Source organism: Enhydra lutris, unplaced genomic scaffold (assembly GCF_002288905.1).
Source record: "Enhydra lutris kenyoni isolate GAN:26980312 unplaced genomic scaffold, ASM228890v2 scaffoldscaffold22, whole genome shotgun sequence".
NCBI classification, from domain to species: domain Eukaryota; kingdom Metazoa; phylum Chordata; class Mammalia; order Carnivora; family Mustelidae; genus Enhydra; species Enhydra lutris.
Genome location: NW_019154106.1, coordinates 26,133,810 through 26,277,988, shown reverse-complemented (window position 1 = coordinate 26,277,988; position 144,179 = coordinate 26,133,810). Strand labels below are relative to the sequence as shown.

General features: G+C 43.4%; 1 protein-coding gene and 1 non-coding gene across 2 annotated transcripts; one reads left to right on the top strand and one right to left on the bottom strand.

The window, feature by feature from the left end:
- The first annotated feature begins 23,093 nt into the window (after positions 1–23,093).
- LOC111149611 (tripartite motif containing 44) lies at positions 23,094–131,490 on the top strand. The gene is made up of 5 exons (XM_022506769.1): positions 23,094–24,026; positions 45,789–45,866; positions 69,660–69,899; positions 82,788–82,807; positions 130,780–131,490. The coding sequence occupies exons 1-5, from the start codon at positions 23,358–23,360 to the stop codon at positions 130,805–130,807; spliced, it is 1,035 nt and encodes a 344-aa protein (XP_022362477.1). The 5' UTR covers positions 23,094–23,357; the 3' UTR covers positions 130,808–131,490.
- On the bottom strand, positions 47,012–47,082 carry TRNAG-GCC. The gene has a single exon. It is a non-coding gene; the product is annotated as a tRNA-Gly (tRNA).
- Positions 131,491–144,179: the final 12,689 nt, after the last annotated feature.

Below are 144,179 nucleotides of genomic sequence, written 5' to 3'. Positions count from 1 at the left end.
TGCCTTGAGGTTACTGCTTCTCTGAGAGGCTGCCCCACCCCCATTCCTCAGTGCCCTCCAGGGAGCATGGCCCACTGGCAGAAGCAGGTGGGGAATTAGCAGTGTAGTGTCATGGCCAAGTGCAGATACAGGCTCTGAAGTCGAATTACCGGTTCGAATCCTGGCTCTGCCATTTACCGCGTGAATGTGTGTTAAGTTACTCTGGGCCTCAGTTTCCTCCCCTGTAAAATGCAAATGAGACTGGTATCCACCTGATGGTGCTGTTGAGAGGACTACAGGATGAAACCAAATGCTGAGGGAATTAAACAGTGTAACAAAATGCACAAGGTGCTTAGAGCGATGCCTGGCCCACAGCAAATGCTCCACAAATGTGAGCATTTCTCAGTGTCCGTGTCTCATATCTGAGAACTTGAAACAGAACATCAGCACCTTCACCTGTGTTCCACCTGCAACCCCAGACCTTGTGTCTGCTTTGTGTTGTTCTCTTTCTCCCAATGATCCAGAAGCCGATACCCCCTGGGCTATTTCACGGTGAATTAGGAAAACGGATCCCTGCACCCCCCTCTAAGCCCCTGGCACCCACCCTTTCTGGGTGGAAGGTTGTCTTCCACACACAGCAGAGCTAGCCTCTTCTCTCACTTCACACCAGGGCTCCCGTGGCAGAGAAATTCATTCCCCCTTCTAACTGAATCACAGCTTTAATAAAGCTATTGTATTTGACCACAGGCTTAGGAAACAGTAATATGACATAATAAGAGAAGATCATTAAAGTTCTATAAAGCGAGTTTTCAGCTCCTTCATTTCCAATGTCCCGGAGCCTTAGATAAGGGATAAACATTTTTTAATCAAAATCTAAATAACAGTAAACCTCACTTTTCATTTCATTTCAAGTATTTTTCCAGTTAAGTATGGGGTGTTTTCTAATTTCCTGTGTAGATCAGATGAACTATAAAAGTTGGTTGTTGATTTTTTCTTTTTAGTTTTTTTTTTTTTTACGTTTTCGGGGCACTTTCCTGACTGCAATTTCAGCACATGTCTTTGGTAAGGCTGTCAGAGAAATGAGCCGAGAATGATTACAATTCTGGAGACTGATCTGTAGGAGAATGAGAACAAATCAGCACTGGGAGGAAAAATACTTATTGGAAAAATAACTGGGTACATAGCTCAGGAAGACTGAGGAGAAGCAGACATTTTATGGTTGCAGAATTTTTTTTTTAAGATTTTATTTATTTGACAGAGAGTGATCACATCACAAGTAGGCAGAGGAATAGGCAGAGAGAGGGGGAAGTAGGCTCCCCGCCAAGCAGAGAGCCCGATGCGGGGCTTGATCCCAAGACCCCGAGATCACGACCCGAGCTGAAGGCAGAGGTCCAACCCGCTGAGCAACCCAGGCGCCCCAATGGTTGCAGAACTTTTTATAAAGGAAAATAGATGCGCCCAGCTCTACCACATTCTTGCTTACATGAAAGACAGTGGTTACAGGCACAAGTCCAGAAGTCCTAGGCAGACTCAAGTCTTGTCTCTGCCAATTGCTTGCTGGGGGGCCTTGGATAAGGAACTCAGGTTCTGTGAGCCTCAACCGTCTATGTGAAAATGGCAGTAATAAAAGCCTAATCATTCATAAGACGATCTTGAGAAGTCAAGATGGACAGTGCATTTATGTACTTGACACGGTGTCCAGCACACAGAAATCGTGTATTTCATTATCAGTGTTTGTGGAGATAGTTCTTCATTTCTCCCCCTTGTTCAATAGTACCGTATATATTTTTTTAATATTTTATTTATTTATTTGACAGAGAGAGATCACAAGTAGGCAGAGCAGCAGGCAGAGAGAGGGGGGAAGCAGATTCCTCGCTGAGCAGAGAGCCCGATGCGGGGCTCAGTCCCAGGACCTCGAGATCATGACCCGAGCCGAAGGCAGAGGCTTAAACCACTGAGCCACCCAGGCGCCCCTAGTACCGTGTATTTTGAACAATGAAAATTTGCCAGCAGAGTTGTTCAAAGGGAACTTACTTCAGACATTTTTAAACAATCTGGGTTAAAAAAAAGACTGTATTATTTCATTCATATGTGAAACTTAAGAAACAAATTGAACAAAGGAAAAAAGACACAAACAAATCGGACTCTTAATTATAGAGAACAAACTCGTGGTTGCCAGAGGGGAGGTGGGTAGGGGATGGGTGAAGCTGGCGGAGGGAACTGAGATTATACACACCGTGATCAGCACCGAGTAGTGTATAGAACTGTTGAATGATTATATTTTACGCCTGAAACTAATGCAACACCATGTATGAATTATATTTCCATAAAAAAAAACAAAACAGTTTGAGTCAAAACATAAGAAACCTAAATCATGGGTAAACCCAGGAGTAGACTAGCAAAAGGGAATTTGACACTTCATCAACATCATCATTTAAAACAAAAATTTCTTTTACTGTATTTTATGGACTCTAAGATGCGTATTTTTCCATGTTTGGCACCTCTCAAATTGAAAAGTCTTACAATCCTGACCATGGTTTCTCTCCTAGTACCATGTGGAGTGAGTAGGGCATATTCTAGCGGATGGTAACTAAGAACTGCTGAGATAGGGTTTTAAGTATTACACTTCCTGCTGTACTGTTCCGAGTAAATAAGCCCAGATGGTCTGGCCCCCTAAATAATTTACAAGGTGAGATGGACAGTGTCTAAAGAGCGCTGAAACAACTAAGTCAACAATCTGAGGAAACAGAGAGAATTTGCAGTTCTTTCTTAGCAAAAAAAAAAAAAAAAGAATTAATTTCTTAAAATTTTCCATTTCGCCATTTTCTTATTGTATACATATGATGAAGCTACTTGATTTCTATGAACTTGATTTTATCCGCTAGGAAAAGGGCCTAATCACATCTCTTGAAAGGTCGTGGTGAAGGACACATAGAAAGTGTGTTTTTCATGCTGCCTGCCCCTTTCTCACAGCCCCCTGGTGTCCAACCTGTCTCTCTCCTCCCTGATCCCTGACACAGAGGAGCCAGACCAGTGTGACCTCAAGACTTCCGTCTTAGACAGAGCCCCCAACGTCTACTGCCTCACATCTTGCTTCAGGTAACAACTCATAGTCCCCCACTCCTTTCCCTCTTCGTGGGTTTCTGCCCCACATCTCTGCCCTCTCCCTGCCTGGACTTACACCTCTCATTCTCATTGGCAACTCCCATACTTATTGCCAAATTGGATTTCATGAGACCCTGCGTGCTACAGAATACAAACCTGATAAGCTCCACGAGCGGAGGGCCCTGACTTTCTCATTCATCGCTGAGTCTGTGGTAGCAGTTATAGAAAGATGTGGAGGAGGGGCTCTGTAGTGGGTCCCCCGGGGCTACAGTCCAGTTGTTGACACAGCTGCATTCTTTTCTGCAGACTCTAGGGGAGAATTTGCTTCTCTGTCTTTTGCAGCTGCTGGAGGCTGCCCACATTCCTTGGCCTGTGGTCTCTTTTCTCCATCTTCAAAGCTAAGAAACAGGCTCTGTCCTTCTTGCCACATATCATTCCAGTTCCCTCCTCTGCCTCTCTCGTCCATTTTTAAGGACCCCTGTGATCACCTTACACCCCGCTGGATAATCCAGGATTACCTTCCCATTATAAGGCCAGCTGACTGTCAACCTTCATTCCATCTGTGATCTTAATTCCCCTTTGCAGTGAAACATAATGTAGTCACAGGTTCTGAGGATTGAGACATGGACATCTCTGTGGGGGTCATTACTCTGCCTATCACCTTAGGTTAGGTTTTCATTTAAAAGACCAAACATTTGGGGCGCCTGGGTGGCTCAGTGGGTTAAAGCCTCTGCCTTCGGCTCAGGTCATGATCCCAGGGCATGGAGTACATTGAGTGGCCTTTTTTTTCCCCACTGTTCACCCTTTCTAGAATAATAGAAAGACACACACACACACACACACACACACACACACACACACACACACACAGGATTCTGCCATTCTGGGGCCTAATGTCTAGACTTTGAACAGTGCCTGATCTCTGTGGCTCGCCTGAGGAGCTGGCTTCCACAACTGAGCTGTAAAACCTCTATAATCCCACCTCCGGCTCTTCCTGTGACCTCACTCACCTAACACCCGTCCTCCCTTGCTCTCTGAGCTCCAGCCAAATGGGATCACTTTTGGTTTTCAGTTCTTTGACTTGCCTCCTCCCACACTGACTCTGAGAGGCCACTCTCTCTTCTCCTTATCTGGAGCCTCTTACCTCAGGACCCTCCCCCTTAGCCATCTAACAGTCACCCTTACGCATTAATTAGTCACTTCCTCAGGGAAGCTTACAATCTGAGGGGAGTCAAGCATTGCAAATAATAAGTAGGAAGGAGGCAGTATAGGGTATCATCTCAATATGGAGTGGGAAGCCTAATATAGTCTCAGACTCACAAAATGCCTCTTGGTTTTTTAGTAAAAACCCAGTCCCAAAGAGAGCATTCCCTTATCTCTGGCATCCAACGCCTTCCCTGGGACATGAAGGATACTCAGTAAATATTTGTTGGTGTTTAGACCCCCTCTTCAAGTATAATTAATGTTTTTCCCTCCCAACAGATGGGACTCCATGTTACAGCAGGTGGGATTGACGGCAGAGCAGAAGAAATTCACATATTCATATATTGGGCCTTTCCCGTGCACTCTGCATGGTGCCAAGCACTTTGCCTACATTACCATCAGTTAAGCCTTCTGAGAACCCTAAGAAGTAGATGCTATTAACATCTCCATTTTACAAATGAAGGAACTGAGGCTTACAGAGACTAGGTAACTTGGCCAAAGTCGGGGAGCTCTGCCCCAAGTCTCCATCCCTCCTCCCCTAGTTCATAAGTAATTGTTTATGATGTCATATGTCCCTCACGTGGCTGGCAAAAATGTCTCAGAAATAGCAACAGTTAATTTCCATAATAATTGTGTGAGGTTGTTTTGAATGTGTCCTGATATTCTATTTTGTCACTTTAGCAATGACAGGCTTGCATTTCTACACCGCTTAGCTACGGCGGCTTAGTCTTGACCTCTCACCTCTCCCAGCTCTTTGAAATTGCTTCATTTCTGCCCCCCTTCAAAGGGAGCCAGCCCTGCCTGGGTTAGGAGGCCACAACAATTTCCCTCCAAATCCCTCTTTTCTCAGGCTGCCTTGAGGTTACTGCTTCTCTGAGAGGCTGCCCCACCCCCATTCCTCAGTGCCCTCCAGGGAGCATGGCCCACTGGCAGAAGCAGGTGGGGAATTAGCAGTGTAGTGTCATGGCCAAGTGCAGATACAGGCTCTGAAGTCGAATTACCGGTTCGAATCCTGGCTCTGCCATTTACCGCGTGAATGTGTGTTAAGTTACTCTGGGCCTCAGTTTCCTCCCCTGTAAAATGCAAATGAGACTGGTATCCACCTGATGGTGCTGTTGAGAGGACTACAGGATGAAACCAAATGCTGAGGGAATTAAACAGTGTAACAAAATGCACAAGGTGCTTAGAGCGATGCCTGGCCCACAGCAAATGCTCCACAAATGTGAGCATTTCTCAGTGTCCGTGTCTCATATCTGAGAACTTGAAACAGAACATCAGCACCTTCACCTGTGTTCCACCTGCAACCCCAGACCTTGTGTCTGCTTTGTGTTGTTCTCTTTCTCCCAATGATCCAGAAGCCGATACCCCCTGGGCTATTTCACGGTGAATTAGGAAAACGGATCCCTGCACCCCCCTCTAAGCCCCTGGCACCCACCCTTTCTGGGTGGAAGGTTGTCTTCCACACACAGCAGAGCTAGCCTCTTCTCTCACTTCACACCAGGGCTCCCGTGGCAGAGAAATTCATTCCCCCTTCTAACTGAATCACAGCTTTAATAAAGCTATTGTATTTGACCACAGGCTTAGGAAACAGTAATATGACATAATAAGAGAAGATCATTAAAGTTCTATAAAGCGAGTTTTCAGCTCCTTCATTTCCAATGTCCCGGAGCCTTAGATAAGGGATAAACATTTTTTAATCAAAATCTAAATAACAGTAAACCTCACTTTTCATTTCATTTCAAGTATTTTTCCAGTTAAGTATGGGGTGTTTTCTAATTTCCTGTGTAGATCAGATGAACTATAAAAGTTGGTTGTTGATTTTTTTTTTTTTTTTTTTTTTTTTTTTACGTTTTCGGGGCACTTTCCTGACTGCAATTTCAGCACATGTCTTTGGTAAGGCTGTCAGAGAAATGAGCCGAGAATGATTACAATTCTGGAGACTGATCTGTAGGAGAATGAGAACAAATCAGCACTGGGAGGAAAAATACTTATTGGAAAAATAACTGGGTACATAGCTCAGGAAGACTGAGGAGAAGCAGACATTTTATGGTTGCAGAATTTTTTTTTTAAGATTTTATTTATTTGACAGAGAGTGATCACATCACAAGTAGGCAGAGGAATAGGCAGAGAGAGGGGGAAGTAGGCTCCCCGCCAAGCAGAGAGCCCGATGCGGGGCTTGATCCCAAGACCCCGAGATCACGACCCGAGCTGAAGGCAGAGGTCCAACCCGCTGAGCAACCCAGGCGCCCCAATGGTTGCAGAACTTTTTATAAAGGAAAATAGATGCGCCCAGCTCTACCACATTCTTGCTTACATGAAAGACAGTGGTTACAGGCACAAGTCCAGAAGTCCTAGGCAGACTCAAGTCTTGTCTCTGCCAATTGCTTGCTGGGGGGCCTTGGATAAGGAACTCAGGTTCTGTGAGCCTCAACCGTCTATGTGAAAATGGCAGTAATAAAAGCCTAATCATTCATAAGACGATCTTGAGAAGTCAAGATGGACAGTGCATTTATGTACTTGACACGGTGTCCAGCACACAGAAATCGTGTATTTCATTATCAGTGTTTGTGGAGATAGTTCTTCATTTCTCCCCCTTGTTCAATAGTACCGTATATATTTTTTTAATATTTTATTTATTTATTTGACAGAGAGAGATCACAAGTAGGCAGAGCAGCAGGCAGAGAGAGGGGGGAAGCAGATTCCTCGCTGAGCAGAGAGCCCGATGCGGGGCTCAGTCCCAGGACCTCGAGATCATGACCCGAGCCGAAGGCAGAGGCTTAAACCACTGAGCCACCCAGGCGCCCCTAGTACCGTGTATTTTGAACAATGAAAATTTGCCAGCAGAGTTGTTCAAAGGGAACTTACTTCAGACATTTTTAAACAATCTGGGTTAAAAAAAAGACTGTATTATTTCATTCATATGTGAAACTTAAGAAACAAATTGAACAAAGGAAAAAAGACACAAACAAATCGGACTCTTAATTATAGAGAACAAACTCGTGGTTGCCAGAGGGGAGGTGGGTAGGGGATGGGTGAAGCTGGCGGAGGGAACTGAGATTATACACACCGTGATCAGCACCGAGTAGTGTATAGAACTGTTGAATGATTATATTTTACGCCTGAAACTAATGCAACACCATGTATGAATTATATTTCCATAAAAAAAAACAAAACAGTTTGAGTCAAAACATAAGAAACCTAAATCATGGGTAAACCCAGGAGTAGACTAGCAAAAGGGAATTTGACACTTCATCAACATCATCATTTAAAACAAAAATTTCTTTTACTGTATTTTATGGACTCTAAGATGCGTATTTTTCCATGTTTGGCACCTCTCAAATTGAAAAGTCTTACAATCCTGACCATGGTTTCTCTCCTAGTACCATGTGGAGTGAGTAGGGCATATTCTAGCGGATGGTAACTAAGAACTGCTGAGATAGGGTTTTAAGTATTACACTTCCTGCTGTACTGTTCCGAGTAAATAAGCCCAGATGGTCTGGCCCCCTAAATAATTTACAAGGTGAGATGGACAGTGTCTAAAGAGCGCTGAAACAACTAAGTCAACAATCTGAGGAAACAGAGAGAATTTGCAGTTCTTTCTTAGCAAAAAAAAAAAAAAAAGAATTAATTTCTTAAAATTTTCCATTTCGCCATTTTCTTATTGTATACATATGATGAAGCTACTTGATTTCTATGAACTTGATTTTATCCGCTAGGAAAAGGGCCTAATCACATCTCTTGAAAGGTCGTGGTGAAGGACACATAGAAAGTGTGTTTTTCATGCTGCCTGCCCCTTTCTCACAGCCCCCTGGTGTCCAACCTGTCTCTCTCCTCCCTGATCCCTGACACAGAGGAGCCAGACCAGTGTGACCTCAAGACTTCCGTCTTAGACAGAGCCCCCAACGTCTACTGCCTCACATCTTGCTTCAGGTAACAACTCATAGTCCCCCACTCCTTTCCCTCTTCGTGGGTTTCTGCCCCACATCTCTGCCCTCTCCCTGCCTGGACTTACACCTCTCATTCTCATTGGCAACTCCCATACTTATTGCCAAATTGGATTTCATGAGACCCTGCGTGCTACAGAATACAAACCTGATAAGCTCCACGAGCGGAGGGCCCTGACTTTCTCATTCATCGCTGAGTCTGTGGTAGCAGTTATAGAAAGATGTGGAGGAGGGGCTCTGTAGTGGGTCCCCCGGGGCTACAGTCCAGTTGTTGACACAGCTGCATTCTTTTCTGCAGACTCTAGGGGAGAATTTGCTTCTCTGTCTTTTGCAGCTGCTGGAGGCTGCCCACATTCCTTGGCCTGTGGTCTCTTTTCTCCATCTTCAAAGCTAAGAAACAGGCTCTGTCCTTCTTGCCACATATCATTCCAGTTCCCTCCTCTGCCTCTCTCGTCCATTTTTAAGGACCCCTGTGATCACCTTACACCCCGCTGGATAATCCAGGATTACCTTCCCATTATAAGGCCAGCTGACTGTCAACCTTCATTCCATCTGTGATCTTAATTCCCCTTTGCAGTGAAACATAATGTAGTCACAGGTTCTGAGGATTGAGACATGGACATCTCTGTGGGGGTCATTACTCTGCCTATCACCTTAGGTTAGGTTTTCATTTAAAAGACCAAACATTTGGGGCGCCTGGGTGGCTCAGTGGGTTAAAGCCTCTGCCTTCGGCTCAGGTCATGATCCCAGGGTCCTGGGATCGAGCCCCGCATCCTGGGATCGAGCCCCGCATCCTGGGATCGAGCCCCGCATCCTGGGATCGAGCCCCGCATCCTGGGATCGAGCCCCGCATCCCCGCATCGGCTCTCTGCTCAGTGGGGAGCCTGCTACCTCCTCTCTCTGCCTGCCTCTCTGCCTACTTGTGATCTCTCTCTGTGTGTCAAAGAAAGAAAGAAAGAAAGAAAAAAGAAAGAAAGAAACAACAAACATTTGGGAGAGCCAATATAATGATGGCTAAGCGCTTTGCATCCATTCCCTGCTTTTAACCTCACAATAACCCTACCATTATTATTCTAATTTTAAACACATTAGAGCTAAAGATCACAGGGATTTAAAAGATCTACCCAAGATAACAGAGCTAATCAGCAGTAGAGCTGGGATTTGAACCGAGGGCCAAGCCTAGTCCCAAGGCCTTACTCTTTCTTAATGGCTAGACCATATAATTATAGGTGGTGGCAAGAACATATACAGGAGTAGATGATTTGGATGAGGAACAGAGGTTCAAGATTTAAGTTCCAGAGACTACCCTAAAATCAAAGTGGTAGTTTGGTGGATGGTTTCATAATGAGCAGCCATACGTCATAGTTAGGAGCCTTTTCCTTTTGACAGAAAGTCCCAGCAGGAAAGCTTATTCTAAAAAGGGAGGTCAAATAAAATTTAAAAAAAAATTAAAAAAAAAAACACAAAAAGCAAGATTAGGGCTTCAGGCATGGCTGGATCCAGAACTTGAGACAGCTTATCAAGAATCAGTTTTCTTGGGGCGCATGGGTGGCTCAGTCATTGGGCATCTGCCTTCGGCTTGGGTCATGGTCCCAGAGTCTTGGGATTAAGCCCCACATTGGGCTCCTTGCTCAGTGGGAAACCTACTTCTCCTTCTCCCACTCCCCTGCCTGTATTCTTACATTCCTTCTCTCTCTCTCTCTTTCTCTGTCAAATAAATAAATAAAATCTTCAAAAAAAAACCAAACAAACAAACAAAGAATCAGTTTTCTCAGGGTGTCTGGGTGGCTCAGTCAGTCTTGGTTTTGCCTCAGGTCATGATCTCAGGGTCATGAGAATGAGCACTCCATAGGGCTCCAAGCTCAGCACAGAATCTGCTTGGGATTCTCTCCCTTTTCTTCTCCCTCTCCCCAGCCCCTCCCCCTGCTCAGGCTCTCTCTAAAATAAATAAATAAAATCTTACATTTAAAAAAAAAAAGAGTCATTTTTCTTTTCTTTTTTTTCTTGAGTCTGCCTTCTTCAGCATTGACTCTTCAAGTCCATGAGATGGTAGAAAAACAAGTCACTGTGGCCCTAGCTGCTATATCCTACCAGCTTTTAGGGACAGTAGGAAGGAAAAGTGAATGTCTTTTTCCAAAAGTCCCAAGATAGATTGCCTTGCCCCTCACTGGCTCTGCCAGAGTCCCTAGTCCGTCTTTGAAGTAACTACTGTGGTCAGGTGAATGCACGTGCTAATTGCTTAGTTACGTCACTTCTTGGCGTGACGGGTGGAGCCAGCATCACTAGAACCATATACACTAGGAGGAGTGGGGGAGGGATAGTTCTGACTGGAGATAACAGACTCACCTATTTATTATCTCACAGAACAGGAAGTCCAGTGGCGGATAGTTGCAGATCAGATAAATCCAAAGCTTAACAATGGCAGGGGTCCGGGCACTTCTCTGCGATCCTTTAGGTTTACACTCATGATCGCAAGGAGCCTTGATGTCTCACTGGCAGCTCTGGGTCACTTGTTTAGCTTTGGGAAGGTTCATGCCCCATATCTGAGGATGATAACATCTAACTATCTGGGAAAATCAGGTCTCTCTGTTAGTGGTATTTTGGGTAACCAGCTGCGTCTGCACCAGGTCCCTGGAGGGAAATTGGGGATTTGGGTCACCAGGAGGAGGCTGAGAGGATACTGGTTGACAAAAACAATCGATTTCTACTCGGGCTAAAGCGAGAGCAGAGAAGGTTTCAAACCTCGGAGCCTCCTAGGAGCTCACTGGGGAATTCACACAGTTCATAAACCAAATCAAGAAGTGGCATTGCCCCAAAACTTTAGGTTTATGTATGGGCTGTCAGAGCCAGCATGCACCATAGGGATTTCGGGGATTGTTTGGAAAGTAGTCCCAATGATCTGTGCCACCTTGCACACTCTATTGTATCGTGGCTTTGAGCGTCTTTAGGAGGTGAAGTCTCTTCCTTCCCCCCTGGAATGTTGGCTGGCCTCCCAGTTGCTTTGACAAATATTCTACAAAGTAACACCGTGTGACATCTGGCTTTGAAGCTCCCATTTTTGCCCTCTTGGAAGCCAGCTGCCATGTCATGAGTCTGTTATCCAGCTGGAGGGCCCTGCAGAAAGAGAAGGACCCTAGAGGATGACAGCTCATGCTGAGAACCGGAACTGACCCATACAGTTGGCAACCAGGTGAGGGACACCATTCTGGATGTTCCAGAATGGTGCCTGAGCATTCTGCCTGAGCAGCTGCCCTAGCGACCCCCGCCAACACCTTACAGAGCAGAAGAACTGCCCAGCCGAGCCCAGACAATTCACAAGATCCTGAGACATAACAGATCATTACTGGCTTAAGCCACTGAGTTTTGAGGTGGTGGGTGGCATAGCAATGGGAAATGGAAACAAGAATTGCTTCCATTTCACCCATTTCGTGGAGGAGGCTAAAAAAACCAAAGAAAGGAAATAACTTGGTAAGAACCACACAGCTCCGTGGTGGCAGGGGCACGGCCAGCATCCGGTATATCTGCTTTCTCCTTCACGGCTCTGATGGTTAAACCGGGTGTAACTATTTTCATACAGACGAAACGAGCGCATTTGCAAGCCTTGCTGATGTGCATATGCTATAGTAGCTCACACCAAGCTGGTGTTTATTATGGGCTGGCAGAGTGCTAACTGCATTATCTCATTTAATTGGCACAACGAGCCTGCAAAGTAGGTCTGATGGGGCGCCTGGGTGGCTCAGTGGGTTAACCCTCTGCCCAGGTTATGATCAGGTTATGACTCTGCTCAGGTCATGATCTCAGGGTCCTGGGATTGAGTCCTGCATTGGGCTCTCTGCTTGGCAGGGGGCCTGCTTCCTCCTCTCTCTCTCTCTGCCTGCCTCTGTGCCTACTTGTGATCTCTATGTCAAATAAATAAATAAAATATTTTAAAAAAATAAAAAATAAGAGAACTAAGGTTAAAGAAGATTAAAAAAAAAAAAACTTCTCACAGTTGCTTGGCTAGGTAGGTGGCGGAATCAGGATTCAAATCTAGATCTAGCAAGTTCTGAAGTGCTTCCTCCTATAACCATCCTGGAACACAGCTTCCACTGACCCACATAGGCATTTTTCTCAAGCAACCCAGTTTTTTTTCTTGCATGATGCCCAACTCTGCATTTCATGTCTTAAATGCTCTTCCAGGTCATGCTGGATTTCAGGACGAAAACAGAATATGAATGTTTGCATCATTCTAAGAGTTTCTACTTACTGGGCATTTGCTCAGTTTCGCTAAGATTCCTGTTAAGGTGACAAACAAAAAAAGTCTTGAGTTTTGATCTCTGAGCTATAATCACAACACTTGCCACCCTACCCCCACGCACCGTCCACTCTGCATCAGGATTCAATGGGCTCTTCTCACCCTTAAATTACCCTGTGAAGTGAAGGATGGAAATTGTAGTATTGAGGTTTAGCAAGTTTGTATGAGTCTTGCCGTGCAGGCAGAGAGAAAATAAGAAAGGGAAGAGGGGTGGAAAAGAGGGGATATGCATGAAAGAAGTTGGACAGGTGAAAGGTAAAATATTGGTCTGTTATTTGGGGCTGAGAAACCTATGGCTTCCTTCCCTCATCACCTTATTAGGATGACTGCATGACCCAGTGCACCCGGGACAGTTTTGGTCCATGCCTACTGTCCTGCTCTGACTGTCCATGGTGCTTACTACACTCTCAAGGTATTACAATTTGGATGATAAATCCTATGGTGGCCCTTTCAAACATGTTCTATTCTCAGCCCAATCAGGTTTTATGGAAGAGAACTAGATACAAGATACTATGAAGGATGCCAAGGTCAACAGGGTCAAAAGAAACAGCCTCCTGACCTTAAGGAGTCTATTGCACAGTAGAGAGTTCATGTAACAGCTTTTCAATGTGTGAAGCCCAGTAACCATGTCACAATTTGGCACACGGTTAGGGGGCAGCTGGGGGAAGAGCTGGAGCAGTGCATTATGGGCAAACGGAGTACTTGGCAAAGACGTGGACGCTTGGAAATGCGTGGTGTGGTTTAGGGAACCATAGAAAGCAATCGTTCCTAATGGCCAACAGTGAGGCAAGATTCTCCTCCTAAGTATTTTTCGGGCAAAGGTCATCTTATATTTGATTTATTCCCAAGTCTCTCATTTTATGACGTCATCTCCTAGTTACTTTATTTTATTATATATTTTTATTATTTTATTTAAAGATTTTATTTATTTATTCTACAGACAGAAATCACAAGCAGGCAGAGAGTCGGGTGGAGAGAGGGGGAAGCAGGCTCCCTGCTAAGCAGAGAGTCCGATGCAGGGCTCGATCCCAGGACCCCGTGATCATGACCTGATCCGAAGGCAGAGGCTTTAACCCACTGAGCCACCCAGGCACCCTTGGTTACTTTATTTTAGATAAATTAAGTTACAGTTTGGGGAAGAAGAGGAAACTGGTTGAAAGAGAGATAGAGAGAGATGTAAAGATGTAATGTGTATGTAGTGTTATTCCTTGCCTGGGATATGTCCTCAAAATTGTGAGTGGTGTATGTCATTATAAAGTGGCCTTTTAAAAGACCACCAATGAAAATAGCACATGGCCACATCATGGAGAATACGCTTGTATACACCTGTACGAGACCTTTAAAAAATGCTATATAGTTATACAAAAAGGCACAGATACATGGGGCTTGTGATAAAAATTCCCAAAAAAATTTTTTTTTCAGGGGCAGCATCATTCACAGTTTCAAAAAAGTTCTGTGTTAGAAACAACATCCAAAGCCTGTGAAGACAATATGCTTTCTGTGACTCAAAAAGTGGCTCCAGTGATCACAGAAACATGGTTGTCAGAGCTGCCGATGGAGTTAGTGCATGATTATTTCATGAAATTGGGGAGATGAAAGCAATAGATCTCTAAATGAATATTTCATGTAATATTCAACTTAAAACATTTTTAAGTTAATACGTTAAATATTACTAGTAGATGTTTAACATTTTCAGCTATATCCCCAAACACTGATACATTCAAGTTGGCTGTTAGAGCTTTTAGGGATGGTCCTCATGAGAAGATGGGGGTCACATTGGGGTCACCTAAGGTTTAGCATATGCAATGTTTTGTTCTATTGGGGACCAGCCTGTAGAGTGGGGGGAGTAACAGGAGATGAAGTTGGGGAGGTGGGCCAGTGGTCAGATCAGGGATGATCTTGTGTGGCATGCTGCGTCTACAGTAGGTAATGGAACTTTGATGAAATTTCAAAAGATCAGTGTGTCTTAATCAAATTTGCATTTTGGAAGAATTATGTTGGTGGTAATGCAGAAGAGTAAGAATATCAACTTCTGGTGGAAATACAAGTGCACTGTCAGTGCAGTCCCGCTCGTCTTATTTTGTGGTGGCATCCTCAGGGCCTGGAAGAGTGCCTGATGGCTTATGGAAAGCCATCAAAGCTTGGGAAATGAAGAAACGAGTAAATGAACCAATGACACACTCTGAAGTTCCTGTTCTTACCCCTCATCTCACCCTCATCAGTTGAAGTGGACTCAAGAGTTTTCAGGATGGTTTTCCTACCTTTGACTTGGTGTTCCCTCTGGTTTAATGTCTTTCTCAAGTGGAGCCCCTTCTTCTAACCAATTCCACTCTTCTGATGTCTCATCAGTATAGTCTGAATGACCACTCTGGCAATCTACCACCTTAAAACTCTTGTGCTGGGACACCTGGGTGGCTCAGTTGGCTGAACGTCAGACTCTTGGTTTCAGCTCGGGTCATGATCTTAGGGTCGTGAGATTGAGCCCCGTGTCAGGCTCTGTGCTAAGCATGGAGCCTCTTAAGAGTCTCTCTCTCCTCCCTCTGCCTTCTTCTCATTCACACTCTTTCTCCCAAGGGGAAAAAAATAAGTAAAAATTTTAAAGAAATTAAAAACAACTTTTTAATAGTTTTTTTTGTTTTTGTTTTTGTTTTGTACAGCATAGTATAGTATAGTATAGTAGAAATACAAACAAAATTTGTAGAAAGATTTAGGGAGCATATTTAGGGGGAATAAGTCAACTTGCCCAGAACCCTCTACTCTTAGTCACTTCATTGTGGCATCTCTAGTAATACAAATTCCTTCATTCCTGTTTGGGGTTAGAAACGGAATCAGGATATTGAGAAAATTGTCTCACTCTAGGGACTAAAATAAAGTTGGATCATTATCCCAAACTGTATACAAAGGTACCCTCCCGTGGGCCTCGCTGTGAAAAGTGAAAACATGGAAAGATGAAAGAAGAAGTTGTATGATCTTGAGGCAGAGCAGGACTTCTTAAACAAGACAGATCTGACTCCATCAAAACATCAGATTTCCACTCAAAAAGGACACTGCTGGGGCACCTGGGTGGCTCAGTGGGTTAAAGCCTCTGCCTTCAGCTCAGGTCATGATCTCAGGGTCCTGGGATCGAGCCCCGCGTCGGGCTCTCTGCTCGGTGGGGAGCCTGCTTCCCCCTCTCTCTCTGTCTGCCTCTCTGCCTACTTGTGATCTCTGTCAAATAAATAAATAAAATCTTTAAAAAAAAAAAACAAACAAAAAACAAAAAGGACACTGCTATAGATAATGTTAATAGACGGGTGACAGATCAGAAGATACTTATAATGTCTAAACTGACTGGCGTTAATATCTGGATGGTACAAGAACATCCTGCAAAACAGTAAGAAAATGGCAGATCATTTAAAAAAAAGACAAAAGCTAAACATAGATTATTTATTGTAGAAGTAAGTTTTTAGGCCCCACATGGGGCCACTCTGCCCTCAGCCAATCCGCAAACACCAATCCAACTGTGGGTTCTCTACTTATCTCCTTGTTCCTTGATTTTTCTAAGTAAGGCCAGACATGTAAGGCAAGCCAGTCATGCCGTGTTTCTGCAGTATTGCTTCTAACGCTCTAACTTCCTGTTGCCCAAAATCCCTCGGGAAGAGGGTTCCACTGCCTATGAAGCAATGTACTCACCCAATCTATGGATTGTTTTCCCTGGAATAAAGTTTTTGTTATTTGACATCACATAACAAGAGTATGAAGAGCTATTCATCTTGACTAGTGACCCCCCAAAATGCACGTATAATACCACTGTGAGTTATCACTTTATTCCCATTAGGTAGCAAAACATTAGAAATCCAGGTAATATCAAATGTCAAAGACTGGATATCCAAGGTTTTAGCAGTCATAGCATTTGGAGAAGAAAGGAAGGAAAGAAGGAAGGAAGGAGGGAAGGAAGGAAGGAAAGAAGAGGGAAGGGAGGGAGAAAGAAGGAAAGAAAGAAAGAAAAAGAAAGAGGGAGAGAGAAAGAAAAAGAGAGGGAGAGAAGAAGAAAGAAAGAAAAAGAGGAAGAGAGGAAAGAACAAAGAAAAGAAAGAAAGAAGGAAAGAAAGACAGAGAAAGGAAGAAAGAATTCTTGAGTGTCCTATTTGTGTAAAGTTTAACACATATATAAACAAAACAATGGACTACTTTTTAAAGATATCTACATCTTCAAGGACATTAATCAAACACATCAGAGAGAATTTCTGTTAGAAGAAGTTGAGGGAATGGGAGATAAAGGGAAAATAAAATGAAGTTAAAACAAAGTGAAATGAAGTAAGAAAGCTCTCTTGCACGGACTGAAGGTCCTACACAGGCCGTGCACCTGTGTAGCATGATTAACTAGTCCGTCTGCACCTGAGTTCCAAAATAAATATATAAATGGAGAGAACAAGCCTCGGGGAGATTTCCCCTCATAACCCCTGATTTACAAGTGTATTGCACTAACTGCTGAAACACAAAGTCCTTAATTAGTTCCTGTCCATAGGTGACTGCTTTTCCAACTGGAGTAAATGCAAGGCAAATTTCAGGACTTTTCTCACTCCCGAAGAGTACTGCTCTTACAGATGATGAAGTGTTTGTCCTCCCTCCCTGAAGCCCACTCATGTAAAAGCCAAGACCACCCCTACGAAAACATTTCCAAGGAGAGAAGTTAGAAAACATGATTTTGCCAAGAAAAAAATTAGCATCACCCCGGGGATTAGGGAGCTGGCTTGAAGACTGGGGAGGAAGTCAGAGATTAACTCACAACTGACTGGATGTTCTGTTTTTGTTTTGTTTCATTTTGTTTTTTAGTTTTCACTTATTATTGCTTTAAGCAGCATACTTCCTATGTACACTTTTAAAAAAATTGTTTTGTTTTGTTTCTTATGACTGGGTGTTCTTTCAAGTAACTCTCTCTTCCCGCATGTTAAAATGGGGGTGTCCACTATCAGGGACTTTGTAGGAAGTATCTAAAGAAAACTGAAACAAATACCAGACGGAATCTTGAATTCTGGGGCTGAATGAAATGGTGATTATGAAAATGAGGTATTTTTGTTATTTGTTGTGGCTATAAGAATTATTTAACGCTATTAAGCAAGTAAAATACTAAATGTGTTTTATGTATTAAGCAAGTAAAATACTAATTAAAATAGCTCCATCAGATCTAATCTGGGACTGTCCTTACACATACTTTTTTTTTTTTTTTTTTTTTTTTTTGAGGGGTGGAATGTTGAGGGCATTATAATATTAACAAGAAGTGAACCATTCGGGGTGCCTGGGTGGCTCAGTGGGTTAAGCCTCTGCCTTCGGCTCAGGTCATGATCCCAGGGTCCTAGGATCAAGGCCCACACTGGGCTCTCTGCTCATCGGGGAGCCTGCTTCCTCCTCTCTCTCTGCCTGTGTCTCTGCCTACTTGTGATCTCTGTCTGTCAAATAAATAAATAGAATTAAAAAAAAAAAAAAGAAGTGAACCATTCACTTGTCAGAACTGGATTAAATGAAAGTCTCCAGAAGAGTGTTGGGCCAAGGCATCATTTCAACGTTCAGCTTCAATGGGCTTTTGAGGAACAGAAAGAGGCCAAGCTTTAGAAGCTTTCTTGTTTATATTTCGGCCAGGCTGGGATAGGCTAGGGGATATGATATTTCAATGCACTGACTTTAATAGGATAAGATGTTGGCTAATATGATCAGCATGAGATGAGATTGAGGTGATCTCAGGGCTTGGGGCGGGGGTGGGGGGGGAATAAAACCAGTCACTAAAGTGACAGTTTAATTATGAAAGAATGGGACCAGCTGAGGGAGTGCAAATGCCTTCCCTGAAGCAGTGACCTTGGAAATTCCACATTTTCTCTTCCAACTTCTAGATGTTTTTTTCTGAAATTAAATGTTATGTTATGAATCTTTTACTAAACACAGCTCATCTCTTTGGAACAGATAGAGGGATCTGAGTTTGAGTCCCAACGAGGCCATCTTTGGGCTGGGTAACATTTAACAAGTTTCTTTGCCTCTCTGCACATAGGTTTCTTCATCTGTACAGGGTTTAAATGTCTAATAATTGAAGAGCTATCACCCACATAAATTAACACACTCTCTCTCTCGCTTTTTTTTTTTTTTTAAGGAATACAACATTTATTTCTACAAGTTCCACACATACTCACTGGCCAGGGTCAAACGCAAGCTGCCTTGTTCTCTACAAGAGTAGTGAGGAGTACCTTTGAGATGCCTTCCAGCTCTTGCTAACCATAATGAGAAGATAGCACCAATGTCAGTAAGACAGTGCCCAAGATGATTCAAAATTCTGGGGTAACTTATTATATACAAGTTTACAACGAATATATATTTTATTATGAAGATTCAGGTGCTTCTGTAACAGAAACTTAAAATGTTGGAGTGGTTTTGGAACTGGGTAGGGAGAGAGGCTGTTAGGACTTGGGGGATAGTGTTAGCAAAAGCCTGAAGAGTCTTGAAGAAATTGTGAGCACAATCCTGATGGCTTTTGAGAAAGCTGTAGATGAAGGGGTAGGGAAATATTGAAAACAGGAGGAAAATGGTCTCTATAATGTCGTGGCAGGAAGTTTAGTAACACTGTCACCTGTAGGAATGTGTAAGGTAGAAAAATGTGTCTAATTGCATGTTCTAGCTAAGTGGATTTCCAGGTAGAGTGCTGAAGGTGCTGACCAATGTCTTCTTCCCTATTACAGAACAATGTGAGAAGAAAGAAAGAAAAAAAAAATCCAGAGAAGGACTAAAAAGAAAAATCCAGAACTTGCTAGACTTGAAAATTCTCATCTTCTCTAGATGAGGAATAATGCTAAAATGAAGAAATGGTTTCCAGTCAAAAATAAACTCTAGTATCCTGTAGGGAGCACACTGTCAAATGACAAAGCTGAGAGCGTAGCTATAAAACCCTTTGTTTGGACCTCAAAAAGATCTACAGCAGTAATTCAGAGAATCATTCAAACAACAGGGATTCAAAGAAGCTGATGAGTGTAGTATCTAAGTAGCTTCTGCAGAGGGACTTTTAAAAGTAGTGAAGGGCTTATCCAGAGAGACCTGTGGGTATGGCTTCTGAGGAATGGAGTGGTGCCTCAATTACCTTCATAGGAGACTCACAATATTTGGAAAGATTCATACTGAGAGAAGCACTGCCAGCGTGGACTGAAGGGGACAGAGTCAGGATGAAACCTAAAGGGACCTTTTAACTCCCTAAATTCTACTGGTAGGAAGTAGACTGATAAACTACTTAGCTGCAAACATGGAAGACAGAAAAAGGGAGGATGACTCAGAGAGTGGAATCAAGAGCCCAAAGAGTAAAGTCAAAAGCCACGGAGAACCGTTCCCCAGCATGAGTAGGACTGAGCCCAATTAAGGAATTTCTAACCTGTTTCCAAATGGATTTCAGGCTTGCTATGGACCAATGACTCTTTTGCATCTCCTATCTTTTCTCCTTTTTGAACAGGAGTGTCTGTACTAGTTATCTTAAGCTTGCCACACATTGTAAGTTGGATGCAGGAACTTAATTATTCAGATGAAGAGGACCTATACTTTAGGAACTGCATTTAAGACACAAGAAGCTTCATCCCCAGCTGTACCTGATTTAAATAATAAAATTTGGACTTTGAGCTGATGATGTAATGGGTTGAGATTTTAGGGGCTCTTGGGAGGAAGTAGACTTATATTGCATATAAGAGAGATGTGAATCATTAGAGGCCAAAGGGCAGACTATGGTAGTCAGCATCAAAGATGGCTCCAAAGATTCCCACTCTTGACATTCATGCCCTTGTGTAGTATCCTCCCACGATGAATACGGCTGATCTCTGTAACAGAGAGACTATGTTGGAACTGATGATGTGTGACTTCTGAGCTTAGAGCATAAAAGACATTGCATCTTCTACCTTGCCCTCTCTTGGATCATCACTAGCTTTGCAAGAATTCAGCTGCCATGTTGTGAGGATGCTCGAGCAGCCCAATAGAAAGTGGTCGGCCTTCCCGCCAATAGCTATGTAAGTAAGCCATCTTGAAAGCAAATCTTACTTTTCTAGTTAAGCCTTTAAGTGACTATAGCCCCAGGTAACGTCTTCACTGAAATCTCTTAAAAGATTATGAGTTAGACCACCTAGCTAAGCCACTCCCATATTCCTGGCTCACAGAAATTATGCGAGATAATTAATATTTATTGTTTTAAGCTGTTACTTTTTGAGGTAATTTTCTATGCAATTATAGATTATATAACAAAGTTTCTATCTCTGAATGCTACCAAAGATTCATGGGGAAATCAACCCATTCTGATTTCTGTGCAGAGCAGTACAGAAGGTCTGTCTCCCTGAGTCTGCCACACCTCATTGCCAGAATTTTATGAAGTCCGTTTTTAACAGTTCCATCAGCATCTTCCTCTTACCATAGAGGGTTCAAAGAAAAGATTGTGAAGTGTTCGATACTGAACAGCATAGTACAATCTTTTCACTTTCTGTCAGATAAAATTAAGAACAAACAACAACAACAATATGACCAAAAAAAGGATACCCATCCCTCCCTACCAAACAGCCTGGACACAAAATGTTCTTTTAAGACATTAAAAAATGTTTTCATTGAAAAAATATTTTCTAAATGTGATAACATTATGTTTGCATAGGCTGTCATTTCCTTTTAAGCTCGGGGTGGTGGAAACAGCCAAGCAAGAAACACTATTCACTAGGTATATTAATGTTGATATTTGAGTTGACATTTGTTGAATTTTTTTTTTCCAAATGGTGCATCAGTCCCTGTTTCAAATGCAGACATAGAATTAATTTCCAAAGAAATGAACTGGAGAAAATAGAAATGAATATGGAATCAGAACAAAACAAACCTTCTGATTCTGCCCCCCACCCCAACAGCCCAATATTCTATAGAATTGTTCTGAGGTTTAAAAAAACAAAAGATTTCAAAAATATAAATCTTTGACAAAAGCTGCACATGGATTAAGCATACATTATACATGTGGAGACATTGAAAATTATTTTAAATGATTTCTACCCCACCCCACGCCCTTGCATTTTTGCGAAAATCATATGGAAATTCTAGCTCAAAATTACCTAAGGGAAGTCAATGGAAAACAAACACTACTCCATTCCCCTCCATTCTGCTCAACCACACCTCAGCCTCAACCTGGACAAGTTCAAAATGCCCTTTTCCTCTCCTAAATACAAAACAAAAGCTCCAAAAAAAAAAAAAAAATGGGATGGATGTAGGGGTTGTTTGTACTACCAGCAGCCAGCCAAAAATGCCTAATGTGTTAAAAATACGTTATGGGGCACCTGGCTGACTCAGAGATGAAGCCTGCAACTCTTTATCTCAGGGTGGTGAGTCTGAGCCCAACTCGGGGTGTAGAGATTACTTAAATAAACACATCTTTTAAAAAGTGTTTAAAAAGTCCTTCAAAGGGTCATTATATGCACTACATATAATTTGTTCTAATAACAGTAGTTAAAATCTAGTGAATACTTCCAGAAGACAGGCACCTTTACATTTCATTCACAAAGGAGCGCCATCAGGTAGATATTACCATTATTTCCATTTTACCTATTTTCTTTTTAAGAAGTGGAGAACGGAATGATCAATTAACGTCTCCATAGTCACAAAGCCAATTAAATTGTGGCACCAAGATTTGGGAGCCTTCAAGAGAGGATCTTCCAAAACCAGCTTTTAAAACGACACAAAAAGATCTGGCCTGATTCTTGGCGCTTCAGTGGTTGGTTAATAAATAACAGTCCTTTTCATTTCTCTTGGAACCCAGTCTGGATCTAGGTTGTCTCCTTACATAAAGGAAAATGAATGCACGTTGGAAGTCTCACTGGACAAATCCTCTCTCGCCACCTACTTCACCAGACATCTCAGAGGAGCCCAAGGCAAGCTCTCAGAAAACGGCATAGAGGTTGCCACCCTCGAGATTCCAAGCCCCTAAGAAGCAGGAATGCAAATAGACTTCGCAAACAGACAAAGCGTAGTATTGCTTTAGATCGAAAACGTCTGTTTGCAGAGCCTGACTCTGAAACTCCCTGAGCCTGGGAGAACAAACACAACCCTTCCCGGGGCCGTCTGAAAATCCCAGAGATCAGGTACAGTCTGGTAAAACAACAACAACAACAAAAAAAAACCTAGCCAGTCCCGGCACCTTGCTGAACACCTGGCGGTGGGGGCTGGGACGGGCGGCGACGGACTGTCGGGACAGAGACTGACATGCACGCGTACACCTGCCTCGCAGCCTTGAGAAGTCAGGTGGACACCTCCCCGGCCCTGGGAGGCGGAGCCCGACTCCCGCCTCGGGAGCGAGCGGGAGACCTCCTCCATCCTCCCCCTCCTTCCGCGGCTGCCGAGCGTCCCCTACCCCGCCACCCCCTCCCCCGGCCGCGGAACGCGGAAAAGGGCCCTTGCCACTTTAAATGACTCAGGAAGTGAAAGGAGGCCGCCGGCAGCGAAAGGGAAAGCGGAACCGGGGCGGCTGGGCCAGCGGCGAGGCGATCTCGCCGGGGGCAGCGCGAAGCAAGGCGGCGCGCAGCGCGGGGGCCGACGGGGGCGCGGGCCCGCCGCGCCGGAAGTGCCCGCGCCGGCGGAGGAAGCGCAGCGGGTGCTGAGCGGCGGAGCCGGCGGGAAGGCCTCTCGCTCCTCCGCCCGGCAGGGTCTGGCGGGAGCCGGCGGCAGTGGCGCCGCGGCCTCAAGCCGGCCCCGATACCCGGCGCAGCCAGTGCCCGGGACGGGACCCGGGCGGCGCGGAGATCGGGAGGAAGCCGCGAGGAGCCCCGGCGCCGAGCTCCGAGGCCCAGCGGCCTGGGCCGCGTCACCGCAGCCACATGGCCTCGGGAGGGGGCGCGGCCTTCGAGGAGCTGCCGCACGACGGCACGTGTGACGAGTGCGAACCCGACGAGGCCCCGGGGGCCGAGGAAGTGTGCCGAGAGTGCGCCTTCTGCTACTGCCCCCGCCACGCCGAGGCGCACGGGCAGAAGTTCCCCAGCCACCATCTGACCCCGTACGTCCACGGCGCTGCCCAGGCCTGGACCGCCGGGGCCCCGGGGCAGGGTGACGCGAAGGAAGAAGCCGGGGCCAAGGTGGAGAATGAGCGGGATCTAGAGAGCGAGGTGGGGGAGGAGAGCGAGTCCGAGGAAGACAGTGAATCAGAAGAAGAGAGCGAGACAGAGGAAGAGAGTGAGGATGAGAGCGATGAGGAGAGTGAAGAGGACAGTGAGGAGGAGATGGAGGATGAGCAAGAGAGCGAAGCAGAGGAAGACAACCAAGAAGGAGAATCCGAGGCGGAGGGAGAAACGGAGGCAGAAAGTGAGTTTGACCCAGAAATAGAAATGGAAGCGGAGAGAGTGGCCAAGAGGAAGTGTCCGGACCATGGGCTCGATTTGAGCACCTATTGCCAGGAAGATAAGCAGCTCATCTGTGTCCTGTGCCCTGTCATTGGGACTCACCAGGGCCACCAGCTCTCCACCCTAGACGAAGCCTTCGAAGAACTAAGAGTAAGTATTGGGCATTCAGAACATAGACCTAGAGGTCAGGACACCTGGGTTTCAGCTCACGTGGCCTGCTTGTGGCCACATTTGCCTTCACCATGACCTTAAAAAGCTAGTGTAGTCAACTTAATTGAGGCAGGGCTTACCCTCTTTCGGGTTGAACTCATTTGAGAATCAGTTGCAAGTTCTGGACTCTGACTCGAGGAAAATATATGTACACACGAAGCCTCGTGTATGATTTCTGGAAAATTGCAAGCCTCTGGTCCGTGGATCCCAGTTAAAGCATTCTTTGGGAGTGTTGACCCCATAAGCCAATTCCCACAGCATCACCGTTGTTGAGACTAGTGCCTGGACCTGGTAAGGCAGTCTCTTTGCCTCCTTGAGAATATGGGAAACTGTGCTTCAGCCAGTGAAACCAAACAGACGGTTCCTTTGTAGTGAAGAGGTGGTGGTTTCCATATTAAGGTCCTATGTGTCTCCGGTTTCTTTTAGCTTCTCCATGTGTGATAATTGTTTGGAAAGGAGGATGAGAGGTTGGAGACAAACTTAGAATGGGAATGGGAGTTCCTGTGTCCTCCATCTTTGGCAGGGGGACAGGACCTTCCTCTCTCTTGGACCTTGCTGATCTCCTAGAACAGTGTTTGGAAAGTCGTAGACATTATTAAATATTTTTTGGGCGAACAAATTTGCAAATGATTTGCCTTTTGTTTATGGTGTGGATGTTTGTAGTCAGTGAGAGAAATTGCTGGAGTTAACCAGGGAGGAAAGTTGGAGCAGAGTGACCAGTTCATTAGTGAATGTTGTCATAGTATGAGGACTTTTGTTTCCCTAAGCAACCTTGCAATTACTGGCACTGGGATAATAAATAGTTTGTTAACAAAAATCTCAACACAGGAGATTGTATTTTTTTAATTGTAAAATACACAAAGTGTATAAAATCATATGCACAGTCTAACAAAAAATTATAAAGCAAATTCTGATGTACTCTCTACCCAGATTAAGACATAGAATATTAGTATCAATATTGAAGACCTCTGCTCTTTCCAATCATAACCATTTCCCTTCCCCATAGGAAACCATTTTCTGGACTTCTGTGGTAATATTTCCTTACTTATCTTTATACTTTTATCGCATATGTAGGCATTCCTAAACTTACTTGAGCTTGACACAGTTGATGTCGTATTGTGCGTTCTTATGGGTTTTGCTTCATTATTTTCAGCATTGTGTTTGTGAGATTCATCCAGCGGGTAGCTGTGGTTTGTTCATTTTCATTGTGTAGAGTTCCATTTTATGATTATGCCACAAATCACCTATTCTGTCAGTGATGAGCATTCCATTTCCAGATTCTGAGGTTTCTGCCTATTATAAACAATATTGGTAGAGGCATTCTTGTTCTTTTCTCCTGGTGAACATCTTCATATATTTAAATGAAATGTAAACCTAGGAGTGAGATTGCTGGGTCACAGACTGGGCATGTCTTAAATAGCACCAGATTTTGCCAACTGTTTTCCAAAGTGGTTGTACCAGTTTGCATTGCCATGAAGAGTGTATGAGAGTTCCTGTTCTGTATCATCACCAGCACTTGATATTGGAGAGTTTAAAAAAAATTTTTTTTAACGTTTTTTTAAAGAATTTATTTATTTGACAGACAGAGATCACTAGTAGGCAGAGAGGCAGGCATAGAGAGAGAGGGGGAAGCAGGCTCCCTGCTGAACAGAGAGCCCAATGTGGGGCTTGATCCCAGGACCCTGGGATCATGACCTGAGCCAAAGGCAGAGGCTTTAACGCACTGAGCCACCCAGGCGCTCCAAGAATTAAAATTTTTGTCAATTTTGTGGATATGTATATCTTCTTGTGGTTTAATTTGCATTCCCCTAGTTACTCAGGACTTTGTGTATCTTTTGTATCTCACCTTTTGTGAAGTGCCTCATTCAGGGTTTTTTGTTCATTTTTCTCTTCGGTGGTCTGTCTTTCTCATTGACTTATAGAAGTTTATTCTGACTTCTTTGTTGTTTCTGTGGGTTGCAAATATCTTCTAGTCTGTTGTTTTTTTTTTTTTTTAATTGTGCCTTGAGTAGAAGCTCTTCATGTTAATGTAGTAGAATTTATCAATAATTGTCTTTATTGTTAGTGCTTTTTGTGTCTTGTTCCACTTAGTATTGATTTTCCCGTAGTGGAAATAGGGGCTCAATTTCATTTTTTCCCCTTGCAGGTAGCCAATTGCCCTAGCAGCATTTATTGAAAAGCTTGTCTTTTCTACACGGATCTGCTGTGCGCGTGTCCATATGCCTGTGAATGTGTTTCTTGGGTCTTCTGTTCTGTACCATTGATCTGTTAGTGTATCTCTGTGTGAAAAACATGTTTTCTTGGTTACCATAGCTTTGTAACATGTCTTAGTATCTGGTAGAGCAAGTCCTTCTATTTTGTTCTTCTAGAAGAGTGTCTCAGCCAGTTTTGGCCTTTTACATTTCTTAGGAGCATACTATAAAGTTGTATTAAGAAAGCCTGCAGAATGTTTTTTGTATTGCCTTGAGTTTATAAACCAATATATAGAGAATTAATACCATTCCAAGATAAAGTCTTCTCATATATTTACGTCTAAATTGCCTCATGATAAAGTTTTATCATTTTTTTTTTTTTCTGAAGGAACTTGTACATCATTTTGAAATTTATTCCTGGATACTTAAAATTTTATAGTATTGTAAAAAAAATTAAAAACTTTTGTTTTCTAACTGTATATAGGAAAATGATAACTTTTATGTATTTTGTGTTAAGATGTCTGCTGAATTCTCATAAATATTCTAATGTGTAGATTCATTCTACGTACATGATCATATTATCTGCAGAGAGGGACAGTTTTTGTTCTTTCCAATCCTTATATATGTTGTTTTTTTCTTGCCCTACTTTAGATAGGACCTCCAGTATAATGTTGAATAGAAGTGATAGTGGGTATTCTGACTTGGTTTTAACTGATGAATAATTTACAACATTTCACACTTAAGTGTGATAGTGGTTTGCTTTTTTTCACAGATATATTTCATCAGGATAGGAAAATTCCCTTTAATCTTAGCTTGGGAGTTTTTCTTAATTTTGAGTGGCTACTGAATTTTGTCAGGTGATTTTCCTGCATTTATTGGGGTGTTCATTTGATTTTACTCTTTTACTTATGTAGGTTAATGTGGTGAATTATGTTAATTGATTTTTTTAAATTTAAAAATCAGTAGTATGTTCACATGTCTCAGAAGTCTCTAGTTCACCTTTGTCTTTTTCACCTGATTTTGTCCCCAACAACTATTAGTAACCACTTTTATTAGGTTTTTGCTCATCTTTCAAATGTTTCTTCTTGTTTTTGTACACAAAAACACGGGGTGGGGTGTGAAGGGTCTTATTTCCGTCCCTTTACATTACTGTATTTTACAATTAAAGCAGTTTTCATTTCTGGAATAAATGCAACTTGGTCATGGTGAAGTATCTTCATGTTTTAAAATTTGGTTTATTAATAATTTATGTAGGATTTTTTTCATTTTTATTTACGGGAGAAATTAGCTTGTAAATTTTCTTTTCTGTACTGCCTGTATGAGATTTTGCTATCAGGGTTATGTTGGCTTCGTAGTATGAGGCATTGTGTGTTGCTTCTCACATAGATTCTCTCTTTTAATGCTCTGGAAGTGTTTGTATAAGATTGATTGGTATGTCGTCTGGATCTGAAAAGAGAAAGAGATAATTTTGTTACTTTGTTTTCTACTGTATTTTTGATGATGAATTCAATTTCTTTAATGGTTGTAGGTCTATCCAAGTTGTCTATTTTTCCTTAGGTCAGTTTTGATAAGTTACATTTTCCCAGAAGTTTGTCCATTTTTAACTTTTCATGTTTAACTTTTCAAATGTATTAGTATAAATTTGTGAACCATATTGTCTTACTATCTTTCTTTTTCGTACTGTAGCTATCCTCTTTATTCCTGTAAGAACCGTAAGCCTGTTGGTCATAATCTGTCTTTGATAATTCCAGTATATGAAGACTTTGTAGGTCTCATCTGCTGTTTGTTTGTTTGTTTGTTTTAAGATTTTATTTATTTACTTGACAGAGAGAGAGAGAGAGATCATAAGTAGGCAGAGAGGCAGGCAGAGAGAGAGAGAGGGAGAAGCAGGCTTCCTGCTGAGCAGAGAGCCCAATGAGGGGCTCCATCCCAGGATCCTGAGATCACGACCTGAGCCCAAGGCAGAGGCTTAATCCACTGAGCCACCCAGGTGCCCCTCTGCTGTTGTTTTTGATGGTATTTTTCATGTTTTTTTCATGTCCTTTTGTGTTATGTTTGCACAGCTCTTCATTGCCTTTGAAAAATTATTTGTGGGGATTTCCCAAGCCTTGGCATGAAGCTGTATTCTTCGAAAGAGGATTGAGTTTGCTTGTGCTAAGGCCTGAGAGTACAATTTGTTTGGAACCCCCTTTAAACTAAATGAATTGCTCGAGATTTCACGGATCAAATTTTCAGGAGGTACCTGCCCAAGTTTACAACTTCTTAAAGATTTCATTTTCAGGGTGTTTGGTGGCTCATTCGCTCAGGTCATGATCCCAGGGTCCTGGGATCAAGCCCCGCATCAGGCTCCCTGCTCCACCGGATACCTGCTTCTCCCTCTTCCACTCCCCCTGCTTGTGTTCCCTCTTCTGCTGTGTCTCTCTCTGTCAAATAAATAAATAAAACCTAAAAAGAAAAAAAAAGATTTCAATTTCATCCAGCCTTGCAGCTCCCCACCTCCTACTGTTCAGCTCTAAGGCAACACTCCCACAGTCCCCTTCAGAGGGTGAGATAGCAGCAAGTTTCGTTTGTCTTTACTCTAGGATTTTACCCTGGTAGGGGTGAGAGCATCCCAAGTCTATGTGGAAAGGGTCTCTTTTAAATGTCTTACTCTGAGGGCACCTGGTCAGCTCAGTTGGTGGAGTATCTGACTCTTGATCTTAAGGTTGTGAGTTCGAGTCTTACATTGGGTGGAGACATTATTTAAAAAACAAATTAAAAAAAAAATGTCTCACTCTGAGCATGCCATCAGCTTTGCTTTCTCTAACCTTCTCCTCTTCCACCTCACTGTGCACCCCCTGTGAAATGCACAGCGCAGTTTAATGCAGATCAGTAATGTCCTCAGATCAAGAGCTGCTTCACGTACTCTTCTTCTTTTTTAAAATATTTATCTATATTGAGAGAGAGAGCGAGCACAAACGAGAGAGAGGGAGAGGCCCTCTCCCCACTGAGCAATGGCCCCATGTGGCACTCGATCTCAGGACCCTGAGATCATGATCTGAGCTGAGGGTAGCTGCTCAGCCAACTGAGCCACCCAGATGCCCCTCCTGCACTCTTACTTTGTCAACATTGGAACAGTATTGGTAACTAAACTATAGATATTATTAGAATTTCACCAGATTTTCCTCTAATAACTTTTGTACCAGGACCCTGTGGTCACATTACATTTTTTTTTCTTTGCCTTTGATGACCTTGATAGTTTGGAGGAGTGCTAGTCCGGTGTTGTGTAGAATGTCTCTTAGTTTGGATTCGTCTGATGTTTTCCTCATGGTGAAACTGAAATTAATGGGGTTTGGGGCGATATAAATGCTCTTTTTTGCTTTGCTTTTTTTACTTAGCAGTGTGTCTTGGAAATCACTCCATAGATATATCTGTTTATTTATTTATCTATTTTTTTTTACAGCTACAAATAACTCCATTGTATGTCATTCGTTTTAATCTTAATTTATGATACTGTATTTTTCAACTCTAGAATGGTTATTTGGTTATTTTTTAAAGCTCTATTTCTTTGAATCTTTTGGGGTTTGGCTTTATGTTACATTTTCATGATTCTTTTCATGTCTCATAATTTTTCGTCCAATACTAGACATTGTGTTTAAAAGAACTATAGACACTAGAGTACTATTTTCTTTTCTCCCCCTCAGAAAGGGTATGCCGTGTATTCTATTACGCAGCTAGGATGAGAGGCTGATTATTTTGATCCAGTAAAGATTGGTGCTTGATCAGAGCTTGGTTGCAGCTTTAATTAGTTTCAGTTCATTCTGGTTTCAAATTTTTTGAGGCCAGTGTACATTTGCTTATTGGAAGAGAGTAAGGCTCCTGGAATATTAAAGATAGCCCAGCATGAGGATGGTGAGGGACCAGGGTCTTTGTTATGTTGCATTCATTCAGCAAGTATGTATGCAGTATTGCCCAAGGGCATGGGAGCTTCTAGCACTTGGGATATAAGAGTGAGCAGAATGGAAAAAGTCCCTAGTTCTATTGGAGCTTACATTGTACTAGAAGGAAATAGAGAAAAATAAATTAGCAAATAAACATCTATAAGTGTTATAAAGAAAAAATGAAACAGTGCAGGGTTAGAAAGGGACAGAAAGTATCCTAGCTCTGCCATTTGCTTTTTGACATTGGGCAAGCTATAACAGTTTGGCCTTATTTCCATATATCTGAAATGGGTATGAAGTTATGAAATGAAACAGGATTTTCATGTGGATAAAATGGTTTAGTTTGTGATAAGACATTTGAAAAATGCTTAACACATTGTAAGTTCTCAGTTACAATGTAAGTTATCTGCTGTTTTTATTACTAATATGAGGAGTCTGGTTAAACATACTTTTTTAAAAAAGATTTTATTTATCCATTTGACAGAGATCACAAGTAGGCAGAGAGGCAGGCAGAGAGAGGGGGAAGCGGGCTCCCCGCTGAGTAGAGAACCTGAGGAGGAGGAGGATCTGATCCCAGGACCCTGTGATCGTGACCTGAGTTGAAGGCAGAGGCTTAACCCACTGAGCCACCCAGGCGCCCCTAAACATACATGTTTAGATAGCTTCATGCCTAACTGGGTCGTGAGTGGCTGGTATTGGTGGAGGAAGGCCAGATTGTTGCCAGATTTACTTAGAGTAAAGCAAACTTCAGAATGGACAGAGAACCAAGGTGACTGTATGGAAAGAGGGACCTGAGGGCTGGGCCAAAAGAACCAAGGTGAGCGCTTTGAAAGGACAAAATTTACACTTAGTCCTTGGAGTGACTTTTATTTTATTTTATTTTTTTAAGATTTTATTTATTTATTTGACAGAGAGTGAGAGAGCACACGCAGGGCTGACAGTGGGGAGAGAGAGGGAGAAGCGGACTCCCTGCTGAGCAGGGAGCCTGATGCAGGGCTCCATCTCAGGACCCTGGGGTTGTGACCTGAGCCGAAGGCAGACACCTAACCATCTGAGCCACCCAGGCGCCCCTGGAATGACTTTTAAAGTCCTGCCTCTCCTCCTATGCTGTATTTATTTCTTCTTTGCTCGAGAGGATTCTGTCTCCAAGGATTTTTGTGGGTCCACATTTGAACTAACGTGTGTTCCAGTTTTATCATAGAAATATAGTTATACAGCCCAAATTATGACCTCTCTTTGAGTTATATAACCTCCCATTCAGATATGCAGGTTTCTCTTACCATAATTTCTGGCTCTGAAAATGGGTCATTGGGTCTGACAAAGGAACTTGATCTGGCTTATGGATTTATTCATAAGAAAATTCTTATATTGTCAAGGGGATTTGCAGTCATAGCTACTTAATGAGTCATTTTTGTTGAACAATAAAAGTGCAATTAGATGTTCTCAGAACTCTAGACCAGTAGTTTTAAAAAAAATTGAACTTAATCTACAATGAGAGAGGTATATTTTACTTTGTAGCTTTGTTTACACACACACACACACACACACACACACACACACACTTTTAAATAACTCAAATGGAACATTGTATGTCTTAGGAGATATGATGTTTTCTGTTTTTGTTCTATTCTGTTAAAAAAACTTCTAGATTCTCGCACTAAACTGATTATATTGCACATTAATGGGTATGTCCTGTGATTTGAAAAGTATGTGTCTAGTGCACTGTAGAATCACTGAAGGAAAGGCAGAGTTATAAAATGGCTAAGGGACAAGTGGTAGGCAGAGTTCCCAGCAAATGCTTGTGAGCATCTGTGTAGTTCTTAACATGACTCTATTATGGATAGATCTGAAGGGTTTGAAGCCACACCCTTTGCCCTCGAGTGTGCCTTTAAGATGGTTATTTGGGGAGAAGAATGTTTGGTTAAGGGCATGGGGAACAACTGCAGAGAAGAGCTAGTGAGGGAGCACTATTAGTGGGGTGGTTAGAAGGATCCAGGCATATGCTCCGAACAGCTGTGGCTCTAGGTATGTCAGTGCCACATCCTGTAATGGTCCATGACTGGCTGTTTAGTCAGCTCGTAAGAAGCAGCTCTGGTAGGGGAGCAGAAGGTTGAAGGTCTGCCAAAATGTGCCTATTTATATTATTTTTAATTGTCTGAAGGGTTGGGTTATCTTCTAATAAAACCATGAAGCACTGGCCACAGAATGTTTCTGTGTCTTATTTGTTTAGAATAAGACACACTAAGACTAAGGTAAAGGGAATGGCTTCCTGTCAGTTGAAGCAGCCCCGTATGGTTCTGTGGAAGATTTATGAGAGAGGTCTGCAGTTCTGGGATTGCTCATGTGAGTCTACCCTTCAAAATGTACTTTCTTAAGCTGTGATAAGTCTTGAAGTTAATACAGTGAAGAGGACAGAGAGGGCCTTAACTTTCACGGAGTTCACCCTCCAGCTGGGGAGAAAGAGAGGTAATTTGGGATGGTAGTGTGTCCTGTGAAATCAGCAAGTCATAGTAGTGAGGGAGTGAGTGGCAGGGCAGTGGCATAGCAGACCATTTTGATGAGGTAGTCATGGAAAGCATCTCTGAGCATATGATTTTGGGTAGAGACCTGAATTCATGAGATCTAGCAAAGATCTAGGAAAACCCTTCTTTTGTGTTGCCAGTTGAGTACTGCTTGTGCAAAGTTCAGTGATTCATAGCAGAGACGATTGCTTTGGTTCCTGCAACTTTTCATAAAAGGATAGTTGGCTCTTGAAGTTAGAAGAATAACACAATTTTAGGAATTGTAATGTTCTGTTAGCACAGGTGACAGTACTACCCTGTGGAGGGAGTATGAGCTTGTGGGGAGGACCTGGAGGGCTTCTGCAAGATTAAACACAGGAGAAAAGCTGTCTCATTGTGCCCTGTTCAAGTGTAGACGCTTTGTATGATCTTCATTATTAAAGTTATACCTTATAATCTAAAACTTAAGAAAAATTGTGGGAGGGACACCTGGGTGGCTCAGTCAGTTGAGCGGCTGCCTTTGGCTCAGGCCATGATCCCAGGGTTCTGGGATCGAGTCCCTCATTGGGCTCCTTGCTCATTATCCCTCTCCCTCTCGCTCTGCCCCTGCTCATGTGCACTCTCTCCCCCGTCACTCTCTGTCAAATAAATAAATAAGTAAAATCTTTTAAAAAAAAAATTCTGGGAGAAGAGTGGTTAAGGCAGAAAGAATAGTGAATGAGAAGTTTATTTATTTATTTATTTATTTATTTATTTGACAGACAGAGATCACAAGTGGGCAGAGAGGCATGTGGGGAGGGTGGGGAAGCAGGCTCCCCACTGAGCAGAGAGCCCGATGCAGGGCTTGATCCCAGGACCCTGAGATCATGACCTGAGCCAAAGGCAGAGGCTTAACCCGCTGAGCCAGCCAGGCACCCCGTGAATGCAAAGGTTCTAAGGTGGAGGTGAACTCTGGGTATTAGAGGGGCAACAAATAGGTCATTATGAAGTAGTGGGGAGTGAAAGAGGAGTAGGAGGTGAGGTCAGCAAAGTAAACGGTGTGTTTCTCACCTTGGTATCACATTTCTGAATAATCTGTGAAGGGTAATTCTTCAGAAAATACCTGTGACTGGCCCCATCCCTGCCAGTTAAATCAAAATCTCCGGGATTTATCAGGTATTTTGTAGAAGGTCCTTTTATTGAGATGTGTCTTGTGTTCATCTCATGATTAGACTAGAGTTAGTGGTTTGGGGGAGGAAGACCACAGAGTTAAGGGTGCATACTATCAAGATCACTATCGCGGTTGGTGTCTGGGAGCCAGAACAGATTAATAGCTTGCACTTATTATATATTACTTATGGTTAGACACTGTTCTAAGCTCTTTATCATATTATTAATTTGATCCTCATAACAATCCTAGAGGTCCATTATTTATTTTTATTTAAAGATTTATTTACGTGAGAGAGAGAAAGCACACGTGTGAGCATGAGCTGGAGGGGCAAGAGGGAGAGGGAGAGAGAATGTCAAGCAGATTCCGCACTGAGTACAGAGCCAATGCGGGGCTTAGTTTTGCCATCATGACTTGAGCTGAAACCAAGAGTCAGACACTTAACCAACTGTGCATCAAGGTGCCCCAAGGTACATTTTATTATTATCTCTATTTTAAGGAGGAAGGAAACTGAGGCATAGGGAGATCACATAACTTTCCCAGGGTCATAGTCGGAAAGTGGCAGAGCTTAGCCAGGAGTCTTAACAGCTGACTCCTGAGAAAAGGTCTAAGCTTTTCCTTCTCTCTCCCCCAAGAATCCAGTGCCTTCTTTTTCTCTTCCCGACCTCTTGATCAAAACAGAATGGGTTAATGGGGATTATAGATTACTAGATTATTGCTTTTCAGGGTAAGGTTGCTGATGAGTAGTCTTACTATTCTTAAACCCCTCTGCGAATAAAGGACCGTGTGCCTGTGGCACCAGCTTTTCTTGACTACAGCCCACAATACAGAAGTTGCCCTGTCTATTCATTGGTGTACCTTTTCTCCTCCCTTGCATCTGACCCAAGATTGGGAAGCCAGAGGTGAATCTGTGTCAGTGTTCAGTGTGTCTTCTGCTTGAACTTACAGTTCAGTCTGAGATGACCAGCTCAGTTTCATATTCCTGTCCCAGTTGGTTCTTTTAATATCCAGAGCCACAGTCTACTCTTGTGTGGCAGGTAGGAGCACAGGTGCTCATAGACTCTCTGAAGAGAGGACAGAAGATATACAAGGAATGGGTGGAACAAAATCTTTGGTCCTGATATGTGGGGTAGAGAGGAGAATGCGATAGGAAACACAGAACTCTGGCCCTGGAGGACTTAAATCCTTTGTATGTGTGTTTTATTTTTGGTTTTGGTTGTGTGTGTATCACTGTCAGGATCAAGCCAACATGGCATCAAGAAAAAATATTAATATTGATGTCCTTTACAGATGTCACAAAATGAATGAAGAATTAAAAAAAAATCCTTCAAATATGCTAAAGCCTCAATCCATACCATAGGCCAGATAACCATATTCTTGTTGAACATTAATTATATATTAAACTCACTTCGGATGTGTTTAGCTAGTTTTTGATCAGGTAGCAGTGTAATCTGCTTTTAACTTCAATAGAGTATTAGAGAAAATATTCATTTTAATGTTACAAGCTATAGCATATGGTTAATGTTAAAGACTGGTAGTTTAAGTTAATCCTACTTATCTGATTAATTTTTGAGCATTTGTCGTGAGCTGTGTGATGAATATGGAGAATAAAGAAAAGCTTTTGACATCAGGAAGCTTATAGTCTAATAGGAAAGATAGTCTTTTCAAGTGCTTATTTGTGTGTAAATAGAGGAGCAGTACAAACATCAAGCTATGTGGGGCTCAAAGAAAAGAGAAATTAATTTCAGGTGAAAACACGGAATCAGGAAAACATGGAATCAGGAAAGATTTTGTGGCAGGAATGGTACTCAAGGTGGACCAGATGGGTAGAATTTTACTAGGTAAATACAAACTAGACTGTTAGATAGCCCTCCTGTGTTCCCATAGCAACAGCCTATACACATTCACTGTAGCATTAGTTACAGTATACTCTATCGATGTTACTTCTTTCCATGTTTGACATGGGTTATAAACTCTTCTGGGGTCACTACTTTAAGTTATCTTTATGTTCCCAGTACCTAGCACAGTGCCTGTTGAGTAGTAGATGTACATGGAATATTTGGTGAATATATGAAATGAAATATGTCATCTAGTCCCAGGGTGTTGATGAACTGAAAGAGATAGTATTGCATAATCATTTAGTGTTTCAATGTTTACATTAGTTCACCTGCATCTAATACAAGGAAATAATTTGGAAAAATCCAAAATAATAGCAACTCAAACAAGATATTCATTTCTCTCTGTAAATGAAGTCTGTATATAAGCAGTTTAAGGCTGGTGTGGAGAAACTGTGATGTTATTAGGAATCTAGGCTCTTTCTAGCTCCACTCTGCTACCCTTAAGGTGTAGCGCTTGTCATGGACCAAGTTGACTGCTGGAGTTGAGCCAGCACGTCCAAGTTCCAGGATAGCAGGCATAGGAAAGTGAAGAAGGGCACACCCTTCTGTTTTAAGGAAACCCCCCAAAAGTTGCACATGTTGCTGCTTATGTTTCATTGGCTAGAGTCAGTCCTGTGGCCTTATTTAGTTGAAAGCGAGGCTAGGAAACAGTCTTTTCTCTAGGCTACGCTACGTCCAGCTAAAAGCTGGTGTCTGTTGCTAAGGAAAAACGGGAGAATGAATATAAAGGACCAGGCAGTCTTGCATTAGTTGGCTTTGCAATCTATGAATTTGAGTACTTATTAGCTGTGTCATGTTGGGTAATTCACTCAGCCTCTCTGAGTCTTGGTTTCCTCACCTGTAACATTGGCATAATAATTGTTTCTCCTTGTCGGGTTATAGTGAGGAACAAAGATCATGCGTGTAAGGAGCTTAGCATAGTGCCTGGAAGATAGTAAGCCCTCAGCTGTTGGTGGCTCATTCTTAGTACCATTATAAAGCCATCTAAGGTTCTATTCTGAGTTCAGTTCCAAACCAGTTAGTCTGGCGGCAGTAGAAGTTCTGGACACCAAGTTTCTTTGGGTGGAAAGTGTTCAGCCCCCTCTCCTTCTGCTCCTTCTGCCTGCTTTATTCTGGTGGGGAGATAGGCTGGTGAAAAAGTTGTCTTTGAGAAGAGGCTCCTGTATGTTTCAGTGTCCTGCTGGTGCCTTATGCACTAGCTAACCAAAACACAGCTGGTAGGTCTAATTTTAGGTTCACAAGTCTTGCCGGTTGTCCTCTTTAAATTCTGTTTTACATTCTGAACTGTGGGAAATTTTTATAGAAGCAGAGGGGAGGCAGGGGCGATACGCTCTTTATTTTCTGGTTAGGAAATAGCCTCCATTTTCTTTCCAGGAGGCGGTCATGGGGAGAGAGATTATAGACACCCCTCTGTTCTCCTCTCTGTCCTTTGGGTCAGTATGAATGCTGGTGGGGTGTAACCTGTGTTGAGTGGTAGACTCTGACTTCACGTGTGTGAAGTATGAAAATACTGGTCTTCAGCTGAGGTTATAAAACTAAGACAGTCTAGAAACTCTGTCTGCTGTTGGATTTTGAGGCTCTTTACAGTGATGAGAGTATAGTAATAATAGTTATTGAATGGTTTTAGTTCAGGTGCTTTTCACTCATTGTTTCCGTTGATCTCAGTACAGCTCCCATAATACACTATGTTACTACGATTCTCATTTTATGGATGAGGAAACTGATGCTCAAAGAGGTTGAGTTTTTTGGTAGGTCACCTAGCTAGTAAGTAGGAGGACTAGAGTTTAATCCCAGGTCTGATGCCAAAGTACATGTTCTTTCCACCCCCATGTTGACTCTACTCCCCCATTTAAATTATTCCCACTTATATCTAAACTTTAAAGTTGTACTAACAGTCTTCTCATGTTTACCTTCCGTATGAAAGTACTTAATAGATACTTTCTGAATATTCTAAAACTGTTTCTTTTCTACCTGAAATTTTCTTCCTAGATATTTTACAAAGTATTTTGATTAATAACAGACTGTTTTGTCATTTTTTTTCTGTTCAACCTTCTCTAGCTCAGTACTTGGTACTTAGTAGTGCCCCAATATGTTGTTATTCAATTAATAATAACAACAACAATGTTAACTAACACTTACTGAGAACTTAGTATGTGCCAGGTTCTGTACTATAAGCTTCCTACATGTTACCTCATCCAATTTTTACCACAGTTCTTTGAGGTAGAGTATTTATTAAGATATTTTTATATAGTGTTCGAAGTTAGTAGCATGATGATTTTTTCTTTGATTCAGTCATTCAATCAGGTATGGTATTTGGAGCAGTAGGGAATTTACCAGTGAGTAATTCTAAATTCCTGTTTTCTTAGAGCTTATATGGTATGAGCAAAACAGACGTAAGGAAGTTCAACAGTAAAGTATATTTCAAATGATGATAAGATAAATACTAGGAATAACAAACTAGGGGAAGGAGGAGGAGAATGACTGGATGGGGGAAGGAGTGGGGAGCTATTTAAGGCTGTGAGGAGGAGTTGTTTGAGATAGTGACTTGGGTAGAGTTAAAGCCAGTGATGGGAAGCTCTGGGGGCATAGTAACCCAAATGGAAGGAATAACCTGTGAAGAGGATCTGAGATGAAGTGAGCTGCTGGGAGATAAAAAGGATGGCTGGAGGATAACTTAGTAAGGGTGGAGATGAGGCATTAGTAGTTGAGGTCAGATTACCTAGTAGGTCGTGATGAGGACTTTAGATTTTATTCTGAGTAGCCACAGACTATTTAAGCAAGGGAGGGAGGGGTGTGACTTACATTCTTAGAATTTCACTCTGGTGTCTGTGTGGAGGTGGATGGTAGGGTAGCAAGAACGAGAACAGTGCTGTTGCTTGGCCTGGGGAGTAGTACCGGTGATGAATGATGAAGAGTAGTTGGAGGTGGCATGTGTTTTTGAATTAGCTTGAGAAAGACTTGGTGATGGGTTTCTCAGAACCAAAAATGATTTCGGATCTGAGCAACTGTATAAAGGTAGTTGCCTGACGTAGGAATGGACTTGGAGTTGGAAAATCAAGTACCAAAAAAAAATGTTGGTAAAGAATTTTTATACATGACATGGTGATAAATTCAGTTTTGGGGTGCCTGGGTGGCTCAGTGGATTAAAGCCTCTGCCTTCAGCTCAGGTCATGATCCCAGAGTCCTGGGATCAAGCCCCTCATCCGGCTCTCTGCTCGGCGGGGAGCCTGCTTCCTCCTCTCTCTCTGCCTGCCTCTCTGCCTATTGTGATCTCTGTCTGTCAAATAAATAAATAAAAATCTTAAAAAAAAAAAAGGAAATTCAGTTTCGTTTTCTTTTGATAAGGCCTTAGCTTTCTGATTTGATTCCTTAGGAGGACTTGTATATTCTATCTTTTGGGCCTTTTCCACTGTTTCCCCCCAAAAAACCTTTTTTTGTAAAAAAGTTGGGTTGTTTTTTTTAAAGCATGTTACCAACACAAGGCCAGTGGAATAGGAAAAAAAAACAAAACAGCCAGCCAGTATTCTTTCTGAATGCAGCATCTTCTGATTTTTTATAATACACAATTCAATATTTAGGAGCCAGTTTAGGATGTTTAAGTGATTAACATTTACAGTTCTACGGACAAATTACTGTTCTTTTGGTGCCCAGCTAGTTATTGGCATTAGATTAGACTAACTCCCATAAACCTACAGAGATACTTCTTGTCAGGAGACAAGTCAAGAGACACTTCCTGTCACCTACCATATTCCACCTTTGTTTCTGTTCTTCACACATTTTCAAAGGACGTTTACATTCAAATGAACAGTACTACTGTTTTGTTTTTGGGGTAAATGGATGGACATATGTTTATGAGGTGTTCTCAACCCCTTTGAAGAGAGACATCCCAGGTTTTTGGAGTTCAAATACAAGAACCCTTGGAGGTATAAAACCTTCAGAGTGTTACTTCCAGGGATAGCAACTTCAGATGCCTGCAGGGAGTGGAAAGGTAGTGGAAATGCAGGAAGCAAACCCGGGGTAACCGTGGCAAACTGGAGAGAGCGCTCCTGGTGTAAAGTGGGTAGCTGCCTGCTTGGCTTCTGCCAGTTGCTGCCATTGGGAACGGGAGCCCAGTATAGTCCGATCTTTCAGATTTTCAAAAGAAGCTAGAAATCTTTTCTGTTAGGTCATATCTCTTGATTTTTAAATGCTGGCAACTTATTTAAAATTCCCAGTATGCTGTGTGGGATAAGACTCTACAAGTCCAGAAAAAAAAAAAAAAGTTCTGTAGGCTGCAGGCTACAAATCTGTAGATTCTGATTTGGTCCATTTTCTTTCTTCACAGATTGAGAAATAGAAATTCAAAGATACAAAATGACTTCTCCAGGCTCACATAGATAGAGGCGGAAGTAGGAGTAGAGCCTGGGTCTTTTTTCTCTGGATGCAGTTGTCTTAAAATGGAAAGTTAAACTGTTTGGGTACTCAGAGGAAAAGTAATGTCTCTTTCCCAAGAAAAGTGCATGTACATTCTAAATTTTGTATACAGTTTTAGGGGTTTTAAACTCCCTGAAATCTGTACGTAAACACCAGATAAAGAACTCTCTCTTGTACCTGCTGGTTCATATGTTTGCAGTGTAAGGGGAACAGTGCTCCAGTATTTATTTAAGCAAACTCATGTAGAGAGGCACTGTAGAAGCCGTAGGTCTGTCCTCCCTTGCTCACTCCCACCTTTACGTGTTCTAAATCTTAGACAGTAGGACCACCTTTAGCTAAGTCCAAGACCCTTCCTACTACTGTCTGCAATACCAGTCCCTCCAATCATTTCTTTTTTTTTTCAAAGATTTTATTTATTTATTTGACAGAGAGAGATCACAAGTAGGCAGAGAGGCAGGCAGAGAGGGGGAAGCAGGCTCCCTGCTGAGCAGAGAGCCCGATGTGGGGCTTGATTCCAGGACCCTGAGATCATGACCTGAGCTGAAGGCAGAGGCTTAACCCACTGAGCCACCCAGGTGCGCCCCTCCAATCATTTCTTTCAGGTCTTTTACATACATATATAGTACCCATGGAGAGTAACAGTTTTGCTTTTTTAAAAAATTATATTTATAGTAGGTATCCTTTTGCAAGTTAAAAAAAATCATTATGTCTTGCCTTGTATACAGGCACAAAACAGATCTACTTCATTCTTTTTATTTGCTAGATTATATTCCACACTTTGCTAATTCCAGAGCTTACTTAGCCACCCACAGTTAATGGATGTTTAGAATGTTTCCAGGTTTTTTGGTACTACAGAAAGTGCTACCATGAATATTTCTGTGCATGCCTACTTGACACAGGAGCTGGGTTTTCTTTAGGGGATAAAGAGAGAAATGGACTGGCCAGGTATTTGATTTCAAAAGTAGCTTCATCATTTTGTATCAGCAATATATGGAAGTCCCCAGTTTTTCCAAAGCCCTTCATCAATTGATATCCGATCAGAACTTTTTTTCAAGATGATTAAGAAATATCTTTTTTTTTTTTAAAGATTTTATTTATTATTTGACAGACAGAGATCACAAGTAGGCAGAGAGGCAGGCAGAGAGAGAGAGAGGGAAGAAGCAGACTCCTCGCTGAGCAGAGAGCCCGACGTGGGGCTCAATCCCAGGACCTGGCAGAGGCTTTAACCCACTGAGCCACCCAGGCGCCCCTGATTAAGAAATATCTTAATTGCTAGTAAGTTTGAGCATTTTTTACACCTTTTAATATGTATCTTAGCCATTCTGCATTTCTGTTATGTTCGGATTTCTTTTGGGCTTATTTGACTTTTTCTTATTTATAAGAATACCTTTCTGTATTTCCGTATGTGTTGTTGACACCAGCCCCTTCTGTTGTATGTATGTAAATCTTTTTCATGTGGATAGTTCTGATCCTGGTTTTGATCCTGACTGACTAGCTTTGTGATTTGGCCGGGAATCATTTGACTTCCACAGAGCCGTTGTTGACCAGTGTAAAGTGAGAACACACCACCTCTTAGTTACCGTGTAATTGCGAATTGCCAGTGTGTATGAGCCCTGTGATTTGTAGGTTCCTCATTTGATTTCCATGAGCCATTTTCTCAGCTGTGAAGTGTGAATACCCTAAGTTTTTAGGTTTATCCTGAAATGCCAGTGAAAGAGCATATACAAGTGCTTTGAAGAATAAAGAATAAAATTTCAAGTGTAAGGCATTTTGTCCTTTCCTTTGCTTTGTTACGATTCATCCCTAGGAGTTGGCTTTTGTGAAGCATGCTACATCTTCACAGATTAATCAGACTCTGAGAGGTGGGTGTCACAGCATAGCACTTGTTTCTTTTTATTCTACACTCTTTCAGGGCAGGAAAGAGGTGTGTAAACAAGATATGTTTACATTGAACTCCTGTGTTCTTGGAAGGTATTGGGTGGGATGGAGGTGGAGAAGAGCGATATCAGGAGACTCGGAGTTCACCACCCATAGTGCTGGCTGCAAGGGCTGACACAGTAGAACCTGAACATTTATGGAACCAAATGTCTATAAGGTTAGAATTAGCCGCCCTTTGTTACTGTCACGGTCCACCTCTCAATTAGAACACAGGTTTCAGAGGCAATTGTTCTGTTCCACCACAGTAGGGAAGTATGAGGGTTATTACCTTTTGGCTGATGACTGCCTTTTCAGACAGATAATTCACTAAAACATGATAACCACCCTTTGCTCTGGGGACACTCAATCTCAGAGACCACCTTAGACCTAGATAACCCTGTGCCCCTGCCCTATGCTGCATGCTTTAGAGGGCCCTTCCTGTAGAGGGCCGTGCCCGTTCCCTTCTGGACGACTCTCCAAGTACCCAGGACCCAAGAATTACCAGACAAAATGTCTTGAACCTGCTTTCGAGGCCTGCAGAGCCTTTTTCTGAGTCTGTCTTCCCAAAGATGGATCAAGCCATTAGCCTCTCCCCCTGATGTGTGCATTACTAGGTCCCAGGTGTGGCCAAGGGTGACTACTTAGTACACCCACAGCTGAGGTGTACTAGCGTGACATCTGTATACAAGGCTTCTCGAGGTGCAGAACGTGTGTGGGGGAAAGAAAGGAGGTGAATCTGGGGCCAGGGTCTTCCACTTAATACTTTAGCTCCAGCCCTGCAGCTATTGGAGGCAGGTCTGCCCAGGGAAGCCTCTCTTTTCTGACCATCTACTTATTTGACGAGTAAAACAAAAACAAAAACAAAAAAACACTGAGAATGTTTTCTTCACCACCCATTTTAGACACTGAGTATAGCTGACTCAACAGAGACCCCAGTTAGTCTCTGAGAATAATTCTCAAAGCAGGGGTATGGGTTGGAATGGGTGAATTTCCTGAAGGGAGAGTATCCGTGCATCTTCTTCTGTCTCTCCCCTGGGTAGGCGCTGCTGATGCTTGGTGAAAAGGAGGGAGGATTCTGCTGACACACTGTATTTTTTATAAAAGAAGGCTAGTTTCCCTTATCTCTCCACACAAGGCACATCTGCCTGCAGACGTGCTGTCTGCTTCTGAGGGATGCCTTCGTCGTTCTGTTTCTTTTCTGAATGTTTTAAGGCACAGTTTTGGTGCATTCCTTTCTGTTCTCTAGAGCTGGGGGGGAAGTCATAATATATCAGGGCTCTTGCTGAAGAGCTTAAAATGGGCGCTGGCAGCTGGGATGTGGGGGAAGAGAGCTTTCCAGAGACAAGTGACCTGCTTGTTCAGCCAATGAGAAGCAGGTTACAGAAATGATATCACCAGACAGGCTTTATTGTCTGATCATCTCATAAAAGCAGGATTGTGTCTGGCAACTTAACCCTTTTTTAGGTACATCAGGTCTCACCCACTCTCTGGTATGTGACCTCCAGATTCTTTTTCCCAGCTGTCTGCTATGAGATCACAGAGATTAAAGATTTAAATTGGTGATGAAATTTGGAGAGTTGTAAACCACTATTTTAAAACTACAAACTATTAAAATTTAGAACCCCAGCTAGAATGGGAATGTCAGCTATGCTGTGTTTGGAGAGCATATCTAACGCAGATACCCATCTAGTCATGTTACAACAGGCTTTTGCTGGATAGACTTGGGAGAGAAAGGGAGTTAGCGGGAAAACAAGACTAAGCCTTTAGTCTATTTTAATCTACATAAAGGGTCTTAGTAAGAATTTCCTGTTTTAGAGGAATTGGAATTGGTTCTGCAAATTTGGAAAATTATACTGATTCTGAGACCAATTTTGAGTAGACATATTTGTAGTGTTTGTTTATATTGTACCTGTTGATTATCCTTTCCCCCATAAAAATGTCAGTCATTTTACTTCTTTGTGCTTCCTTATCACCATTGGTAAGATGCAGGTGATGATCCTACCAGATCCTACACAGGAGTAGAGATAAGAAAATAAACTAATTTATATGATTTTGGAATGTGCTACACATATGTATCCTAATTAGGTCATTCATTTCTTAAGATTGCATATTCGTTCATTCATTTGTTCAGACGGCTTTTTCAAAACCTTCTTGATGCTGGGCACAAATACAGAGATAGAAGCTGTAGTTCTTACTCTTAAGGAGTTTAAAACGTTTTGAGGCAGATAGACAATAATAAAAATGTCTCAGGAATCTGTTGCATATACCGTGTTCCGGGTCTTTTTCTAAGCACCTTAACATGTATTAGTTCATTTAATCTTACCATAACACTGTGAAGTAAGTACTGTTATTAGCTTCATATTACAGATAGATAGGAGCATAGAGAGGCGAAGTGACTTGCCTAAGATCAGGTGACCAGTGGTAGAGTTGGGACTTGAATCCAGGCTGTGTGGCTCTAGAGTGTGTTCTCTGAATCGCTCTTTACCAGTGCAGTAGTTACTAGCTGTATATAGCTTTGGAGGACTTGAAATGTGGTTTGTCTAAACTGAATAGTGTATATGTGAAATACACACTGGATTTCAAAGACATAGTATGAAAAATGTATCTAATGTCTCATGTTGAAATCACATGTTGCAGAGATAATATTTTAGATATACTGAGTTAAGTAAAATCTATTAGAATTAGTTTCACTTTATTTTTATGGCTACTAGAAAACTTAAAATTACCTGTGTGGCTTGGATTTGTGGCTTACATTTCTCTTGGACTGTTCTACTCTAAATTGTTATAATACAGGGGTACCTGGGTGGCTCAGTCGGTTAAGGGTCTGCCTTCTTCGGCTCAGGTCATGATCCCAGGATCCTGGGATTGACCTTGCATCAGGCTCCCTGCTTGGTGGGGAGTCTACTTCTCCCTCTCTCTCGGTTGCTTCTCCTGCTTGTGCGCACACATGCTCTCTCTGTCTGTTTCAAATAAATAAATAAAATCTTAAAAAAAATAAATCATTGTAATGCAATAATTATAAGAGGAGACATTTGTTGAGCACTTCCTATGTGCCACATACTGGGCAATACCTTGACACTGTTCCAGTTAAGCCTCAAAATAACCCTGCTTATTATTCACATTTTATAGAAGGGACAGGAGGTTTTGAGAAAGTCTATAATTTACCTAAGGTTAATCTACTAGTTAATGACAGATCCCAAATTTGAAACCTTATATGTCTGACTCAAAAACCTGTACTCAACCAGTACACTGTAATACCATTTCTAATTAAATCTTTCATTTTCTTTGTTTTTATTTCTATAAGAATGTTTAATACTGCATGCTTCTGTATTTGGTATGTAGAAGTTTAAGTTAAAAATCACTAGGTCATAAAATGGACATCCTAGATCAAAATCTCTTCTCAGAGCCTCGGCCCTCAGTGAACAGTCAACAGTGAACAGTTGAACCCTGAGATGAAGCAGTGAGTCAGCCTGTGCAAATGGCATTTAATTTTCATTCAAGTAGTTCTCTCAGGTCACTGGGCAATTTATGCCCCGACCCTCTTTGTCCAGTAGAGAGAGGAAGAGGGGCAGTGCAGCTTTCCTTAGTCATTTAGTTCTTTTGGCTAATAAGAAGAAAAAATTGCTTTCCATTTCATTGTCCCATGAAATGCTGTTTGTGTTTGAGAGAGCATAAAAATGCTGTCTAATGATCCCTGTCTTTTCTTTCTTTCAGAGCAAAGACTCAGGCGGACTGAAGGCAGCTATGATAGAGTTGGTGGAAAGGTTGAAGTTCAAGAGCTCAGATCCTAAGGCAAGTATTGTTTTGGAATTGATTGGGTATCGTGTTTCGTTCTCCTTGAGCTAGGTTTGAGGGATATTAGTGATCATCTATCTGAACATCGCATCGAGATCTAATAAAGCCTACCTGTCAGAAGCCATGTTTTAATATGCCTGGAGATAAGTCATCTGTTTTTTCCCTTCTCTATGACTTATAACGTATAATCATTGTTTTCCCTGAACTGTGGACAAGTGCATTTTTAATCCTCCTGTACTGGGCCTTTGAGACTACTGTCTTCTGGGTCCATTAAACTCAGTCAAAGGCATCCAAGGTACTGACCATCTTAATGGGGACTGGAACAGGCTCCAGACCCATCCAGTTGGTGTTCAGCACTAGTGTCTTGTCTCTCTCCTACTTACAGGAACCAGTGGCCACTGTGAATGCTTTTGTCCTCATGACCTGGATTGTGGTCTGGGAAATGGTTTCAGCTTCCTGGCTTTCTTCGAAATATGTTGGGAGCTATAAGACTGATATTCTGGGAGACTCCATACCAGGGTGGGGGTGGACTGGGATCTGAAGATAATACAGCTTCCCTTCTCCTACTCAGAGACCTCCTGTAGCACTACTGGGTATTGGTCCCAGCTGGCTCTGCCTGAGAGTCAAAGCCTCTCACAATCAGATAGGGAAAGGAGCACAAATTTGTTTGACTTTTTGTATTCCCACCCCCAACCTTTTTTTAATTTAAAGTCCTTTATATTGGGAAAAGACTAGCATTTCTTGAGTACTCACTAAGAGAGCCAGACATTGTGCTAGGAGCCTTACATATCTTTTTAAAAAATTGTGGTAAAATATACATAATGAAATTTACCACTTTAACCATTTTTTTTAAAGATTTTATTTATTTACTTGACAGACAGAGATCACAAGTAGTCAGAGAGGCAGGCAGAGAGAGAAGAGGAAGCAGGCTCCCCGCTGAGCAGAGAGCCCGATGCGGGGCTCGATCCCAGGACACTGGGATCATGACCTGAGCCGAAGGCAGATTCTTTAACCCACTGAGCCTCCCAGGCGCCCCTTATTTTTATTTTTTTAAAGATTTTATTTATTTATTTGACACAGAGAGATAGATAGATCACAAGTAGGCAGAGAGGCGGGCGGGGGGCAGAGGGGGATCTGCTGTTTGCATTGGCTGGGAATTGAACCCCGGCCTCCCGTGTGGCAGGCAAGAATTCTACCACTGAACCACCATTGCTAACCATTTTTAAATGTGTAGTTCACTGGCATTAAGTATTCGTATTGTGTCCAGCCATCATCACCACCTCCATCCATCTCCAGAACTTCTTCAGTCATTCCAAACTGAAACTCTCTACCCACTAACTTCTTTTCCCCCCTCTGCTCTTACATACTTGTGATTTTTTGTAACAACCTGGTAGAGTAGCTTATTATTCCCATTTTATTGATAAGGACACGGAGGCTTAGAGAGGTAGGGCCATTTGCCTTGACTGTAGTATAATTTAGAGCTGGGATTCAAATTGACTTCACTCCCTGTGCTCTTTCTTTTATGTCACATTGCAGACCGAGCACTGGTGTTCATCTCCTTTCTACCATCTAATTATCTTGTGCCCCAATTTTCTAATCTGAAGCTCTATTGAGGCAGACCGATGATGACAAGCTTTACAAAAGGTGGCTTCAGTCTTCATTCTACAAAATAACTTTCTCTCCATACAGCATTGAAAGCATTGGGACATTGGTCATATCTCTTGTCTTTTGGTGTAGTTAGAACTCCAGAGATAGAGAGTATCTTGATAGAAAAAAATTGGTGTGACCTTTATCAATTTTCTTAGCTCAAAGTAAAGATTCCTGGTATAAGTAGTTTTCCTTTAGTGAAGATGAACTAGTTAATTATTAAGGATTACGGAAAGCTTTTTTTTTTTTTAAACTGAGTTTTTCTGGTTTCTGGGGCAAAACAGCTATCCTGAAGGAGACAACTGTATTTTCTGTTTCTGCCCCACCCATATGCTTGTAGGCAGTGAAGAGCAAGAGAATGTATACAGATTACACTGAGTGGCTTCTGTGCATGATGATAATACAGGTAAAGTGCTTCGGGGTCCTTTATGAATGCATAGAATGCTTCTAATAGGAAACTTGCCAGAGGTGAAAAAATTGAATGATCCCATGAGAACAGCTCGTAGAAGCCTCAGGATTTTCCCATGGTACATCATGATCTAAAGAATATTTCTTAGGACCAGACTTGATCTTGGATATGTACATACACACTCACCTCTTTTCTCTTCTCTTTGTCTTGTTCTGGAATATTTCTACCAGTCTCCTTTATTTTCAGACCCCGTTCTGGTCTGCCATATGCATATACTGTATACCTGGAGCCAGGTTGAGGAAGGACTAAGGTAATTGCAGAATGACTGCGAGATCACAAACAGGGCTGGGGAGTGGGGTGGTGGAAAATGGGACACTGTATACATAAGTTTTGCAACAAATAATTGTCTTCCAAGGGAAGTTTTTAATCTGTTCTGCTTTCCCTCAGAACTCTACCATCTCTTTGTTAAGTTGGCCTATTTAAGAAGGGCAGAATCTCTCAGGCTTTATGACCGGTCATTTCCAGACACAGGAGCTTTTCATAGAAACACTGATTTGAGTCTTGAAGCACTGAGCACTATCTCTGCCTCACTTCCTCTAGAATTCCCTAAAGCATCACAAAACTTCATTAGTCCAGACACTGAAATCTATTGGGGACGGAGTTAATGTTTACCTCCGAGTTTTGTCAGAGAGGAGTGGAAGATGACTAGATTAACCATTTTTTAAAATTAGGAAATAATACATGCTTATAGATTAGAAAATACAGATATCCATAAAGGAAAAGTCAAATGACTTTTCCCCAAGCTAACCACTATTAACAATTCGGTGTGTAACCTTCTAGACATTTTTCCATGTGGAAATATACTTCTAAGATATTTTACAAGAATTATACTGCACTTATGGTTTTAGTACATAGAATATTTTGGACATTCTTCTGTGTCATTGATTATTAATTTTTCTTAATGAGAAGCCTCATTTTGTCCAAAATATTTGTCAGATGCCCTTTTTTCTTCCAGACCAGTTGTTCTTAACCTTTAATGTTCATAAAAATCACCTGGAGGACCTCTAAACTGCAGAGTGCTGGGCCCACCCCTGCAGTTGCTGATTCAGTGGGTCTGGCGTGACTAGAGGCTGTGTTGACCCTGGTGATCTGGTGATGTTCCTTCTCTTTTATTTTGATTTTTTTTTTCATTCCTTTCAGTAAATAATCAGAAGAGCCCTTGTAAATAAGTCTAGAAGGAGCAGGGGAGAGGAAAGGTATCCTGAGGCTGCCTCAGAGGGCAGGGTTCCTGCAAGGCCCAAGAGAGTGAGAGGAGTTCTAGTCGGGATTTACGAGGACGATCAAGGCTCATGCCATGGGACAGGAGTGGGTTGAGTTATAAAACCAGAGGAATAGCAGGAGACACCAAATCCCAGCCACTAGGGGTGAGCCTAAGAACAGGAACAGAGCCAGTGGTGGCTGGGAAATAAGGCACAGGTTAAGTTGTGTACGTGCAGGTTGCTATGGTGAGACCTGTTTTAAAGGATACATATCTCCAGGGATCTAGAACTTTCTATATAACGGAGAGAGTATTTTTTTAAAGATTATTTATTTATTTATTTGACAGAGAGAGAGGGAGATCACAAGTAGGCAGAGAGGCAGGCAGAGAGACGGGGGTGGGGGGAAGCAGGCTCCCTGCTGAGCAGAGAGCCTGGTGCGGGGCTCGATCCTAGGACCCTGAGATCATGACCTGAGCTGAAGGCAGAGGCTTAACCCACTGAGCCACCCAGGCGCTCCTGGAGAGAGTATTTTTTTTTTTTTTTAAAGATTTTATTTATTTATTTGTCAGAGAGAGAGAGGGAGAGAGAGCAAGCACAGGCAGACAGAATGGCAGGCAGAGGCAGAGGGAGAAGCAGGCTCCCTGATGAGCAAGGCGCCCGATGTGGGACTCGATCCCAGGACGCTGGGATCATGACCTGAGCCAAAGGCAGCCGCTCAACCAACTGAGCCACCCAGGTGTCCCTGGAGAGAGTATTTTTAATACCAATCTTTAGTTTATTTAATTGAAAGTAGTCTTTTAAATAATAAGGTATCCCAATGTGTGTGATATGGTCCAGTTTATAAACACATTTTTTTTCGGTCATACTTTTCAGAAACATTTATTGTACCAAGTAGGGTTTTTGTTTGTAGATTTCTTATATTTATGCTAGACTTTAGGAAAATTAAAAGATGTAGTTAATCAGGTATGTGTGTATGCATGTCTGTGTTCATTCCTGGGATTTTTAAGAAATTGAAGGTATTCTGGGTTATTTACAGCTCTCCTGTGAAGTGACTGTGCAGTTATCTTTCTTAGTATACCCAGAGGAAACTGAAGCTCAGAAAGCACATTGATTTCTTTCCCTTCCTTCCCCCTGCCCAGCCTCTCAGAAAGCATTGAACCAAAAACATAACATGCTAAACTCAATCCAACTAATGTCTCATTATGCAGTTAATAACAGCCACTCTCTCTATTAGTATTGATTCCATCTAACATGTGCTGTTCCTTGTTTCCTATGGCTTATGTGCTCGAAACGAACAGAAACACAGCTGTGTATCATGAAATCATACTAATGTTACGAGAAGTTATTCTCAAGAAAAGTGCCTTAAACTGAAGTCAAGTGGCTCATATTATTCTCTCAGATTAGAGTGGGATTAAAGATGGGACTTAGCCATACTAATACTGCCTAAAACATATCGAGGTTTGTTTGTTTTTTCCAGTATCCGGTTTCTAAAGGTGTTCTTACTTAAGTTTAAAACAGGAGAGTTGTCTAACAACATGAAATTAAATAGATCTGAGAATTGTTTTATTTTTATTAGCATTTACATAGCATTTTATAACTGCAAGAGAACTTTACAGCCCATTTTAGTAGTTGATATCATTGACATGGAACATAGCCCAGTCCTTCACTCTCCTGTGCTAATCAGACTCTTGTTAAAATGATAGGTTTTAGGGTGCCTGGGTGGCTCAGTCAGTTAACTGTGTACCTTTGGCTCAGGTCATGGTCGGGGTCCTGGAATCAAGCCCTGTGTCAGCCTCCCCACTCAGCGGGGAGTTGGCTTCTTCCTTTGCCCCTCTCCCTGCTTGTGTTTTCTCTCTCTCTCTTAAATAAAATGAATAAAATCTTTTAAAAAAGAAAATCTTTAAAAAAATAATAAAATTTTTATAAAAAGACTCATTAAAAAATGATAGGTTTTGCATGTACAAAGAGTAATGGTTATAAGCAAAACCTATTTGAATTCTTGTTGTTAGTGTCCTGTTGTTTCCCAGGGGGAAGCCAGGCCTCGTGCTGTCCTTGCCTTGCCCCAGGACAGAAGCGTTCTCTAGCACAGTGTTTAAGCACCCAACTGAAGCAGAGAATTGAGCTGCTTCAGTTATCAAGTTGATTCATTTAAAAGTGTTCCTTTGGTTAGAAAGTTATTAGAATTATTGACCTATTTATACACTTTTCCTAAAAAAAGAAGTTGTAATAGCATTCTTTAAGGGCGTGCATAGTGTTTTGTTTTATCTCTGTGCCCTCAAGCTCTAGTCTGGTGGGTACTAGGTAATGTAATAGTAATAGATATGCATGGTAATAGATGTGCATTATCCAGTACAGTAACACTGTGAAAGGAAATATTATTTGTCCTGTTTTGTGGAGAAGAAATCCAAGATTTAGAGGGGTTAAAGAGCTTGCTGGTAAGTGATGGGACTAGGACTTCACATGTGTCATACTTCACGTTCTTCCCTACCCACGATTGTTGAACCCATGGATGAGTAAATATAGAGGTATGTGCTGCCCTCCTTAGCAGTATGACTCTTCACTGTCTGTTTTTCCCTCACATTCTCCTTCTTCTACCTGCCTTTACTGGATACTGGAGCCCACAGTCCCAGGGTCCAGGACCGGAGAATGGCCTTTTCCGGGAGACAGTATGGGGAGATGGGGAGAGCTGTGACAGCCCAGAGCATTTAGCACTGGCTAAATGAAGAACCGAGGCTGGTGCTTCGGTAGTTTCCCGTTAGTGATGGAAGACACCAGATGGGAAAGTACCTGTGGTGTCTCAGGCCCGAGCCATGCTCTGAGGCATGGTATCCGCCAAGGACCAGATGCGGCCCCTTCTCATCCTCTGTAGACACTTGGGCGGTAGAAAGAGGAGGAACAAGCTCTTTGCCCTCCTTTACCATCCCCCTGCCTTTTTGAAAACGAAACAACTTCCTGTTTTCCCCATCCCCCAATTATAAAAGTAATACTTGCCATCTGTAGAAAACTGTGGGACAAATAGACATGTATATAGAAGAAGAAAAGAAATCTGCTACCTGCAATCATTTGTAAACTTTGAGTACCTCTTTTTTCAATTTAATTTAATCTTATTTAAATTTAATTAATTAACATATGGTGAGTTTCAGAGGAAGAGTTCAGTGATCCATTAGTTGTATATAGTACCCAGTGCTCATTCCATCATGTGTCCTCCGCAGTGCCCATCACCCAGTTACCCCATCCCCCACCCACCTCCCTTTGTGTCTTAAATTCCACCTATGAGTGAGATCATATGATGATTATGTTTTTCTGACTTACTTCACTTAGCATAATACCTTCTAGTTCCATCCACATGAGTACCTCTTTTTTTAAATGCAGATTCTTGAGCCTCACCCAGAACATCTAATTTGGTAGTTCTGAGACTGCTTTTTTAGTATACAGCCTTGATGATTCTAATGCACATGGTCAATGCATCACACTTTAAGATACATCTATGAGAAAACTGGTTAATATCATGGTGCTTTGCCTTTCAAATAGAGAATTAGTATTCTCTCTCTAGATAATTATTATTCTATGTGTGTGTGTAAGTATATATACAATTGGATAACTGTATGTATTTTTGTGTGTATAGACATGCATACATAGTTTGTATCCTGCTTTTTTTCACCTGACGTCATCCCTTATAAACATTTCTATCATTTGAATCCACTTCAGTCTTTGAACTGCCACTTGGAAAACTAAAATCCTGAAGGCCAGTCTGCTGTTATTACCAAATGGAAGTTTTACCCAATATGGCATTTCTGTTTTCTTCCTAATAGCATAAGCACACTCTGAAGTTTTTTTTCCTCAGACATGCCAGTCATAGTCTAAGATTATTTGGGTACAGTGGAAATTTAGTTAATGCAAAGTCAGACACACAGTCATGAAGTCAGCCCCCAGCTGTCCCTTTGACAGCGTTCCCACCGCCCCCCACCCCCAGGGTGTCTCACAGGATGGGATTAAATGAATACATGGAGGGCTCAGTGGGAAATCTGAGGCCGTCTCCCATTCCCCGCTTTACAGCAGAGGAAACTGAGGTGCCCGGAGAGAAGAAGGTGTCACGTTCCTGCCCGAGGTGACGTGACCCAGGCAATAAGGGCAGAGCTGAAGCAGGTTGATGGTTTTTAGGACTACAGTTCTACAGTTCTGTAGTTTTCTCAATAAAGAGAAGTTTTCTGTTTGGCAAGGATGTGGAAAAATTGGAAGTGGTACAGTCACTTTGGCAGTTCCCCAGCAGGTTAAACATAGAGTTGCCATATGACCCAGCAATTCCATTTTTGGATATATACCCAAGAGACATGAAAACTTGTCCACACAAAAACTGGACCCCAATGTTCATAGCAGCATGAGGCATACCACCCAGACTGTGGAAGCAAGCCAGCAGACGACTGGGTAAGTAGGAGCTGGTCTAGCCATACAGCAGGCCCCTGTCTGGCAGGAAGGAAGCGCAGTGTGGATACTGCTTCAGGAAGGCTAACCCGCGAAAATGGTGCTCAGTGGAAGAGGCCATTCCCAGAATACTACATACTGAGTGATTCCATTTGTGTGACATGTCCAAAATAGGCAGATTTCTACAGGTAGGAAATAGACTCGTTTCCTGGGGCTGAGGGAGATGGAGAGATGGTGTGGGAGTGACTGCTAAAGGCCATGGAGTTTCTTTTTGATCTGATGAAAATAAAATGTTCAGACTGATCATGGGGTGATTGCACAACCCTGGGAATATACTAAAAACCACTGGATTGTGCACTTTAAATGGGTGAGTTACATGATACAAGAATTACATCTCCGTAAAGTTACTGAGAGAAGGTGAGAGATTTCCGTCTGAATCACTTTTGTTAGCTCTTCACTTAAAGTTCCTCAGAAGGTTAAACAGAGTGGCCATGTGACCCAGTAATTCCATTCATCAGTGAATAGTCTGTCTTTCTCCTTTCTTCCAGGCAGGGATGAGGGGCAGAAACCCGATGTTACCTGTCAGGGAGAGGCAGTATTCTACAGTTAGTACCCACGTGGGCTCTGGATTAGATCGAACCTGGTCAGATTACCTCCAGTGCTGACCACCAGTTCCGCCTCAGGCAGATCCTATGCTTGATCTCTTCAGGTCTCAGGTTTTTCATTTCTTTTCGGCTGTGAAAGGGGGGATAATGGTACATGCTTCATAGGGTTGTTAGGAAGATTAAATGAGATAATCCATTTAAAGTGCTTAGTACAGCCTCCTGTCCGGGGTGGCTGCTGCTAGCTTTCTCCTAGTCCTGAGATCCAGCCCCACTTCCAGCAGGACGCCGGGGTCCGTGGACACAGCAAACACACCCCCTATAGTTCAGGCGGTCTTTGGATCCTTGCAGAGAAAAAGAAGCCATGAGTTTACGACTAAGTAGATTCTGGGGGCGCCTGGGTGGCTCATCGTTAAGCGTCTGCCTTGGGTTCAGGTCATGATTCCAGGGTCCCATGGTCCTGGAATGGAGCCCCACATCAGGCTCCCTGCTCAGTGGGAAGCCTGCTTCACCCTCTCCCACTCCCCCTGCTTATATTCCCTCTATTGCTATCTCTCTCTGTCAAATGAATAAATGAAGGTCTAGAAACTAGATTCCATACTTTGATCAATTAACACTTCCCAGGATTTGTGACACTTTAAAGGACCACTGCTTCCTCTTCTGAGTGATAATAGCATACAGATAAATTGAGTTAAATCTCCAGAGTTGGAGCCCTTGGTCTTGCTGCTTGGCTGGCTGGCTGACTCTGGGCCTTGCGTAGCTGCCTCGCCTGGGGTTAGTTCATTAGCTCCATTGCCCGTTCAAGTTAAGGCAAATATATCTGCCTTGGGAGTTTGCAGCTGTGTGTCCATATATTCCCAATAGAAACAAGAAATCAATGCATAGAAGCAATTAGGTTTATTGTTACGGAGCAAACTCTCTAGTTAGCAAAACTGCCTGGTTCCAAATTAAAAGAAAAATAAATTAAGAGTCACAAAAGAAAGTAAGTGTCACATTTAAGAGACACATTAGGAGATATGTCCTCACTGTAAACACCACTGAGATTCTTGTTCTCTTCCTGCTTCCCCTTCCTGCTTCTCCTGCAGCTTTACCCTTTGGCCATCCTCTTTCTACCGGGGCACCAGAGCTCTTAGTTGAAGTACTGTACAAATCAGCTCTAGGCAGTTTGATACTAGGGTAGGCATGGTTTCTGAGCTGCCTGGTGTGCTGGAGCATTGTTAGAAAGCAAAGGGATTGAGCTTTAAACAGCTTAATAAAATTAACACATTGTGATGTCCTTCTCCCCCTGCTCCAGCTCCTGTCTGCACTGACAGGAGCCTTGGTAATACCCTCTCTGCCAACACTTGAAAGGCCTGTTACATGACCAACATGGACAGGGGAGTGGAGCTGTCAGGACTCCCCCAAAGCAGCCACACTTCATGTTGCCAGTGCAGGATTGTATTTGACATTTAATTTAGGAGCCTGGGTGCCTACATATAAAACTTGGTGTGATGATAGTGATAAAAACCACCCAGACTTTTATTTAAGGGCCTCCTTCTCTCCTGTCTCCCTTCTTTCCCTTTTCCTGCTTAATCTCTCATTCAGCTCAGAAATAAAACTCAGTCTGCTCAAGGAAAAAGGTGTTTTCTTTGATAACTTAAGGCTGAAGTTACAGAGTGCAACTCTCAGTCTACCTCAGGTCTGTATGTAGATGCTTGTTTGTGTATATAAACAGCAAAATTTGAGAATCACATCTCTCCTGACTGCGTTTAGCCAAAGGACAAAATCCATCTGTAGCTGCGGAGCATGTCCATTCAACCCAGTGATTTAGTTGATGACTATGCTTTGTTGAATGGCTTCTGTTTACTTCTGTGGCCAGTGAAATAGAGTCTTTGATAGCTCCTTACTTCCTAACTCAACCTGATTAGCTAGGCATTATAATCTCCATTTTACAGATCAAGAAACAAAGATTGAAGAGGTTTAATAACTTGTCTAAGGCTAATGATGCCAACAAATTGCCTTTCTATGATTGCTGTATAGAATTGTTAGTAGTTGTAGGAGATAACTAACTTTTACTTATGGAAGATGGGTTGGGAATAGTATACCAATAGAGCATTTGTTCAGACTTTCAGAGAAAAAAAACTATTGAGTATGGCGTGCTTTCTTTTACTTCTATGGTGGAATAGCTCAGATGTTGGAATCAGATGACCTGAGTCTTCTGGTACTTACTACCTGTCCCTCTAGATTTGTCTGAGCCTTTAGTGTCATCCGTAAGCTAGGCTAATCATATTACACTTTATTACTAAATACCCTGAAAACGGGAACTTTTGAGGAGGAGATAAAAATAATAATGGAGGATTGGGCACCTGGATGGCTCAGTTGGTTAAGCATCTGCCTTCAGCTTCAGGTCCTGATCCCGGGATGGAACCCCACATGGGGCTCCCTGCTCAGCGAAGAGGCTGCTTCTCCTTCTGCCCCTAACCCCACTCGTGCTTTCTCTCAAATAAGTAAATGAAATCTTGAAGGAAGGAGGAAGGAAGGAAGAAGGGAGGATGGTTAGCATGGCCTTTGGGGGCCCAAAAAGTATTTTAGCAACTATAGTTAGTTAACAAGCCCTGTGGTTCTTAGGTAAGCAGGTTGTTAGCTGCTCCAGTAGCTAACAGTCATAAGGTTTTAGTCTGCAGAAGAGAGACATCTAACAGAAGCAGGTTGGGCGGTTGAGGAGCTGACTATACCTATAGACTGCGTGTGGCAGCTGAGGGGCAGAATGTGATCTATCCGTCCTGCACTCTGTTCTTTGCCTCCGTATGGTTGAAGTAGACTGTATCTGATTGTATCAAACTAGAAAAGGCAAACATTGCTCCTTGACAGCCTGTGGCCATTTACTAAGACTGAGGCAGGGAGCCTCTGGTTGACATCCTTAGTCCTCATGCCTAGGTTCTATGAGAAAGTCCTTCCTGTGTTCCTTTGGGAAATTAAAATCTGCTCTCCCAAGGTTGTAGGCTTGCTTTCTTTAAGAAAACTAACTGAGGAGTCTTTATCTGTGAACGCTCAGTGGGTACCATGTGAAAAGCACACAATAAATTTCTGTGGTTCCTGTTATCTGGACCAGCAGAATAGTTCTGCTGATGCTCCTATGTGCCCAGAGAATACTGAGTGCTTTTTATGTATTATTTTGTGTAAACGTCACAAGATCTGTGAGCATGATATTACTACCTCTGTTTGACAAATAAAATTTTCACCTTCTGAGCTTCAGAAGCATTGAGTTACAGCAGAGTCAGCACTCACACCTCTGTCTCCACCACAACAGACTCCCTGAGGTGTGCCATTTGGACAGTTGTAGCAAGGAAGACTGACACCCGCACCCCAGCGCCCTTTCTTGAGCATTCCTGGTGGTGCGTGGTGTTCGGTTTCGATAGTATACAGATAGCTGCGGCTTTGCAGGGCAAGTGTTCGCATAGAGAAGTGGAGTGAAGGTGGAGGGGTGAGTCTTGTTCTAAAATTGCTCTAATCTTCAGCAGGTAATATAGGCGTGCTTTGTGTGTTCAAGTCTAAAATGCTTAAAAATAGTATAATTTCTGTTTAGTTGCCCCTGAAACTTTCCATGTCAGTTCCTACCTCCCACTTCCTACAGGATAATTTCTGAAGCACAAGCTGTCTTTCTGGCTTATGCACAGGTTAAGATGGAAGAAGAACAAGAAAACAAGGTGAAATAGAAGTTCTCACTCTTCTTCCTGTACAGGCCCTTGGTGTCTCTGGGGACTCCTTCTACTTTCACATTTCTATAGGGGAGGTCACCCAGAATTATTTTCCTGTTCATTCAGGAAGAGTGGTGCTCAGAAGTCTGTGATTGCTTTCTTTATTGCCACCCCAGGGGCAGGTAAGAAGACAAGCATCCAAAGCACAAGCAGTTGTATCGATTCAAAGGGAGCCTTGCATTCCTGTTGCCCTTTTCTCTGGTGAGTCCAGTTCAGTGCCATGACATGGGGTTCCACATCGAGTTGTCATGGCAATAGAGTCATAGCCGCTGATAGCGCGAACAGGAGGGCATGCTCATAGCGGCTAGATCTCCATCTCTCACAGGAAGGGCTGGTCCGCTGTTGGCTGTGACCGTGTCTCTTTCAGACGGCTGGGGGCGCACAGTCGCTCTCTGCTTCCTAGCTGATTAGCAGCTTCAGTTCAAGTGTTTGTTAGGATCCTTCCAGTACAAAGCCTTTAGGAGACAGTCCTGAGCTTCCAGTGCTGCATGTCTGTGTGCACACGCTTGTTGCGTGTATATGTGTATTCATATTTGTATTTGGGGATGGAAAACCATGAAAGGGAGGAGATTCAGAAGAAGCATACTACGGGTTCATACGCATGAAGCTATTAAAGAAAATGAGTAGTTAGGCTCGAGGACCAACGTTTATAGTCTTAGAAAGAAGCACTCTGGCAGAAATAGAGGAAGGCTGAAGTATTCTGACTGAAATATGAGGCTCCTACCTGAGTTGAAGGTACAGGCCAAACCAAAGACTATGTAAGATAAAGATAAGGTCTAAACACCAAGGAGGAGATTGGGGGATCACCCGGCATCTCTTTGGGACTTACAGTTTTATTCAGCAAATTAGAGGTGTGAGTGACAGTGGGAGTGAGTTGAAAGGCCCTGGGGCAAGGGGGCAGGTGGAGCTAAAATGGAGCATTTGGGTCTAGAGACCAGCTAGAGATATCTAGTGGAGAGTAGTGGAAGAGAATGCAGAGAAGGGGGTGTTCACAGACACAAGGGCAGGCTTCTTCAGCCAGTGTGGTGGAGAGGCAGATGTGGCACGGCTCCTGACGGTTTAATGTATTGACCGCCATTTCGTGCAAGAGCTCAAGCAGAGGTGTCACTTCTCCTCCAGATGCTAAGTCAGGAGACCTGTTCCTGGTGGAGAAAATAAAACTTACCTCCAGAATTTAGAGTCTGGGTGATTTCCTAAACCGTGGTGGTGTTAAGGGGAAAGGCAGGAAATAGGACAAGGTCTGAAGGGAAGACATGGAAGAATAATATTGTGGTTAAGAGGAAGCTTGTGTAGTCAGACTGTGTGGGTGCACATTCCAGCTCTGCCACTAACTCTGTGTATGAATTTGGGCAGGTTTTTCACCCCATCTGAACCTCAGTCTCTTCACTTATAAAATTGATAGAATAATAATTGTTACCACTGGGTATCGTGACGATTGAGGTAACACATGTGGAATGCTTATGGTAGTACCTGCTATCTGGGCACTCAGAAAAGGCAGCAGTGCTAACAGTGAGGAGGTGGGAGAGGACTCAGTTTGAGCCTTCATGTTCGAGTAATAGAAGAATGTCTAGGCAGAGACACACATCAAAAGGAATTGTGAGGCTGGAGGCCTGGAGAGAAAAATCCAGGTGTAGGAGCCATCTCTGTGGAGGGAGGAGTTGAATCGTAAAAGTGGGATGAAATTACTTAGGGGTAAGGTGTGAAGAGGAAGTGGTTTGGGCCCCAGAGGATATTTGACAATGTCTGGAGGTGAGGGCTGATGCTGCTGTCACCTTCTGTGTAGAGGCCAGGGGTGCTGCTGCGTATTTCACAAGGCACAGGACATTTTCCCTATACCAAAAGCTATCTGCTCCAAGTATCCGTAGTGCTGAGGTTCAAAAAACCCTGGTTAGAGGAGTTTTTCCTATCATAGTCACCTAGAGAGAGTTTGTAAAATTGTAGGGATGGAGCTGATAGAAAGCCAGAGAAGACCAGGCTCACAGAAACCCTGGAAGGAAATTAAACTGAGGGGCATCAGTAGTGCTAAATGCTACAGACAGGTGAGTAGTGAGATTAAATAGAGTTGGCGACCGGTAGACTCTTCACTGGTGTTTGTGACAGCAGACTTTATGTGACCTTCCAAATAAACTTGGTGCTTAAAGATAGGAGAAAGGGTAATTGCTTGATAGAGTAACATTGTCAAAGGAAAAAGGTTATTTTATTCTCTTTACACTCATTTTGTGTCACCTTTAGAATTTCTAAGGCAGATTTCTCGTCCCCCAAAGCCGCTCTTGTTTTGGCGACAGTTGTGATTAGAGACAAATCCAGACTGGTGAATTAATTGCTCCAAGAATGCAAAATGTATGCAGTTGTATCATTTTAGAGATAAAAGGAAAACTGGCTTTTTATTTTTAGTAGCTCAGGAGCCTGAGGCTCTGAGAGATTCAGTGATTTGCCCCAAGTTACATAGCTGGTTGGTTCCAAAAGACAGGACTGACTAACACTCAGGGCCTCTGACTTCTCATCCTGAGGGTGCTTCTCTGTGGAGTTGCTTTCCGGTGGTCTAACATTGCTTCTCAGGCGCTCAGTTTCCTTGTCAGTAGCAGGGTGCTCTGTGGAGTGGTTGTCAGCGCACTGACCTGGAGCAGGGCTGACCTGCGGTGAATCTTTGCTCCATAGCTTACCTGCTGCATGACACTGGCCAGGTGACTATGTCGCTGTGGGCTTCAGTTTCCCTAACATAAAATGAAAATACCATTACCTATCTGAATGTTAGATGAGAAACACATATGTAATAGCCCTGGCACACTGCCCACACATAGTGGCTCTTGATATTTTCATTTCATTATTCATAAGGCCCTGTCTTTGTCACGGATTAGAGGACAAGAGAATGTCCAGTGATGGAATCAGGCCAAAGTTAGGCATGCCTTCTCTTTTCACACAGCGTTGCCCCTAACTCCATCTCCCACTTGATCATACGAGCTGTATCCCTAGGGTTAGCGCCACTGTGCTTGTATAACGTCCTGAAGCCGGTGTCTCTCTAACATCCTGTAAGGATGTCCATTTCTCTTTGATGAGCCTGGTAGTTCTCTAAAGTAAGTGGCTTCATACTTTGGTCACTTATTGGATCACCGAATTAGATGTTCTTTAGAGTTTTTCATGACACTAAAATCTGCTCTTCTGAGGGGCCTCAGGATGACTGAAGCTCCCATAGGAGAACCTTCAAATGGCAGCAGCAGCTTGTGCTCAGCTCTTATGGAAGCCATTATTTTAATGGGCTTAAGTTGAAAAGGGCTTTAAAAAACCCTTGATTTATTATAGAAAACAGAAATCAGATTAGGAAGGAAGGGTCTAGTATTAACTGGGAAGGCAAAGAATGAAAATGTTGACATGCTTGAGATGAAGGTTCAGGTGGAGGAACCACCTGGCCCTTTGGATGCTCACTCCACCGCCACGTGCTCCTCCCCCACCTTCTCTAGGCTCCATTTCAGGGGCTATTTAGTTTTCTCTTTTAATTGTATTAACTTTTTTTTTTTAAAGATTTTATTTATTTATTTGACAGACAGAGATCACAAGTAGGCAGAAAGGCAGGCAGAGAGAGATAGAGAAGGAAGCAGGCTCTCCGCTGAGCAGAGAGCCTGATGTGCGGCTCCATCCCAGGACCCTGGGATCATGACAGGAGCCAAAGGCAGAGGCTTAATCCACTGAGCCACCCAGGCGCCCCTAATTGTATTAACTTTTTAAAAATGGACTTTTTAAGAGCAGTTTTAGATTCAAAGTTGAGCAAAAAATACTGAGTTCCCATATACTTCCTGCCTCCACACACTTAGCCTCTTCCACTATCAACATCTCACACCGGAGTGGTAGATAAATTTGTTATAATCAATGAACTTGATTTCAGGTTGACTGATAATGACTCATCATTATCACCCTAAGTCCATGGTTTACATTCGGGTTCACTTTTGGTGTTGTATATTCTGTGGATTTGGACAAATGTGTATGTTATTTACCATGATAGTATCATACAGAGTATTTTCACTGCCCTAAAAAGTCCTCTGTGTTCACATACTCATCTTTCCTTCTTCCTAGACTTATGACATCTACTGATCTTTTCGCTGTCTCCATAGCCTTTCCAGAATGTCATGTAGTTGGAATCATACCATGTGTAGCCTTTTCTTTTTTTTTTAAAGATTTATTTATTTGTTTATTTGACAGAGATCACAAGTAGGCAGAGGGGAAAGCAGGCTCCCTGCTGAGCAGAGAGCCCAATGCGGGACTCGATCCCAGGACCCTGGGATCGTGACTGGAGCCAAAGGCAGAGGCTTAACCCACTGAGCCATCCAGGCGCCCCTATGTAGCCTTTTCATATTAAATTCTTTAATTTAGTAAGAGGCATTTAATGTTCCTTCATGTCTTTTCATGGCTTGGTAGCTCATTTCTTTTTAGTGTTGAATAATATTTCATTGTGTAAATGTATCACGTTTTATTCATATATTCACCTAAGTTCAAGACATCTTGGTTGCTTCCAGGTTTTGGCAGTTATGAATAAAGCTGCTGTAATACCCATGTGCAGGTTTTTGTTTCAACACACATTTTCATATCCTTTGGGTAAATATCAAAGAGCTTAATTGCTGGATCATATGGTAAAAGTATGTTTAGTTTTGTAAGAAACTGCCTAACTATCTTCTAAAAGTGGCTATACTATTTGGCATTCTCATCAGCACTGAATGAGAATCCCTCATGCTCTAAATCCTTGTCAGCTTTTGGTGTTGTCAGTGTTTGGAATTTGGCCATATTAGTACTTCATTGTTGTTTGAATTTGCATTTCCCTAATGACAAATGATGTACATCCTTCCTGTGCTTATTTGCCATGTGTATATCTTTGGTGAGATGTCTGTTCTGGTTGTTGGCCCATTTTTTAATTGGATTCTTTATTATTGTATTTTAAGAGTTCTTTGTATATTTTGGGAACAGTGCTTTATCAGATGTATCTTCTGCAGATACATCTGGGACTAAGTCTATGGCTTATCTTCTCATTCTTTTAACTGTGTCTTTCACAGAGAAGCTTTTAATTTTAATGAAATCCGGTTTATCAAATATTTCTTTCATGGATAGTGCCTTTGAAATTGTATTTAAAAAGTCATCACCATAACCACGGTCATCTAGATTTTCTCCTGTATTATCTTTTAGGAGTTTTATAGTTTTGCATTTTACACTTAGGTCTGTGATCCATTTTGAGTTAATTTTGGTGAATGATGAAAGTTCTATGGCTAGGTTAAATTTTTTTTGCACATGGATGTCCAGTTGTTGTAGCATTATTTGTTAAAAACTCTTTTTCTGTTGTATTGCCTGTGCTCCTGTGTTCAGGATCAATTGACTGCATTTATGTGGGTCTATTTCTAGGCTCTGTATTCTGTTCTATTGATATTTTTGTTTGTCCTTTCCTCAGTTCCACACTGTCTTGATTACTGTAGCTTTATAGTAAGTCTTAAAGTTAAGTAGTATCTTCCAACTCTGTTCTTTTCCTTTGATATTATGTTGACTATTCTGTATCTTTCGCCTCTCCATGTAAACTTTAGAAACATTTTTATTAATATCCACAAAATAACTTGCTGGGATTTTTATTGGAATTGTAGTATACCTATGGATCAAGTTGGGAGAACTGACATCTGACAATATATAGCATTCCTATCCATGAATATGGGGTATCTTTATATTTATTTAGTTCTCCTTTGATTTCTTTCATCAGAATTTTGTAGTTTCCCTCATTCATATTTTCTTAGGTTTATACCTAAGTATTTCACTTTGGAGGTATTAATGTAAATGGTATTGTGTTTTTATATTCAAATTCCACTTGTTCATTGCTAGTATATAGGAAAGTGATTGACGTTTATATATGAACTCTGTATTTGGCAACCTTGCTGTAATTGCTTATTAGTTCCAGGAGGGTTTTTTGGCCAGTTCTTTCAGATTTTCTACATAAACATCCATGTTATTTGTGAACAAAGACAGCTTTATTTCTACCTTCCCAGTCTGCAAACCTTTTATTTCCTTTTTTGTCTTATTACACTACCTAGGACTTTTTAGTATGTTGAAAAGGAGTTGTAAGAAGGGACATCCTTGCCTTGTTCCTGATCTTAGCAGGAAAACTATAGATTTTCACTACTGTTTTTTTTTTAAAGATTTTAATTTTAAGCAATCCCTGTACCTAGTGTGGAGCTCGAACTCACAACTCGAAGGTCAGGAGTCACATGCTCCATCAACTGGGGCAGCTAGGCACCCCTGTAGTTTTTTATTACAAAGTGTGACGTTAGCTGTTGATTATTTATAGATATTTTTCGTGAAGTTAAGAATATTTCCCTCTAATCCTGGTTTGTTGAGAGTTTTTATCATAAATGGATCTTAGATTTTATCAAATGATTCTTCTGCATCTATTGATATGATAATGTGATTTTTCTTCTTTAGCCTGTTGACATGATAGATTATATGAACTGATTTTCAAATGTTGAAGCAGCCTTGAGTACCTGGGATAAATCCTGCTTGGTCATGGTGTATAATTTTTTATATACACTGTTGGATTCAATTAGCTAATATCTTATTCAGGATTTAACTTTTTCTTTGAACTTCATTTCTTTTTAAAAATTACTCTTCAAGAAAAAATAAATATTATACATTATTACAGAAAATTTGGACTGAAAGTGGAAAAAAAAAAGTACTCAATCCCATCACTCAGAGGTAATCACTGTCCAACATTCTGGTGTATTTCTTACAGTCTTTTTTAACAGAAATATTAATAACAGCAACAGTAAATACTATTATTACTTCTTTGGGTAGATATAGAGGTAGAGACCTCATGATGCTGTATTTACATGCAGTGGGGTAATGAAAGGAGGTAAAGAGGATCACGTGACTGGTTTTGTCTGCATTTTCTGATGAAGATGAGAAAATTGGTTTAAGGAAGAGATTAAATGCTCACTTCAGTAACCTTTTCTTTTCTCAGTACCCCCACTGTAAAAGCCAAGCAACAGAGGCTTCTAACCAGGTTGTCAGGAAAATATTTGACTACACTCAACAATGTTAGTAATGGAATGTAGTTCATAGTTCGTGAACTATTTTATTATTGTATTTTAGGTTAAAATACAACAATTTCTAGGTGCTGGATAATTTTCCAAGCCTTAGGAATGAACATTGGTTTTATTCACAAATAGTGGCTATTCTCCTCATACACGAAAGATACTGAAAAAGGACTTTGTCCCCGTTGATGAAGCTCTTCCCTCACCTGCCCTCACTGGAGCCTGATAGAGATTTGGAAAGCGCTGTCTTGGAGCAAAATGCCAGAATACATACGAGAGGCTGTACAGAAGGCTTAACTTTGAGATTCCCAACCTGAAAGTTTCCATGGACACTGGCATGCTGGGAAGGTACTGTGCTGGTGGGAGTGAAGACAGCTTGTCGCATCTGAAAAAATTGCATTTCCTGCTTTTTTATTTTTCTGTTTTAGAACAGTGGCCATTCAGAAGAGGAAAGGGGGAGTGAAAGTGTACTTCTTGACATTTGGGGAGGTATTTAGAGTCTTCACAAACTATTTCATACAGTTCACACTTTTTAAGATCATTTTTGGAATAGCCTCCTTTAAACTTGCAGGGAATTTGGCTAGTAGAACAAGTATTTCTGAACTCTTCAACCAATGTAGACTCAGAGGCTTTTCTTTTGTGTGGCTTCCTGCTCCCGATCCTGTACCATCTTTCTCGGTTCACATCAGCAACACTTTTCTGGAACAAATCTTTCTTAAGGTATGATGCTTTCTAGCTAGTATGCCTTTTTTTGTTGTTGTTTTTAATAATCTGCCTGTAATAGAAAACGAAATAAAACCTTCGTTTCCTGTAAGCCAGCTAGCTAGGAGTTAATGGCTTATAACCCATGTCAAGCACATCGAATGGTGTTTTTTTTTTTTTTAATTTTATTTTATTTTATTTATTTATTTGACAGACAGATCACAAGTAGGCAGACAGGCAGGCAGAGAGAGAGGAGGAAGCAGGCTCCCCGCCGAGCAGAGAGCCCGATGCGGGGCTCGATCCTAGGACCCTGGGATCACGACCCGAGCCGAAGGCAGAGGCTTTAACCCACTGAGCCACCCAGGCGCCCCGAATGGTGTTGTTTTTAAGTACAAGCTCTTAATTCAAGGTTTTATGTGTTTAATTATGTATGTGTAAAGTGCCAGTCTGTATGACTCTTGGGTCCATCCTAGCTTGGAAATATTAACTACAAGAGCATATAGAAAGTAGCATGGGATGAAACTTAACTCTTCAGATGCGCATCCTTTATCCCAAGATACAGTTAGGAGGGAATAACATCTCAGTGGGGATAATAACAGAGCTGCCTCTTGACCAAGGAAACGTCTCAATTAAGAAGAAATAAGTTTGAAGGACCTGAAGCAGGCAGAAAGGGATCATGACAGGCAGTATATTGTAGCACAGAGTATGCTGGATTAGACGAAAGGAAAGCTGGCTTCTAAGCTTGACTTTATTATTGCACGTGTATGTGTGTGTGTGTGTGTGTGTGTGGCCTATAAAATGGGAGGTTGAACTCAGCTCTAATGAGAACAGTCAGATCTTCACTAGCTAGTTATGACTGTTCACAAATAAGCCACTCAATTTTTCAAATTATAATGTTGTGTTTAGGTAATTTTAGTAAAGTGCTATCTTTAAGTAGTAATGTAAATTTTCATCCTAATGCAATGATAACAAAGATATATCAACTGGCTCATACCCTAAGACTTCAAAGTGTCATCAACTTAGGGGCCAGCTGACCAAAGGGAGGCAGCTCCTGTTAGGGTTTCATTTGTGTAGGGGACCCAGGTATTGCAGGGAGATTTTCCTGGAGACCACTACCAGTGCCCAGGCATTACTTCAAGGAGGAGGGAGAAATTTTTCTTTTAACCAGAGTACTTCTACTTTCGGTTCTGTTGTGTTTTAGGGTTCCACATTAAGATTTTGTTTAGGGTAAGTGAAGCTCTGTGGCTCTAAAAGAGCTTAACAGTGCCAGTTTTATTGTTCTGTGATACACCCAGCCTTCTCTTGTCTGCATATGTAGAATTTTCTTTTTACTAACACTGTATGTAGTACAGTCAGGAATATGAGACTGTCACTCTCACCTTTGAGGAGCTGTAGGATAGAGGCCGAAGAAATTCTAAGAAACCTACGCAGAAATGATGTCAGTGGCTCTCAGGTAGCCGGGGCTGATGGAAGGGGTCTGCTGCTCTTGGGAGAACCGTGAAGTTTGTAGCAGGATGGAGTTTTGGTGGCAGGGAGGTGAAATGAACCTGAAAGGGAGTTTTGAAATCTCTTTCACTCCTGCCATTGGTAAGAGTCCATTCTCCAGAGTACTGAACCTACTATATGCCAGGTTCCCCAGGGAGTCTGTCCTTTGGCCTCGGAATTTGAATGGAAGCTATGACCCAAAAATGTGTTCTTACCATTTTGAACTAGGTTGGGGAATATCTTTTTGTTGATTAGTAGAGCATGGGGGTGAAAAGGATATAGGTTTTGGAGAGTAGATTATTCTGGCTTCAGTTCTTATTTGTGGCCTGATCTGTAAGAGATAAACTGTACAAAATAAAGGTTGAAAACCCTGTGTAAAACAAGAAGTAGAGAATTTGATTTTTTTTTTTTTTTTTTAAACCCCATGATTTAGTCACCTACTGCAGTCTGGCCACACCTTTCCTGACTGACGTCAGCTTCTGACCTGAACCACGTGTGTGTGTGAGGGCTGGTAAAATAGGTTACGAGTCCGTTTTTATTGTGTTCCCCATTTTCAGTCACTTGCAACTGTTAAAGAGATTTTCTTGGGCATTCAGAAAAGTTCATCTCTTAGCTAAAATTTCCTAGGTTTAGTCTCTAAGAGACGGTCTCAGGTCTTTATAATACCTAATTTATTTCAAAGTTCGAGATCCATTCATAAAAGGTCATCATGAAGCATAACAGCCTTGAAATTAACACACTAAAAATAAAAAGGAACTACATAAATAAACACAAATCACAGTTCTTAATCTGATACAGATTTGCAGAGACATTAATAACATTTAACACTCCCCCTCCCCTTTTCTTTCACACCAGGGAGAGTACCTGTAGAGAGTATAATGAATTCCTGAGGGCTTATGTCACTTAGTCACTTGATGTGTGAATAGAGACAGGTCCTATGGGCCTTATTTTGTATGGACGTTCTTATGGCAGTGTTACAAAAGCTGCTTAAAGTATCAAGGCTCTTTCAGTTTTTAAGAGGCTAATTAGAAATGGCCCATCATCCCCTCTTCTGTAGACTTTCTCTTCCTCAGTCTCAGTTTTAGCTCTTCCCAGTTTGGTTTTCCTTCCCGGAGACTGTTCTAGCCTGGAACACCAGCCTGGGAGCAGGAAGATTGGTGGCCCCTGCATCTTCTACAGGTGTCCTGCCACTGCATCTCTTCCCTTACCTGTCAAAGAAAGGATTCACCTTAATGACAGCTGCTTTTTCTCTCAGCTCTAAAATTCTCGCATGGCCTTTCTCCTTTTGTCCACTGCGCCGCCCTTTCCCTTTACCCTGCCGTAGTTACTAACCGTACAGAGTTGTTTGAAAATATTCCTAAAATGCGTGTAGTTGGGAAAAAGCATCAGTAAGTGTAGTTACTGGTAGGATACAGAGTTTAGAAGTTCTTATTTTGGTAGTTTCTCACTTTGTTTACCTTATGCCCCAGCCAGATAGAGCCTATAGTCATGTTTTATTTGATCTGCTCAGTGGTTGCTACAAAATAAATCAATAATATATTTTTACTTAAAGGGAATAAACATTTTAAGGCTTGACATGATCTAATATTGGTGAATGTAAAAAGAAATGCCTGTTTTCACACATTCTTGAATGTAATTGGTACATCTGTTTTGGAGGCCAGTTTGGCTGTATCAGTCAGTATTTTTAGAGTATGAAATAAATGGACTCAGTGACTCCAGAAGTCTCTAAAAAAAACTCATGCGAATATTAAGAGATGTATCCAAGGATGTTCATTACAATGTTGTTTGTAATAGCAAAAATCTGAAAATATCCTGTATTTCCATTGAGAAGGAAAATATTTAATGTTTATGCTATATCTTTTTATTTATATATTTATAAATATTCATATTTGTATATATCCACCTCATGTAGACGTTAAAAATAATATAATGAGTGACGTTGATCTGTATGTACTAACATACTTTAAATAGAAAAGCAAGACCCAGAACCTAATGTTCACTATGACCCATTTATATAAAAACCAACATAACTGTCTGTGTACATGTATGTGTATAACTAGAAAGAAAAATGGCTGGAAGGATACATACCAAAATGTTAATAGTAATTACCCTCCAAAGAGAAAAATGGTATCCAGATGGAGAGAGAAGAATTTCATTTTTTATAATCTACATTCACCTATTAAATTGTTAAAAAGTAATTAGGTATTGCTGGTGTAAAAAATGAACAAAAGGAAGAGCAAAAAGGGAAAGATAAGGAATTACTTCCTAAAGACTAAAAAGGCAAAAGGATTACCAAGAAATTCATCAACAGTATTATGGGAACATTGTTTAGAGGATATTCCAAAATTTCTGGACTGCGTAGGAACCTGGTTGGTTTATATTTTGGCCAGGACTGCCTAGCACTTACAGTAGTAGTTCTATCTTCCATTTCTTTGTAAGTCCAACTTATTATCTTTACTTGTTTGTGTTCTGCAGGTAACCCGGGACCAGATGAAGGTGTTCATACAGCAGGAATTTAAGAAAGTTCAGAAAGTGATTGCTGATGAGGAGCAGAAGGCCCTTCATCTGGTGGACATCCAAGAAGCAATGGCCACTGCTCATGTGACTGAGATACTGGCAGACATCCAGTCCCACATGGACAGGTTGATGACTCAGATGGCCCAAGCCAAGGAACAACTTGATACCTCTAATGAATCAGCTGAGCCAAAGGCAGAGGTAAAGGAGAATGCCTACAATTTTTAGTAGCAGGAGAAACAGTAGGAAACTGTTGTGTTTGTTAGCTCTGGAAATTCTCTTTTGTGGTCCCTAAACATGAATGAATTGAAAGCTTAGGGTGTAGGTGGTTAGACTGGTGTGTAAACCACTGTGGAAGTATTGGCTGCGAGGGCCTGCACCCAGCAACTGGGTCTGGCAAAATATTTGTCTACCATGACTTAAAGGAGTATCGTCAGTAGGGCAAATACTAATCACAGTTAAGGAAGGAAGCCAGAAATTAGAGCCAGAGAAGAAGGCAATTGACAGATTCCAAGTTGTGAAATGAGCCTATAAATAAAGTCATCATAGGGATGAGAACAGGGTGAATGAGAATGTCAGGAAGTGGCGCATAAAGCAGGCCAGAATGAAAGGCTTTGGAGCGATTCTGTGAGTAGTGAAAAGGTGCCTCAGTCTGGTTTTTATATGTGGAGCCAGCTGCATAAATTGCGGGCATAACTGTTAGATTAAAGGAGGCATGTGGCGCTGGAACGATCAAAAAAGGTGTGAATGAAAGACACCAGGTGAATGTTGAATCACTACAAATATATCTGTATTCATTGTTCTTTCCTAACAGACAAAAAAAAGTCTTACGCATTTTACCAAACAACATTTTCAGGCATTTAGAAAGTAATTCTAAAATAAAATTTAAGATAGCCATTTAAAAAAAATATTATAGAACCTGTATTTCAGCCACTGGGGAAAAGCTTTTTTTCATAAGGTTTCATAGTGTTATGTTGAAAATTCTGGTCAAGCTTATGCCAGAAGGGTAGGCCCTTCTAGAAGAAAACATAGGGGAGTCCTGCGGACTCTCCAGGACTGCTGCTGACTCACGGTACTTACTGTTTAGCTAGCAGTCTTGCCTTGGCCCAGGAGAGCCTGGGTGTACAGAATAAATACAGAATAAGTGAGCCAACAGAAGAGCCAGATTATCATTCACGAGACAGGTATTGTCCAAGCCATCCTGACAGAAAATGTCAGAGACCGTTGGACAGTTACCTGCTTCACTCATCCAGGGTTCTTGATTAATTTTCATCAGTGGGTGAAAAGAGTTGAATAAGTCTTGTTCTTTTCACTTTATCCTCTGCAGAATTAAGAAAGTATGTGCCTAAATAAGTTTCTAGATAATCAAGAGAGCACTTTATATTTATCATTTCATTTAACCCTTATATCAGTATTCATTATCTCTGTTTTACAGATGGGATGTTGAGATGCAGAGAACTGCAGAGACCCTGAGCTAGTGTCATTTAGTTAGAAAACGGAGCGAGGATTCAGATTGAAGTCTGGGCTATCCCAATGCCTATGTTGTTTTCCCTACTATGTGCAGTATGTCAAGTGTCCATTTGTATATGTGGGAAAAATGACGAGAATCAGTGCCCTAGACAGCTTTGCATTCCTGAGACCTTTGATTTTACTTTTTTTTTTTTTTTAAGATTTTTTATTTATTTATCTTTATGGGAAAGAGAGCACGTGTCAGGGGAGGGGACAGAAGGAGAAGCAAACTCCCCACTGAGCAGGGGGTCTGATGTAGTATTTGATCCCAGGACCCTGGGATATGACCCAAGCCAAAGGCAGATGCTTAACTGACTGAGCCACACAGGTGTTCTCCTGAGAACTTTTATAGTGTGGAAGTAGTCACTGTGTGTCTTAAACAAAAAATTCAACCAGAGTTAACTCAAGGGATCAGTGGCATAACTCTGTCCTAAATTCCCCCCAAATCGGAACTCCACATTTATTATTATTAGGTTTTTTCAAAAATAAAGATTTATTTTTGAGAGATAGCCTCCTCTCTTTTATTTTCATTTCAAGTAATGAATTTAGTCCCTCCCCAGTATTTAACCATCCTCTAACCACTTTAGGTGCTCAACTGCACTATGCTTGTTAACTCTGATGGAATTACCCTTAGGGATGCAAAACTGACAAGGCCTAAGGACCAGGCTGTGGACAAAATAAGCTATTAAAAACAAAATATAGCATTCAGCTGGCTAGAGCTTTTACAAAGAGCTGTTCTCATCTAACAGCCTCTCGTTCCAGCTAATCTGGTAATTTATTGATCAGAGAAAATCTCCAGTACCTCTCTTTCACTCAGCAGAGGAATTCTTTTTCTTTCTTTTGCACGTTATGGATTTTTTTTTAATCACCTGCATTTCAAACTTGGTCAAAAGATTCTTCCCCCTAACATTTTATTATGAAAATTTTTGAACATATAGCAAAGTTGAAAAGAGTCTACAGATTACACCCATATACTTCCACATAGATTCTACCATTAACATTTTAATATACTTGAATCAAGATTTATAAATAGCCATCTTTCCAGCCTTCCACTCTTCAGTGCATCTTATTTTTTGATGCATTTAAAATCAGATTGCAGCTTCTGATTCTGAACAAGATGAGTAAACATATTTTACTTTATTACTTCTACTAATCACAGCAAAAATTCCTGGACAAAATATTTATTTATTTATTTGTAAAAGATTTTATTTATTAGAAAGGGAAAGAGCATGAGTGGGAGATGGGGCAGAGGGAGAAGCAGACTCCCTGGTGACCTGGAAGCCTGCACAGGGTTCAATCCCGGGACCCTGAGATCATGACTTGAGCCGAAGGTAGATGCTTAACCAACCGAGCCATCCAGGTGCCCCTGGACAAAATATTTAAATCACCTACTAGAAGACTCCCAAAAGTGAGAAAAGATGGTCCTGACCAGGGATCTTGGAATTTGAGGAATTACATGGCAGAGTTCCCTTGGATTTTTCTTGCTTCCTGTATATCCTGGCCTGGGTGCCTTGCAAACTGGAAACTATAATGAGCATGGGCAGAAAGAAAATTTCCAAGAAAAGCCTGCTCTCTGTAGCCAAAGAACTAGGAAAAGGGCAGTTCAGCTATAGAGAAACCTTTTGACCAATCCTGCTTATTCTGGAGACACACACCATGAATATAGCTATACCCCTTCCCAGCACCAGTTGGCTTTGCAGTAGTGGAGCCAATGGGGTGGATACCTATTTTTTTCTTTTTTAAAGACTTTATTTAGTTATTTGACACAGAACACAAGTAGGCAGAGCGGCAGACAGAGGGAGAGGGAGAAGCAGGCTCTTTGTTGAGCAGCGAGCCCAATTTGGGCCTCGATCCCAGGAACCTGGGATCATAACCTGAGCCACAGGCAGCGGCTTAACCAACTGAGCCACCCAGGCGCCCCAGGAAACGTACTTTTTTGTCTTCTTCTGCAGTAACGACTTATCATTCCTTTCCCCTGGAGTCTTTAGGTAAATGTCAGATTTCTGTGATCATCCCTGCCCATCTCAGTAGTCAGTGCTGTCTGTCTCCCTTGGAGCCTAAAGGTAGAACTCTTACTTCTACCCCTTGCCAGCAGTGTCAGGAAGGAAATAGTATCCCTCCCCTCTGGAGGCTGTAGATGGAGCTCTAACTCCTCCCTCCCACCCCTACCTTAACTAGGCAATATACCTCCCCAGCTGGGTCAGTGGGTAGAACTTTATCCTTGCACTTTTTCCTATAGTAATGAGTTGGGCCCCTCTTACTCCCCACCCAGCACTGTGGAGACGGTAGTGTGGAATTTTGTCATCTTAGGGGGGAAGATCAGAATAGCACTGCAGAATCTTTTAAACTAAATTGACATTTGAACCATAATCCACAAAACCTGATCCAGGACATGTGTTCTGCTTTCTCCTCCTCCTCCTCCTCCTCCTCCTCCTCCTCCTCCTTCTTCTTCTGTTTTTTAATTCTAATTTTTATTTTTATTTTCATTTCATTTTGTTTATTTTTTTTTTAAATTGAAGTATAGCTGACACACAGTGTCTCATTAATGTAATAGGATATGTGTTCTGAATTTAAATAGGTTGACTTCTTGCTGGAATAAAAGATTTAAATAGGAACCAGCTTCTTAAATACTCAGAATGTTCAGGATACAGTCCCAAATCAGTCATTATACCAAGAACCAATAGATCTCAACTCTAACGAGAAAAGACTATCTAATGAGAAGAGATGCCGTCACCAAGAGGACACAGAGTATAGAATTATCAAACAAGGGTTTTAAAGCTATTATTTTGAAAATAACTTAGCAATAACAAACTCTGGAAACCGATGAAAAATAAAAAATCTCAGCAAAGAAATAGGAGATATAAAGAAGGACCAAATGAAAATTTTAGAATTGGAAAATATAATAACTGACATAAAAGATTCACTAGATTGGCTCAGTGGCAAATTGGGGATAAGAAAGAAAAGAATTGGTGAATTTGAAGATAGAGATCCAATCTGAACAACCAAGAAAAAGATTGAAAACAATTGAAATTGAGTCTTAAGGACCTGTTGGACAATAAAGAAAGATCTAGCATACATGTCGCCCATGTCCAGTAGGGGAGGAAAAGGATTGTGGTGCTGAAAAAATTGAAGAAATAATGGCTTAAAACTTCTAAAATTTGGTTGAAAGACAAACCTAGAGATTTAAGAAGTTGAGCAAGATAAATTCTAAGAAATCCATACCTAGACATATCAAAATCAAAGTAGTGAAAAGGAAGGACAAAGAAAAAGTCTTGAAAGCAAAGTAGCCAGAGAGAAATGACACTATTAGCTATGGGGAACAAAAATGTGAATGAATGTAGTATATATGAGATTTGCTCTGTATCTGTTGAAATGATTACATGGGTTTTTTTCATTATTGGATTGTAATGGCTGATTATATTGTAATTTTACAATATTAGATCAGCATGGCATTCTTGAAATAAACTCCCACTTTGTCATTATGTATAATTTGGGTTCAATTCATTAATTTTTTAAAAAAGATTTTTATTTATTTATTTATTTGACAGACAAAGATCACAAGTAGGCAGAGAGGCAGGCAGAGAGAGAGAGAGGAGGAAGCAGGCTCCCCGTTGAGCAGAGAGCCCGATGCAGGGCTCGATCCCAGTACCCTGAGACCATGACCTGAGCTGAGGCAGAGGCTTTAACCCACTGAGCCACCCAGGAGCCCCTCAATTCATTAATTTTTTATTTTATTTTATTTTATTTTATTTTTTAAAGATTTTATTTGAGAGAGAGCAAAGAGACAGAGTGCAGGTGGGGTGGGGGAGGGGAGAGGGAAAAGCAGACTCCCTGCTAAGCAGGGAGCCCACTCCATTCCAGCACCCTGGGATGGTGACCTGAGTCGAAGGTAGGTGTTTAACCAACTGAGCCACGCAAGTACCCCTCAATTCACTAATTTTTTAAAAAGATTTTTAGGTCTGTGTTCAATGAGGGATAGTCATCTGTAGGTTTTGTTTGTTTGTTTGTTTTTCCTAAGATTTTATTTATTTATTTATTTGACACAGAGAGAGGGAGATAACAAATAGGCAGACAGAGAGGCAGGCAAAGAATAGAAGGTGAAGCAGGCTCCCTGCTGAGCAGAGAGCCTGATGCCAGGCTCCATCCCAGGGCCCTGAGATCATGACATAAGCCGAAGGCAGGGGCTTAACCCGCTGAGCTACCCAGGCACCCCTGCAGTTTTATATTTTTATAACATCATTGTCAGGCTTTGGTATTAGGGTTAGCTGGCTTCAGAAAACAAGCTGAGAAGTGTTCCCTCCTCACCTATTTTCTGGAAGTTTATGTACAATTTGTGTTATTTCTCCCTTAAAAATTTGGGAATATTTGCAGCAAAATCATCTGTCCTGGAGTTTATGTGAAAGTTTTTGATAACCAATTTAATTTCTTTAATATAGAGCTATTCAAATTTTGTTTGATCTCATGTTTATTTAAATTTTAATTTGTGTTGTATTTAAGTTGTGTTATTTGTTTAAATTGTATTGTAATTTTCAAAGAATTTGTTGGATTCATTTAAGTTATACTTTTTAGTGTAAAGTTGTTCATACTGTTTTCTTGTGATTTTTTTTAACTGTAGCATCTAGAATGATAACCCGTCTTTCGTTTCTGATATTGATAATTTGTGACTTTCTCCTTTTTATCCTTGACAGTCTAATTACCATTTTAATTTTGTTAGTGTTAAAGAACTTTTTGATTTGCTAATTTTATTCTTTTCCATTTTGTTTAAATGTGCTCTTCCTTTTTTCTGCTTATTTTGAGTTTACTTGTTCTTTTTTCTAGCTTTGTAGATGTTTGCTTTTACTACTTTTTTATGTCAGCTGTCAAAACTATACTTTTCTCTCTAAACACTGCTTTAGTTGAATCTAAACTTTGGCAATGTTTTATTTTCACTATCATTCAGTTTGAAATATTATTCATTTACTTTGAGATTTTTTTCTCTTTACTCATTGATTATTTGTGTCTTGTTTAGTTTCTAAGTACTAGGGATTTTCTTACATGTCATACTATTGCTCATTTTTAATTTTTTCCATTGTGATTAGAGAACATGTTTTGAATGGTTTCAAGCTTTTAACATTTATTGAGATTTGTTTTATGGCCCAGCATATAGTCTATCTTGGTAAACGCGTATGTGCACCTATTTTATAGTTTGGGGTATAGTGTTCTGTTAAATATCAATTGGGTATTCAAATAACTTACATTTTTACTGATTTTTGTGTATAGTTCTGTCAAGTGGTGAGAGGTGTTAAATTTCCAAGGATGTTTAAGGAATTACTTATCTCTCCATTTAATTCTATCAACTTCAGGTGTCTTGAAAGTCTCTTTAAGCAAATACATACTTATGATTGTTATATCTTTCTGATGGAATGACTCTTTAATCATTATGAAAGTCCCTCTTTTTCTCTGATAATACTGTTGGTCTTCATGCCTATTTTATCTAACATTAGTAGAGCCAATCCAGTCTTATGCTTACTGTTCTCATGGTATGTCCCCATCAATTTGTTTTTGATCTATCTATTGTTAAAGTGTGTGTCTCTTAGGCAATGTATGGCTGGGTTCTTATAATTTTTTATCCATTCTGATAATCTCTGCCTTTTAATTGAAGTGTGCAGTTCATTAACATTTAATATTATTAATATGGTTAAATTCAGGTCAGCCATTTTATGATTTGTTTTCTGCTTGTCCTCCTATTTCTGTTCCTTTTGTCTTTTCCTGCCTTCTTTTAGACTTTTGAAAGTTATTTGAATTCCATTTTAATATATTTTTGGCCTCTTAGCTCTATTACTTTGTTCTTAATTCGTAACGGTTTCTATGTGGATTGTAACATATGTATTGTAATATATGTAACATATACAATATACATACAAGTCCTTAAGTTTTCTGCCTACTAAAAATTAATACAGTACCACTTCACATAAAATGTAGATACCTTGAGGGGCACCTGGGTGACTCAGTTGGTTAAGCATCTGCCTTCAGGGGTCGAGTCTCATATCGGGCTCCCTGCTCAGCGGGGAGTCTGCTTTTCCCTTCACCCTACTTGTGCTCTCTCTCGCTTGCTCTCTGTCTCTCAAATAAATAAATAAAATCTTTAAAAAATTGTAGATACCTTGAAACTATATAGGCCAATTAACGCTCTTTTTATTCCCTTTTATGTTATAGTTGTTAAGTAGAAAATCTACATATGCTATAAACACTGTAAGACAGTGATGATTTTAATCAATCATATGCTGCTAAGGAAATAAAGGAAAGTATAATCATAATTTTATATCTGTATATATATATAGTTTTTAAGCAAGTTTGTGATAATAGTTGCATAACTATGAATTTAAAATCACTGAATATACACTGAAAATAGGTAATTTTATGGTATTATAAATTTTACCTCAGTAAAGCTGTTAAAAACAAAAATTGTAAATAGTCCACCTGCTGAAGTGCTATTTGCCTTTGATTTATGAAAATCATTTTAAAACCAGTTCATTAACACGTGTTTATTTTAAGAAATCTTTGGTACAGATGAATTTGATTACACTAAGTAGAATCACAGAGCTTCTGGTTGAAGAAGTCCAGAGATTACAAGGTTTCCTGGTCACATTTCTTTTTAAAAATCTGTTTTTAATAAATCTTTTTGGGTCCTCTTAGAGAATATAGCGTAGAAGAGGAGTTTCAGTACCATTCCCACAGGCCTAATGAGATATGGTCTATTTCCTCTTCAAATAACTAAATAAAGTTATTTCCTTCTTACTTGTTTTGGAATGTTAAAAACTTATAGACAGAGCAGAAAGCAAACACACTAAATTGATTCGGGTATTTTTTTCTTCTTTTTTCTTTTTAGTCTATGTATTTTGTTCTTTTCCCAACTTTTTTTGAGATAAAATAGGCATATATGTAAGTTCAAGGTATACAGTGTGATGATTTTGATATACACATACACTGCAAAATGATTATCACAGTAAGCTTAGTTAATATCTTCATCCTCTCATGCTATTTTTTTCTTAACATTGTATTTTATATTTTCTTCATATTACCAGAAATTGTCCAGAAACATAATGTATGAATCCCGAATCAATGGTGCAAACTTAACTTTTATGTTATTTTAAGTTATTTCCAACTTCCTTACTGCCATTTATTACATTATAGTTCATGCCTTTGTTTATAAATCATATGTAATTACTAAGTCAAAAGTATGGATGTTTCTTGGTCTTTTGTACATATTTGTAAACTGTCCACAGAACGATTACATCAGTGTACATTTTCATCACCAGTTTTGACAGTCTCTCATTTTTTTGCCTGAATTTTATAACTTCTTTGCCAAAGTCAGTATTAAAAAACGGTGTCTTTATTTTTATTTGCATGTCATGATACTTCCATCTTTTGTCTAGTTTTGAGAGAAAAGTACTGAACTACGTGAGATAATTTTTAGGAAAAGTTCAAATGAGCAAATCATTAAAAATGATACATGCAGGGGTGTCTGGGTGGCTCAGTTTTTAAGTGTCTGCCTTCGACTCAGGACATGATCCCAGGGTTCTGGGATTGAGCCCTGTATCAGGCTCCTTGCCAGCAGAGAGCCCGCTGCTTCTCCAACTCTCCCTGCTTCTATTCCCTTTCTTGCTGTCTCTCTCCGTCAAATAAATAAATAAATAAATGTCTTTAAGGAATGATATGTGCATACCCTAAACAATATATTTTAAACTTGAGATACACATCTGTATATTTCTTTGATTTTCGACTCACGGCCTTTGAGAGTGGGTTTGCTGCTTGGAGTGGAATGTTATTTTTCTGGCATAAACCACATCCCTACTGCACTGTTTATAAGGTCCAGTTTCAAGATAACATTCGAAGCAAGCTGAATGTGGAATCCTAGACTTTCATACTTTATTTTTTCTAATATTTTGCATGTGTCTCACCTGCATCAAAGTTGACAGCAGTTTTTAAGTAACTCATCTTTATTGAATGCTTTGGAAGCATTCCGCTTAGTTTGGATGGAACCAGTGGTTCCCTCTTGCATTCACTTTTTGTTATTTAGTAAAATGTGTTGTACTAATTACAAGCTCAACTGATTTAAACAGCCTTAGGAGCAAAATTATTTGGTTGTGGGTGAACAGACATTTCCACTGGTGGAAGTAGAAACAAGGTGGCAAGGTACTGGAATGTAGCCTGCCAGCCAAGAGCATTGAGGATAATTGATGGAAGGATTTGGGAACATTGCTTAACCTGAGAAGTCATTTAAATAGAAGCAGGTGTTTAGCAAACTTTCAGTTTTAATATTCTCTGAAACCAAGATCCACTTGTAATGGGGGGTAGAAATTAATCTTAAGTCCTACTTATATCTTGCCTTCCCTCCTTTCCATTTTTGAATAATTATTAATTATGGACCTTGTGCTGTGTAAGGTGCAGTGAATAAAGAGATTAATGTTACACAGTTTCTCTTCTCAAGGGATTGAAATCCGAAGAGGGAGACACTGTATTGTGCTGTCACTTGGTTTTCTGCTCTAAGTACTAACCCAGTAGTATGATTGTGGAGGATGGAGTAGGATTACTCCACTACACTCAAAACAAGTCTGTCAGTGAGAAAAAATTTCCAAGTGAGGCTTGATCTTCAAGAATAGATAGGAATCAGATAAATAAATAAAAATCTTAAAAAAAAAAAAAAAGGTGGGGTGGTGCCTGGGTGTCTCAGTTGGTTGAGAGTGCCTTCAACTTGGGTCGTGATCCTAGGGTCCTGGGATTGAATCCCACGTCGGGCTCTCTCCTCAGTGGAGAGCCTGTTTCTCCCTCTTTATCTGCCTGCTGCTCTGCCCACTTGTGCTCCCTCTCTTTCTGTCAAATAAATAAACAAAAATCTTAAAAAAAAAAAAAAAAAAGAATGGATAGGAGTTAGTGTAGGCTTTCAGAGTAGGAGGGAATAGCATGCACACCTTTTACAAGGAAGAGCAATCTTCTGAGTGTCTGATGACCTATTCAGAATTGCCGTGTGTGTCTGTGTGTGTGTCTGTGTGTGTGTTTTCTTTCATTTGTTTATTCATTCCTTCACCAGTGAAACTCTCACCCTAGTCTTCCCCCATGCTTTGTGGTAGTCTTATTGCTTCTGAACAGCCACGTATCTAGAAGCTGCAGAAATGGATGCATTTGAAGCAGTCTTGTATCCCATCTTCTCTGTCCTTCCTCACTCTCCCTAGAGATGTTAGTAATTAATTCAGGGGAAAATACAATAATGAGCACCATTTGTTGAACACTTACAGTATACCAGACATTTGCTTAGTGTTTTACATATTTTCTCATTTATTTTAATCTATATTGCCACCCTGTAAGGTAGGAATTAGGATCTCCATGTGGATATCAGGAAACTGAACCTTCGAAAAGTTAAGGCAAATGTCAAAAGCTTTACCGTTGGAATTGATGAACGTAAATATGAAGCCATGTTTCGGTATGTCAGAGAGATCATCTCTTAACCCCTGTGCCAAGGCACACAGTTGTGAGGACTCACTCTAAAGCACAGGAGAAAGTTTAGGTACTTTTTTCCTAGATTCTCCTAGACAATTATGTTTGAGTACCCAAAGATAATTGAAAACTTGTGTTGAGGTTTAATTAAGTCACTGATAGTTACGTAACTCATATTAAATTTAAATTATATGAATTTTTTCTTGCTAGATTATAGTTCCCATAAGACATCCACTCGATCAAAATGCAAAGAAAGCTCTCAGCATCCCTCTACCCTCCTTCCACTACCCACCCCACTTCTCTCTCATTAGAGTGTGGATGATTAGCACCCTGACCAGTACTGCAAATCCTGATCGGTCTAGTAAATGCTCTCCTGATCCAACGTCCAGTGTATAATCTGACTTAAATCACCTTTCTGGCTATAGCTGTCCTTATAGGCTTGGGGCCTGGCAATCTACCTTTACCTCAACTGCACTACCAGCACTCCAACCCACAGCACTGCCGTCTCTGCCACAACCCCTATCCGAGACACACAGACACATCCCCGTTCTCTAGTATCATCAAACTCAAAATTCCTTTAACATACCTTTTTTTTTTAAATTGCTGTGCATTTGCTCTTGCTAGTCCAGTGCCCTTCCCACTTATCCTCTGTTGCCATCCAGGGACCTGCTTATCCCTCAGGTTCCAATATAAGTATCGCCTTCTCTGTGAAGTGCTCTCTTCCTCCTTCTCCAGAAGCAACTGTGTTTATCAATTTCCTTCTGACTTTCAAACATTCTGTTTATGTCTTTGGTAGAGCCCTTAACATAATTCATTTTTTATCTCTTTCTGTGTTTCTCCTGCTCCTGAATGGGAGTTCCTAGATTAGGTCATTATCCTTTACCCTTACTGTTCACCTGTAGTAGCTTATGATACTGAATTGTTATAGATAGCGAAACTAAGCTCTATTAAGTGCATCCTGTGTCTTAGGCACTGTGCTAGATGTTTGTATGTATTAATTCATTTAATCCTCCTTTCATCCTATGATACAGGGGCTGTTATTACCCCCATTTTACAAAGTAGAAAGTTAATTGAGGCAAAAAAACATGACCAGGGTAACACAGCAAGTGAGTTGATGGAGTCAAGATTTGAACCTAGAGTGTCTGACTCTGGAGTTTATTCTTTATCCCGATAAGAACAATCAAATCGATTAAGTGCCCTGGGGAATTATCAACAACTAGGAGTTAAATTCTCTACTGAGTCCAACCCTGAAAGGCTAAAAAGAAAGGATGTAAAATACCCCATCACCAAATGAAGGAGTGGAGTCCCTTGGAAAGGTCTTCAGAATCCTTTGAAAAATTGTGTGTGATCATAAGAAGGGAGTGAAAGGACTCTGGTCTGGTCACTGCTGAAGTTAGGTTCAGAGCACGCAGTACCTGCACAGATAGCCCACACACATTGTTTTTGCAGATGGTGAATGAGAAAAAGCGAAAAACCAGTGTTGGGCAGAAGGATGTTGGAGATCATCAAATTTCAGAGCTCTCCTTTTCTAAAGGAGAAGACCAAGGTTCAGATTAATTAATTAACTTGCCCAAGGGCACATAGCTAATAAATAATAGAGCTTGGACTAGAATCCCAATTTTCTGAGTCCCAGTTCAGTGCCCTTTTTACCACAGTGTGCCCTATATTTGAGTTGCTGTGTTCATGTTTGGAGAGAAAAATGCTAGACCAAGGCAGAAATGAGTCTTTGAAGGAAACAGCTTGATGCTTTTGGAGCTGGTCAGCTTTTGCCTAAGACCTACAGCTATTTTGGGCTCTCAGTTTGCTCAGAACTAAATACCGCCAGCCACCCAAATAAAAAGGCAAGTCTATTATTTAGGCCTCCTAGGTCTGTGCATTCACTTATCTGCTTGCAAGGGCAAATTATCAGTTGATCTCTGCTGGGCATTTCGAGCACAGGATTATATTAGCCCTTGTCTTAGCCCTTGGACATCTGCTGGCTTGTCTCTGTTAAAGTAAATGCACAAGCTTTGCTTTCAGGTTGCAAGAGGAGAGGGAAAAGAAAGAAATCTAAAACTGTCTGTACCACTGTTGATTTCTAATTCTGTTTCTTTCTGCTTCTTTCAGGGTGACGAGGAAGGACCCAGGTAAGATCACATTATTGCTGCTAGTCTGTTCTCAGAATTGAAGTAGAGTGACGTTTGTGGCCTTTTAATGCCCCATGAAATATGGACAACCAAAGAACAGCACAGAAAAGGGATCAGCATCTTGAGCCAGGGCTTTGAAAATCTTATTTTCTAAGATTCCCATCTCTCTCCCCATCTGTGCCATTTCCTCCCTGTAACCTTCAGATAAAGGTGGACTGTAAAGTGTGTAATGACAGTAACTTCAGAATACCTTGTTAGGAAGAGTAGGCACTATATTTGAATGGTAATTAGGCTATCAGGTGGACTGCCTAGATAAACTTTTGCATTCTTCTTTCTTGATTAGAATTGGATTGCTTTTTTTAATGGGCTTTAGATCCAATACTCTTTGTTTCTGAGTATAACAACTTTGTGACTGACTGGAGACACTGATACTGTGAATCCTAGGTCATTGGTATTACGCTTCCAAACTTAGTTTAGGGGAAAAAAAGATGCTCCCTTCTGCTTCTGTATCACCACACGAAATTTGGAAGTGTGTTTCATTATTGCCTCAGCCTTGCAGTAAACCTAGAGTTTGGTTTCCTTACCTTTGCTGTCACGCTGCTCAGTGAGAACAGGCTCTAGAACATGCTGCAGCTTTTGCCATCCACACAGCCCAGGGGTATTTGTACAAGTACAAAGTAGAATAAAACATCCAGGTGGGTCCTGTGTCATACAGGGTCAAGGACTGTTCTGGTTGGAAGGTGTCGGAGAGTTCATTTAGGCTGCGGCTATTCAAGCTTTAGTTTTAACAGAAGTGCCCTCCCCCCCACCTTTTTTTTTTTTTTTTTTTTTTTCCCAAACGAGCTTTAAGTAGAACTCCAATATGCAAAGTTTTTCTCTGGCTATAGTTTGGGGCCAGATCCATTGGTGAACCTTCTCTCTTCAATACAGTAAATTTTATTGAATTTATTCAATAAATTCTGCAGAATGGTGTTCTGCAGAAACCTAGGGTTCCAGAGAACTCAGTTTGAAAATCACTTATCTAGTTCAAATTTCTCATTGAAAGAAGGTACATGAATTGTCCAAAGTTATCTTACTGGAACCAAAATTCAGTACTCCTTTGGTTTTATTTATAAACCAACAAAGTTTCTTCTGTTTTGTTCTCCGTCCCCACATCCTCTGCCGGTTTCTTAGTGCCAAACATTATCCCACATCTGCATCTCCTGGTGCTTCTCTCCCTTGGGAACTGTGGTTCTCAGTCTAGATCTATCTCCTGTCTACTGTGGCTAAAGCCACAGGCACCCTGCATTAGAACCGCAAAGCCTCAGGAAATTTCTCCAAACTCACCTTCCAGCCATTCTCTGAACAGGCTCCCTCTGAGTTGCAGTTCATTTCTTTCCTCCCTCTCTCCTTCCTTCCACTCCCTCCCTTTCTTTTCTTATGACCTACTATGCATCAGGCACTGTGTTATTCACTGGGTATATAGTAATAACTAAGACAGACATTGTTCCTATCCCTGTGGGAGAAACAAGCATATCACCAGGACCTTATGCTGTGGGACAGGTGCTATGACTAAGGGAAGTTTAGGTTGCTTTAGGAAGGCTCCCAAGTCAGTCTTGGAGGATAAGGAAAGGCTTACCAGGAAAGGTCATATATTAACAGGGATCTGAAAGATGAGAAGGCAGGCAAAGGAGGAGCAGGGGTAGTGTTGTTCTGGGTAGAGAACAACTTGTGCAAAAACTCTAGACGAGAGTTGAGGAAGAAAACAATCTAGAACCTTTAGGGACTTAAAGGCCTTCTAAAGTGTTTGAGCTCTGTCTTGAGGCACTGGGAAAGCATGAAAGCATTGTAAACTGGAATTAACTGGAGTAGATCTGCATTTTAGAAGTCTCCCCTGCCTTAACTGGAGTAAATTTGCATTTTAGAAGTCTCCCCTGCCTGCCTTAATTGGAAGTAGATCAACACCAGAGTGTGGGAGACTAGTTAAACTAAAGTAGTGATGATGGGAGCCTAAATCCACATCTTTTCTAGTTCTTGACCAGGTTTTTACCGTTTTGCACAGACCTTTGGTTTCGACAGACTCTAAATTATCTCCTTGGCACTCTATCTCTCCTACTCTCTAAACTAGTTCTAGCTCCTTCAAATCCAGGCCCAGCAGAGCCCTAGACCTTCTTCTTCCCCAGAAAGAGCATTCAGACAAGACCAATGTAATGCAGACATCTTGCAGATGTTATGTGGCTTGGAGGAACCTGACTGGGATGAACACAGCCATTTGTCTTCATGGTTACATGTCAGAGTCACATTGAGTAGAAGAATACAGGGACCTTATGAAGAGATTAGCTTGCTTTAAAGATACTATTTAGTGTAAGATGCTGGTTTTAGAGTTTAATTGCAGATACCTTCATGTCATTTTGACAAGGCAGTTGTGAAGCATAGTTTCTTTACTAGCAACCAAGATGTCAAGCTGTCTCCTTCGAGCTAGGCTATCATGGATGTCAGCAGGGAATCTGTTGGACTGGGCATTGATAGAACCCTCTTTTGGTACAATGAATGACCCCTTTTTTGGTATAATGAGCCCTTTGGTACAATAAAGAGCATGTTCTAATTTGACAGAAGAAAACGGAGTCAAATTTTCTTTCTAAACTTAAAATTTGTATTTGTTGGTTCCATTCGGTTTGTGTTGAACTGCCATTTGGCTCAGTTAATTCCAATTAACACTTCAGGGCAGATTGCCTTTGATCTGAAATTCTCTCATTTATGTTATATGTTTTACCATTTCAATAAGCCAAACAGTTTTGTTCCAGAGGCTTCTGTATTGCTGACAGTACTGAATGAGAGTTTGATGTGTAAGGGAGACAGAAGGGAAGTGTGGGTGTGCCTGCGCAGGGGAGGGGAGAGTAAATCAGGAGACTCTGCGTCCGGGTCTTTCAGATTATTACACCCATGTCTCCCTTGCTGGCATTCTTTCCATCCAGCCACTTGTCCTCCATCTCTCTGGAAGTCCGGGGAGCCTGGGTTCCAGCCACTCCACAGGAAGGAAGGAAAGAACAAAGGGAAATAAATCCCTGTGCTAGGGATGCATATTTCTCTGTAGCGGAACTTGTGTCCTCCCTTTCTACCAGCCTCCCTGCCTTCTTTCCTCCACTTGGTTCTGACTCCCCAACCATTTGACTGAAGCATCCCAATATTGTGCTGTTCGTCATGTCTGTTCCTGTCCCTGAATTTTATTGTGTAGTTGCCCTGCTAATTAATAACAATAAGCGGAGCTATCATTTATTGAAGGTTTACTGTGTACAGTGTTTTATATCTCTTCTCATTTAATCCTCATGTAAAGCTTATGTTATAGTCCTTATCCCACTTGTAAAATGAGGAAATTAATGCTCAGAAAGATGAACTTGCCCTAGATCCCAGAGCCAGTAAGTAGCAGAGCTAGGAGTTGAATTTCCTCTGGCTTCAGGGTTCATGCTCTCCACCACCGTTTGGACTATCTGCCTTTACCTGCCCACATCCGCTGGCGCATTTCTCTCCGCGATCAGGAAGGAAAGCCAGGAGGATTCACACATAACTTCTCAGAGAATCGCTTTGCTTTTATTCCTCTAACCTGGTGGGAGGTCTTACTTGCTTTGACATTGAATTGCTAGGGCCTCTGTTTTCTGCAAGGTACAGCTCCTCTCCTTAACCTTTGTCACTATAAAGGGTTAGTTCTTCATCTCACCATCACACAGTGCCGTTTCAGGGTCAGCGGCAAAAGGAGTACTTTCAGACTCCCTGGGGAGTGGACAGCCAAGCCTTCCTTTGACCCTGCAGAATTCCCTGCCTGTTGCCCCTGTGTTTGGTGGTTTACTCTTCAAATCCATGCTACAGTTACATAGACAATAGGGATTCTTGGAGGGCATGGATGAACAGAAATCCTCATGTGTAGAACATGGATATTAACCACCATGGAGTCATCTTTTAAGAGGGTGTCTTTGAAGCCCAGAGTGATTTTTTTTTTTTTCAAGCAAAAAAAAAAAAAAGCAATTTACACTTTTGGGAGCAATTTTCTGTCTTCTCGGTGCTATTATGGGAGATCTTGAGTTCGCTCCCTCACAGATTGGCTCCTCAAATCCTGCCGGAGCCTGCTGAGAAATAATACATATTCCAAGAGAGGGGGTGGTGTAGGATCTGCTGCCTCAAAGCTGTTTTGTAGTGGGAGGAAGTCAGAGAGGGAAGGACCCTGAAACTCTTGTGCTCAGAGGAAGAAGGAGCAAGATCAATGTTAAATCTTGATTTGCTATTGAGATTTTCTGTGCCTTTTTTTTTTTTTTTTAACTTAGAGGAAGATGGCTTTTTAATAGTAACAACCATATTTGGGACTTCTGTAGAATTTTTTTATCTTCAGAGCTGGCTTTTATTCAGGCAGAAAGCTCCTGCTGAGATCAGTGTGAATCTGACCCATGCTGAGTCTGTGATCAAACAGGCCCTGAGTTCTGAAGGAGTAGGAGCTCAAGGAGAGTCAACAGACCTACCTTCTATTCCTGGTCTGCCTGAGACTGACTGTGTGACTTTGGGCTAGTCATTCAACCTCATTGCCTCTTTGTAAGCTGTTTTTATTTCTCTGTGAACACTAGGCTTTCTTTCCCCTGCTCCCCACCCAGTTTTTTTGGCTACCATTGTGCGAAGGAATAGTCTTAGATCACTTATGGAGTGGAAGGAATCTGCCTGTGATTCTGTAATTTAGTAAATTTTTAAAAAATCTTCTCAATTTTGTTTCTTTAAAATTTTTCTTGGGGCTGTATGCTAGGTATTCTCCTGCCCCCCACCAAATAATAACCAGATGTTCTTAGATACCACATTTCTCTTCTTGACAACTTAGTTTGGAAACATAAAAGGAACTAAGTCAATGATACACTTAGGTTTCTTTTGTTTTCTGATTGCAAATTCCTGGTTTCGTTTTTGCATTGTCTTCATTTCAGAAGTCCTAGCTAGAAGCCAAAGAACAGGGCTCTGATACTTGTGACATGGAATGGAGACGTCGGGGCTGTTTATTATACAGAAGTGGGATTCCAGTATCTACGTTGGCCTTCAGCATACAGAATCTCCTGATCACATTTCCCTGTTTCAGAACCTGGGCTGACTTTGTTTACCCCTGCTGATGTCAGTTGTTTATCCTCTTCTAGACAAGGGATAAGACTATGTTATGCATTGTCACCTATCTACAATAAAAGCAAGCGTCCTTTGCTAAAGTAATTGCTTTTCAGAAATTTACCTGTGATAGTCACTTTATTTTATTTTGTGCATTTTGATGTATAACCAGAGAATCCGTTTGCAGCTGGAAAATTCCGCCAAGGTGCCTTTAGTTTGTGTCCATCTGTCTCACACTAGAGATACTAGCTAGGAGCAGCCTGTTCTCCAACATCTGCCTGCCTTCTCTGGCTCTGTAATGCTAAAAAGGAAAGGAGAAGAGAAGGCCCAGTAGAAGGGGCCTGAATATCACTTTGCATGCTGTGGTTTTCCTCAAAATATTTGCATATATTATCTCATTTATTTCTCTTACCAGCCCTAATAGGTGCTTAATACATTACCTAGAGTTGCAGAGAGGTTATATATGCAGGAGGTGGCACAGCAAATAAGTGGTAGAATGCGTGTTCAAACTCACGTCTCTGACTCAGTCATGTGGCCTCTTAATTGGGAGAGTGCTCTGGAATGAGTACTTCGGAGGTAGAGTAGGGTACAACGTCCTGGTGTGGTGGACCCTGAAGAGCAGGGAGGAGGAGGCTTTTCCAGTTGGAAGCAGTAGGAAGGGCACCCAAGCAGAGGGACCAGCATGCCTAAAAGCTCAGAGGAAGAACGCCTGTGCTGTGTGGGGAATGGTGAGCCCCCTGCGTGCCTGTGCTGTGGCAGGAGAGGAGACTGAAAGGTGGTTGAGTCCACCTTGAGGAGGGTCTCACGTGCTATGCTGAGGTGCCAGAAGGTTTGTACTACCCCTTTGTCCTTTCTTCAGAAGAAGCAGACAGAATCCTCAATCTTACTGGTCTCTTGCTGTAGTCACATCTTGTGATTTGTTGTGGGTGAATTGTCTGCTTTCTTTGTGCCTCAGTTTCCCCACCAAAATAGCATATCCTGTTACACTTAACAGACAAATATGCTGTGAAGCATTGAAAGTGTTCTCCTTTGGGGTTTCTTTTTTTAGATGGAAAAACAAGCAACTGAGTTAAAGCAGCTGAAGAGGGAAACTGTTTGTTTGATTTGTATCTCATACCCCTATTTTGACAGCTCCTGCCTCCCTCAAATTTAAAATCAGGTTTGGCAAGTAGTTATCTGGTTCCTTCCAAATTAATAGAGAAAAGGAATCCTAAAGCCTCAACATTTTCCAAATAGATTTAAGACCAAAGGTATTTTTTAAAAGCTAGTTTAAGAATTAAATCAATGTTACATTTGTCCCGGAATTAGATCTGGTGCTGAAGAGTCTAGCTGGAGCTGAGTTCTCTCCTTCCTTGTTTGTCTTCGTAGCCATTCTGGACTGGCTAAAGTCCTAAATTCCTAAACAGAATCAGTTTTAGGTAGTCCTAAAACTCCAGTCTGTGTTTTAAGAATAACTAAATTTGACGTCTTGCTTATGCCACCTCAACTGTGGCAGCCACAGTGAAATTGTTGTCAGTGGTATCTTTGTCATTTTAGGAGAAACCTGCTGGTCTCTAGCATCTTCTCACTTCCTCCCAGTGAGCGGCAGGCAAGAGGTCAATAATTGCATTTTCCAAACAGCTTCCAAGGGTCCTTGCCTTTTTTTGTAGCTCCATGTGGCTGAACTGCTTTCGCCTCTATCCCCAGAAACCCATAGCAGCATCTGTAACAGATGCTGGGAGCAGAAACTGGTGTGTTTCTGTATTTTGGCTTGTTTGTTTTTCTCTTTTAAAGATGATGTGAAGTTTAGAGTCAACTAGTGTAGGTTTCTTTAAACTAGAACTCCAGGAAGGTAGCTTCAAAACATTAAGAGATATGGCTGAAGGCTGAGATAAAACTTGGGTAGCCCACATGGTGAGATCTTTGCCAAGGACCAGTATTCATGTATGTGCCTGTGCTTGTTTAGACCTAGGACCTAACTATGAGTGGTTGTACATTCATAAGAGAAATTCTTTCTTATCCACAGGCACGGGTTTCAGGGAAGAAAAGCACTTTCTTATATAAATGCCTCATCCTCCACACCCCAGCACCACTACCAATTACTCCCCGTAGGTTGCAGTGTGGTTGTAAAACGGAAAAGCATTTTGTTTCCTTGGTGAGTACATGTCTCCTTCCCCTCTGGTACCACCAATTCTATTTAAAGGAAAGTGAGATTGAGCACAAGGAACACAGCCCAGAGAAGGAGGAGCTGTGAGAGTTGTGGTGAAGGTCGGGAGAGAAACATCTCTCAGCTGTACCTGGCTGCTCGGCACTTCTTGGTCTAGAAGCAATGGGACCACACGCTGTGGCACCGCAGACCGCAGGGGCTGCCCCTCAGACCGGGACCACTGGCAGCTGACCATGCTGCTGGCTTTGCCCTGATTTTACGTCGGCTCGGATGCGGTGGTGCTGCCTGCTTATAGGAACTAGACCTACATGGAGTCCTCAGAGCTTCAAAACCACTCCATGAGCCATAGTGATTCTATTGTTCTTTTTACAGATAAGGAAATTTACATTACAGGAGGTTATATGATTAAGCCATGGTCACACAGTCAGAAAGTGAGTTCACCAGGATTAGAACCCAGATCTCTCAGGCTTAAAATTCTGTGGTTTCAACCATTGCACTATACTGCCTTTCTCAGGAGATACAAGATTCGTATCTTCTAACATCTTGGCTAGGAGTAAGTGACAAGCCAACAGGGATGTGGCATTTTTATCAGGAATTCTTTTCATTTTCTTTGTTGAATGGCAAAAAAACAGTTTGCCTGAGACAGAAGTTGAGATGGAGCTTGCCAGGAAAATGCCGGAGGTGGAACGAACCAGAACTTCTCTCCCCAAACAGGTAAACATGAGTTTACTCCCTGGCTTTTGTGGAGCCAGTAGCTGCCATCGCCTTTTCTAAAAGAGTCACTGTTCACCCAGTGGCAGGTGCAGGCCAACTGTTGTCATGGCAACGGCGGGAGAGGCGAGCATGTTTAATTCCAGAACTGATAATTAACTGGGGGGTGGGGTGGGGGCAGGGAGAGAAATGGGGGGATAATTGTTTCAGGAGGGAAAACTTAGCAATTACTGGCAAGCTGCATAGTTGAAAAGGCCAGGCACAAATGCTCCAGCCCAGCGTGGCCCCTAGAATTCAGCACTCACCCCCTCTGGTTGGGAATTTTTGATAAACTGAAAGGAAGGGTCAAGTCCCCAGCCAACCAAGACTCTTAAAGGAACCAGATGAGGAAAGAAGAATGTTACACCAAAGTGCAGGAGGGTCAGAGGAATGAGTGCCCTAAACGGTGTCACCCAGCCAGGAGCAATCCAGAAATGCTGTCTAAGCTCTGTGGGAAGAGTTCATGCTGGGGAGAAAGCAAGCCTGTTTGGAGCTTCTGCTTCTGTGGATGGAGTGAGGGAGACTGGCTTATTAGAGAGTAAGAAGGACTACTCGTAGAGACGGAGCGCTTGTTGAGGCCCTTGATGTGGCTGATAGTCTGTAAGCCCTCAGACACTGTAATACTGGACGTAAGCTAGGGGCACCTGGGTGGCTCAGTCAGTTAAGCGTCTCCCTTCAGGTTAGGTCATGATCCCAGGATCCTGGGATCGAGTCCCACGTTGGGCTCCCTGCTCAGCGAGGAGCCCGCTTCTCTCTCTGCCTGCTGTTGCCCTTGCTTGTACTCTCTCTCTCTCTCCCCTGACAAATAAATAAATAAATCTTTAAAAAAAAGAAAGTAAGCTAAGCGTTCCACATGGATTATCCATCTCATTTAATCCTTACAGCAGCCTAATACGAAGGTATTTATTATTCTCATATCTGACTTTGATATATTAGTACCTTGCTCAAGGTCACAGAGCTAATAAGTCACTGTACTGAATCCTATTGTCCTATTGATTTCTGTTTATAAGATAAAACCTGTATTACTCTATAGGGAAGTCATGATCCCAATCTAGAATAAAATCAGACTTAAGTAGATATAAACAATTTACAGATTCTATTTATTCATTTGACAGCACAAGCAGAGGGAGCGGCAGGCAGAGGGAGAGGGAGAAGCAGGCTTCCCACTGAGCAGAGAGCCCAACCTGGGGCTCGATCCCAGGACCCTAGGATCATGACGTGAACCCAAAGGCAGATGCTTAACCGACTGAGCCACCCAGGCGTCCCAGGAATAGTTTTCAACAAAGTCCTCAAAGAGATTATATCCTAGAGTCTCAAGTAAGGACTGAGAAATGTAAGTTGGTGTGTAATTTAAAAACACATTTTAAAGAAACCTATTGGTTTCCCTCTTAAAACCAATTATAGGAAATAAAACTTGCCTGGTCCTTCTGGCTGGAAGGAAAATATGCGTAAGGTAGAATAAAAGAGAAGTATAGGTTGATAATCACTACTTAAAACTACGAGTTTCCCCTCAATTTTCCAGAGGTTTAACAAACTCTAGTAAGCTGATGTTGCCTTTGCAAGTGAAACAATTAATATCAAAATTTGGGAGTTCGATTGACACAATAATTATGCTGGAAAATGTAATTTTGTCTGCATAATAGAGGTGGGATTATTTCAAGGAGATCTCATTAATGTGCTATTCATCAACAAAGAGCAGTGTAACCTTTCTCTTATTAGATTAATACAGGGTCATGATGCAAAAGGCTGTTGGAATAATTCTCAGTCTTTTGTTCTAAGAAAATAAATTAAGCACTGTCTAGAAGTCTGGATATGGAAATTGAAATCATTGAAGATAGAAAAACAGTGTGGCCAGTCTTACTGAAATCAACATAACCTTCTTTCCTTTCTGGAAGTTTCATCCCTTTATCCATTTATTTAACAGATTTTACCAAGTAACCAGGCAGTGCTAGCTATTGGAGCTATAGTGGAAGTCAAAACCAAAAACAGTCCTTGTTTACGCATAGCGATTGGTTTCTCCTCCACATTTCAGGGGCATACATCTGTTCTGTCTACTCAACTCTCTGCAAGCTTGAAGAATCAGCAACCTACTTTAAAAAAATGCATGTCCCGTGTGGTTATAAATGGAAATCCCCCATTGTGAGGCTTCCCACACTGTAGTAGACTGAACACTAATTATTTGAATTGTTGAGTTACCCTTCTAAACTAGGGTTCCATTGTCCAGTAAGTGTGGCACATGCTGTTGGCTGACCCGCCTCTTGGACTTTCACAAGTACCGTGGTATAATGGAGAGTTTGAGAAGGCTTCTGATAATGAGACCTGTCGCTTTGTTTAGCCCAGCATTCCCAAAATTATTGCTTATAAGACTCTTTAAACTCCTGTCACATAAGTATACTCTAGTAACAGTGTTCCTCAACTGGAGGAATGTACTCATTCTCCACTATATGTTGAGACCTGCTGCTAAAAATTTGCTACCCAGAAAGAGGGTCTAAGAGATGTAAGGCAATGTATTAGGAGTCCACATCTTTCAGGCTGAAATCTCCCCCTCATTGTACTTCAAATAACTGGGACTTTTGAACTATTATTATTGATATAATTTATTTCCAGTATAGTTGGAAGTGGAGTTACCAGGGATACAAACAATTGAAGCTGATAAACGTTCCTGAGAAAAGCCAAGAAAGGGCCACTGGGATATATTTTTTAATTGACATGGGGAAAAAAGAACAACTTGGATGTCCATAATTTCATTAAAAGTAAGATATCCATCATAAATAAGTTTTTTGTTCTTTTCATCTTAATGTCACTCCTTTCACTTTTTAATAGAATGTTGTGGTACCAATGTATACCAAGCACCCAGCACATTGCCTAGTATGGAACAGATCCTTAAATATTGATTGAATGAAGGAAGGAATGAATGAATCAGACAATGACAAGGAGTATTACTAAATACAAAACAGTGCAGAGGAAGGTCATTTTTGGTTTATTTGTACACTGACATAGACAGTGTATAAAGTAGGTCTATCCTTTTGTCACATGATAGTGCCTCTTACATCCGGTAGCAATCATGTGCTTATCACAGGTTTGGAGGAACGAGGAAAATATATGAGAGTATTTTGCCAACTGTTAAGTGCTGCATCCAAGGGTAGTTGCGGTTTTTTTCACTAATGATTATGGAAGTGCTCAGCATTCTATTTCAGAAATTTTCTTGATATGACCAAGCAGTAATGCCAAATGGATTATACACCAGGATCACAGTATTTTTATTTAAAGGCTGAGAGGGGCGCCTGGGTGGCTCAGTTGTTTAAGCGTCTGACTCAGGTCATGATCTCAGGGTTGTGAGATTGAACCCCGTGTCGGGCTCCATGCTCAGCACAGAGTCTGCTTGGGATTCTCTCTCCCTCGACCCCGCTCATGTTCTCTCTCACTGTCTCTCAAAATAAATAAATAAATCCTTAAAGAAAAATAAAGGCCAAGAGAGGAAGGCAGTGAAACCAAGATGTCAGGCCTTCAGTAGAACTCTCTGTCCCTCAGTTTCCTCATCAGTCATCTAGGGGCAGTGGCGCCCACTCTGTCTGTATTAAGGACCAAGTGAGATAATATATGTGAATGGTATTATGTGAGAAATGCAAATAAAAAATGGAAATGATGCTCTGTGCCCTTCAGAAGTATAAAGCACCAAACAAGTGAAACAGGATTGAATGATATGAAGTCTTTTTATAATGGTATTTGTTAAAAACATAATTGTATTCCAACTTGAGGTTCATTTATTCATTTAAATAAAAAAAATGTTTTAAGATGAATGAATGAACATTTACCAGCAGTAATAAAGGAAACAAGAAGATTAACCTTGATTTAGCACTTTACAACTTATCAGGTGCACACAGAAATCTCATTTCCTTATTTTAATAAGACTGAGAGATGGTTTTGCTATCCTCCTATTACATAATTAGCAGATTGGATGAGAGTGACTTGTCTGTGGTCTCCCAGCTAGAGCTGGAAGTGGTGAGAGTTAGCCCCATTTGAAGTAAGGCCCTCTTGTTTACGTTCTCGATGTTTGTTCTCACAGCTACTTTGGTTCAGAACGTAACTCTTGTTCTCTCCTCCCTCTCTAGCGTGCTTCTGCACTTGACTTCACCTTCTCAGTAAATGGTTTCATCATGTCTCAATATCACTGTTCAGTATCTTTTTCTTCCCACATTCCATCTCCAATTAATCAGCAAATCCTGTCAGATCTGCCCCCAAATATACATCAAATCCGAGGACTTTTCACCACCACTCCCCCATCATCCTGGTCCAGTCATATACTTATTCCCCTAGAATTGTCCTGCTTTCCCCCATCACTGCCCTTTTTCACTCTCCATCCTCCCCACATTGCATTCTTCATATAGATCCTAGAGTGATCTTTTAGGATACAAAGATCATATAACTTACACATTCAGATTGCTCCAGTCTGAGTGCTGTCATGTCTGGAATTTGCTTCAGAGTAACCCGAGGGAAAGGGAACTTGTAAAGTACAAGATATGGCTCCCACTTGCCTCTCCCTGCCCACATACCTGCCGCTCACCCCATTGGTCACTTTAGCTGCACTGCATTCTTACTCTTCCTTAAACAGGTGCGCTGTTCCTTCTGACTCAGGGCCTCCATGCTTGTGTTCCCTTCTGCCCACATGTTCATCCCCAGATCGTCATACAAGGCCTGCTCTCTCACCTTATGTAGGCCTTTGCCAAAACACTACTTCTTTAGATCTCTGTTCCTTACCCTGTTTTGATTCTCTGCATGCACTTTGATTTTTACTACATGAAAATATATTATGTATCTAACATAGTATTTTCTTTCTTCCTCACTAGAAAATAAGTGTCATGAGGGTAAAAGCTTTGCTTTTTTCACCACTATATTCTCAGTGCCTGGAACATCATAGGCACACAGTGCATTTCTTGAATGAACAAATAGCTCTGCAAAATCCATTTTCTGAGTTGTGGAGGGAACCTTGGTTTGGAATAGGGTCACTTGAGAGCCTTCTGAGTTTGTCACCTTTTCAGGTCGTTTACCTTCAGCTGTTATTTGTGGGTTTGCTTTTGTTATCCACAAAATTGCGCAGAGTGAGGATAAGAAGGTCATAGGATTCAGAGTGGGAGGAGCGGGTGGAGAAGAAAGGAGCAGATGTATATGCACTCTTTGAAAAGACATGGAAGAGAAAGCTTGTGTGTGACTTTGAGAGCCTGAGCTGCTCAAGGGCAGCACTGGTAGGGGACTTACATGAATCCTTTTCTTCAGTGCCGCTCTGGAGCTCTGTACCCATAAGGCTTGCCAGAGACTCTTCTGGCGATGTTAACATCCTTAAGCCTAGGCCCTTTCATTCATCCTCAAACCCTGGCCTAAAGAACACTTTGCCCAAGCTAGAAGGTTCCCAAATGACTATCAAAATAATGCTTATGCATCATGCTTTTTGCTTAGAACCAACTCCTCGAGTATTGAGGGGCGGCTCACTTACACAGGGCTACCTGTGTAAGTGGTAGCCTAATGATGGGAAAATCTTCTCTTGATTATGTTCAGTCTTGTTTTGTTTCTCTGAACACGCCCGTGTTTAAATGAATGAGTAACCCTATCATTTCTCCAACCAGATCTAACCTTAATGCTCTTTGGAATGGGCAAGCGTCCTCCTTTGTAGTTAACAAATTGACTGAAAGGAACTGACCCTCCTGTCTCAAACACTGTTTGTCGACACCGCCGGCAGTTAGGACTCCTTTCAGAGACTCGTTCTCTGCTGTCTTTCTGCCCCTGGCCAGTCAGCCTTTATGTGGTCTTAGTAGGTCCAACATCCTTCTCCCATACCTCGCTGAAGGGGCCGTCTTGCTTCCCTTCCGACCCACATAAGCACTCGTCATTCTGAACCGTTTCTTCTCAGTAGAAGCTGACCAGTAAGGCAGTCAAATCTCCAGTTGCTGCAAGTTGTGTTGACAGTTGTAGCATGAATCCTGTGGCAATGAAGGTCCTTTCCGAGTAAAATAGTTGTTCACACAAAAGAAGGACGGGGGATGGTTTGTGGGTGAAGAGGAAGGACTAGACTATCCTAAGAGCCTAACCTGTTGCTACTAGCATCTTCAGGTTGAGGGGAAGCAGTATTGGGGGGGGGCGGGGAACTGTACCTCCTTCCCGAGCAGGTTCTGGAGCCAGCGTGATGGCGGAGACTGACAGTAACCCCAAGAGTTGTTTCCGTGGAGGAGGCCATCTCTCTGAAGTGTGAAGCTGAGAGAATCATGCCTTTCTGCTTCCACTTTAGGTCCTTTCATTCTTTCTGAACTGAATCAAATTGAAGTAAAGAGCACAGGGAAGAGTCTGCCTTCCTACGGGCCCCGCGGACACACCACCATTCTGGCTCCAGGGCTGTGCTCCGTCCCTGCCGCCCCATTTGCAACAGCTTCTCTGGCTTCCCTCTAGTGCTCTGCTGTTTTGGAGACTCAGCTGTCTGTCTGCTTTCTAACCTGTACCATCCCTACCTTTCCTTCAGGGTCCAGCTCTGTTCCCTCTTCTTCCATGAATCCTTCTTTGAGCCTCTCTCTGGTTTTTATGGTTCATCTGTGGACTTAGCACTTTCTTCCCTATCTTGTAATGAGGTGCGTGCTCTGTCACGCCAACAGCCTATGAGCTCCGGAAGGGCAACGTCTGTGCTTGATTTTTCTTTCTCTCAAACACACATAGCAGGACTGTTACACTGCTTGCTAATGACATACACGAGCAATATTTTGCCATGGTTCCAAACTTGGGAAATGCCTGCTGACCAGGACTCAAGAGCCCTTGACCATTTCTTAAGATAATAATGCTCGTGACCATAATAGCTGACACTGGTCGAAGGCTTACTGTGTGCCAGGCACTGTCCTAAGGGTGTTATGTATCATGATTTCATTTAATTCTTACAATAGCCCCTTAAGGGTAGAGACTGTTACCATCCCCGTTTTCCAGATAAGGAAAATTAAATACAGGAAGATTGAATAATGTGCCTAAGGTCACACAGCCAGGAAGTGGCAGAGAGCTAGGGTTTGAACCAGAGCCATCTGGAGAGCCAGCTCTTTCTACTGCCTTCTCAAATCTCCATTGTAGGCTTATACTGAAATAAATACATTAATAAATAAAGAAAAATTTTAAATATTTAATAAATAAAATTTAGGAAATGAAATTTCTCCCATGAACATCTGCTCTAATGTGGGGTTTTAACCTACTTGTTGGAGGCTAGTTTCTTGGCTGTTTTCACTTAAAGCTGCACATTTGCCCTGTCTGCTGTGCTTGGGCCTTCTGAGAAGGGCAGGGTTGTGGCAGGGAGAGCTTTGGAAAGGAGTAAATTGTGCTCTCAGGACTGTGGTAGGAGAGCTGCTGGACAGATTTGGGCAGTTCTCTTTTCTGTCCTTGGCCAGTAACGGGCCGCAGAGGTGCCCTCTGACTGTGGCTGCCCATTCGCTTCAGACCTGTGTGCACGTGCCTGAGGAGACTAGAGAACAGCAGCCCGTCTGAGCCGGCCTCAGTGCGAGCCGCTGTCCGGAGAAGCCAGGGCGAAGTCAGATGTATCCTCAAAAGATACTTCCCAAGATGAACAGACTTTTTGTTCTGACTCCTGCTTTTCCAGCTGAGGCCTGGCTGTGTCCTCTTTCTTCTCTAAAAACACTCTCTCTTGAAGGCATTTCTCTTCCTTCCTGCCTTTGAGTGATAGGACTGACATCTGGGAAGAAGGAAGTGATCCCCTCCGTCAAAGGGTATATCTCCATCAGACCTGCAAGTTGTTTAAAATAAGATGTTGCCGCTGGAGCTCTGAGTCAAGGTGTGGAGTGTGCAAGCCAGACTTCTGGCTCCCAGGGGACTGGAGATAAGAGGGTGAGCTCTTGCCCTGAATCAGCTATCATCAGTCAATAAACAAGTCTTTTCCTGAGCCTTACCCAGGTGACTAGGCTTGTGATAGGAGCCAGTTGCTTACAACCAAGAGGAAATGGTGGGCGATAGTCAAGATTATAATAGATGAAGACATAAGACAACAGTGAGATAATACATCATTAGAAAGCTGAATGTATGTTTTAAACTCTCATAATTTTAAGAGTTCTCGGAATCAGTGTGATGCACAGGTTAAAGAACGTGAGCTTTGGGATCAGAGGTTCTGGGTCTGAATTCCAGCTTTATCATCCAGTGGCTCTAGAACTTTAGTCTTACTACTTAAACTCCCTAGGCCTTGGTTTTCTCATCTGCAAGATGGAGATGCTGGTGGTATCTAAAGTAAGGTTACTGTGAAGATTCATGAGATGATGTATTTACTCTTTAACAAAAATGATCTGTGGAGAGCCTTCTTTGTGCAAGGCAGTGTTGTGAGTGCATGGGGTATGCACTTGCATACACGACAGGCATTTCCTGGTGAGAAATACCTGAGAAATAGGTGAGAAAACCTATTGCATGTCCACCATGGATTAGCTTTAGCTCTGCTCCCTTCTCCTCCATTCCGAGACCAAGGCTAAGGAGTAACTCCTGTGTGAAACATGCCAGCAAAGGGAAATGAGCAATGGCGAAACCATCCACCCCCTCCCGGTAGAGCAGGGGATGGCTACTGGGGCAGTGTGTGAAGTGATTTCAGATGGAGAGGAGAATCTTGGCCCAAACAGCATTGCAGTAATTCAGGTGAAAGATCTTGAAGTTCTAGGCCTGGGTAAGAACAGGAGCACTGGGGAGAAGAGAATAGTTGGGGACTGCATGGACTAGGCCAGGGAGATGGAGAGGAGGGAGTGAATGGGTGTATTGGAGGAATAAAGGAGAAAGCTGGAGCTGAATCAGGAGTCCTGGCTTCCACGCCCAGTGCGGCCACTGCTTCCATACGTGCACTTGGACAAGTCACTGAGCCTCGCTGGGCTTCAATTTGAACATTTATAAAACAAGAGGCCTGAGTCTGATGTATGGCCCCTTAGGTTCCTTTCAGCTCTATTCCTCTATGGCTCTAAGACTTCAGGGTCTTTGTCTCAGGAGATCACAGTCTGTGGGGAGCTGTGCTGTTGGGACAAAAGGTTGGTTTGGAGAGGAAGATGTGATAACTCCATTTTACATTAATCTCAGCCCACTGGATTATGTGCCTTTCCACTGTGCCTCTGCTCATAGCCTTCCCTTCTCTCGGGCTTTGTTATGAATCCAAAACAGGAGATAGAATTTATTTTTCATGTCCAAAGTGGGATCCATGGACACACACGGCCTTGAGGTCATGGGACTTACGGAGTCTTGTGCACAGTGTTTCTCCAGCATCTGTGGTGTGCTGGCATCTTCATATGCTTCCTCCAGCATATCTCACGTTACGATAACCTCTTCACAGTGTCAGCCTGGGAGTCTCCTCGAGGACAAGACTTATTTTCTCCTACCGCATATATCCTCAGAATAAGAAACTTCTGACAACTCTTCCTCTCAAGGGCACACTTCTGCCTCTCTTAGCCTTTACTTGCCCCTCCCTCGGAAGGGGCAACTTGTCTGATGGTGAGAGTCTGGCTGCCATTTGGCTTTTCTCTGTAGTGCGGGGTAATACGTTGCCGGTCACTGCGCCGCAAAGACAGCACGGGCAGATCTGTCTCTCTTCTTTGTGCTTTCTTGGGTCACTTGGTTCAGACAGGATGGCTGGTCCTTGCTCTTCTGCTCTCCTTTGCAGTAAGCAGATTAGGAAGGAATTGCCTCGGATGGACCCAGATAGCAGATAGGTCTTTGTTCCAACTTGTCCTGTTAGGGTCCGTGATCAAAGGAATGAGACTGATATAAAGCGAAAATCAAACAAAGCTTTATTTCACGCCAAGCATCAAAAATCAAACTGACCAGTCAGGGCTGTCTCTTACGAAAAGACGACGATGATTCTGACAAGGTCACTCCTAAGAAGGCCGCTCCGGACGAGGCTGCTCCGCAGATGAGGCCGCTCCCCGGTTGGAGCTGCTCCCAAGAAGAGGCCACTCCCAAGAAGGCCGCTGCTGGTGAGGTCTCTCCCCAGACAGGGCCGCTCCCAAGAAGAGGCCACTCTGGAGGAAGCCGCTCCTAGGACGAGGCCGCTTCCAACGACGAAGAGGCGATGACGACAGCGATGATGACGAGGAGGACAACACCGATGACACAGACTCTGCTCCCCATGACACCATTCTGACAAGGCTGCTCCCCAGAGGAGGCCACTGCTCCGGACGAGGCCGCTCACCAACGAGGCCACTCCCCAGTCGAGGCCACTGCTAATGAGGTTGCTCCCTGGACAGGGCTGCTCCCCGGACAAGGCTGCTCCTGCAAGGCCGCTCTGGAGGAAGCCTCTTCCCTGATGATGCTGCTCCCGCAGGGCCGCTCACTGAGGAGGCCTCTTCCCAGACGAAGCTGCTCCCTGGCATGACACAGCTCCGGCGAGGCAGCGGCTCAGGGTTCGCAGCGAGGTTGCTGGCGTCTAGCCCGTTCCCCGCGGCGCCACTGCTGAGGGTCGTGGTGTGTGGGCGGGGCCGCTGGCGTCGGGGCCGCTGGTGTCTCGGTGCCACAGGCGTCTCGGGGCCGCAGGCGTCGGGGCCGCTGGCGTCTGGACCGCTGGCGGCTCGGGGCTGCAGGCGTGGGGACCGCTGGTGGCTCGGGGCCGCAGGCGTCGGGACCGCTGGCAGTTCTTATAGCTCTTACAAGAGCTGTTACAGCCCTTTTTCTGCTCCCGCCGACTCTTCTCTCTGCTGCTCCCGCCGACTCTTCTTCTTCTGCTGCTCCCGCTGACTCTTCTCCTTCTGCTTCTTCTTCTTCCTTCTTCTTCCTCTGACAGCTCTCCTTCTTCTGCGGCTCGACAGCCTCGCAGGCCAACCTTTATGGGGGTAGTTGAGCCCCGCCCATACACAGGCGGCCAGTTGAATCCCAATTCACCCCAGTGGATATACGCGCGCCCCACCGATTGGACGTCTCCACCCGGCCTGCCCCGCCCCTACATCCAGGGTCCACAAGCCAGTTCCTCTGGGAGGGGCAGGCCCTTACAGTCCAGCAGGGACAAGATGAGTAAGTTAAGTCACTCTTCCCCTGGGATTCCGAAAACGTTGACAGAGTGGCTGGAGTGGCAGGAGGTGCCCCGTGTAGCCTCAGGCACCATCCTTCTCAGTCAGCACGGCATTGAATTGAGTCTCCATTAACAGAAGTAGCACCTTGATGGCCATTTAGCATCTTAAGTCTTTGCTCTGCTTGTTTGAAATGAGAATACGGTGATAAGTGACACCATGGCCTTCGACAGAACACTTCCGGCATCGCATCGCAGTTGTTCATGACTTTCCAGCCCCCGTCCTCGGCTTTTCCAGGGGCCAAGAGACTGTTCTTCACTGTGCATCATAGGAAGTAGTTTATTTACAGAGCTGAGTTCCCATCACCCAGTGTCTGCTTGACCTGGAAGCTGTGTTTCTAGGAAATGTAGTCTAGCTCTGGGTCTGCCATTTTAACCATTTCACCCAGAATGCTGGGTGTGGTGCTTTTTTCATGTGGTCATTTCAGTTAAATGGCTCCTTTGACTTTTCAGTATTGACTTTATTGTGCAGTCTAAGCTCACCAAAGATGAGAGTTGTACCAAATGAGTTTGAGGTTTTTAACCGCTTTCCTATCTCCATCACCAGGCAGTGTTTTGAAATATACTTTTTAACTGGCAGATACTCAAATCCTGATGTGATATTGGCACTTTGGTTTTAACTGTAGGCTTTGTTTAAAGTTACAGGCTCACTCACTTAAAATGGTTAAACCAATTTGTATGCGTAGTTGTGACCTCAGTTGATTTGTTACAGAAAAAGTTTAAATCCTGATCATTGTCTGCAGGAATCCTCCCATGAGGCACAGCTAGTGGGCCTTGGTTCCTCCACCCGCATGTGTACCAGACATGGTGCGAGGCACAGTGGAATAAAGGACCAGCCACGGACCTCCTTGCAAGGCACTCGCTTGTCCAGTTGAGATATGAAACTCGTAAGCAGAGAATTACACTGTACGCGTATGAGAACCATGTGGGAAAATGGGATAAGTGCTATGGGAGGCAGAGTAAAAAGTAACTAGTTCTTCCTAACAAGTTGGGAAAGTGTCACAGATGGTAACCCATTCAAACCAGCTACCTGCCCAGAGCTCCGCGGCTGGAAATGGATTGGGGAAGGTGGAGAATGGACATCACAACAGTAAGCTCTGTTCATTACAAGGGGATTTGGAGCTACGGTTCATTCACAAGGGGAAACTGTATGCTCTATCACTAGTTAAGTCCTTGGTCGGCATTGTGCTTTATTCAGTATGAAGAGAGCTTTGCCAGCATTCATTCTTCTGGTTCTAAAAAGAGCGTGAACATAATAGAAATAAGTTTGGCCTATATTGAGGCCTTACTTGGGGGCCTGTTCAACTTGGAAATTTCATTTGTTCATTTGTTTGCTTGTTCATTTATTTATTCTCTCCCTCTCTGCAATCTAAAAGAAAGAGAGTTACTTTCTCTTTAACAACCTCCTAGTCTTCCAATTGTTCTGTGTTGTAACTACGTCTTCCTATTAGAGACTGTTGGTGAGGAGCAGAAACCCACCCACACTAGTTCAGACCTACAGTGGGGCTTGGAAAGGGCATTTCACAGAACCCAATTCTAAGGAGGTATTTCTGTGCCTGGTGGAGACAGCCTGGGAACTGGTTAAGACTCTTGGGCTCCATTCTTTGTCTTTCTGTCATTCCTGCTTTTCTTTCCTCGTGACAGAGCAGCCTGCTGTGTTTACTTCTGTCCGTCATCTTCCCTTGTAATTCTGGCATGCCCTGGCACCACTCCGGGTCCGGCTGTGTAGCAGTTTTCTGATGTAGGATTCAATATTGCCTCATTACAATCTCAAGAGAAAACCCAGCTAATTCTCATCTAGTAATTAGCTGCCTTTGAGTTACATGGTCATACCTCACGCAGACCGCACCAGTAACGAAGGGTATGTTGGGGTGGACGAGGAGATGTGTGGTTTGTAGGGCTTCTCCCCAAGGAGGGGGCAGGGCAGCAGAGTCAATTTGGAAAGGGAGGCAAAATTGAATGAAATTCTGCTCTGCTACCCTAGAGGCAAACTATACATAATCTAAGATGACAATTTAGTCTTTCTTAACACAGTTTTTGATAATTGGACAAAGGAATACCCCTAAGTGCCTATATCTGGTGTCCGTCACAGACGAGTTCCATTTCTCATACAGTTAACATTTCACAGATAAACAGAATAGTGATCGCTCAACCAACATGTGGCTCCTCATAGCACTCTTGTTTCTCATTTGCTGCGACCAGGCCAGGGTATATGAGAAAAATGGAATTTGAAATCTCAGGAGCTACTTCCTTCCTTATCTTGCTAATTTGGTGACTATGAACAGTTCCAACCTCTTAGACGCCGTTCCTTGATTCACAGGATGGGGTTAACTTATTCCTTACCAGCCTCCCTGGGTACTTTCTGAGGAGCACGTGATAAATGTGCGTTGAATAATTTTACAAATAGTAGAGCACTATACAGATGAGCTCAGTTATTAATAAATTATGTTAGCGATGGTAACAAAGATACAGTTGTTTTATTTGGCATTTAACATGAGGTGCTAAGGAATAGACCCTCTGGCATCTGCTTACCCAAAGCAGGTCATGGCTTTAGGCAAGATCCATAAACACCCACGTTTTTGGCTCTCCACCTTTACATCTCAGGGCTGTCATCAAGCACTTGGAGTTCCTTGGATGAAAGGTGGAATGAAAGGTACTAGGTGCATACGCCTCTGTCAGTGTGCGTATGTCAGCATGGCTCCTGGCCGCAATACAGGGCCTTTTGTTTCATTCATTTTGGAGATGGTAATGTTTTAAACATTATAGTGGTGTGACATGGGCTGTTATCTGGGATGCTTCTTTTAATTAGATGGTGATGGTGAGGAAACGTGGATCACAGATTATTTCCATTTTGCAAACAAGTAAAAAAAAATAAATAAATAATCTGTTGAAGGTCACTCAACTAGTAAGTTCAGGAGCTAGGATTCAGTCCAGTTCTGCCTGACTCAAATTCCCAGTTTTCACTGTGTATCACTTGCCACCAGATCTGAGAGCTCAGTTTAGTCCAGTGATTTCTAATGGGGGTTCTCAAATCTCAAGAGGAGCTATGAAGATAGAAATAAAAGTCTGTGGACTGTTTTTCCACAGTATTTCAAAAGTTGTAATGGGAAATCTTCCATTTAACTATGACAGGGCAGAGTTACGTTAGCTGTTTCCCCTCCTTCTGACCTAATTTGTCAGTTATTGATTATTTAATTCATACAAGAAAACTAATTAAATATTCAGAAATGCTATTTGTTAGACAAAGAGTTTCCAATTCTGAAGCCCCCAGAGGGTCTATAGGGGTCATTAGTGGTTAAAAGATTGTGAAATATAGTCTGATCCAAAGACTGTAAACTAATGGGTCATTAGCCAAATGTAGCCTAAGGAAGTGTTTTGTTTAGCTCATGAAGTATTTTTTTAATCTATGAGTTACTGACCAGCATTTAAAAATTGGACAGTTCCACATCAAAAAATAGAAATTTTTAGCTTCTTTTGAAAATTCAAACGTTCTGACAATACTAGATCCATATTTTCCCATGACATTGGCCAACCTTAGGACATGTTCTTTCCAATGTTACCAGTCTTCACCTGGCCCAGTTTATTCATTTCATTTGTTCACATTACCTACCAGATCCCTAGAAGCATTTGAGTCTGTGATGTCTGGGCTAGTCCAATCCCCTCAGTTTTTTGCTTGGTTTTAAAGTTAAACCCATTCCCTAATTGTGATCACTCACATCTTTTGTACCCTGTACAGTTTTGTGTCTTGGTCTTTTTATGTTGCTGTTTTAAGGTCTTTCATGCCAGCTGTGTGTTCGGCTCTGCTGTATCTTTGAGAACAGGAACCACATGCTCATCATCAGTTCAACAAATGCTCTTGGCATAATTTGGGGGGTCTGGAATGCAAAGAAAAGTAAGATGGAAATCCTCCCCTGAGGAAGATCACAGCCCAGCCTTGTTTCTTTTTAATGCATGAAAGTGGCCGTCACCTTGATAAGTACCAAGTGCATGTTCAAGGCCTATTTACTAGAATATTGTGATTAATAGAGTGGGGTTTGATGTCAGAAAGACTTAGGTCAGAGCAGTGACCCACCTTTTATTGCCCACTTAAGCAATTTATCTAAACTCTCCAGCTTTAGTTTTCTGGTATTAAATGGGGATAATCTTGATGTCTGTGGGGTGAAATTCGGCTTTGTTAACCTGATGTTCATAAGAGGTTAGGCATGGTGTTTAACATTTAATAACTGCCAGTGTGTGCTGACTGATTACTAGGGCTAGGCATCCAGTTGGCACTCAATTAATGCTTGTTGAACTAACAAATGAATGGGCAGAATAAATTCAGCGTGAAGAATTAAATGTGTTTAAATAGGCAAATAGCTGTCAAGGATGATTTCACCAAAAGTGTGTCTGGCAGGCCTGGAAGACAACAGATTTTTGATGGCTTTGAATGTTCTGGTTTTAATGAGCCTAGAGGAAGCACATGTTGTGGCAGAATCAGCACCCAGAGTTCTTTAAAACAGATTCATAAGCTTACCTCTGTGGAATAACATCAACCCCCAGGTTCATGTAAGTTGATACAGAGTTGAGAAGAGAGGAATAAATCTCTACTAATCTTGCAAAGTACACTGTGAGTAGTATCAGGACTTGAGAATTGGCCTGTAGGCTAAGACTCCCTGAAGCAGCAGGTAGACGTTATCTCTGTGAACAACCATAGGGTTGCTAAGGTGACTGCCCAAACAGGAAAAAGCATTAGACCACCTTCCCAGAGCTTCTGGGCTGCTTCCTCTTTGTTAACAGCCTTAAGGGACAGGTTGAGGGAACTGACTTATTTACTGTGTGCTGTCACTGTCTCATTTAACTGTTACACTGATCCTGTGACACACTTTACTAAGCAGATGATAAAACTGACGCTCAGAGAGATTAAGGGACACAATTCAGTTCTCCTACAGCTTATAAGCGGCAAGACAGGACTATGGTTCTTTCCATAATTGCACAGAGCCTCTCAGAGCCAACCTCACCATCTCAGAGTGTTCCCTGTGGCCACCAAACCCATCCTCCTTCCCACTCCCAAAAGGAAGCTCAAGTAAAGGCCAGCAAAGTAGATTGACTAAAATGCTCATTTTCTTCTTATCCCTACTGAGCACATGTTTAGCAAGCATCCACATTATGCCCCGCATGCTCCTATTGCTAAGGATACAGGGCGAACAAGACAGAGGAGATGAGGTCCCTTCTCTAGGAGAATTTAACTCTAGTGGAAAGAGACCAAAAACAAACAAACAAAAGCACTAGTAAACCACTAAATACACAAAATAATTTCAGATATTGTTAGGAAATGGAATAAGGTGATTTGATTAAAAGGGACTGGGTAGAAGAAACTACTGTAGACAAGGTATTCAGAGAAGAGCTGAGGAGGCCACTTTGGAGCTGAAACCTGACTGAACAAAGGCGCCAGCCAAGTAGCAGTGGGCACGGGGAGCACTGCAGGCAAAGGGAACAGGAAGTTCAGACTAGATGCTGACTAGAGGCTGGCCTCTGGTGAAGACCAGTCTGAATGATGATATTATTTTGCTTGATATGATTATTTTTCTGAGTATTTTGGCAAAGGGGCTGGTAATCTTTAAGTAGGCTATGATCTATACGAGTCGTGGACCTAAGTTGGCTTTATAGGAAAAGGGTGGACACGGGTTTACATCTGCTTCTTGGCAGAGAACCACATACCCTAGGCTCTGCCTGGGCAGTGGCACACTGCATTCGAGACTGGTAAGGACCCAGATATGGCAGGATCAGCAGGAAGCCTCCAGAAGCCCTGGTCACACAGATCTCAGACACCTAGGAAGGGAGCTGCTGGATGATGTCAACATTTGTTTTGGTGCCAAATGAGATTATTCCCAGGATGGTTTTGGTTATCAGAAGGGATAAATTCTAAAACAACAAAGAAGGAAATAAATTCTTCTTCTTCTTCTTCTTTTTTTTTTATAGAAAAGAATAGACTAAATACACAGCCTAAAATAATTTGGGGAGTAGAAGAAGAGGGAGTGCCACGAACTCAAACAAGGTTCGAGCGGAATAACTTTTAAAACGTTAGAAATCACTGCGTAGACCAAAGCTTCCCTAACCTAGACACCCTTCACATAGTAATAGGAATTAGGGGCGCCTGGGTGGCTCAGTGGTTAAAGCCTCTGCCTTCGGCTCGGGTCGTGATCTCGGGGTCCTGGGATCAAGTCCCGCGTCGGGCTCTCTGCTCAGCGGGGAGCCTGCCTCCTCCTGTCTCTCTCTGCCTACTTGTGATCTGTCTGTCAAATAAATTAAAAAAAAAAAATCTTTAAAAAAAAAAAAAAAAGGAAGGAAGGAATTAGAAAGCTATTTGCCCTGTTTCAGAAATGTGAATGGATAATAAGGCTAGACAGGCTATCATTTACTCTGTGCCTTTCAGGTCACTCTTTCATTGGTTTATTCAGTATTGCAGTAAACCCTTAATGAGTTATCCACTTGGTGCCAGGTACAATGTGAAGTGCTAGGAAATTTTTTAAATTACTGAAATAAGAATCCTTGCTGTTGAGACATTTTAACCATCTGGAGAGCAAAGAGACAAGTAAATGGATCATTACAGAGCAGTGTAACGTACCCATATAGGTGTTTATGAAGTGTTTTGAGAAGTTCACACAGTGGGACAAATCCTAGGGATAGGGTTTTGGGAAGCTTCCTAGAGGAGATCTTACTAAATCTTAAGTTTAAAGGACATATATAAATTAGCCAGATGGGTCCAAGGGAATGAAATTCTTGGCAGAGGAGTGATCATACACTTACAACACGTAAGGCTTTGAATTCTCCAGAGTACTTATGCATTGTATCAGAATTATGTTCAGCTTCAAGGAGAACTCTGGTGTAAGTAGCTTAAGCAAATAGAGGTTTTTTTGTTTCACATATTAAGTTTGGAAGGAGGTGACTGCTGGCTTTGGTTCAGTGCCTCATGATGTCAGTACCACGTGTCTCTCAGGCTCCCTGGGCTTGTTGCCTTACGACTGAAAAGGAGCTGCAGCTTTGGGTATCATATCTGTGCTCAAGCATGAAACAGGGGTCAGAAAAAGGGCCATATCTATTCATCACAAAAGTAAACATATCCCCCAGGAGCACCCCACCCAAACCAGAAGACTTATCCTTCCATGTCATGGGCTTGGACCAGGCACGTGCCCCCTGCCCCGCACTGCAGTACGGGCTTTGTGTGTAGATACTTAACCCTTCCACTCTCCAGAGTAGAAACCAGCAAGGGAACACAAGTGAGCAGTCACTAAATCAACCCAACAGTGGTATCGGCCACACCGTTTCATTTTACTTGCTCCTCATGATAACCTTGTCGGTAGGAAGAGCAGGTGTTACCGGCTTCACTTTACAGAAGAAGAAACTGAGATGGTGCCGTCACAGGGCAATACCTTTATGTAGCAATAACAACACAAAAAATTAAAGCTAGTGTTGACTGTGTGCTTAGTACAACCCAGACTGTGCTAAGCACTTCACGTTGTTCTCTTCCTTCCTCCCTTGCAGTCCCGGGAGGGAGGCTGTCCTTGTTTGATAGGTGAGCAGTCTGAGGTGTAAGAAGATGTTGCCATAATTCACACGGGATCGCAAAGCTGGCGTAGCTCAGAGCCGGGACTCCAACCTCAGTTCTCCAAAATGCCAGCCCGGTGCTCTTCTTGCCTCTTCTACCTTTATACGCTCATAACTTCCTCTCTGTAGATCAAGTCTCATTGTCATGGCCCCAGAGGCCTTGAAGCCACCCCATGCCCCTATTACTCTTGTTAATTTATTTGACCCACTCCTGTTTCTTCATTATTGCTTTTATGAACAGAGAATCCAGCAACACATTATTTCAAATGTCTTGCCATTATGAATGCATTTCCTTTCATTGTAATAGCACCGACCATAATGAGTACATTTTGTATCCGTGCAGATGTCACTGGTGTTTTCGATGCTCCATTCTAATTTATGTTGGAAAATGAATACTTAAAGTATTGTCCAGGCTCCCATTACTCCAGAGGAAATGAGGGACACCCTGTGTGTATGCATATGTTTTTGCATTCATGCGGCAGATAGAATGTTTTGGTCAGAATGAACTGTGTGCCTGAAATGAGTCTGGCCCTTTCCTGGAAGGACACACTGGAGGTAATTTGCCATGCATGTCCGCAGACCTGTGCAAGCCGGTTTCTTTATGACTGTGTGTCTCGGCCTGCTGAAGGGGCGCAAATTATAGTCCAGTTATTTTAGAAAGGGAGGACAGAAAGCTTAGCTGATTGAGGGATCCAGGTTCTGGAGTACCCCAAGGTCCTCTTGCCTTCATATGCACAGCCTACAAGGTTGCTGTTGTGCTTGGTGCCAACAGATCACCCCATCAGTCAGCCACACACTTCGACGGCTTTTTGACATTGAGGGTAAATAGTGAGACAGGAACAGAAGGTGCTCAGTTTGAGGCTAGTTGCATGAACTGATCTTTATGTTGAGAGTCTGTGAGGTAGAGGGATGATTGTAGGCAGAGAATTTGAAATGCCAGCTTGTGGTAGAATGTGCCTCCTTTGTGGAAAGAGGCTGAGGTACGCAGCTATCCAAGAAATGGTTTTCCCTATGTTTGAAACAATATTTGGGCCGTAAGTCTCTAGACCCTGAGCCTGGCTGTCAGGGATACTTGGGGTGTCTATTCCAAACATATCATTTCCAAGGCCCAGGATTGCAGTGGTAAAGGGGGACCTGGAAGGTAGTCGGTGAGACCCGTTCTTAGGAATCCTCATTCATACGTTCTGGGAACTAAAAAGGAGGTAACCTGGTGGTTTACAGAATAGAAGAGGAGTCTAAATATCTATAAAATCCTACATTTTTATGTCATGTATTCCAGCTAAATCTTTTAAAGATCCAGGAGTTGCCCCTTAATAAAAATGGTCCTCTCGGGTTAGGACTACTAACTTAGTATACACACAGATAAACACTATGCACAGAGATGAGGGCATCTGGAAATGTTTTTCTTCTAACAAAAATTTTCTAAAATTTGGCTTGGGGGAGAACAAAATTGTTTTTTATATCTAAGTGATCTTAAATCTCACCAGCTTCTTATTGCAAAAAAATCTATCAGAATCTAGACTGGAATTTCAGGATTTGTCCTTTTCTATTTCACAGGGAGTGCTTTCCCCTCCGAGTCTCTGCAGCCTTAATTTTTGCTCAGGGCGTCACCTGGCTCCTCTGTCAATACCCAAAAGACAGACTTGAAAGAACCAGTTTTTCCAAATCTACCTAGAAATCTAAGCCCAGATAAGACCAATGCAATAACCTTAAAGAACTTATTGTTATTTGCTTCTTTGATGCCAAAAATCTGCTAACACTTGTCCTATACTAAAGAAGTCTACTATTTTACAGGAGATTCTGTAGGACCAAATATACTATTAAAACACTAATGTATCTAGCTCCAGATTGAATTTCCGAGTCCTGTATTCTCCATTATTGCAAACTCAAATGCCAGTAATGCCCGCTGCAGCCTCTGAAAGGAAACAGCAAGAGGCAAACACTTTCCAAGCTCTGCGTGCCGGGGCGGTCTGTGCCACTGTTCACCATTCGCTCCGGGGCAGCGATGTGAAGCACATTCTACTTCGCCTAGGGCAGGGTGAGTCTCTGGAAGGTGTGCAGAAACGAGGGTGCAGCTAGAAGCCGCGTCCTGCAGTGGCGGCGTCAGGTTTCCACGGACAGGTCACAGAAGAAGATGCAGTTTACCACCAGAGCCATTTTGAGTCAGAAATGGAAGAGACCGAAACCCAAGAACCTCTGGGTCTCCACGCCACCATTAGGGTTAGAGTGAGGAGCCGGGGTGAGAACACGGTATCCGCCCGGTGCCCCTTCCAGCCGCTGCTACCTGCGCGGTTCAGCTGGCTGGCCAGCCTGGGAGCCGTCTGCACTGCTCTCCCGAGGAGCTCCCAGCTGAAGAGAGCTCCTCCAGCCAGTGTGCCTTCAGGGGACTGTAGAACCAGAGGCAAAGCCACTTGCATTAATTCATCCAAACAGGTCTTTTGCCTCCTAAAATGTTCAAGGTTCCCACCATATGTATATATAAGTTTCTTGTCTCCAAATAGCTGTGCTTATAGTCTCCTCTGAGATGGCTGAGCAGCAAGGGAGAGGACAGGCCCAGGGAGAATATGGCTCGCTCTTTCTTTGAATCAAGTTGTCTGTGCTTCCACGGCCATTCTTTAGTTATTGTTGTCCTTAGCCATGAAACAGATGCAAAGTCTTTATATTTTTCCTCAACAAGAAATGGCACCTACTGAATGAGAACAAGTTGATACCATATCTCTGTATTTTCTGAAACCGTTTATCTGAAATCAAGCAGAAATTACTCCAATAGCTATCATTTATGTTGACTTGTGCCAGGTATAGCATTAAGGACTTTAATAAGGTATCTTATTTAGTGTTCACAGCTGCTCTCTGACATAGGGTTAATTGGACCCATTTTATATGAGGATTTAAAACATAGGAAAGTGACATTCCCAGCGTGACAGTACCTACTTGTTTCAGAACCCAGCCCTTCCCTTTCACGTGGTCATTGACAACTCTAGAAGACTGAAGAAGGAATCCCTCAGAGAGACTCCACTAGCCCACTTAACGTAGCTGAGTTCCCTCTTCCTTTCATCAAGTGCACAGGACAGGCCACGGTGCTGTCCACACTAGCCTCTAGTGCCTGATGTACCGGGGGGTTAAGAACTGCCAACGGGCGGCTCAGCACCATGCACACCCAGCCAGGGGCCCAGCCTAGCCCAGGGCTGTCTTTGGTGGCAAGAACAGTGGCTTTGCTGTGGGACAAACCTGGGCTCCGGACATGATTGGGGCACTGACCTCTCTGAGCCTCAGTTTCCACATCTGTAAAACAGGGAGTCATAATGCCTTCTTCACAGAGATGTGGTCCACATGGGATGAGAGATTATATATAACTACCTAATATAATGCAGAACTCACTAGATAATTTTTAAAAAAATACATAGTTGCTTAAAATGTCATTTTACTGTGTGTTAACAAAAGGTTTCCCAGGCACCCCAAAATGTTTTGGCCTCAGCAGGAGCAGGGTTGAAAGATACAGTGTTCTGCAGTTTTCCCAAAGGCAGGTTCATTCTTTAGAACCAGTTCTGCTTTTTATGGCCTGTTCTTCCCTCCAAGGTAGGAGGTGGGCTGATGCCTTCCCTTCTGCCCTCCCTATCCTATAGCTCTTCCCCAAGAATTCTCTCACCTCCCTTTCGTGATTTCCTTACGTGCTTTGAATGGCTGCTTGACACTAGAAAGATATTCCCAGCAGGCACTCAATTTGCAAGTGCGCTTGTTGCTGGATGTGAACTTGCGGCTGACCTCTGGGAAAGCAGTGGGGACTGGAGGAGGGAGCCAGGCTCTGTTCCAGCAAAGCAAGGCGATGGGTCCCTGAGCAGCTGGCAGGCAGCCAGAGGAGTGGCTCCAAACATTTCCCTCACACCTCTTGCCACCTCTGTCCTGCATGTCTAGAAGTGCGGTCGGCGGAGGATGATGGTATGGGTAAACTCCCACATGCTTAGCGCCAACCAGAAACCAAAAGAGAAACACGGATAATGAGCACAGGCTGCTCGAAGTTCGTTTCAGCAGAGTCTGTGTGTGACAACCATGAGGAGGGTGCAGCGTCCATGGGATCATGCGGGTACCCCAGAGCCGGCCAGCCGTCATTGCGCGGCCCCCCACCTCGGGGCCTAGGCGGCCTCCCACTTTTTTTTTTTCTTTAACCTTCTAAATAGGACTGTCTTCACCAAGAGGAAGGTGATTGAGGTACAAGAAATGGAGGCAAATGCGAATCCCTTCTATCTTCATTTCACAAATAGACACACAGCTGCTAAGCAGGGTTGGAAGTGTTTAGTCATAAGACACGCCCTAGAGCAACAGCTCTTGGTCTGGAGGAGGAAAAGCCGAGTGCCGCACAGGGTTAATCCCACCCCCAGAGACGCATGGAGGAACCAGTAACCAGGGACATGGGTTTCGAGTCCAGTGCTTCATGCCTCGTCATGTGTGACTGACTCTTGGACCTTACGGGCTGTACCCTAAAGCCTGGACTTCAGAGAGAGGCCTCCGAGCCCACCGCAGCTCCCACACTCCCTCCTGATCTCTCAGTCCCGCTCCCCTTGCACTGCACTTCCTGGCCTGCCTGGACCTTCCCCAGTTTGAACTTCGTGATAAATTGGCCTGTTCATGGACATGGCTCGCTGCTTAAGGCCGCCGCTCCGTCCCTCGCGCCAGCTTGGACTCCTGCCGCACCCCCACGGCAGTTGCTTGTGCGCATTTCCCTAACGAGGCCGCTTCTAGCTCAGCTGGGCTCCCCAGGCCTCCGGATTCTCCATTCGTCCCGCATCCCCGGGAGCAGTAGCTCCCCGTGGCCCTACAAGCAGGGCCAGGCTCTGTGAGCCTGAGAGGTGAACTCGGAATAGTCTCTGGAGGCCGGAGGGCTCTGCTCAGCCTCCGGGGAGGACGTACATTCGAAGGCCGGTTCTGGTCTGGGGAGGGCGAGGGCGGCGAGATGGCTGTTCCAGGCGGGGCAAGAGAGGTCCTTGTTATGACTTGTTAACAGCTGTTAGAGCCGGCAGCGTGAAGGAGAAGTTTAGAACTGGAGCTGCCACTGAGATTTAAGGATTATCCGTGGATTTCAATGCCATTACTGTTCTTTACTGGAAGGGAGGGGAGGGGGAGTTGGAGTGAAAGAGGAAATAAAGCCTCTAGTACAGAGTTCTGTCAGATTCATGGAGTCCTGTACTCCTCCTCCAGGCAGCTTTTACCTTCCTCTGGTGAGCCTGACTTGAGAGTTGCCTGTTAACCCTCAGCACGGGTGCCCATTACAGCCATGTTGTGACCGTTCGTTCCAGTTGAGATGAGTAAGAGCTAAGTGGGCGATCGTCTTTCCTTTTACAGAGAGACCAGTCATTCCCGCCTTGGTTTCTAGGCCCCTACAGTTACTCTAATCCCATTTCTAAAGCCTGGTCTTCCCATCCTCTCCAGTGGGCAAGAAGAGCCGTAGGATTAGCCACCAGAGTCCTTCATCCCAGTGGGACTCCAGGCACTGTCCGCTATCAGACTGACATCATGTGAGCAACAACACAATGGCAAGTATGTGAGGTAAAGGATGTGTTAACCTTATTGCGGCAGACATTTTAAAACATACATGTGCCAGATTATGAGAGCATGTACCTTAGACTGGCACAGTGTTCCACGCCAGTTAGATCTCAGTAAAGCTGGGGGGGAGTGAGACTCCGGAGATCGGAGAAGCAGTTTGGGAAGAAGAAAAGCCTTCTCTTTCCAGCTGAGCATAAAGCAAACAGTTCCATAGGCTTTGCTGAAACTCCCATCTACAGAATTGTCCTCTTTTTTAAACTTCTTGTTTTTTTTCCTTGCGTGTATTTCAGTCAGGGGCCCTAAAAATAGTTCTTAGAGAGGAGTAACTTTATTGTCTCACAGCAAATGTTTTTTAATTTAAAAACAACCCCTGAAAGAATTCTCTCATCTTTTCCCCAGAGTGGTTAGCTGGTATGTTTATTTTGCTGTCATTCCCTCCCTCTATCCCTCAGCGCCAGGCAGAGTGAAGACTGCAGTGGAACGTTTTAAGGAGCAAGTGGGGGAGTGGGTGGGTGGGGAAAGCAAAAGATCGGTGCGCGTCTCGTTAGTTTCTCATGCGGGCGTAGAAGAGCCGTCTGATATATGTACTGTCCTGTATGAGATGGAGTTCTGATTGGGACTCAGAAGTGAAAGCCGGAGCCGTCCTCTAATCCAGGAAGGAGGAAGGGAACAGAGCAAGACGGAGTGGAGGTCTGATGTGTCAGGCACTGTCTTACACACCGTTTCCCGAGAGAAGCAGTCACTTTGGGAGCATTTGCCATGTGCCATATGCTTTTACTTTCATAAAGGGCCTGGAATCATTGGCCCCGTTTGACAGATGAGGAAACTGAGGCTCAGTGGAGTAAGTTTTGCCCAAGGGGACTCACTTAATAGGTGGAAGGGCTGGATTCAAACCTTGGTTTCTCTGTCCCCTTCCTGCTCCTCTCCGTCCAAAAGCCAGGGTGGAAAGTCTGACAGCAGAAAGCCATCTAGATTATAGACAGGTGCCTCTCAACTCTGCAGCTTTGGAGGGTGACTGGGCCTTATTCGATGCTAAGGGGAACATTCCCTGGTGCCCGTCAGGGTATTCGGATTATCTTGCTCTGGCTAGGCCCTCACATTGGGCCAGTGGAGAGCAATTGCTTTTCAGGTATTATGAATAAATGTTATGACATCTGATTTATGTTGAGAAGTGAGCCACAGTCAAGTTCTCCTGCAGATGGATGGGACAGGTCTGAAGTGGCAGGATGATGTCATTTGAGTGTCACAGCCGAGCTGGCTTCAGAAAAAGCCAGGAGGAAGGCAGAATGTGTCTTTAATGATCTTTATGTGCTTCCTTCTGCACCCTCTGCTTAGACCCTAATCCTGGCCCTTTAAAGGTGATCATTTCTCCTTCCCTAACAAAACTCAACCATCTACCTTGTCCCCCATCAGCTTCTAAGAGGACCGCTGGCTCACCCAGAAACTCATCGGTTCTCACGTGGCATATGGTAGCCCCACAACCTACTCTCATCTTATAGTAGCTACTGATTTTTCACTTGGGGGCTCAGCCAGAAGTCAGTACCTCAGAACCGATAAGTTCCTCAGGTTTCGTGGCTTATGGGGAGATTTTGTGAACACGACAAAGACTGCAGCTGCCTTTTACCCGTGTCATGTGTGCCAGTGCCTAGGACAGCCCTTTGATTCAGAGCGGTGGGCTTTGTTCAGTCTTGACATTGGGTGATGGTATGTGAAGGGTGGAGAGCTCCGGTGTTCCTTCCTCTTTTGTCTCTCTGTTTCGGGCTGTCTCCTGTTTGGTGTGTTCATGTATTTTGGGTCATCTTCTGGCCAGGCCAGCGCCTGTCTCTCATCTGACAGAATTGATGTGGAATCCGGAGACAGCCTCCGGTAAGACTGGCTGACTGTAAATGGGATGTGATGTTCATCTCCTTGGCTGTCTGTGTCGACAGGGGCAGATTCCTGCAGTCCAGACCTGTTGGCTGTATCGTGAGCTTTTGGAATAGTGGGGTGGGGATAGCTTTCTTACCTTCTCCATTTCCTGGGGAGACTCCTAGCAAGAGTGTTTACTGCAAGAGCAGGGATAGGACAGAGTAAATATTTCCTGGGGAGACTCCTAGCAAGAGTGTTTACTGCAAAAGCAGGGATAGGACAGAGTAAATAAGTAGGGAACCAGGCCTCCATCCGAATGGTTCCCTTTTATAAACTTCTTCGTAGTTACACTCATCTCAAAGAAGGTGAGCTGGCAGACACGCCTGAGTTATTAATTAGGCACAAGAAACCTCCTTGTAGTTCACTGTCTCCCTAATTCCAAGCCCTCTCACTGTCCCTAGCATAGGCCTTAGACTCTTCGACAAGTGAGTCTGACTTTGGCAAAGAAGGAGTCCTTGGCTGTGCTGGGGAGTGTGTGCACTCCCTCCTGACCCCCGCATCGAACACTGGCACCTCGGCTACCCTTCCAAGCGGAGTGTCAGACTTGCACTGAAGATCTGGATCACACTGGAGCAGCCTAATGCATGCCGGGCCCCCGAGCAGGCTTGATAGTGAGCTACCGCTAGGTGTTTGTTTTTTCTTGCTTCTCTGAAATAGCTGTTTTTGCTGCCTTGGGGAGTGTCACACAGAACCCAGGCTGGATATTTTAAGCACAGCCCTGGTTCACAGTTTGGCGTGCTGGCAGTGTGGTAGATGCCATATGGAGCCCTGACACCCTTCTCTCCCGCTCTTTCCCCATCTTCTTAGGAGACACTTAGACATGACCCATGGAGCGAAGTACTAGGAGCTGGCGGTGAGAAACGCTTTCTCCCAGGTACCCTCCCACATGCTCTCTCCAGCCGCCGTGAACGTCTCATGGCTCCTAAATGCGCTGAGCCGGCACACACCTTCAGGACTCTGTTCAGGCTGTTCCCTCCACCTGGCATGCCCTCCCTCTGGCCCCACAGGCTTCCTGGAAAATTCCAGCCCATCTGTCCACATCGAGTGGCAGTCTTCGCTGACTCCACAGGTGGAATTTATCATCTCTTCCTCTTCCCATAGAACATTGGCTGCATTCTTTGCTTGCGCTTAAGCTCCAGCTGAGTCCCCTCTTTGTTCCCCTCCCTGGCATGTCATACGGGCTCAGCCATCGTGAGGCGAAATGGAAGCAGTCGGCTTTGGGATGGGAGCAATCTAGAAACAGTTGAATCTGGTTGAGTGCCCGTTACTTGGTAGTAAGGCAGCTAAACACGAGAGCTCATTGGGTATTCCTGTCCACTCTAGGAGGTACATCCTGGTATTTCCCCTGCCTCAGTTGCCGTCCAAAACCCATGCGCCCATCATTCTCTGTCCCAGTATCCTGCTTGACCTTCCCCACAGTACTTCCCTCTATGTGAAGTTATCTGTTTCCTCGTTTATGAGATGCCTCCCTCACTAGAAATGAAGCTCCATGAGAACAGGGACCTTGTCAGTCTTACTCACTGCAGTGACGCCGACAGCCCGTACGGCGCCTTGTATACTGTGGGTGCTCAGTAAGCATTTGTTCCCTGAAACCGTGAATGAATGAATGATACCCCATGTCACAGACAAGCAGATTGAAGCTTACAGAGGTTTAGTAGCTGTGCCAAAGTCAACCTAGCTCAGAAGGGCCTAGATGTGAATCCTGGTGTTACTCCAATATGGACAATCCTAACAGATTCTATTACCTCCTCTAGGCATTTTCCAAGAAGACGGATCTTAGTGCTCCTGGGAAAAAAGTCTGCTTTTCTCCTGGTCATAGTTACCGCCTTGAGGGCCAGTCTTCCCCATCTTGCTCTTTATCTGCTAAATCCTTTCTCCTAGGCCAGTGGAGGTTGTGTGAGATCCCGTGTGGCAGCCTCCAGAATGCCTCCTAAGTGCCCGGTGTGGTGCTACACACTGGGCATACGATGGTTAGTGAGAAACAGGGTCAGTGTCCCAGGAGCTCAGGCGGTAAAGACATTTACAGTCTTACCACACGAAGGGGTGCTGAATCCCTGAACCCCGGGAGGCTGCAGGGACAAAGCAGGGATCTGTCAGACCACCTTCATCGCCAGTTCTCTGCAGGCAGACAAGGGGGCATCATTCCAGCTGAACTCACATTTTATCTTCTAGTGACGTGGTGGGGGGCGGGAATCGGCTGAAGCCTATAAAGACTTTCTCTGCATCCTAAGTAAAAGCATGAGAGGTGGGTGCCTCTCACGTCAAGACAGATAGGGTTGAAACTGAAACCGGTGTCTGACCCAGAGACCTTCTGTCCTGAGCCCAGGGGGCAGTGTCTTGGTGGCAGGCCCTTTGGCAGGGCTGTGCGGCCCACAAGCACCAAATTAAGAATCTGAGGGAAACCGCTACCTTGCAGCCAGGTGGCTACAGGGAGGTCACAGGCAGATCACAGTTGTCGACGTGGAAGACATCTGGCTATACTTTTTTTTTTTTTTTTAAAGACACTATTGGGATGCCTTACAGCAGGGAGGAAGTCTGTTGGTAATTGGTGTCCAAACTGGAGTCTGAGTCTGCTGAGGCCTTGGATGATCTTCAGCGATCCTCAGAGGTCTTGCCTCTGCTGCTGGCAGTGAGGAGTGCAGCCAGGCTGATGGGACAAGCTCGGGACCCCGCCCCCACCTGGGGGGGAAGAACACAGGCCAGGCCTCCAGTGTCCTTCCAGCCCTGCCTCGCTGTGGGACTTTGGGATGTCACTTCATTTCTATGCTTTCAGGTTTTTTCATCTGTAAAAGGGAGGTGCATTCTGTTAGGATTATTATTATGAAAACCGAATGTGAAAATGTTGGTGAGGTGACGAGTTCAGAGCCTAGCTGATAATAACGATAGCACCCATTAGTGAGTCCTCCCATGTATCACTGTCCGTTTTACACACGTGGAAACCTTTGTTTAAAGAGGCAGCCATCAAAAACTAATGATGTACTATATGTTGGCTAATTGAACATAATAAATAAGTAAAGACATTCTACCCAAGGTTGTATGCTAATATGCTGGCCTGGGGTCTTGAAGCCATGTCGCTAAGTCTCACTTGCGTGCTTGTCCCACTGTCACCACCATTACGACAGCTAACCCTGCTCTCCCACTTGCGCACCCACGCCTCAGCTGGCATTTCTCCTGAGGGGAGGGAGGAGAACAGTGATAAGCACCCTTTACTTCCATCTTGGCTGGGTGTCTCCCTCCCTCCATGGACCACTGGTGTGAAGCCCAGCTTGGGTTAAAGTCTTAGAACCCAAGCCTGCGTGGAGCACAGCTCATAGCTGGATTGTGGAGGGCTGGAAGTTGCCAGAGGTGCAGCTGTTTTATAAGGAAGCCAGATGAGAACATTTCCTCCGCAGATGAATTGGTTCTTCATATTTCCTTGCCTGGGAAGGGCTGGACCTGAGCTTGCTTCTGCTTTGCCCTCCGTGACACAGCGTTCCTTGGACACACCCAGCCTTTACCAGTAAGGCTTAGTCATTTGTAAGAGCAGTGCTGTTTATGATACAACATTTTCATCCACCCATCGTACCTCCCCCACCACCCCGCCTTGTGGTTACATGTGCCCAGTGATTGCAGTGATAGTCAGAAAAGAAAGAGAGTCTGGGCTCACCTCTAGAAATACACTGTCCATGAGATGCCTGGGCAGTATCTCCAAGACCAGTAAGCTTCCCACAGTTAGCTTGGGAAGGCTTGGAAGGTTTCTAGAACAATGATACCTTAAGGAGTTGTTTTGATAATCACTTAGTCATTCATTCAAAAAAGATTTGGGGAGGCTTCACTGGTGCCAGGCATATTACCCGGTACTGGTGATCGAGCCGGGGACAAAATACTTAAGGACCCTTAGCATCTCAGAATAACTTTAGACAGTGACAAGCACCATGAAGAGAGCACAGCAGCCTGACCCCACAGTGTGGGGCTGGGGGCGGGCGCTCCAGACGGCTTGGGCAGGGGAAGCCTCTGAGAAGGTGACATTGAAGCTGACACCTGAATGTTAAGGAACCAGCCAGTCACTCCAAGCCAGGAGGGAGGAGTTTCTGGAACAGAACAGCAAATGCCAAAGCCTTCATGCGGGAACAGGCTCTGCTTATTTAAGAAGCAGAAAGAAAGCCAGTGTGGCCGGCAGGTGGCCCGAAATAGGTTAGAGAGGTAGGCAGAAGCCAAATCCTGTAGGGATTTGAGGGCCGTGGGCTTTCTTCTAAGGCTACAGGAAGCCATTAAAGGATTTTTAAGTGGGACAGTGGCATAATCGGTTGCACATTTAAGAAGTATTACTCTGAATGGAGCTTGAAAATGAAACTGTAGGGAGGGTACGGGTAGAAGTAGGAAGACCAGTCAGAAGGCAGTGGCAGTAGGAGGTGGTGGCGGCCATGGAGAAGCCGAGGGGACAGGTGGGGAACAGAACTTGCTGTGGACCCTATGGGATAGGGAGATGGTACTTCTAATGTTTAGACCACAGTCGTCAGCACACAGAAAGTACTGAATAAGCTGCAGGTGTTTATTGCCAATATGAACAAATGGCCTGTTACCAAACACCAAGGGAACGGGCTCAGGAAGGAATCTTGAGCCCATTTACATAACAGCATGATGCCTGTAGCACCTGTGTGACATCAGTGTTAGCTCTTCTCTTCTGTTAAGAAATGGCTTTCTTGGGGTTTCTGGGTGGCTCACTGGGTTAAAGCCTCTGCCTTCAGCTCAGGTCATGGTCTCAGGGTCCTGGGATCAGGCCCCGAATCGGGCTCTCTGCTCAGTGGGGAGCCTGCTTCTCCTCCTCTCTCTGCCTGCCTCTCTGCCTACTTGTGATCTCTGTCTAAATAAATAAAATTTAAAAAGAAAAAGAAAGAAAGAAAGAAATGGCTTTCTTGGGGCGCCTTGGTGGCTTAGTTTGTTAAACCTCTGCCTTCGGCTCAGGTCATGATCTCAGGGTCCTGGGATCGACCCCACATCGGGCTCTCTGCTCAGCGGGGAGCCTGCTTCCCCCTCTCTCTCTGCCTGCCTCTCTGCCTACTTGTGATCTCTGTCTGTCAAATGGATGGATAAAATCTTTTAAAAAAAGAAAAAAGAAATGGCATTCTTCAAGAAAATGGGGCTTGCAAGTTTGACGATGCATTCAGGAGCAGAGGTGTTGACTTCCAGTTAATCCTACTGCCATCAACTCACTCTGAGTTTAGCCCCTCTTAGGCTTGATTTCTTCCTATAGCTATAAAATGTATGGACTACTTTCTCATGCCATGTACCATGCCAAGCTCTCCATATATATAGATATATATGCCGGGCACTCTGTATACGCTCATCCCCACTTAGTCTTTCCTGCAGCTCTTCCAAGTAGGCACTAAATTGTCATTATTTCCAGGTAGGAGCACTGAGCTCACAATCCCACAGCTAGTAAATGGCAAAGTTGTGGCTCAAGCCTAGGTGCTTCTAACTCTTAAATCCACATTTATAACCCTCTGCGATATAAGATAGTCACAGGAGGTCTTGAGAGTTGGTTTGCTTCCAGTTTCCAACTTCCGGACCTCAATTCAAGGTCACCGGTGGGACTCAAAACTATTGAGAACTAATCTGGAATACATTAAAAAAAAAAAAAAAAGCCTACTATTCATATAGAGATTAGAGATTAGTGTCAAGTGTGTATTTATTTATCGATCCTTTCTCCCTCTCCCTTTGGTAACCTGTAAGATACAGCAGCTGAGGCAACAGGAAATTTAAAGTCCAGCATTTTATTAAATCGTAAGTTTATGATTTCAGTGGAAGGAGACTGCTTGAGAAAGATTGGATTTCCATTATTCACTTGCCAAGAAAAAAATGAGAAAACTGGGTGGTGGGGGGAGGGGTTTCCTGAAGATGTAGGGAGCAGGGAAGGTAAGCCCTTTGGCTGTTTTCTGCTTTTCAGTTCCTCTACCCCCTGGAGTGCCTGGGCTCTAACAGGGGTTTAGGAAAGGTTCCTTTCCAGCCCTCACCACAGGAGGTGGTCAGTTAGGTGAAGTCCCACTGTGCTGGAGGAAGGAAGGGAGCTTGAGGAAGGCCCACAGAGAGAGAAATGTCCCCATGGCATCTTCCTCTTGAAGTTCAGTGGAACCCAAAGAATAACATGGAAGTTATTTCAGAGAGGAGACACACACGAACACACCCCCCCCCATCCCCACAGACACTTTGCAACTGCTTAGTGTCGGAAAGGGTGTAGGGAAATGGGGCACACTCACAACTGTAAATCAGTATAAGGTGATTTCTCAAGGGCAATTTAACAATGATATATCAAATACCTTTAAAAGTACATCTCCTTTGCTTGTTGGAGAAATATCTAATTCTAGGACTGGGGAAGGAAATCTACACAATATTAGAATGCCAGAAAGTAAGAAAGTACTCAAAACAAATCCCCACGCAAACCCCACACTGATGAGGGTATGTCTGGGACCATAGGGTCTGATGGAGCTCCCAAAGGCCAAAGCTGAACAATTTCAGCAACAATAAATAGAGTAGTATTGCGTTGTGACCCAAAGTGTAAAAATAAACATCCATGAGTCCATAGTGATACAAGTAAACTATTGGATAAATAAAGGAGAAGAGACTGCTCTCTTGTTCAGAAGAATTTACAGTAATGTATGCAAATATTTTGCCCTCCGTGATGGGGGAACAGCTCTTCACTCCGTAGGTATGGTTTGCTCAGAGTCACTGCCTTCCAAAACCTACAGTATGGGAAGCAGGGGAAGAGTAACCTTCCAGTGAGAAATGTTAACAAGCACAGCCTGGCCAGGCGAGCAAGGTCGGCATCCACGGTGCTAAGTCAGACTGATGGTGTCCCGGCTATGATGTGATGAGAATGGCAGGGTCCCTCTGTGGTTCCCTCTCAAAGAGCCTGTAACCACGGCCTAATCAGGACAAAAACATCAGACAAATCCTATCCAAGGGACACTCTACAAAATCCTTGCCCAATACTCCTCAGAGCTGTCAGGGTAATCAGAAATAAGGAATCTGAGACACTGTCACAGCCAAGAAGAGACCAAGGAGACATGATGTTTAAATGTAGTGTGGTTCTTAGGTAGAATCTGGACTGGCATGAGAGTATCAGGGCAAGACCAAGGAAATCTGAATAGAATACAGACCTCAGTTAATGCTAGCATACCATTGCTAGCATTGGTAGCAATGCTATTGCTATTGGCTCATCGTAACAACTATACTTTAATAATGTAATATGTTAATAGTAGAGGAAACTACATGTTAGAACCCTCAGTGCTACCTTTGTAATTTTTCTGTAGATCTAAAGTTGCTGTTAAAAAATTAAGTTTATTGGGAGGGAAGGGGTGGTTGGGTGATGGGCATCAGGGAGGGTATATGCTATGCTGAGTGCTGTGAATTGTGGTAAGACTGATGATTCACAGATCTGTACCCCTGAAACAAATAATACATTATGTGTTAATAAAATAAATAAATAAATGTTATGACCCAGGTGTTTCCCTTCCCACTCCCTTTGGAAATAGTTAAGGATGAAGCTAAGGACTCATCCACATGGGTATATGTCACAGAGGTGTGGGTCATAAATGAAAAGCTAGAAATAATTTATATGTTCAGTAGTGGGTACAGTAAGTCCATACAATTCAATCAAGAATCACAATCTTATAGAAATATATTTCTTGATAAGGAAAGGTATTTATGATTGCTAGTTGAGTGGAAAAAGCAGATTTTGAAAGAGCCTGTAAAATACATATTTTTATATATGCATGAGGGTGTATAGATAAATATATTTCAGTGTGTTAATGGTAATTATCACTGATGCATAATGCTATGGATTTTTCTTTTCATGGAAGCAGTATTTGCTTGTTACAGAAAGTACAGGTCAGCAAAAAATAAAATGTTACTTTCTGAATTAAAAAAAAAAAAAAGGCTGGAAATGATTCCATTATAAATCCAGCAGCAGTAACAGGAAACTCAGTCCTAAAGAAGGCAGTTCTGAGAGCAGATGGGAGGTTGGCAGGCTAGCAAGCCTGCCTGTTCCTTCGTTCAAGTGTCTCCCTACAGACGTGCGCTGCCTGAACAGAGCCTCGTGTGCCCTTCCATCTTCCATAGAAACAGGCCACCACCCACTTAGCCCTTGTGGGGTGCAAGAAGAGTGACCACCTGTAAAAACAGTGAACAGGTTACAAGTACATGGAGATCAGGCTTGGCAGTGCGGTCCAGTGTGGACCTGAGGCCATGCTGGAGCCCCACACCTCCCTCACAGGTGCCTACGTGGGTCGGTAAGCTGGAGAGCTGAGGGACAAACCTAGGGTCTGTTGCCTTCTCTTTCTGTAGTAATCCTGTCATTAGCTAGCATTGTTTTGTCTTAAAAAGAATTTGCATGTACCTTCCATCTCATTTTATTAACCCTTGGAGGTAGATATCACTATTTTTCAGGTGAAAAAAATTGAATCTTAGAGGACTTAATGGCTGTCACTATGGACTGGGTAACCGGGGGTCAAAAGATACAGGCCCATGTCAGACTCTTCCGATTGAGCGGGAGAGGAACAGGGAGAGGGACCCACAACAAAAACACGAGAGCCAGCGAATTAGCTCAGCAAGTGTGTAAGTCAGAAAGGAGCTGATTAGCTTTTGTCTGGTTTGGAATTTTCCTAAATTTTACTGGTAATGCAACACATCCTGATTTCCCAGAGTCACTAGCAAAAGCCAGGACTAAAACTTTTTTTTTTTTTTTTTTTTCAGGACTAAAACTTTTAAGTCCTCTCATGTTTTTCTCTGTTAGCCCAGGATAAATGGAGGACATTTCAACTTATTTTATATTTAGACCTCATTTAGTTCCCTAGACAGCAGCTCCAGGTAAGATCTGATTCCTTCCAGCACCATGACCCCCCTCACTGGCAGGCTGGCTTGCTGGGACAGGTCGGGGGAGGACACAGAAGTGGCAGCTGTGCTCTGTCTGGTGGAGGAGTGTCTCTGGGTTGGGACATGTCGTCCAGCCCCCAAGGCAGACTGACCACACGCCTCCCAGCACTGGGTGGCCACAGCGTCGGATGGTGAATGGACACTGCCCATGAGCTCCTTGACAAGCCCCGCATGGCTTCATTCTTGGAGAATACTCAGTCTATCTTTTCGAATCTAACCTTCCTCCCTTGTTGATACCTCTTAATTTCTCTATCCTCTTGAGTTGAATAATCCTTTTACAGCAATAATGAATTAATAAATAGCCAAAGACTCCGCAGATAGGAGTGATGCCAAATCAAATTAAGTTGTATTCTATTCTCAGGAAAAGAAACTACTAAACTTGCGAGGTTGTAGTGTCTTCCACCTCATTTATGAACGTCCTCTCATAAGCTGCCATCTCTGGGGAAGACGTGGAAAGGCTGACCTGCCTCTCTGTGCGGACGGGCTGAAAACTGCCAGGCAGGGAAACATGCCTCCATCGCAGCCACTCTTCCAGCAGGTGTTTGGGGGCTAGATGGAGCAGGGGAGGAGGAGGCGCGGTGTACCCCTAACAGCACCCACAGCAGTCCTCATCCCACAGGACAGTGGGCCACATGTGTGACACAGTGTGCCGGCTGGCCGCTGGCTGGGGCTCCCTAGTCCCACCCCGCCCCCCCTCCCCCTGCAGCTGCCCCAACCCTAGCTCCAGTCAGGAGTCAGGAGCTCTTGGCTCCTCAGCTAAACTTTGGGTTCTTACATCCCCTAAAATTTAGAAAAAGTTATGTGTCTCCTTGCCCATTTTAAAGTTAAGACCTAAAATTATATATCAAGTTTAAATGGTTGAAAAGGGTGTGATATCTGATATATTATGTGGTATGAGCTTTACATAACATTTTTGGCAAAGCTTTGGCACCGCTTATTAAATGTACAGGCAAGATTTATTGTATAATCTAATTGCAAAGGTTTTTATGGTCAAACCATCCAGCCAAATTAGTCTTGCTTTCTGTCAGACCCAAGTCTAGTTTCATTTTTTCAACTCAAATAGACATATTACTACATACCTCAGGACAACCATCTGACTTCTGAATGTGAATTCTTGGGTCTGTGGACAGACAGGAGCACACAACCATGCCAAGAGTTTATTGACTGGGCAAAATAAATATTTCTTGCCCTGCTCTCATAGGACTCCTCTTAGAAGGATTTTAAAATTGTCCCCTGGTAAGGTTCAGGAGGGGAAGAGGTGTGTATTTCTTTTCTGAAGTGCAGTACGGTGATTGCGAGAGTGGGAAAGTGGGAGTGGCTGCAGAGAGAACGTAGATGACAGGCCATGTTCTTGGAAAGGTCAGTTTTAAGAAGGAGTGTATACGGAAATTGAGGATCTGGACGTGTATTTCCTTAAGATTACACATGCCCAGATACCCCTCAAGGAAACTGAGACTCAGAGAGGTTGAGTAACTCACCCAAGGCTCCACAGCTCATTAGTGCCAGAGCAGAGATTTGAACCTCTTTCAGTCTTGGTGACCTCAGAGCCATTAGATAATACTGCCTCTCTCGTCGGTAAATACCTACTACAGAGTGGGCTGTCCTTTCTTTTTTTTTTTTTTTTTTTTTTAAGATTATATTTATTTATTTAATTGACAGAGAGACAGTGAGAAGAGGGAGCACAAGCAAGGGGGTTGGGAGAGGGAGAAGCAGGTTCCCCACTGAGCAGGAAGCCCGATGTGGGGCTTAATCACAGAACCCTGGGATCATGACCTGAGCCAAAGGCAGACGCTTAGCGACCTAGCCACCCAGGTGCCCCCCCCTTTTTTTAAGATTTTTATTTATTTATTTGACAAGAGATCACAAGTAGGCAGAGAAGCAGGCAGAGAGAGAGGAAGGGAAGCAGGCTCCCCACCGAGCGGAGAGCCCAACATGGTGCTCGATCCCAGGAGCCTGAGACCATGACCTGAGCCGAAGGCAGAGGCTTTAACCCACTGAGCCACCCAGGTGCCCCTGCCCCCCCTTTTTAATGAAGTTTGTAATTTTAATTCCGGTATGGTTAACATGAATGGGCTGTCTTTCTAACACCGTTAGTTCATTCTCAAAACAGCAACAGTGACCTCAACAACAACACAGTGGAAAGAATTTCAGTAACCTCTGAGTACTGATCCAATTATAAATCTAAATGTGGCGGTAGATATGTCAGAGGAGGATGGTAAGTGGCTGAGGTAGAAGGCTGTTACTTCCCTTGGACAAAGTAAAGACTTTTATAGACTATTTAAGATAAAATCTTACGAACACAGACCAGCTTATTTTCAAAGTGAAGAAGCATTCAGGAGATGCTATCTCATACTAATTACATTGTGTAACCCTCCAGGAAGAGACCACACACAGGGTGACCAAAGTTCTGTGTTAATCCATTCACTTAAGATCCTTTTTCTTCTTCATTATTGTGAAAAACAGTTTGCTAGTTAATTAGGAAAATGGATGTGCTGTATTTGAAGATGCTAATTGTGGGGGAAAATTCTCTCCCTCACCATTTCTTTCCTCTTACATCTCTCCTTTCCTCTCTCCCTGCTCCTCCACTTCTCTCCCCATCCCCTACTAGGCTGTAAAGTCTATGAGGGCAACTGCTGTGTCCATCATTCATTGTTGTGCCTAGTATCATGCGTAACACATAGTAGACAGTCAATAAATGTTTAGCAAATGAAAGAATCAGTGATATGCCGGAATCCCAAGATCTCATGCTTTTAAACCATGAGATGAACTGTGTCAGACCCAAGAACAGATCTCTTTGAGGGTCATGAGAAAAGATTTTATCAATCAGGACTCCTGATCTTTTCCCCAAGCCAATGCACAAGTCTTAGAGTAGAGAACCTAGCAACTAGGAAAGCACTTAATTTATTCTCAACTTTATTATACTCAGTTTAGGGGGAAGGGCTATTGACCTTTTTGTGAATATGATGAAAATTACGGCCTTTCTCAAACAAAGGAACACACAGACAAAATTTTATGTACAATTTAAGTAGGTTCATGAACCCTTTAAAGTATGCATCTCAAGAATGCTGAGAAGTGAACCACAGCTTAAGGAAAGGGCACAGCCATCATGCTGGACCTCTCGTATTTGCAGGAAAATTGACACGAGAACAATAAGAGCTCGCTTTGGGTATAATACCAAAGGGGAGAACATGGCGCCAGTTCCAACTGTGCCTTGATTCTAGTGAGACACTTTCATGAAAGGCCCTTTGTTCCCTTTGGGACAGATGCCACCAAACACTGCTTTTTTTAATGACAGTCCACTGTCCAGCCCTTCCCAGCATGCACCCTTCATCCTGTGGTTGGACAACAGGCAGGAAGAGGGAATGGAAATAGGGCAGAGTTTTGGATGGTGAAGGTTGCTGAGTTGGTTCTTTTGGCTGCTGGAGTACTCTTACATTCATTTCAGCCTCTGTGTCTTGAAATGTTTTCGCCCTTAGTGGACGTACTACAAGTCTGTTGCCTAGGATATGTTCCCTTAAAGTCTCTCCCAAATGGATGCAAAAAAACAGATTTTATATAGACAGAGATAATCCCTCGTGAGATAAAAAAATTTCTAGGTCATCGCTGGGAGCCAATACACCCCAGGCCTTCCCTCTGCTCCAGCTCCTGTCTCTCCCAGAGGAAGGAGACTTTTCCTCTCTTCCAAACACCCCCACTTGATTACTTCAGACTTTATCCAGCCAGAACTCATCCTTGAGTGTTAAGGGCACAGACTTCACTGGTGACCAAGGGTTTTCTGTCTCAGCTTTACTTTCTTCATCTGCAAAGTGGGGATAACAACACCAGTCCCTATCCTGGGGTCGTGGTGAGGGGCGCTTAGCTCAGTGTCCCCGGCACACAGTAGACACTTGGCCAAGCTGGCTCTCTTTTAAGGACAGGGGCCTCTAGAAGTGGAGGAGGAGAAACTGGGCAAGTTTGCTACGTTCATCCTTCTCAGTGCGCTTGCTTCTGCCCCATCCCTGTCTGGCCCTGCCTTTTCCCCACCCCAGTCCCTGGATCAGCAGGACCAAGCCAGGGAGGTTCTGAGCTTAGGCTTCTGAGGTCCTGGCCATGCCTCTGGGACTCATAGCTCACGTTTTGGCCACTGAGATATCACTGACATTGTGGACGCCCTGGCCAGGGCAGTAATGACGGACTATTCCTTTCAGCTCCCTCCTTCCCTCCCTTCCTGTTGTTTTGATTTCTCAAAATCAAACCCTTTTTGAAAACAATGATTTCTTGAACACTTTTACTAGCAACACTAATACTTCTCTATTAATCCTAGTGCTGGTGCTAATAGTGTTGTTAGTGTTTTACGCTCTAGTTGTAGGTAGAGGGAAGGGTAAATAGCAAAGAATGTATAGGGTGTGATAAGGACGATGAACGAAATAAAATGGAGAATAACCAGGGAATCCTACTTAGAATACCTTCTCTAAAGAGGCGACATTTGAACGCTGTGATTGTCCCTGGGCAGGAGCTGAAACCCTGGCTTGATTCCAAATGAGAAGCTCTGTTGGGAGTGCCAAGTCATAGCTTCTCCTGGTTTTTTCTCCTGACAATAGAGGGTTTAAGGCTAAGGGGAAGTCAAACTCCTGATTTTTACCAATTCTTTATTTTGTCAAGTAAGCTTTAAAAATATTATGACCCTCACCTGTGTCTTTATAGATAAACTCACTTACCGTGTGCCAGGCATTGTGTGTTGTACATGTATCCTCTGAGTTAATCCTCCAGTAACCCAAGCAAGTAGATCAAAATTATCAGAATTATCCCTGTAGTCAAATAAAGAAACCAGAACTTAGAGAAGCTAAGTAACTTGCCCATGGCCAACGGCTAACAGGTGGTAGGTTTAGGACCAGGATCCAGATAGATCTGAGAACAGAGCCTGTGTCTTTGGCCAGTAGATTAGGCCGCTCCTGTCTCGTGATGGCTTAACTCACCTGGTTCTCCTTTCCTCTGCAGCGGTGCCAGTGAAGAAGAGGACACATGAAGGCTTGCCATCCCCCATGGAAACTCATCCCTTCCCCCCTGTGTGTATGTGACGGCGTGTATGTAGCGGCTTCTGAGTTCTGTGAAAGCTGCCCACCAACAACCGTACTTCCACCAGATACATCCCCAGGTCCACTGCAGGCACAGATCTCTCCAAGGGATGACCGACTTTATTGTTACTGACTGTGCTTTTCATTCTCTCGTCATGGTAGGTCAAGAAAAAGTGACCCTATGATCAACCAGGAACAGTTAATTAAGAAGCATCCTTCAGGTAGTCCTTCAGTGGCTGCTTTGAACTTACTCAGGAAAGCCAGCCCCCGTGATATTGTATACTCAGACAGCATCGCTTTAGCTGGAAGGTTCTGGAGTAATCTTGAAGGGCAGTCAGAATTTTTTTTTCCTACCTGCTACTAAAACCCCACTTTATTTATATTGCAGCATGGAACAGTGGGGAGCACAGTAGGGCTCTGTAGATAGTCTCTAAAAGTCCAGTTATACATTTGTGAAAATGTGGCTCCACGAAGTAAGATGGGTGGCATGAAGACGGGGTGGGAGAAAGAGTTAAAAGTTTGAAATACAAGGATATTTTTAGTACATGAGGTTATCTAGCACTTCAGATCCATAATTCAGTGCTGTGGAAATGAAAAAAATGATTGAAGAGGTAGAAAGGAAATGACTTTAGAAAAAAAAAAAAAAAAAAAAAAAAAAAGAAAAAGAAAAAGTTGAAATCAGTATTTCTGAACTCAAATTGCCTGAATTTCCAAAATAGTTAAAGGATCTGATGGAACCTGAATGATTTGGGTGGATTCTGCCGGTTTTCTGGGTCTTGTTACAACGTGAAGGCTGGGATGTGTATTACCAAGTGGGAATTTTCAGTGTATGTTTTTGTCACCCCCGCTCTAGCCCCCTTGGCCTCATTTGGCTTAAATGCAGTATAGGGAGCGTTCTCGTCACTCCGGTCTGCTGAATCAAGCCCCGTCTCCCAGCAGGCACACCCACCTCTCCCTCCAGCTGGAACCCCTCGTCCCATGGCACCCACCGCAGGCCTTCAGCCCTGCCCGCACACGCAGGCTCTTCCCTTTTAAGTACCATGAGCAGAGACACGCCCCAGTGGGACTTGCAGCCTTTCCCCTCCCAACTCCCATTTCCTTACAACCAAGTTTTCTCCTCCCAAGTAAACGGTGATTACCAGGGAATACAAACCTGCAAGTTCAAAAGCCTGCATTTTCTGAAAACATCAGTTTTACTTAACTGGTTTGGAGTCAAGGGATGACCTTATTTTTAGATAAAACAGCTACATCATGAAATCGAGTGTTCATACACAAAGTTGAGAGAAAACGGGACACTTCACAGGGAATTTGTATTTACAGGTGGGGTGCGTGTTCCCTCTCGTCTGCCTGTAGTGGTGTTTTGGGGTTCACTTCTGAGAAGTACAGTTGGCACTTATCCAAGCAGTTGACCGAGGGCCTAGACCTCTAGTCGCCTCTGACGTGGAATTGAAGGTGCCTGCACCGGGAGGAGTCCCTGTCTTCCTGCCTGCCTGTGACCCGTGTACCTGTCACAGAGCATTAGGGCCAGCTGGCATGTGCACGCGTGGTTTTGAGGCAGAAACAGTACTTACTGCAGGAACCCTGTTTATATCCTTGTTCAGTCCTGGGCCAGCTATGAAATTATTTCTTTGAGGCCAGGAAGCTACCGGGCGTGTGTGCTTCTGGGTTAAGATTATTCTAGCTCACTAAATATGTTAGGATGTCAGGACTGAGAGTACTTTGGGCTGTTAAAAATTATATATATATATATATATATATATATATGTATATATATATATATATATATATATTTTTTTTTTTTTTTTTTTTTTAACTCTCAAACTGGTGCCCCACCAATGGGTAAGACAATTTTGGTGCTTTACCTATCCACCTGCAAAGACTGGAGAATTTGGCATACCACTAATTACAGCCCCCCCACTGTATCCCACAGAACTACCCATAAAGAGGGACCAGTGGCTACTCTTACAGGAGTTTAAGAGCCAAAAGATGAAGACTTTAGGATCTAGACACTTGTGTTTGTCTTTCCCCAATAATTATTGTTTAATCTCCAAATAGCAGCCTTATCTTCACAATGGACAGACCATTGGCTCCTCCCTACCACATTGTATGTTATTACTTAAAATCGGTATTTGGGAAACCCCAGCATTTATGCAGTGGACATGAACAGAAATATAAAAGTATATGCCAGTTTGTCTCAATATATTGTTATATCTCTGTAATCTTCAAGGAAAGCACTTGTGCTTTTACTTAAGATTTTGGATTTGTTTTATGGGCTCCTGCTGTCTTCAGCACCTGATAAAACTTTAACCAGGGAAGCATTAAACACCACGCGGCAGCTTCTGCCCAGGCTCCTGAGTCTCTGCCAGCAGCATTTATCAGTGTAAGAACTAGGTGCTTCCTGCCGTGACACCAGCTTCCCTCAAAGCTGGACCATGCTGCCCGGCCTTACGCCCCAGCAGGATGAGGCTTCCCTCCTCCAGGACAGTAACAGAGTGCTCAGAAGTGTGTGCTGGCTGGCTGCAGGCTCTAGGTTTGCAGAAATCCCCGGGGAAAAGTCATCAAGGGCGGCAGGTAATGAATGTCTCTGGAATGAATTGGGTCCTCACAGCAATCCCTGTCTGCTTTCCAAATTTGGGTTCTCCGGAGGCTGAGAGTGGGTTTGTCCTTTGATTTGATGTCATGAAATCCAGGGCAATTCCAAGAAGTTCTCTTGGGAATTTCGGCTCTGACAGCCCAGGAGGGGAAATGACCTGTATTGAAAACCAGCTGTGAGCCAGGCTCTGTCCTCGGCCCGCATTTGTCCGATGACAGAACGGATGTGGAGTAATAGGGCCCCTTGTCCCTAGTTACACAGCGAGGAAGTACTGGAGCTCTCCCTCACTTTGTGGTGGGCTGTGGGACATCTATAGGACGGAGGGAGGGAAAGGCTTCTGGGTCCCCCACTGCAGTCTGACTATCTATCCATAGCCAGAATCCCACTGACTCTGGATTCTTTTTTGAAGTTGCACTTCATGGCCACCGTTTGGGCTCAGAGATGGCCTCGGGGTGGCCTCACTCTTCCACCTTAGCAGGCATGTGAAGTACACATTGCTAACTTGAGCCTGCCCCCAGGAGTTGGGGGAGCCTTTCCTTTCTGGGGCCATCCCCCATAAATACAGTGATTCTAGGCCTTCAAGAGTATAGAAGTTCTCAGAGATTGTAAAAGTGGAGGGTGTTCTGCTCTCTAAGTTTATCTGAAAATGTCTGGCACTGCACTCCTGCAGAAGAGGAAACCTTCACTTGTGAGCCCAGCCAGTGCTGTGCTGTCTGAGGGGGTGTTTAGCTCAGAGGCCAGTGGATCTGGACTGTCCCGCTGACAGCTGATGAGTCTCTGTGCATGTGCACAAATGTACGTGTGCACGTGGATATGCACACACATAAATATATGCGCGTGCACACGCAACTTAAGAACTAAGGGGAATTCAGAGCAGCCCCTCATTACCTTGCATGCCCCTGCAGAGGTTTCTGCTAGCCCTGATCACGAGCATCACCGGACCGTCGCAGCTTCGGTGCTCGCTTACCAGGTGCTAACGAGAAGAACAGCTTCTCTGCAAAGGTCGTCAGCCCCTAAAGCACTGAGCCGACGCGGCAGCCCTGAGGGGACTTGCACTCCGGACCTGCTCCAGGATGTCTGACGGCTTGCGGAATTTGGATGACCCAGCCATTTTGGTGACCCGGGGGTCTGCCCACTCCGGTCAGGCCTGAGGGCACAGCTGCTGAGTTTATGACTTGTGGTCATGGCAGGGCACAGGAAGTCCTCTCCCCCACCTAGAAAGTACTCCCTTGCCAATACTCGAAATTCCATACTCACATCATGGCTGCCCAATACATGCTTTGTACTAAGAAAATGGGTTGCATGTTTACCGTGTGCCTAGCACATCTGGAATTTTCTATTTAAAACACAAATCTCATTATGGATGAACTCAGCCCAGCCTTAGGAGAGAAAGAAGGTCCATAGGGGAGAGTTGTGATCCCGTTACTATTGCCTCTGCCTAGCAGCGTTCTGAAACCCCCACCCCAGGCCATTCTAAGACCCGGAGGCCCAGGGGACCTGCCTGGTAGAACAGTAGCATTGGGAACTGAGAACACATCAGAAACAGCAGAGCAAGTGCCAGAGCAGGAGAAGGAAAATGAATGAAGACACTTGTGGGTATGTTGGTGCAAAAAATGCCACAGAGCCCGTGCTGGCTTGATAGGACCTTGAGGGGACAGTAGATTTAGATTAACGGTAGCCAAACCTGACCAGTCTTTGTACAGTGCCAGGCCACACTGCATGGGGGTGGGGGACAGCCAACGAGCCCATTGTCCTCTGCCTGTTTTTCTGTGCCCAGTCACATTCCCTCCTTAGTCACCTTCCCCTTTCACCGTTCACAGTAAACAAGGGAGCAGTCGATCTTTCAAGGGAATTACACATTTGAGTTAATGTTTCACTATATCATTTTCATACTGTAAATTATTTTGTAAGAGAGATTTACCGCTATCCCAGGATGTTTGGACTCAGCGCCCCTGTGCATTTGGAAATCAATAAACTATTACTGGAAATACCATTTGTCTCTGAGAGTTGTGCACAAAGGAACCTGCTAGGCGTAAATATTCATGATGATCTCCACTGTTAACTGTGGTAATGCCGGAGATGATGGTGGTTGGTTATCAGATACAGGACACTCGTTTACTCCTGACTTCTCCAGAGCGACTTAGGAGATCTCCGGGAAGGGGCACGCAAGCACACGTAACATCATTGTTATTTAGGGATATGTTTTCTCCTCAAAGTAAAACAGTCTGTGCCCAGGTTAATTTTCTGAGCCAAGTTAGATTATAGCCTAAAGAACACTTGATCCTGAATGATGTTTTCAAGTGACATTAAATCTTTACCATTTGGATTAACCAGATTTTAATTTTTATCATATTTTCTAGAAATAAAAACTCTTTGTAGAGCAAATTACAGGTAGGCCAGCAAAACCATCATGGTGGAATATTAGAACCATCTACTTGCTACGATTGATACAGAGGTAGAATCAAGCTGTCAGGGAAGCCGTTCTGGTCCAGTTGGTCATATGAAGACCAGAGGCTGCACGGAACCAACAGTCCTACACACGGAGGCAAAACGTAAGGCCCCACCCTGCCCTGCCCCCCACCCACCCAGCAGGTGGCTCTCGGGGCACTGTGGTCTATGAACCCTGCTCTGAATCGCCTTTGAATAAATTTGTCTCCATCAGACCTCGTTAGCTAGCCAGAGAACTGTGTGAACTTCAGAGAAATTGTCCAAGATGAGCAGAGTCCGTCGCTGGAGGTCAGCCAGCAAGCCGCACGGATGGAGCCGGGGCAGCAGACTCTCTGTCTCCTGGAGCCATCATTAGGCCCTCCTCCCTCCCTCCCCAGTGGCCAAGGCCGCTTCTGCTTGATGGGGTGGGATTGCCAAACCCTGGGGCACCGGGGAGTCTCAGTGTTTTAACAAACCACAATGCGTTTGGAGGTTTCCTTCCCTCCTGCCTGGTGCCAGTATGTCAACACCACATCCCACTGCCCTGGGCCTTTCGCATTGTATGGACTTCCCCTCTGGGAGCTCTAACTCTTTTTGGTTCCATTGATCTTCCCCTGGGCCAACTTACAGGTGGCCCCATTTCCTTTGTACTCCTGAAACAGTGAAATTGCAGCTCGTCTGGAATATCTTCTGGTCTTCACGAGGCACAGAGGTATCTACACCCAGCACAAAGCCAGGCTGCCCATCTTAATCAGAGAAGAAGATGTCACAGAAAAAAAACAAGAAACCAAAAGACTGCTTGAAGTCCATTACTGGCCACGCTGGGTATGTAGCTGTACTTGTTAAATACTGCAATCTCCAGGGTTAAATCCTTTTGTTAATAATTCTGGCTACCAGTTAGGGAGCTCTTTCTCTGGGCCAGGAGCTGGCCTAGTTTCTTTTCATGTGATCTTACTGGATTCTCGGAGCACTGATAGGACCATCTCCTATTTCATTGCATGGGAATCAGATTGAGAGAGTTAAACACTCTGTCCAAGGTCACATCCTAGCAAATGGGAAGCCAGAATTTAAATCTGGCCTTTAACAGGCCTTGCAACCCCTGCTCTTAATCTCTCCTTCCCAGCCGCGTGCGGTCCTCCTTGGATTGGTGAATAAACACACACAGCGCGGCCTCGGGGGCAGAGGACTTCGCCCTTTCTGTTAGACCTCGCTTTGTGCCATCTGCAAAGTACCTCGCCCTTTCTGTTAGACCTCGCTTTGTGCCATCTGCAAAGTACCGTGTACAGTGACTGCGCTTTTGGAGGGAGAGAACTATTAGAGTCTCTGTGTCCCCTTTATTCCAAGGCCATGAATAATGAAATCACCAGGAGAGGCGAAGCCATGGCCTCTTCTGCCATAGTCTCAGAATCTCGAAAGTCAACCACCTCTGACATGGAGTCTGTAATCTAATTAAACATCTTGAAGATGTCTGCCACAGCCTGACGTGGGGCCAGCTTCACATTCTTGGAAGGGGCCCGTCGAAGGAGCCCGCCTAGAGTACAGTCCGGTTACTGAGTGTAGCCATCATGGCCACAGTCCATCGTGGACCACGTGCCTCAAAACCTCACACCAGGGGCGCCTGGGTGGCTCAGTGGGTTAAGCCACTGCCTTCAGCTCAGGTCATGATCCCAGGGTCCTGGGATCGAGCCCCGCATCGGGCTCTCTGCTCAGCAGGAAGCCTCCTTCCTCCTCTCTCTGCCTGCCTCTCTGCCTACTTGTGATCTCTGCCTGTCAAATAAATAAAATCTTAAAAAAACAAAACAAAACAAAAAACCTCACACCGGTTCAGGGACTCAGGAGCAACCCGTTCACCTGTGGCTCAGCCACCTGTGAGCCTCACCTCGCCTTATCTCCATAACCGGAAACCAAACAAGTGCTTTGACAACAAGTAACTGAGCTGAAACTGGAAAAATCTGGTGCCTCTTCTAGACCCATTCAAAAGCGAGCACCAGGCTCTGTCCGGCCGAAGCGCGTACGGAGGAGAAAGTCCGTATGTCTCCCCCACAAGCCGCTCCTCAGAAACTACTCCTGCACCACACCTAATTCTGCGTGTTTGACGGTTTCCAAGCCTACAGCCGATGGAAATGTCAAGTGTGGGGAACAGACCCCTAGAAGCCACTCAGGTCAAGAAGGAAAAAGAGCAACGGAATATTGTATGTATGCCGAAGAGTTCAAAAAGCACGGTCTTTAGGGAAGCGTTTAGTGCCCCAGACAGCACACGCAGCTCAGCCCCTAACAGGGACTTTCGTATTACAGGGCAGGTTAATCAGGTTATCCACATCCAGAATGATGACCCGGAGCATCGCACCTAAAGAAATGAAATGGTGCTGAGAATAAGGCAAGAATTTGCATATCAAACATTGTAGAATTTTTTCTATCACAAATGGTAGAAAACAACACAAAACAAATACCTTTTAGGGTGAAAAGCAATACACCTCTGACCATCCAGAGCGCGTAGCTAAACAAAACAAAACAAAACATCCCCCTACCTGAGGTTTTATTGTTCCTTGAGCCTCTTGTGTTTAGAGAGGTTCTCTCGTAGCTTTCTAAGTGACTTTCATGCTACAGTGCTTTGCATATAATGGCATGAACACTGGAAGTGCCAAGCTTCCAACGTGATGAATAAAACTAATAACCAGGATACAGGTCAGATTCTGTTACAACAAATACTGCTACTATAAAGATCACTAAAGCATCCCTGTTATCTCTAAGGCCTGTCAATTGCCCGTTTATTTCAAGCAATAGTCATTACAACAAAACTGGGAGTATAAGAAACAGAAACTGGACCTTCACCACAAGTTGGGTAGAATGCAATTGAACCTGTAATAACAGATTCTCCCTTGTGTTTCTCCGGTTCTTTGCTGCAGGAAGAATAAAGCTTGCATAGCCATAATACAAGCCTGGGAAGCTGGTGTTTCGTAGTTGTTGCTAGGAGAACAAAACTCAGAAGCAAAGGACACACAGAGTTGTGTGGCGAGCCCTCTCTAGGGAATTTGGTCTCCAGGGCCACTTTTGACCTTAATCCACGCCGGAACCATCAACCACAGAGTCCCTTCTAATAGTGATGTAATGCATATATTAAGCTCTGGAATGAAGACATGATTCATTTCCCATGGATCACTGAGCACTTTGTGGCAACCTGGCCCTGCTCTGATGACCCTAAGATAAAGAAATCCAGAAGCATGCGACTGGAACCATCCTTTCTCCCGTGATGCTCTGCTGTCAACACTGCATCATTGTAAAAGCACGTGCCGCATTGATTCTATATAGAAATGATCTAAGTTAGCTGCATTCCATTTGGTATCCAGGCAAAGATTTTTCCGTGCCTACCCATCTTTTGCTGGTGGCAATGATGAGTTTTGTCGTTTGCTACGTTTTCTTTCCTTCCTTCCTTCCTGCCTTCCTGCCTCTTTCTGCTTTTCTCTTCCTTTTACTTTAATATTTATGACTACAATGCACCCAACACTTTGTAACACCGTTAGCACGGAAGGGATTAAATCGTATTTCACTTCTGAATAGTACAATCAGCAATAGGACAAGCAGTGGGGAGGAAAATTGTCCACCTTTTCCTGATGTTATAATACCTGGCTTGGACCCCAGATTCACATCATACTCTGAAGAAGTTCATAAATTCTGGGCCCTGCTCGGCTTGTGGAAGCAGGCAGCATCCCTTCCTACCTCCGGATGAAATGAGGGGTCTGGGGAAGTTACGCCATTACAGGATGGGCTCAGCACTGCTTGTGTTCTCCCCCAAGCCAGAGTGGCGTTACACATTGACATGTCCCAGGCCAGGAGACCAGGTTAAGGGGAGAGCTTGAATACTTCGCTTGGCTCTTGAAAACGCTGAGTCCAAGTGTGGTTCTCTGGCTCTTTGCTGCCTCGCCATTTTGATTAGGACATCTAGAGATTACAGGCATAGTTAGGAAATAATTTTTCTCTGTGTGGTTTCTCCCCACGCATTCGGCCTTCCGGGACCTTCTGGACCCCGTTGGATGGCTATATCCTGGTATCCAACTCAGCCTATTCCAAATGGGAAGAACCATAACAGAGGAACACGATTGCTCTTCAGCTTGGTGGCAGTGGTGGTGGTGGTGGGGACACCAGGGGAGTGCTGTCAGGTAGAGGGGATGATAAAGAAACCATTACTTAAGAATAAAAACGGAGGGGCACCTGGGTGGCTCAGTGGGTTGAAGCCTCTGCCTTCGGCTCAGGTTATGATCATGGGGACCTGGGATCGAGCCCCGCATCGGGCTCTCTGCTCAGCCGGAGCCTGCTTCCTCCTCTCTCTCTGCCTGCCTTTCTGCCTGCTTGTGATCTCTCTCTGTCTGTCAAATAAATAAATAAAATCTTTAAAAAAATAAATAAAAACTGATATTTTTTTCAGCACTTAAACCAATTTCCCATTTGCTAACAGGTGGTTCTTACCTATTTTCCCTAGAAAATACTGGCCTGTCTGATCAAACAAGGGCATTCCTTCTGAGATCATACATCACGCACTTATGACCAAACTATACTTGCCTGTTGTTTTACTCAAACCCAGGTTTCCTGTTACGGCGCCTTCCCCACTTCTGTCATAAGGACAAGAGATGTGAAGGAAGAATTAGGTCACCTGGGGTCCGTTGCTGCACATGGTTTCGTGGTGTAAAGAAATTTCTTTAGGAGTATCTAAAGTATCTAAAAAAAATTTTCTAAGGAGTATCTTTCTTTTGCCATTTCTGGGATGGTGAGAAAACCCATCTGGAGTATCTATGCTCCTCCTGATAGCCAAGCCCCAAGCTTGCTTTTATACTGTGCTACGAGGTCAGTTGCTTCCCTCAGAAAAGACAATGTCACGATGACTTCCTTCCTAATAATCACAGGAGCAGTCTCACGAGGACGTGCAGACTGCTGCCTTCCTTAGGGCCTGGCACATCGTCAAATGGCGAAGTTGGCGGAGCAAGTAGGAACCCAGGCCCGGTTCACAAGGCCATCAGAAGTGATCCAGAGTTCAGGCTTCCCCTGCCTTTTATCCGCCCACCCTCCTTCCTCCCCGCCTCCGCTTCCTCTCCTTCCGGCCCCTCCATCTGGAAACCATGAGCCTCGTGGACTCCAGACACAAATTCTCAGATTTCAGATGTTTGGGAAATTTCTCTGCTTGGGTCATTCTTCAAGGGTAAGAGAATTCATTTGGGGAGGAAAACCAGCTGAGACCCTTCCACAGAAAACAAATAAGGTGTGTTTATCCATGTCCTCTGCCAACTCGGCTCCGAACTCACAACGATGTCTAAGTTCAGAAAAAGCGTTGAGATTCGCCCCTCCCCCCACGTGCCCCGGGAAAGAATAGAAAGGAAAAACAAAATCTCCACACGTAAAAACACACTTTTCTCCCTTGTGAGGTTTAAATACAACTGGTGTCAGATAATAGGACCTAATGGATTTTGTGTGTGTTATTGGGGAGGGGAAGGGTCTCTGGAGGGCAGACCGACCAGCGATGGAATGAAGCGACAGGTAAAATTCAGCCAAAATTGTTAGGGAGAAATTGTTAACATTACAAACCACTTAACCCCGGTGTCAAATCTCCAGGAAAAAGCAATGTGTGGTCTTTGGAAAATGAGCTTGCTCTTGATACTGGGTTCTAGAAGCAGACGACCCCGGTTCTGGTACCAGCTCTGCCTTGAACTAACTCAGGGGTTCCGTGAGCAGCTCCATCTACAGGGCTCAGAACAGCACGTGAACTTGGTGAGCAGCAGCCTGTGACTGCTACTGATTGTGACGGCCATCATGGGTCCAAATGGAGACGTCTTGGAAGCTGGAGCCTGCCCTTAGGTTGCCCGCACTGGCTTCTCCACGCGGCTCCTTCGCAGCCCTCACTCCCACACCCACCCATTTACACGTCCGTATCAGTCATATGCATGCATTCGTTCATACAGTCACTGGCTGTGACTTTTTGAAGGTTGTGCTGTTTGTTCCCTGCCGCATCCCCGATGCTGACAAAATTGCCCGCTGCGGAATAGATGCTTGAGAAGTACTTGAGGACTCGTGACTCCCATCTCGACCGCGTTCATTTCCAGAGTCATTCCGGAGATTACGTCTCGATGCAGAAAACTGGGAGCCACCCTTAGCTACATCGACGCCCGCATGAGTGTCCGAAGCACGTGGGGCCACTGAAAGCCACCTGCTCTTCCTAGGAGAAGGGGGACAGGGGCTGGGAAATCCAGTTGCTGATCACCCCTGTGCCATTAACAACCTGTGCAGCATTTGGCAGGTCAGCTTCCCTGTCTAAATGTTTCCTAAAATGAGCAGTGGAGGCCTCTGGATTGGGGCATCTCTCCACCTCCGCCAGCTCTAATGCTGTGAGATCTCAGCGAAGGGAGAGGTGACAGTGGGAATGGAAACAGGCTTCCTCAAAGAAACCCTGACTCTTCTTCCTTCTTCTTCTCCATGACCGTGTGTGTATGTGTGTGTGCATGTGTGCACACACACGTGTGATATGTGTGTCCACAGGTGAAACGTGTGTGTACACACGTGCACATGCTGGGTCTATGCCAGCAGAACTGGTCTCATACATACACAGACTTGATGGAGAGCAGCAGTTCCCCAAATGGTTTAGGGAACATTCGTGCACCCCTAAGATTCATATGTTGCCACTCTCACCCCCAGGATGACAGTATTGGGGGGTATTTGTGGAATAATTAGGTCACAAATGTGGAAACCTTATGAATGGGATCAGTGCCCTTAGAAAAGGGACCCTGGGGAGCTGGCTCCCTTCCAAATCAGCAGGCTGCCGCCTGGAGGAGGCCCTCACCAGAACCTGTGACGTCAGACTTCCAGCCTCCAGAACTGTGAGGAGTCAACCTTTGTTGACAAGCCGTCCAGTTTACGGTGTTTGGTTAAAGCAGCCTGGGCAGACGGAGCCCACAAATGCGCATGAGCCGTGAGACGATGAGCTGTAGTCAAGCAATCTGGAAAGTGGACCGGGAGGCCACCCGAAGTTGAGCTGGTTTCTTCCTCATGACTCCTCAGACCTTTGAATATGCTCGTGAGCACCAGGGAAAGTCAGGGAGGGGACAGGGTATGGTTTCCTGGTGTTCCCTGTAACAGTGACACAAAACCCAGATTCGGAGAGGCGTCCCAAAGGCCTCATCTCACTGGCGAGGAAACTGAGGCCGAAAGAGAATGAATGACTTGCCCGAGGTCATATGGCCGCTGCGGGACCCGAGTTTGTGTCCAGGTTTGGCCACTCTCTCCCCGAAGAGAAATTCTGACTCGTGACCCAAGAGCCCACATTAGAACATTCTGGGAGACATCCCAAGCTTCCTTCTTTGATACTAAATGGAAGCATGCTTTCCACGGGCTGGGGTTTCTCGTCTCAGGGCTTGCACAGACAGCGTTCACCGCAAGTGAATCTTTCCTGTGACAGCGGCACTTTCCGGAATGTGAGGTGCTGCCCTGACAAGCTGTGCTTGTCTCTCTCTGGCTTTCTTCCTCCACCCCTGCCCCCCCAACCCCTGCATCCTGAGGGGACAGTTGTGGCAAGTGAGGGCGGCACCAGTCTGCCTGGCCCCACAGAGCACCGGCCCCAGGGGGAAGGTGCTGGAGAAGCCTTGTGTGTTGGCAGGCCTCCTCAATCCAGCTGAACAGTCACATCCGTTTTCTGAGGTATAAAGTCCCTGAAAATTGGGAGTTTGTGCCTGGCCTCTAACAGAGTTGACTGTGCAGCATTTTCAGATGCCTTCTCTGGCTTCCGGGCGGTGGCAGCAGCATGACGCCAGGACGCGCCCACAAGAGGGGGTGTGGATCATACCCGAGGGAACTGTGGGTATTTATATACATACCCACTGGAGGGCACGCCCCCCACCTGCACACCACACTCAGAAGCAAAAGCCCTGACCCCCTTTTTAGAAAAGACCAGTGAGTGACCATCTGTTCTCATTCCAGAATCCCCTCTTGGAGGTTCCCACCCCCACCCACTTCCAAATGGCTTGCAACGAATTTCTTCCAACTCCATGCAATTGTCTCCCTGAAAGGAGTTCTCAGAAGTGCTGTCTTCCACCTCACTCCAGCTTTAGTGAGGTTTCTACAACCTCAGACACATGACCCCACAGAATGCTTATGTGTGCATATGTGTGCATATCATCAGGCTGCTGATTTACTCGTGACCCCGTTCCTTATATAGAAAGTGTGCGTGACACCCTCCGTGTGGTTGCGGGCTGTCTGGGACAGAGCTCATGCCCTTCCGAGAGAAGAGGAGACACAGGTGGTATCTTCTTAGGAGATGAGTAGAT

Excerpts from the sequence above, each read along its gene's own strand:
- LOC111149611 (XM_022506769.1), top strand. The coding sequence starts at position 23,358 with ATGGCCTCGGGAGGGGGCGCGGCCTTCGAGGAGCTGCCGCACGACGGC. Across the intron at positions 45,867-69,659 it reads TCAAGAGCTCAGATCCTAAG|GTAACCCGGGACCAGATGAA; the intron begins GCAAGTATTGTT and ends TGTGTTCTGCAG. Across the intron at positions 69,900-82,787 it reads CAGCTGAGCCAAAGGCAGAG|GGTGACGAGGAAGGACCCAG; the intron begins GTAAAGGAGAAT and ends TGCTTCTTTCAG.